The sequence below is a fragment of the Trichomycterus rosablanca genome, chromosome 16, assembly GCF_030014385.1.
Source record: "Trichomycterus rosablanca isolate fTriRos1 chromosome 16, fTriRos1.hap1, whole genome shotgun sequence".
Lineage (NCBI taxonomy): Eukaryota > Metazoa > Chordata > Actinopteri > Siluriformes > Trichomycteridae > Trichomycterus > Trichomycterus rosablanca.
In genome coordinates this window covers 18,802,464-18,936,070 of record NC_086003.1, presented here as the reverse complement: position 1 = coordinate 18,936,070, position 133,607 = coordinate 18,802,464, and the positions used below count along the sequence as shown (strand labels likewise).

The following is a 133,607-nucleotide window of genomic DNA, read 5'->3' as shown; positions in this document are numbered from 1 at the left end:
CTACAAATCACAGTATTTAAGATCAACCCAAAACAAATCAGCCAAACCATTGACACTAACATAACAAACTAACAAAATATAAGTGCTGCTCAGCTCCAGGGATATGGGTCCCATGTTCTACATGCATCTGTATTCTCTGAGTACTGTATTCTCTGATTTTGTTCCACTACTTTCAAACATACAAAAGCTGCTGTAAATTGCTGATAGGTAAGAGTGAGTGAATAGTCTTTGATACCCTGTGATGAACTAACACCATGGCCAAAGTATATTTCTGTTTTAATGAGGATAAGGCTACAGTTTGGTTACAGTAAATGAATAGATAAATATGTGAATAAATGTAAATCAATGTGAATACATGGAAATCAATATATCAATGATGTCACTGTGTCTGTATCATGTATGGGGAGCGCTTAAGCATAAACTAGGAGGTGCATTTTATTTATTAGTAAAAAGACAGATGAATATAGCTAAGTTTTGCTCTGGTTCATACAGACACATTAATGGCATCACTGGTCCAGATTTCTTTCAAGAAATTAATCAAGGAAACATTTGTATTTTGTATTTGTATGTAGCTCTGAAACTGCACAGCACTTTTGCTATTAAATATGGCAAGATGTGGCTGATTTCATCCCAATAAACATGATATGAGCGTAGTGAGAAAAAAGTGAAGACGAATTGAGTTTGTTAAGGCGGGCGCGCTCACGACAGTTATCTCTGGGAGTGCGCGTGCACGGCGTTGGTAGGCGCTGCGGTGCAGAGTTGAGGGAGGAGAAACGACGCTGAGTGAAGCCGAGTGTCGGAAGTGACTTTGCTGTACAGATTTGTGTTATCTAATAGCTGAGACGTTTTACTGAATAAGGTAAGAATTGTAATTCGAATTGTTTATCTGCTTGCCAGACAGAGAAAGGAGAGCGTACAACGCCTATGAGGTTTCAAAAATGTCTCTGGTGTGTATCTCAAAATGGCGGACTGGCCGTTAGAGCAAAATAACAGGGCGTCAGTTTTGCAAAATGCACCGGTTAATTTGGAAAACATGTCGCTGAGACACAAACATTGACGTCTGTGGTGTTTTAATGAAGAACGAAACTAGGTTATCCGGCTTGTTTAACTGACGTTAGCCGGCAGCATTGGTTATGGAGTAACATGTTAGCTTAGCTGTTTGTATAATTAGCTTACATAGCTAGTTATCTGAACTAGTTGAGGTTAATATGAGGACGCGCGGATGCTAATGAATGATTATTTATTCACCTACATTCAATCACAGCGACATTGTAGCGACCTTAGAAGAGCCAATAAATCAATCCGAGCTCATTCCTATGTTTAGCTTTAGCTTGGGTGTGCCTGTGATGTTTTTAAGGTGGAACTGTATTTGGTACCCGGCTCACAGCCTGCTGCTGTAGGCTAGCCAGCATGCTAGTGAGAAGTTCACCCTGCGCTGTAGACTGAACTAGCAAGGGCGTGGAACGCTAGCCTAGATCTAACGGTTAGCCGTTAGCTCAGTTATTTGCTTATGTTAACAGCGTTGTATTTTGACTTCCCCTCTTATTTATGAGGCTTCTTCATCCTTATAACCGACTGTGTAACGATGGATAGACATTTTGAGGCTACACCTCACAAGTCAATGATGCGCCATTTGACAGTGAATACGTTAGAAGTCAATTAGCTTTATTCTATGGTACACGTAAATGAACTTGTATTGGTTAGTACACATGCCAGATATGAGGGGTGCACATTAACCACTAAAACCCACTGATTTATTTCATGACGTTTTCTTTTTTAGCGTTTTAAAAAGATTTAATATGCCTCTTATTTGTATGTGGTGTTACAATATTTGCTTAGGTTTGTTGAAATTTGTAAATATACCTTTCTTTTAACACTTTTATATGCTGTAATTTGTCACTGCTTGAAATAATTTTAATTTCTATTTATAATGATTCATGAAAAGCAAACTATATGTGTATACTTCTTATAAACCCATATATTTGTTTGAAATAACAGGAAAATGAAAGTATTTTTTGTTCCCCTGTCTACCCAGTGTGGTCAAAAATATGTGCACACCCTTCTTAATTAAGTTTAAGCCACACCCATTCCTGACAGGTGTAAGAAATCAATCATATACATTATATAAAATAGTCCAGCTATGTGACAACAGGTTGAGTAAGGCCTCTTTTCTATGACTAAGCAGTGTTACGCATGTGTTCCAATTCGCTGCAAACCTGCTGGATGGTGGATTGGATATATTGCCTGTGTGTGTGTTGCCCAGCAATGTATTTAGCATTTAGTGGAGATCAACACATGTATATAATAGTATAAAGTTGACTACTAGTTAAGATAATTTTCATTGCATGTCATGTCATGACCGTTTTAATTTTTAGTACTTTCCCTATAATTTTTCTATCACATTTTGGCTTTCTCAGTTAATTAACTTGCTGTGCATACCTTTAGTTAGTGTATTGGGCTATGTTTAGTTTGTTGCTTATTAACTATGGTACATAAAATCACATGATCATGGTTTCATCCATGTCGCCCTCGGCTTGCTCAACAGGGGTTTTTGTATCTGTTGGTCCTGGATTTTGTAAAGTTGCTTTGAGACAATGTATATTGTAAAAAGCACTATATAAATAACGTTGACTTAACTTGACTTGACTTTCATCCTGTTTATTTTTATTAATCTAAGGTCTAATTTTAGGTTTAACATTTAAAAGATGCAATCCTAATATGATTATGGCCATTTAGATTTAAATGTAAATAATGCAATACTACACAAGTTTAATAATGTATTTATTTAGTTTGTATTTGACTTGGGTTGTATTTTTAGTGGTGTAGAACTATAGTCTTATTTTTACTACTAGGGATGTTCTGCAATGTTGACTGACAACACAGATCATAGGACACACGTTGTGAAATACACCATGGTAGCAATTTAAAGTTTGATACTCTGACAATGTTGGTATTATTCATAGACAAGCTAAAAAACTATAAAGAATTATGTAAATTCATTTAAGATTGATCCTACAAGTAAAAAGTATGAATAGTTTAATCATTGCAGTGTGTTGTGACGGGGATTGTAGAACACAAATAGTTTTAAAAGACCACAACTACACCTGTGTGGATGTTTTGTCCAACCTGCCTTCAGAAACATTGGTTACTGTAAAGATGTTCAGATTGTTTAAGGATTCTAACCAAATCTTTATGGAAGGGAAAATCGTGGGCTTAATTATTGCTGTGTACTACTTACTGGTTTGTAAGAGTCCATGGGATGTTAAAAGAAATCACTCCTTTGATGTGCGGTTTTTAGTGTGAGTTTTTGATTTTGTTCCAAATTTTGGAAGGACAAAATCAAAGTTGTCTTTACTCATATGTTTATGTTTTGGGAAATTTGATGAACTGAGTTTTCTAGAAAGTAAAGGAAATGTCTGCAGATGGTTATCTGTGTTTATGGATGTGTGTAGCATGGCTGAATTCACAATTACCATCATACGATGACGGAGAACCAGCTGATCTACTTTCACTCCCTCTACTTATCTGTCCAGTTTACATGCCATTTGAGTTTTTGTTTTTTATAAAGTGCCATTTCATATTTTGTTTTAAAGCATATTTTTGTACATACAAGGCATACACAGTGCTGATTTTTACATCTAATTCAGGCATTTTAATAGCTTATTCCTGCATTGTGTGCCATATTAGTACGTCCCCAACAGTCTGGTTAGCTCTTACTGGTTAACACACCAGTAAACTCTTGGGTTTTCTTTGCTTTCTATGTTTTTTGTAATATAATAAATATCAGCTTTAGTTTTTATCCTGATGGTATCATCAATAACCTTATTTGTTTATTTAAGTGTTACTTATAACACTGCACCTTTGTAAATAATCACATTTGCACATCTTAATATTCAATTGCAAATATAAGTGGACTGCTTCTTCTGTATAACCCTGATGAAACAATTATATACAGTACATTTGATATTAGCAGCAATGCTCTGTTAATGATCTAATGATACCTCAGTAAAAAGCCAATCTTTTATAAAATATGGGTAGTTGTTGTTATGCTGAGATTTATTTTTCTGTTTAAAACAGAAGAAAGGACTAGTATGCCAAGCTAAATACACCAAATTACAGTATAAAGTAACTGCTCCATCTGACTAAGAATGAATGGTTCAAAAAATATACAAATGTCATGTTTTAGTGCATGGATTTGCATTTTAGCTGGAAATCCTAGAGCATTGGGGTAGAAATAAGCTCTTTAATCTCCATTCCTGACAGTCCCTAAATGATTTAAAAATATTTTACCTGTTTTAAAATTATTTTTATAACCATGTCAAAATTAGATAATCTTCCTTACCACGGCATTGTTGGTGTATTTATATCTATAATGACATGGTGTTGATGTGGCAAAGATAAAGAAAAGCCTTTCATGATACTTGAAAGAAAGAAGAAAACATTTGCTCGTCTTTATTAGGTTAAGTGTATGACCAAATGTCTGGCATTGAGTGTTTTCTGTTGCCATAAACTATAAAGTTTAACTTCAGTATGCTCAGCAACCTGACAAAGTTTTGTATATAAACAAACTATTTTCAGTGAATTTATTGGCATTAACAAAATTAAAATGCTGTGTATTCAGATTTGCCATTACATTGTACTTATTTTTGTTGCAAATGCTTGTTAGCTGATCTTGATCGGCCAGTTTTTAGTATTGTAAAATTACAATGTCCATGATATTACATGAAAATTATTTTTAAGCAGCACGACTTGGACTGGTTAAAAAGTGATTGAAAGCTTCCACATACAAAAAGGGTGCAGCTATAACAACATAGATTGACCTGTTTACATTTTTATTATCTTTTACTGCAGCATTTTAGTAGTAGTTGTTCTGCTATCATCTTACACTTAGTGTATTAAAATGGCATTTAGTACATCAGTTATTGTACCCAAGACCTATCTTGGCACAGGTAGCAGTGAATAATGTTATTGAAGCTGCTATGTGGTAATGCAAGACAGAGGTTAGCATGTGTATAGTTGATTGGTTTAAAGAATGCAAAAGAATGGCAAAGTTTGCCCCTCTACATATGACCAGCACAACGTGTAAAATAAACAGTATTTGTCTTAACAGACTGCCATAGTGTCTCTCTCACTATGACAGACTAACTACGGAGACATTAAAATTCTCAGCATTCTCAGGCTAGCTTGGTCCCAGCATTCCTGTGGGTTGCAGGGAAACAAGCCCTGCATTTGCCTTCACTGTGGAGCTGCTTAGTAGATAAAGAATAGATAATGTTTACCCAGACAAAGTTCACAGCTATAAAAAGAAATTGCAGATGCTGATGTCATGTATTGTTAAAAATGTTCATGTAAAACTGTATTTACATAAAGAACAAAAACAAAGCTTCTTTAAACAGTAAACAGTAGGTCAAATTGAAACTTGGTTGAAGTGGATGACAGTGTTCTGTTTTTGCAGAATGTATATTTTTTGGCCTTTGGCTTTTTTGGGCAGGGGTTGGTGGTCTGTCTCTACCATACCATGTTATCAAAGTTGGTGCACTATGACAGCAGTTTCACAGCTCAGCTGTTTTGGTGGAGCTGTGAATTACTAGTCAAATTACTGAAGGTAATACTTAAGGTAATTGGGATGCAAATTTTGTCAACTTTATTTAACCTTCTTTTTAATTGTGTGATCACCTGCTCTTCATTTAAACACTTTCTTAATGCACCTGTTCAGCTGAAACGTTTAATCTTCATCTTGCTATTCCTGACACTGCTCTTCAGATTAGTGAGGAAGGCTATATACAGTCTTACTTATATTGATGCGATTGCAAAGCCATGTGTCCTTTGCCCATTTAACCCCAGCACATTTCTTCTCCTGCTTGACCCTATCTAAAAGCGATCAACTGAGCTGCCTGCCTTCTGTATTAACTGTTAGGAATTAAAAGAAAGGTTTGCTCCTTTAGCCGTCAGTTACGTGGTGGTGTCGGAGGAACCTTGGCCTTTTATGTCTGCAGTAGCAGAAAGGTACACAGGTCTCAGTTTGTGATGGGGCCAGGTTGCTTTGACTGTTGTAACAAGATAAACCAGCTTATCACCTTATTAAACTAAGTTTAGAGTTCATATCCCGTTGCTGCGGTATATGAACTTCAGTCAGCTAACTAAGATCTTAAAGGTGTACAGACTGTACATTTATTTTCCTTCTATATTCTGTTTCTCTCTAGATGAAAGGAAAATCACAGTTCTGAAACTGATCAGAACAGCTCTGCTCTGGCTTCTAGCTCAAGAAGACAACATTAACTGAGTTTGAGTGGAGAGCTGTGGGTGTTGGAGTGACGTCAGCTCTGGAGCAACGGTCCCCACTCCTGATTGTTTGTTCTGTTAGGACCTGCTGAGCGTGCTGAGGACCATCCACAGGTTTCCTGCCCGGGGCAGAGACAGCGCCCCTACACACCTTCCAAAATGGTGCTGTCACAAAGGCAGAGAGACGAGCTGTGAGTTCACAACCTTGATCTTACATGAAACATAGAGCAAGTAAATAAATAATGGCTAACACTTCTCAAGGGGTGGGCGAAGCATATTGCCAAACTTAAGCACATTTTTATGATACATAAAAGGTATTACAGTGAGCCTTGTTTGATTATCCTCTTATAATTATTTTAACAGATTTCTTTAATGATGCATCCTTGATGGTTTGGTTGGTTTGGTTGTGGAGTTACCAACAGTTATGTTGGAATGAATGAAATAAGGATGACTTAAGTGAAACCAGAACCACCTGCTCTAGTTTGGTGGTTTATTCGGTTTGGGTAAAAAGTGTACCACATTTTGTGTATGGCCAACTGTTTTTGTACTTCTACACATAAGGGGGGATGTAAAGAATACCATAGACTACCAGGTGACACCAGCACAGGTATTTTTGTACTTTTGTACCTAACTTGCGTGTCTTTGGACTGTGGGAGGGAACTGGAACTCCCGGAGGAAACCCACCCAGACACAGGAAGAACATGCAAACTTCACAAAGAAGGGCCTTCTTGCTGTGAGGCGACAGCACTACTTACTTCTCCACTATGCCGCCCATTAATAATTATATAAAAAGCAAGCTAACAGGATTGTTTGAAGTGACCATTTGCAAAACCTTAGGGCCTTTTTAATCAGAAGGAAGTGAGCTTGTGTACGGTAAAGCAGCACTGATACATTAGTAGGTGGCTGGGGTAGTAAAATAATCCAGTCCTCAGCAATTCTTTTCCAGGGTAATCAGCATTAATTGACCTGATGGCCCACAAACCTTCTTCTGCATGAATTCTTCTGCATGTTTTAAGGTGGCATGCACACAGTCTGAGTAGTCTGAGTAAGATAGCATGCACACAGTCTGAGTAGTAGGAAGCCCCATGAGAGCGCTAGTTATCTTTAATATTTTATCAAGCTTTATATGACTGAGGGGCTTGGTTGTTGATTGCATGACCAGCCTGATCCTTTCTTTATGCTTGACTTGAAAGCAAACAGAAACTGCTCCTGATATAATTTTGTGTTTCTAACAGTGTTTTTCTTTTTTACAGTTAAGGTATTTTAATATTTATGGCTAGGCTTTTCCAGCTTTATAATATTTAATAGAAGACTTTGCATCTATATGTTCTAATTCAGATGTGTCTTTTGATGTCTGTCTATATGTATAGTTGCTATTGTTTCCTAGTCATGCGTTTGCTTTCTCTGGCCCTGCTGCCTGCTACTGTAACTTCTTTCTCTGATGGCTGAGTCATTCACTTACTCTTTCTAACAGTACTGTTAGCAACACCCAGTGAAAGGATCAGACAGTGGTCCTGACATCATTGACTAAATTTAGCCATGTGTGCTGGTCATGAAATATTCAACACCATCTGAAGAAGTGGAAGGCTTATTTACATAATGATGAAGCCTAGGTGGCCATATAGAGAGATGTCTTTAGCAGTTTGTGTCCATACTGTTTCTCTCTCAGTTGCTTGGTTAATCTAGCCTATGTTTTATGTCCGTTTAGAGACACTGTTCATTTTGGTCGCACTTTCATTACGCTGTGATTACCTGACATTGGAATGCAGAAAAAACTCCAGTTTCTACAAACTTTCCCTGAAGGTTTTCCACCCCCATCAGTAGAACAACATGTTGTATCAATAATGACGAAAAGAATTCCCAGTTAAAAGACTTAGTTACTGGCTACAGTGGTTAGCATAAACAATTCCCTTAGTTTTGCTTCTTCTAGTAGTTTATGGTTATGGTTATTGTTATACTTGCATACTGTAATACTAAACCCTTCTACAATAATAGTTTTAAATTATATTCTTTCATATGCCCAAGTAAGATATCCTACTGCTATAGGCTAAGATGCTTATTGCATCAAAGTGGGATAAAACAGGTTGCGTTCCCATTACTGGTACACTTAGACAACATACTGCATAGAATGGTAGTATGCAATTTGAAACACTAACAGTCTCTAAAAACAATAAATGCACAGTGCGAGTTTGGTAGTGTGTCTGTTTAGTTTGCTCAGTTTACTTTTTACAGCGTGTGTGCTGATTAATGATCCAGCAAGTTGTGAAGCAAGCAAACACTTTGTTTATATAGTCATATATGTCAAACAGCTCCCTTCGTTGTCACAAACAACTGTTAGCTAATAGTCTTTGCTGTGGAGGAATGGCAGTTTTATCTATTTTCCATTTTATCTTATTATTATTAGTAACCAAGTAAGCCTTTTAACCTGCAGTCAAACACTTTGCTCATTGCCACCCACTGTGCTTGCTAGCTTTTAGTGACAGCTTTAGTTTACACTTTTATAGTAGCTAATTTTAGAAATAATAAAGAACAAGGTGGGAACATTTTGGATAAGGCACCGCACATGCACATCCAAGTTTATTTGTATTTTGGCGCAGTTTTGAAACTGGACTGACAAAGGAAATTCATGTGAGTGTGCTGAAACTCTATCCTGGCATTGACCAAGGCAGCGATGGAATGCAGGAGTTCTGTGCCACCTACACCACCACTAGTTGTGTGCTAAATGGAACTTTATCTGTCTTTCCAGAAATCGAGCAATAGCAGATTACCTCCGGTCTAATGGCTATGAAGAGGCCTATTCTGTTTTCAAGAAGGAAGCGGAGTTAGATATGGTAAGCCTCTGAATTTAATTTTTTAAACACGCAGATATGCCAAAACTTTAGGACCACCTGCCTAATAGGCTGCCAAAATGATTTACCTGCCAAGACGTGCCTCCACAATACATCTGTAGGAATCCCGTGGTATCCCGTGCCACCAGGACATTACCAGCAGGTGCGTTAACTCCTTTACGTTAGCAGGTGGGTTGTCTTACAGTGCATGCATGATGCATAAGTGCCTGGCCCTTCACACAATCTTGGAGAAAATCTGAGGATTTTCTCAGACCAGTTGACATCCTTCAATTGGTCTATTGTCTGTTTCCAGTGCACATTCACCTCATCACGAAGATTAAAATACGCTAGACCAGACGCTATAGCTTTCGTGTTCTTTTGGCATTGATTACTCTTCGTCGCCATTCACATGTACAGTACAATAAAATGTTTTTTCACATATCCCAGCTTGTTTGGAAGCTGGGGTCAGAGCGCAGGGTCAGCCATTTCACGGCACCCCTGGAGCCAGGAGAGTTGAGGGCCTTGCACAAGGGCCCAACATGGCTGCACGGCTGAGACGGATTGAACCCACAACCTTTTGTTCTATGCCCCAAAGCTTTACCCACTAGGCTACCACTGTCCACTGTTTGTATCACTGTTGGTGAGTATTAACCATGGCTGCCTGAGTGAAACCCTCGCTCTGTTGGATATAATTTAACTTAGTCATCTGCCTAAAACAAATCGGTCTCTATTCAAGTCACTCAGGTCTTTACTTTGCCCATATATGCTGCATTTCAACACGTGTTACCATTTAATATATCTCTGACTGTGGCATGCACAGTTGTTACAAAATAGGCATTTGGTGGTCCTAATATTTTGGCTCATCAGTGTATGTATGACTATTATTTCTGCTTCAACTTATTTTTCTTTGTGGTTTTCAGAATGAAGAATTAGATAAGAAGTATGCAGGCTTGTTGGAAAAGAAATGGACCTCAGTTATCAGATTACAAAAGAAGGTCAGTAGATCAATTAATTCTGGTTTTGTATTCTGTATGTTGTAAGCACTGAAGGTGTTAGATTTAGTTTTAATTGGTGGCTTCACGATTTAGCCACATTGCTACGGGATGTGTAAAATTAAGCATCCTGCCAAACAGACAAATATAAGCAGATGAATTGAAACTATTGTTTACATTTAGTATTGTTATAGCAGCAAATAACAGACCCAAGTACTTGTTAATGGCACTGATTTTAAAATCATGTATTGCTATATGCATTCTTTTGGACTTATTGTGTAGTTGAATACAGTGTTTTATAGGTTTTAAGCATTTTATCTTATAATTAACATTAAATCTAAAATGAAAAACTATATTTTTAGCTGCAGGATATTACTTAAACTGACATCCTAATTATTCCTATTCAAATGTGCCCTGCTCTGTATTACCTATGAAGGTGATGGATCTAGAGTCGAAGCTAAATGAAGCAAAAGAAGAGATTACTTTGGGAGGACCCATGGTCCAGAAGAGGGACCCTAAAGAATGGATCCCGCGCCCCCCAGAGAAGTATGCCCTCAGTGGACACAGAAGCCCTGTCACACGCGTCATTTTTCACCCTGTCTTTAGCGTCATGGTTTCTGCCTCAGAGGATGCCACAATCAAGGTTTGTTTCTGTCTGTACCAGGAGTGTTTGTAAATGTTACATGTACATCGTAAAGGTGTGTTTGCATCATATTAGCCTCGAGGTTTTTATTTAGCAGAAGAACATGCACTCAGGGTTTTATGCTGACTCACTGACTGTCTCCAAGGAGACAGTTGCAGTGCACTGGTTGCCCAGGGCAACAACAGAGCAAGCAGTTCTCTTTGCATAAGATGCTCTGTGGCTCACCTTAGCACCCCTTCACTTTGATTAAAGTGCCAGAAGCTTCTTCACCTTTCTGTTGTCTCCATTGCCACCCGCTGACCTTAAAAAGCAAACGGCTTTCTACTGAATTGAGAAACTGACCTTTATGACCAGATCGACAGCTCACATTAACAATGTGGTGCCCTTCACAACCAAAAAAAGCCCTATAAATAAAGTGGTAACTGTTTATACTTAATCAACACCATATTTGGCAGGGGGTGTTCAAAATTACAAAAGGCTGTATACCATAATACATAAAAATACTAAGGAATTTTATAATTGTGATGTCTAAATACATATACCTTGTCTAAATATGACTTGTCTAGAAAAGTTTGTTTTGTGTTGCACGTGTGTAGGTGTGGGACTATGAGGCTGGAGACTTTGAGCGCACTCTGAAAGGTCATACAGACTCTGTGCAGGACATCTCCTTTGACCAGACTGGAAAGTTGCTGGCATCCTGCTCAGCAGACATGACTCTTAAGCTTTGGGACTTCCAGGGTTTTGAGTGCATCAGGACAATGCATGGTGAGAGGACCACATCCATAAGTGGCTTTTATTAGGAACCCTTGGTGGCTGTCAGTAGTGTGTACTGTTATTGTTTGAACAGCTTTCACTTAGTGTTTACACTCCTCTCTATTATAACGCTCTGGGTTTTATAGATGAACAGGAATTAGAAAAAACAAATGTGTGATGCTCCTGCTGTTAGATAACCTGTATATTCTCCTTAAGTTTGTTACTAATTTAAAAACATGCCACCTAAATAAGGCAAGACTTTTACTTGCTCCACTGATGTGTATCTTTGCATATGTGTGCAATTGCTTGTTGTTTATTTTTAACTTAAAAATTGCTTTTGATTCATTTGTTTTTCCTTTTTTTCCTTTAGGACATGACCACAATGTGTCGTCAGTTGCGATCATGCCCAATGGCGATCATATCGTATCTGCTTCAAGAGATAAGACCATTAAGATGTGGGAGGTAGCCACTGGGTAAGTAAAAGAGGCTTGTGTATGTTCAGGCCAGTGACACTGAGCTAATTGTATAAAAGCATCATTAGTCACCTGAGAGGAAACCTTTTTTTAAAATATTGACTGATAAGCGTGTCTCTTCTGCCACACTTATTAATGACTACCTTATTATTGTGCATTAATGGCCTATTAATGTATAGTACAAGATTATTTTCATTAATGTAAAATAAAGCATCTACAGTGGACCTTTGACTTACAAATTTAATTGCTTCCAAAGGGCTGTTCTTAAGTCAAAATGTTTTTTAGTTAAACCTATTTTTCCCATAAGAAATAATGTGAATAGAATTAATCTGTGCCTCCCAAACCACCCCCTTACCTAACCTTTCTAATGTCTTAAATTGTCTTTTTGGTTATAAATACAAGTATATTTCCCTTAAATCTTAAATTATAGAATAGACATTCCTGTAATAAACAATAATAAACAACAATACACAGTAGTACTATACTGTACATAAAAAACACACATCACATTTCAGTTCAGTACAGTAGTTTCTCTATTATTCCCTTCTTTTTTCAATAGTGTTGTATTTTGTAGGTGTAATTGCACGAAAGAAAGAATACTTTACTCAGCCAACTTCCTTCTTCTCTCTCACTACCTGTCCCCCTTTACTGGCAGGAGTAATTATACAACACAACAAATAGTAATAGATTTTTTCATTGTGTCACCACTATGCTTTCTCTGCACCTTCTTTGGGGCCAATTTGACATTGAATTTTACAAAATATAAAGCAAACACTGAAAAAACCCTGTCCGCTGTTTGAATGTTTGCTCACTGTATGTGTGTATATATATATATATATATATATATATATATATATATATTTATATTTATGTATATATATAGATATTAGGGTTGGGCGGTATGACGATATTACCGTATACCGCGGTATTCAAAAATGGTGACCGTATTCAAAAATGGTGACGGTATTTTTTAAATGTGAAGCGCCAAATTTCTGCTTCAGGTTTACCTTGAAAACTGAGACTTTAGGACATGCGCGCATCCACAGTGAGGGAGGGGTGGGAGGGGTAGGAGGGGTAGGCGGTTGGAGCTCGCTGATTGGCTGTGGGGTGCTTATTGGTGATAACACAGAGAGACGAGTGAAGAGCCACACTGGCTAGCGTTAGCTGTGAGCTAACAAGCACAAACTGAAAAACGGCTCGTCTTTTAATTTTTCAAAATCAACATTTTTTATCAGTTCAAGCGGAGATGAACACGAGCGCGTGCATGCGCGGACATGTACTTATTTACTAAATATATCTTCAGTGTAAATCGAGCACAAGTGTTGAGAAAAAGGAGCAAACAGTAATAATAACGTTACGCCCAATCCGCTGTTCTGACTCTTGTCTGCCATAGATTTTCCTGCCTATGTAAGAACTATTTTTTCCTAAATAAAAGCGCTATTTTAAGAAAAAAGAACGTCTCACCTGTCGTGTAATGTGAATTATAAAATATATTGTCTGGCCCTTTAAGAATGTTATGTGCACTATAGGGTGTAGGGAGCGAGTGTGTAGGGAATAGATCGGATTTGTACCGTTTCTGTGCTCGAGTTTTGCACTGAGCTTGTGTGATATGTAAAGTAGCGTTCTCGTTAACCACTCAAATGTTTGGACTTTGAATTATTTTAACATTATTTTACATCACCGTCATTGCAACATTTACATTCATATTTTTTGTTACGGTATAGAACTTAATTCTGGATTACAGGCATAACTAATCATACACGTTCATACACTTTTAAGAAATATCTGTAACTATAAAGTAAGCAGTTAACTTTTGAAATATATTGAAGTGTGTAACTGCTGTTATTCTGTTTTGTGTGGGCAGAGAGAGATTACAATGCCAAAATGTTATGTGTTAATGTTTGTGTTAAAGTGTAATTGATACACATGCATTTATACTTATGCGTATTTATTATAGATCAGACAAGATAAGCAATGTTTGACGTTCAGATTGTTAAATCTTTTTATAATAAAACATTGAAATATTGTAATTACACTCAAGTGTGTACACTGTAAAGTTTGTCCGCAACACCCCCCCCATCCCCGCGGTAATACCGTATACCGCAGTATTTTCTGATGACTGTATGAAAATCGGCAATATCGCCCAACCATAATAGATATAGATATATATAGATATATATAGAGAGAGAGAGACAGACGATCGAAGACAACTTGTTCGTGATGTCATGTGTTTTGTTCGCGTGTGGATTTCGGTTCCGAAATTTGTTTGTTCGTTAAGTTGAAGAAGAAGAAAAAACACTCGTAACCCAAAATGTTCGTATGGTAAACTGTTTGTAAATTAAGGGTCTACTGTAGTGGATTTCAAGTCTGCCAATGGTAGTTTTCTTTACAGAAAGGAGCATGATATCAGCCCTATTAGCATAATAGTGAGTCAAATAACAAATCTTTTCTGTGTGTAGTTACTGTGTAAAGACCTTCACGGGCCACCGTGAGTGGGTGAGGATGGTGCGTCCCAACCAGGATGGCTCACTGTTGGCCAGCTGCTCCAATGACCAGACAGTGCGCGTGTGGGTGACTGCAACCAAGGAGTGTAAGGCTGAACTAAGGGAACATGAACATGTTGTGGAGTGTATCTCCTGGGCCCCAGAGAGTGCCTACCCCACTATACTTGAGGCCACTGGTTCTGAGGTAAGTATTTGTGTGATCTGTGTGATTTGTGTGATTTTTACAGGTATTATATTTTATTAGTTCTCAGTAATATGTGCGCACATCTCTGCCCCACCACCACCATCACTATGGGCGCTCTACACATGGCATTTAAAAAACACCAAAGGAAATGATTCATTCATTTTTGTGGTTAAGTTCCACAACTTTTAGCTTCAGCAAAAAATTTAAATAACTGACATACTCTTGAAAGTGGTGTCTGTTTTCCTGTGCTTTCTGTAGAACAAGAAGAGTGGAAAGCCTGGACCTTTCCTGCTTTCTGGATCCCGAGACAAAACCATTAAGATGTGGGATGTCAGTATTGGCATGTGCATTATGACACTGGTGAGTTTACACATCATTTCATTTGTTTTAAACATTGATGTTATGATCAACAGAGTGAAAAATTTGAAGCTAGCATATTTACTGATGACTTACTGAAACTAGCATGAGTGTTTCTAGTCATGAAACTAGTCATGTATGTATGCATGAAGATTTGGGTCTTTGCATCACAAAATGAATCTAGTGAATACATGTACTAGTACAAATTACGACCCTTTACTCATCAAAAGTAGAAGTTCTGTGCAGCATTTCTACAAAAAAAAGTGACTCTCCTTGGCAAAGATTTCCAGCCCGAGTGTCAACAGCCTGACAGCCACAAAGTAAAATAGAAATGACACCTTTAAGCAGCAGTAATTACATTAGCAGTAAGGCACAGTATGTGCTTGTTACTTTATAGACATAATCCTGTTGAGTTCTGGTATTCCTGTCTGCATTTGGTTAAGTACTGAAAAACAAACTTGCTACACATTTTTGCCTCTTCGGAAGTTGATTCTGCTTGAATTATATTAATTTTCTGTTCTGTCTCTTAAATGACTTTCTTTTTCCTTTCAGGTGGGCCATGATAACTGGGTGCGTGGTGTGCTTTTCCACCCAGGTGGCAGGTTCATTATGAGCTGTGCAGATGATAAGACCCTGCGCACTTGGGATTATAAAAATAAGCGCTGCATGAAGTCCCTGAGTGCTCATGAACACTTTGTTACCTCTATGGGTAAGGAAACACTTTTTTTGTCTTGCTGTTGTCTGTTTTACAAAGCTTAATTAAGAAATACTGGGCCTGTGGCTCACAAGTAGCACAACTATTGTAGAATTTATCCTGTTTTCCGCAGATTTTTGAACTTAAACAAGAGCAAAAAAATTTACTTTTTATTTACTTACACACATTCTTAAAAACGTTTAGGGGCAAATTTGAGGTACCACAATTTACTAGCTGTTTAGCAAGAAAGCCTGTCATGGCTGGACCAGGCTGGACCTGTAACCTGGGTCTCTGCGGTGATGAGTCAGCTCAGTAGACTGCTGTGCCACCCCAGTGCCTTGTAAATAATAAATGAATGAATGAATAATTGTTCTTCCAATAATTTTATTGGAATAAGTTTACACTTATTCAATAATTGGTGTGCATCTAGGCTAAAATGGCAAAGACTTTTCTTACCCATTTGTATCAAGGGTGAGTAATGCTGGAGCTGTCTGTATGTTTTAATCATAAATGTCTTTTGTTGTTATATTGACAGATTTCCACAAGACTTCCCCATATGTTGTGACGGGAAGCGTAGATCAAACAGTTAAAGTGTGGGAATGTCGCTGATCTTCATTGGCAGGCCCTGCCCCAACCCTCCTTTGTACCATCACTCTTCCCTGCCATGACACTCACTCTTTGGGATGCATTCATGGCTGCCATCCCATCCAGCTCTCTTCTAATAACTATTGTCCTTTTATGTAAATGATTCTGGATGTAGTTTAAGCTTATTAAATGTTACATACGACACCCTCACAAGGAGAGAAAAATGTATGAAAAAAGAAAAACAAGTATTCTTGCATGGTGAATCCTAGAACTTGTATTCTGTAAATTGTTTTTGCTTACCATCATCTAGTTACCTTAATGGTTAAAAGCATCAAGCATTTTGTTACAAAAGCCAGAATGGTCCTGTCAGAGAAATTTCACTACAGGACACTTGAAACCAGGCGGTGTCGTTTCTGCTCGGCTTTTGGGCCCGGTATTGCCTCCACTGTCATCCGCTAATGCTTCAGAGAGAGAAGAGTATAGTTGCTGTCACTTAACCAAATTAAGATCTGACAAGACTGTTGTCTCCTCTAAAAGACGTATATTGATGCATTTAAGGTTCTTAATGCTGTGTATGGGCTTTAAATCAGCAGTGAGATGTCTTAATGGACATAAGAAATCTCACATTTAATGAAATTAGTCTGGCCCTTCTAAGGATCGGTATTTCAGGCACAATCAATTCCTTTTAATTTATCTCTGTATTATAGAAGTCGGAAGGACCTGAACTGTAAAAATGATGACCAATTTGTTCCTAGGTCAGCAGTTAGTCGTAATCTGGTTTGCTGGTTATGTTGATTATAGCTTTGGTTTATATGCACACTTACTCTATTGTTGATTTTGTATATAACGTGAAATGAGCGTGTTGTCCTGCAAGAAAGGGCAAGATTATGAGAATTAATGAAATCGGACAGAAAACTGGCTTATTTAAGTGCACTTCTCAAAGTGTGTCTGTCTGTGTGCAGAGTTTATGCTTTAATGCTTTGCATTTTGTCCTATTCGTAAAAATGCCCTTTTACCATTTCATTGACCATCTTTAATTTGGCATCACATAAGGATTGAAAAACAAAGTATTTCTCTGTGTTCTGAATTGCCTCATAAAAGCAATTGGTGCTGGTAAGGTTTAAAGAAATAAAACTAAGCATTTTCTGACCTGTGACTTAATTCAACACCTTAGTAGCAGCAGTAGTGGCCAAAGCTCACCAAATAGTCTGATATTTGTGCTAGGTTTGGCTTTTACTAAATTTTAACTGCATCAAAATATTCCTGTTTGTGCTATTGTTGCATTCCAGTAATAGCAAAGAAACTCTTCTAACAGCTTTGGTTTCTCTACCAAGCCTGTAAGTGTGAAAACTGGTATAGCCTTTATTATAGCCGTGCATGTATGCTGTATCTGCTATATACTCTTAATCTGTTAAAAGATTGAGTAGTTGTCATTTTTCCTGTTACAGAAAAATGTGATGCGTCTCAGCAAAGACTTATTCTAAAAACGTGATGCTAAATCTTTGAAAAGCTGAATGTGACATAATAGTTGGATCTGGCAGTAGGTTCTCTTTGTAAAGCACGGTGTTGAGTAATTGGGTTGCTGCCTACCTCCCTGAAACCTGTAAATGATGAATTGGCTGCTCTATTTCTGCCTGTTTCAGGAACCTGTCCAAAATAAACCAGCTGGTGAAAATGAATGTATGAATGAATACCTAAAAATTCTCAAATCCTAAAGTCTCCCAGAAGGTACATACTGCAGCGGTAATGTAAACACAGCTGTACTTATGAGACACTACTGTGGTTTGATCATAAAGGTGCTATGTGACATCACGGGTCACGAAATATAAAGTTTAAATTTGTTTGAAAAATGCCATTAAGACAAATACTGATTTGTTATTTAATGATTGGCTGGAAACTTTCCTGTGGTAATCAATATCCCTAACTGAAAAAATAGCTTGTTGGATATGATCTCGTATGATAAGAACAGGGCTTGTTCAGCAGAACAGTATGCATATTGATGCTCTATTGGGTTACATCATAAGTTACCCAAAGTAAGATTTTCACTCAGAGGCTTCTTCCTGCTATAACAGGAGCCATGCTTTTTTGGCCTTTCTAGTCAGAGCACAGGTTGCCTTTATTGATTTACAGATACGCCGCCCTACCTCCCCATCCAAAATGTTAATTCCTGCTATGTACACATAGCTTTGCCATTCCATTTTGCTGCTTGCTGTCTGTGGCTCTGCTGAACGTGCTGCCATTGAAAGCTTCTCACATGTTCTCATTGTACTCTTTTGTCAGTGTGTAAATCAGGGAGCTTGGTAAGATCTCACAGACTAAATCATTATCTTGGCCACTACGTTCACTCTGATGGACCTGCAGTGTTTGGCTGCGTGTGTAACAATCCTAGCTAGATCACCATGTGCAATAACTATAGGCTGTGGAAACTGTAACTAGCAACAGAACGGTAGATAGGCATGTGTTTTATGTGCAAACTGTACTATATTAGTAGGAAGCCAGTTTCCTCTGTGTAATCTTAACTGGCAGAAGTGGGATCAGCCCTGAACCTGAATGTGGCTGAATTATCTCCCCCGTGGTAGTGTTTGATTGAAGAGGCAGCTTTTAAGTACCGTAAGGGATTCATGTTGGAAGTGCACGCGGTTGAAAGCGGTTGTGTAGGCCCAGCCTTTGCTATTCCAAAGCTATATATGTAGTATCAGTGGCCGTGTGAAAGGACGGTACAGCTTTTCTGTATGTGCAGTAGGTTTGTGCATTCGGTCAGCTCCGAAGTCCATTTGTTTGCTCTCTTATGCCTTGTAATATCCTGAAGCCCCCTCGACCTAAAGACCTTCATTCTGTTTTTTGTGATCTCACTGTTCACACATTTACACATACACTGACAAAATATAAATTGTGTACCAATATAATCTGGATGTCATTGTTTGCAACATAATTAAGAATAATAAAACTGTAAATATAAAGCAATTTATTGTGTCTGTGTGTATTCTGAAATGACCACCTACACTCTGTGCTACTCTGTTTAAACAAAGTCAGATAACAGGTACGGCACTACTCGAAAATTCAGGGTACAAGGCAAAATGCATCCTGGGCTGGGAGTAAGTATTGAAACTAGTTCCCCAGGATCTATGTTGTTGTGCTGCACTCTCTCTACTAGCTGTGCCACTGTGCCTTTATTTAAACGTGCCATAGTTTATTTAGATTTATATATATATATATAATGTACTAATATTTACTGCTGATGTTAAAAAAACTTAAGTTGCTTCCTAATAGTAGTGAAGTCCTTTCAGTCAGATCAGTACATTTGGGACATTCTAAAATATAAAACATTGTCTGATATGGTTCCTGGGCCTGTAAATCTGCTTCATATGTTAGCTGTTACAGCATCATGCAAAGCCATAAAAGGGCCTAATGTATTTCAATAAATAGCTGTCCATACTATTAATCTCTTTTTGTACTGGACTGTTGTGTGCAAAGGTGTCCTTAGACTTATTTCATGTGCAAGATCTTAAAATGCAGCTTCTGATTTTCTACATGACTTAAGGGGCCAGGTTTTGTGTTTATTGCAACATGCATTAGTAGTCCTGTCGTGAAATGTAACTTTTTAAAGCTCTAAACATCCAGTTTTAATTAGACTTGGCCATAGATGTGCTAATTTAAAACTTGTTTGTTTTGTGGCTTTACATTACTTCTGTATTAAGTAACGAGCTTGTAACATCTATCCCTGAAGGTGAGCTGCAGCTTGTGACTGCTTCTCTTGCTTCTCTGCTTCTCCCCTGTTCCTCTTTGTTGGTGCTGTTTGTCTGTTGGACACAAGCTGCCATGAGTTTAGAGACAACTTTCAAAATTAACAAAAAGTTGGGTTTGTGGCAGATGACTGAACTGCAGTTTGGCCTCATTGGAACTAGTTCCTCTATTTTGCATTGAAATCACACATTAAAGCGATGATTGTCAGAATGATTTAATACTGATCGGGGTGGCGGGGTGGCGGGGTGGCTCAGTGGGTAGCACTGTCGCCTCACAGCAAGAAGGTCCTGGGTTCGATCCCCAGGTGGGGCAGTCTGGGTCCTTTCTGTGTGGAGTTTGCATGTTCTCCCTGTGTCTGCGTGGGTTTCTTCCCACAGTCCAAAGACATGCAAGTGAGGTCAATTGGAGATACAAAATTGTCCAAGATTAAACTTGTGAACTGAGGAATCTTGTGTAACAAGTAACTACTGTTTCTGTCATGAATGTAACCAAAGTGTAAAACATGACATTAAAATCATAATAAATATTAGTGATGCATTTTGTTAATTGCTGAATGACTGAGTACATTGTGTAGCTGTGTTTGTAATTTAATCATGGCGTATTTGATGTAGTGTTTTGTGGTTTTTCTAATGATTTATCTTTCTCAATCACTGTTTAAGTGCACAGTAAACATAAATAGAACGTGGGATCCTACTGTGACCCCAAGAGGTATATTTATTATTCTAGATGTTCCATGCATAAGGTGAAAGGTAGACTTGGTGGACTGGCAATCATGCTTCCATTTTTACTAATGATAGTATGATCTTTTAACATTTAATTCTGGTTAGAATTTAGCACATAAACCAGCGATGCTTTGAATAAAGATGTGGGAAGCCAGCCTATAATAATACAGTAGTGTTAAAAAAAAATAGCAGTGATTTTAAAAAAGTGAATAAAGCACAAAATCATTCTAATAACTTTTATTTCCATGAATGCAAATGCACTGAAAATACTACACTTTCAATTCTAAATCAAAACATTAACAACATTTAGCCAGTTTGTGTTCATCCTTTACAGAAAATTAAGAAAAATGAATATTAGGCTGTTCAAAAAAATAGCAGTGCCAGCATTTTTCTCAAAAAATGTATCTATAAACTAAAAATGTTTGAGGTTTCACTTTAGTTTAAATTACTGAACGAATATTTAGTGGCATTACAATTGTTTCCGAGATCTGTGTTGCATGGAGTCGACTTCTGGCACCTATTCCAGTCCAGCATGATTAGACTACATTCCACAGTTCTTCTGCAATTTTGGGTTTTGCCTCAAAAGAACGCATTTCAGATATCAGAACACAAGTTCTCTATGGGATTGAGGTCAGGGGATTGGGCTGGTCACTCTATTACCTCAATCTTGTTTGTCTGTAACCAAGATGTTTTGGGTCATTGTCATGTTGAAACACCCATTTTAAGGACATTTCTTCTTCGACATAGGGCAACATGATGATCTCAGGTATTCTGATATATTTAAACTGATCCATGATCCCTCGTATGTGATAACTAGGCGTAACACCATGGTATGAGAAACATCCCATATCATCATTTTGTTCCACCATGCTTTACTGTCTTCACAGTGAACTTTGGCTTGAATTCAGTGCTCAAGGGGCGTCTGACATACTGTCTACGGCCACTAGACCAAAAAAATACAATTTTGCTTTCACCAGTCCACAAAATGTTGAGCCGTTTCTCTTTGGACCAGTTAATGTGTTCCTTGGCAAATTTGAACCCATTCAGGACACGTCTGTTTCTTAACAACGGGACTTTGCAAGGAGTTCTTGCTGGTAAATTGGCTTCACTTAATCATCTTCTGTACTTACTGGTAACTTCAGATGTTCCTTGATCTTTCTGGAGGTGATCATTGGCTGAGTATTTGCCATTTTGGCTATTCTTTGATCCAATCGAACAGTAGTTCCACGCTTTCTTCTGCATCTTTCAGGTTTTGGTTGTCACTTCAAGACATTTGAGATCATTTTAGCTGAGCAGCCAATAATTTGCTGCACTTCTCTGTATGTTTTTTCCCTCTACTATCAACTTTTTAATCAAAGTACTCTGTTCATCAGAACAATGTCTGGAACAACCCATTTTACCCAGTATTTCAAAAGGAAATGTGCTATGACCAACCTGTGCAACATTTGCCACCCTCCTGCATTAAATAAGGGCCAAAATTGACACCCGTTCTTCTGCAGAATGAATGACTTCACCAACTGAACTCCCCACTGCTATTATTTTGAACAAGCCCCTTTCAATCAATCAATGCTTCGATTACTCAGAATGAGCGGCATGCATGTCCTAATTGTTGGGTTTGTTTTGTTTTCATTACTCTACTACACTTTCAAGTAAAATTTTTGCTATGTAGAAATAGCATTTCTACTAAAAACAGTAATTTATCAGGTCAATGGTGTTGGACTGCTATTTTTTTGAACACCACTGTATGTATCTTTACACAGTTAATGAGTCTTTCTTTCAAGGTTGCCCATGAATGGATTGTGACCTCATTTTCTGAATCCTCCAGGCTTGAAGACTATTACTATTGATTTTCATCTCCAAGACAGAAGAAGTGATTTATTGAGGGAGAGACTGAGAGGGATTGGATGAGAGAATACATGTAAGCAGCATTATGCCTCACATGCTGTTGAAAATGAATAAAATAAAAGAGTTTTTCATTGATAAGTACAGGAATAGACTAATACATGATCTGTGCATCCGTGTAAATGTAATTGCCTTCTTCATGATGACCTTTGGTACTGCATATGTTTTCAAATGATTTAAAAGAACTGTGGGAAGTGATTTGAGGGTGCGCCCTCTAGCGGGTGAACTTTTTTCTAGAATTGACGTTACATCATCCACAGCTGCGACCTACAAAGGTTGGCACACTTATCTTGGTGCACCTTAGTTTATGCACCCTATTGTTGGTTGTTGAACTATATGTTCAGTGGTATGAATCTAGTTGTGTTAATTATTACAGGACAAAAATAGAATCCTTGAACAACATTCACTACTCTTAATAATTGAGTTTAGTGTTTTAGCCACACCCAAAGCTAACAGTTGTATAAAATAACATTTTTAGTAAAAAACAAACAAACAAAAAAAACATCCAACTTTGAGGCAATTGTAAAGCTTAAATTTTATGCAGTTTAGCTTTATTTCTTAAAAGTGCCTTGGAATTAACAGTGTTACTCATGTCTGGTTATTTTGTTAACTAGAAGTAAGTCAACTTTCCGTCATAAAAAAGACCAGCACAACTGTAAAAACAAATTTGGAAGGACAGCATTTAGTTACCGTGCACCTTTTGTATGGGATGATTTACAGAACCATTTTAAATTGAAGCAGTTTATTTCTTTGACTGAATTTAAAGTAAAAGTCACACATTTTTATACATATGCTTCTTGTTAAATGTATACATGTGCATATATCCTCCCTATGTTGTTGATTGTGTAATTTTTGTGTCATATGCTGCTGTCTTAGCCAGGGCTCACCTGTGAAGGAGATTGTTAATCTCAATGTGTCTTCCCTGGTTAAATAAAGGTTAATAAATAATAAATAAATAAAATAACTAATGTGGCTTTTTCTGAAGTGAACAGCATGCTTGTGCAATGTATGTGTCATTTCTTAAATGTATGCAATTAGATCACCTATGCTATATATACCTTTGCTACTTCAGCATGTGTGTAGGTGTATGTGAGTGAGGTCAGGTCTTGCACCCCTTGCAGTCGCACTGCTGATTGGTGAACACATTGTGACCGTTTCCATGTCGACCAAGTTTTTCCTAGCTGTCTGACTGTTACCATGCCAGCACTCATTCATACAGATGGTTGATGTAAAAAATTATTACCACTGCCATCAGATCTTAAAGCGGCAGTAATCAAAGATATAGATGTTTTAAAGCATTCATTTATTTTTACTAACCTCTTAGTACTAATCAGTGTTGCAGTGGGTCTGGTGACAGAGATCCCTGCTATTCAGTGATGAGGGCAGTGATAGCTCAGTGGTTAAGGTACTGGACTAGTAAACAGAAGGTTGCCGGTTCAAGCCCCACCAACACCAAGTTGCCACTGTTGGGTCCCTGAGCAAGGCCCTTAACCCTCAATTGCTCATCGTGTTCAGCTCATTGTGTAAGTCGCTTTTGATAAAAGCATCTGCTAAATGCTGAAAATGTAAATGTATTCACTTACTCACACCCAGGTGCAATTTAAAGCAATTCTGCATTTTTGGTAGGTGGGAGTACAGGGCGAACATGGAAAACTACACAGACAGTCACCAATACAAAGGATAGAACCAGGTCACCCTTTCCAAGTCCATGTTTAAAATAATAATGAAAGGTTTGTTCTTTTTGTAAAATACAACAAAAAGAAGAATCTGCAGTCTGTTAATGCTCTTAAATCTTCATTTAAACAACAAAGGTAGAAAGAAAATATTTCCCTGATAAATTACATTTGATGCATGCAACACATTCCAAAATAGTTGGGACAGGGGCATGTTTGGCACTGTGCACCATCACATTTCTTATTAATCAGACTGTTTAATGATTTAGGAACTGAGAACACTAATTGCTGCAGTTTTGCTTGATATGACACTTCTGTAGCCCAACAGTCAGTAAACGAGGCTATATTTTGCACGCTCCTGGTGTTGAGAAAGCAGGAGGTGATCAGGTGACTTGGGGCGTGGCTACTCCAAATGATTGACAGATTCCAAGGCGGCGAGGCGCGGTCACGCTTTCGACATGGAAATGAGGCGCGTTCGAGCCCAGCGGGCGCCCATGTGGACAGACAGCACGCCGTGTTGTTCTGCGCGCTGATTGGTTCTCTCTTGATGACGCACTTAAATGATATGCAAATATACCGCGGTATACAGGCGCGATCCAAACCCCGGAACTGGAATCTTGATCTGTCTTGAGTCCATGTGCGGATCTACCGGGGTGGCATAGGGTGGCAAATGCCACCCTAAAAGAAAGCCTTGCCACCCCTGCTGCCACCCCAGTTGGCAGCAACAAATTAAAAGAAAAGTTATGGCCAATTTGCAACGCTGCCACTCTGACACAGTCAAAAACTGTTTGCTTTCCCTCTCATACATCTGCCACTCATCACCTGTGTCTTACCTTAATGATAATGCCCCATTGCTAATGATAATGCCCCACCTACAGTAGTGTTACCATACTTTTATCTCCTATTAATGAGATTACATTGTATGGTCACTTATTCCTAATATGAACTGTTTCACATGAAACCTTAAATGCAAGACATTGATTGCGTGAGATTAAGTTTGTCTGTATGAGTTTGTAAATGGCAGCCCGTGCCCTTTTGTAGTGTGTACATACTATTTCTCATCAAACTGTTATAACTGTGATTAAATTCAGTATAAATACGTCTGCCATATGTTGCCACCCCTCAAAAATGCCTGCCCCCCTCTCGCCACCCCATAAATATTTTTCTAGATCCGCCCCTGCTTGAGTCACAGGTATAGTAAAAAACTAAAAAACTAATAATTGTGGTGTGTATTACTGCAAAGTTGGGCTTAAATAATGGTTTTGAGCAATAATATTGTTTATTTTTAGTCAAATTAGTTTTCGGCACCTTGACATGTTTGCTCAACTGTTTGATAGCAAGATCAATTCTATCAATTCTATTTCGATTAGCCAGTTTTCAGAAGTATAATTTTAAGTTTCCAGCTATGCCAGCCTCTTCTGGGCTCTATAGTAACTTAAACAGATCTTTCTGGATTTATAATAAGAATAATTATGAAATCTAAACAATTAAACAATAATAATTGTTTCTGTTTCGCATCCCAGTTGTTTTACATAACACAGATAGCAAAACTTCATTGTTGTGTATTAGTTTTCCTTTTTCATGGATACAATAAGGTGGATTTGTCACTCTATGCACCAAGGTGTAAGTGCCTTTTAGATGCCCAGTTAGCAGACTTTTCAAGCTGTATTTTAAGCTTGCACATGGAATACCACAACAACCAGCTAGCAACACCCTAACAATTGCCTGGGATACTACTGCAATCACCTAGCCACCTAACCATAAATACCAAAATCCTTTTTTTCTTTCTTTACTTGCAATAGTTTGAAAGTATAGTGTATTTTCTACAGAGACTTATTCTATTTCAAAATAGTACTTAGTGCAGTAGGGTGCAGTCTGGCTGTTTTGATCTGTAGTAAGAAGTCATTCATCAACTGTTAAGCCAAAATATCTAGCAATTTTCTCCAGGCGTATCTTGAGAGACTTGAGAGAATGGTAGTCTACCCCCAAAGGCTTTGGGCTATCAATTGAAAGGTTGAGAATTCGAATCTTAGCTCTACCACAGTTGCCACTGTTGGGCCCTTGAGCAAAGCCCCAAACCCTCTCTGCTCCAGGGGTGCCGTCCAATGGCTGACCCTGCACTCTGACCCCAGCTTCCAAAGAGTTGGGATATGTGAAAAAAGAATTTTGTTGTACTGTACACCTGTATATGTATAAATGACAAATAAAGCCATTCTATTCTATTAAAACCAGCTAGCAACAACCTAACAATCACCTGGAATACTGTTGCAATCAGAATCAGAATCACTTTATTTCGCCAGGTATGTTACACATATGAGGTATTTGCTTTGGTAAAACACATAATAGTACACATAATAGTCCACATAGTAGTACACACAATACACATAATAGTACAGACAATTACACATGTATGACATGTAACATAGAACATATTTAACAGACCCGACAGCACACGAACTGTTAACCAGTATTTACCAACATTTACCCAAGAGAACAACTGTGGTTAAGAGGTGTTACAGCTCTGGGGAAAAAGCTTTTAGCATGCCACTTAACCATAAATACCAATCTCCCTTTTTATTTTTTTCTTTCTTTGCAATAGTTTGCAAGTATTGCATATTTTCTACAGGGACTCTATCTAGCAGGATGTTCTCTATTTCTCTATTTTCTTCAGGAGTAGCTAAGTGAGCAGCACTGTCGCCTCACAAGTTAGAAGGTCCTGGGTTCGATCCCCAGGTGGGGCGGGCCGGGTCCTTTCTGTGTGGAGTTTGCATGTTCTCCCCGTGTCCGCGTGGGTTTCCTCCGGGTGCTCCGGTTTCCTCCCACAGTCCAAAGACAGGCAAGTGAGGTGAATTGTAGATACAAAGTTGTCCATGACTGTGTTCGATATAATCTTGTGAACTGATAAACCTTGTGTAATGAGTAATTACCGTTCCTGTCATGAATGTAACCAAAGTGTAAAAACATGGCGTTAAAATCCTAATAAACAAACAAACAAACAAACTTCAGGAGTATATTATTAGAAATGAAGTCAGGCTCGCAGTACTAGTTGCTGTGATGAACTCCTGATCCTGATGGTGATCTGTACCATGTTTTGGTGAGCTGTCGGTATCTGGGGGCGGAGCTGAGAGCATGAGGGCGGATCCTGAAAGCTATGCCGACTCTGTGTTATGTTTTTTGGTACTCGCATCGCCATCTTGTTGCAAGTCAAGTAATGCGGGTCTAAGGAATTTGGGAGAAACAGGGAATATTTGAAAATCGCCGGATCTTGTCGGATTAAAGCTCGGTGTGTCTGAACGTCCTCGCTGATCCGCGCAGGGAGCCGCGCTTGTGTTCTTTATACAGAGACTGTATTTGCTTGGTGGACGAGATGAGTATTGATACGCTACTGGAGGCGGCTCGGTACCTGGAATGGCAAGCCCAGCAACAACAGATTACACGTGGTAAGTGCTGAGGCGGGGGTGGGCTGATCGGTGCTCTGTTGCAGTTTTTGAAGAATAAATACTGATAGATGTGCATTGCACGCTGTTGAAATTGGATCTTTTTTTTTGGTTTCGATTTTTGGGCAGTAGTTTAGGCACCTAGAATACACTAGTGCACGTTATAGTTCATCTATATGGCCTGTATTAATAGAATTGTGCAGGTTCTGTGCACGTCTTTCCTGATGCGTGATTTGAATTGTACCGCAAGGCGTGATTACTAAACGGGTGTAAGATAGGAGCACGTTTCGGTTGCTCGGTTTCCGGGTTAAATCGGTACTATATTTAGTGCTACTCCGCGCTCACGATCCTGCCGCGGTGGGTGGGTGCACACACACATACACTCACATTTCTCTTACTATGTGTGCGTGTGCTATTTCTATTGATTTTTTACATTACAGCACTTAAGTAGTATTTTTAATTTGGGGCAGTGGGGTCGTCAGGAGTCATTCTGCTCGATTCATAGCTCTTGTTTTTTAAACGCCTCATTTTAATTTTAAATGAATTAAAAAATATATTTAAACTAGGGAAGAATACAGACTATAGGATTCACTTACTGAAAAAAACAGTAATTTGAATGTGTACACTGAGTCACTACCAGGACTATCAGGACAGACTCATGAAGCATGATCTGTCACTATGTTAATGGAACCTACATTGCACATCTGTACCTTGAGCTGCTGTAATGCTTGACTTTGGGAATCCTTTGGGAATTATCTATCTATCTATCTATCTATCTATCTATCTATCTATCTATCTATCTATCTATCTATCTATCTATCTATCTATCTATCTATTCCATCTATTCCATCTAATCCATCTATTTGCATTCAGAAATGCAACAGATATGTTAATAAAATGTTGATGTGTTTGTTAGAGGCTCAAGGCTTTGTGAAAGAAGTTAAAACAACACTCCTGTAGCTGAGTAAAACCATGCATACACCCAGTCCTATTCTCAATAATCAATTCAAGTAGTTTGGATTGTTACTGATTTATAAAACAGGTCGATTTCAACCGAACTGTGTATTCGTGATTTGAGGGCATTTGATCCTTACAAAGGAGAGTCAATCCTGCACGTACACCTGGAAGTTAGTCACATGCAAAACGTCATGCCAGATCAGCTCAGTGTTCATTCATCAGCGATCGACAAACTATCACAACTTTGATGCCATTTAACGCATTTTAAACGATATACTTCAGTGACCACGATGGGCGGTGGCGAAGGATTTTCTTGTACAGAATGACACTGCTGAGTGGAAACCGCGTGACTTTTCGGCCCACTTCCTCCTCCACGCTAGATCAGTGCAGATCTTTATAGATCACTGCAGATCTGAATAGATCAGTGCAGATGTGACCGATGGCAGCTTTCAGATCACACACACGCGTTTTATTTTCGAGTATGACTTTTTTTTAATCGCTACAATTTGGGAGTAGATTGTTTTTTTGTTTCGTGCTGGAGATGACGTGTCACTAGTGCCACACCCCCGGCAAATAGCGCGTGCTGAGGAGCCACCCCCAGCTACCACGTGCGCACCGCAAAGGCCACGCCCTTTTAGCAGTGCAGGAAGAAAAGTAGGGCACCACCCTCCATCTCCAGCCCGTCTGCCCCAGCGTCTCAGTGCACGCTTTATATAATCCGCTAGGTTTGAACCGTTATGTCCTCTTTTATTTTTAACAGAAGTAGTTCTTTTAAAGCATCATTGACTTATAAAGTTATGACTCATAAGCGTCTTTGAGTATCTTGAAAAGCGCTATATAAATAAAATGTATTATTATTATTAAAGTCCAGTATTACTAATCTGTTTCACTACATATTTCCTAAAAGCACAAATCTGCTGAAACCCAACTTTAGGAAGAATGCCTGTATTTGTTATATATACATATACATGTGTACAGTACGATCAAATTCTTAATTCGCATATCCCAGCTTGTTTGGAAGCTGGGCTCAGAGCGCAGGGTCAGCCATTGTACGGCACCCCTGGAGCAGAGAGGGTTAAGGTCCCAACAGTGGCTGCATGGTGAAGCTGGGACCCAACAGTGGCTGCATGGTGAAGCTGGGACCCAACAGTGGCTGCATGGTGAAGCTGGGACCCAACAGTGGCTGCATGGTGAAGCTGGGACCCAACAGTGGCTGCATGATGAAGCTGGGACCCAACAGTGGCTGCATGATGAAGCTGGGACCCAACAGTGGCTGCATGATGAAGCTGGGACCCATCAGTGGCTGCATGATGAAGCTGGGACCCAACAGTGGCTGCATGATGAAGCTGGGACCCAACAGTGGCTGCATGACAGAGCCGGGATTCGAACTCTTAACCTTTCAGTTGATAGCCCAAAGCCCTACCTACCACTGTCCCCATTTAAGGCAGCATACGAACCCAAATCCAAAAAAATGGGACAGTAAAAAAAGACAGCAGTGTTTGCAATCTTTTTTGACCTGTGGTCAAGTTAAAACACTACAAAGACTAGATATCAACTGTATTGTTTTTGTATATACAGTCATTTTCCAAAAAGTGGAGACAGAAGCATGTTTACTGCTGTGCTGTATTATCTTTGTTTTGACTACGTTCTAAAATCCTTTGGGAACTGAGGACACCAATGGTTGAAGTCGTGAAAATGTATTTTACCTCATTGCTTGATGATAACATTAAATAAAAACCATGCTTCAAAATGTGCAACACATTTATTTTGCCTTTTTCCCAATAATCCTCCCAATCTAGTCGTATCCAATTACTCAATTGCATTACGCTTCCTCTCTACTGATGCCCCCTCTGACACGTGTGCAGTAGCCGACAGCATCTTTTCACCTGCACAAGGCGAGTTCATATGCAAATCAGCTTTGTGTACGGAGAGCCACACCCTGATTAACGCATTACTCCTTGACTCCGTACAGGCGCCGTCAACCAGCCAGCAGAGGTCGTAATTGCATCAGTTATGAGGTCCCTATCCGGCTTCCCACTCTGTATGAACAGCCAATCGTTGTTCATGTAGCCACCCAGCCTCCTGGATTGCAGAGCTGAGTTTCAACCGCTGCGCCACCTGAGCGGCCGTGCAACAGGTCTAGACTGCATGCAGTTGGTCTAGGATTTCACTCACAAAACATTTCTTCATTGTTTTGCTTATAATCTGGGACGTTGCTGGAAAAGATGTCAAGATATAGCATATTTCGCTCCAAGATGTGTATGTTTGTCTCAACGTTAATTAATGTACCAGTGTGCAATTTATCAACAGCATTGGCACTAACACCCCATTACCATGACATACATTGGCTTTTAAACACTGCATTTGTATCAATCAGGATGGAACTTTTCCTATTTGGCCACGAGAATACAATTTTGATCAATTCTATAAAGGTAGACTTGTCAGAACACAGGAGGCATTTCCACTTTGAGTCAATCCATCTTGAGCACAGAGATGTCAGCTGCGGTACTGTGTTTCTTCGCTTAGTGTAGTAGAGTTTTGACTTACATTTGCAAATGCATCCACAAACTGTGTTTACTGACAAGGGTTTTCCAGTGTATTCCCAAGCGCACATAGTTATAGTCGTTCTAGAAACATGGCAGATTTTAATAAAGAGCTGTTGTGGGAGCAAAGGTCACTGGCATTTAGGGCCGTATTACACAAAAATATTTCTCCAGATTCTTTAAATCTTTTAATAATTTAAGGGACTGTAGATAATAATCTCAAAATTTCATGCAGTTGTGTGTTGAGAACCTAATTATTAAACTGGTTTTTCTGTTCACAGCTTTTTGCAAAGTGGACAACCATAATCCATCCGTGCTTGTAAATGACTGAGCTTTTTGTTAATGCTTATTTATGCCCGATCATAGTAGCATTACCCCATACCCAATCAGCTGTTTACCTGCTGCTTCAAAACAGCTTCAAAAAATTTCATTAATTCCACAAACTTTCCAAACATTCAGCTATTCCAACAATGTGTTACAGCATTAAATTAGAAATTAGTATATATTTAAATTAAAATTTTCAGTGTCATCAGCTGCTTTATACTTTATAGGGGTCCAGTTCCACCAGGAAACACTAGGTGCAAGGCACCTGGACAGGGCACCAATCCGTTGCAGGGCTTTGGCCATTTCCCTTCTCAAACGTACCCAGTCACGTCTATGCAGACACCCGGGTGGCCGATAGTGCTGGTGGGCTAGTGTAATAGACTGCTGTGCCATCCGAGCGCTTACAAAAATCAATCAAGTTAAAAAGGTAAAACATTAAATATCTCCCATGGGTCCTGTTTTTAACTAAATACCTGTAAGAGAGAGTTTACAAAAACTGATCTCTGTCTTAACTTTTTTGGAATTGGATTTGTTGATAAAACAAAGTAGTTTTGTTTATACATACAATTGTGCTACCCACAAATAAAGTGTTTAAACAGAAACAAAGGTGATAGCTATTTTTAAAAATAGACTTGTTTGCATTTGAGTGAATTCTCATGCCAACTTATTTAAAACAAGTCAGAGGTAAACAAAATGATTCATGCTTCAAACACAGGGCACTGAAACGGCACCATAACGTCCAGTCTTAAAATCATCATGATCAAACTTTACCTTACCTAATATTTATGACCGGACTTCTCGGCAGTCTAAAGTTAGACCTTGTGCACCATAATTGAATAAAAGTATGTTGCACAGTAATAGTTGTAAAAAAAGCAGGCCTAAGCAAAAATCAGATGACCAGACCTTAAAAAAGGACTTGTTTTAAGTTGCTGTATATTAATAAGCAATTTGCAAAGGTACGTTTGTAAAAAAAATTATTAGGAATAAAATAATAATAATAAATTTTATTCACCTATAATGCTTATATTGTAAAATTTAAAGCAAACACACCCAAACTGTTTTACTTGGCATGGACGTTATTTGGACTTTGCACAAAGAGAAGTGGGTGGATAGTTTGTGTTAATGGATTTACTATTGTTTGTTTAGAAAATCTTTATTAGTCTCTTAAAAAAAGTCATTGGTCGTGTTACAGTGAAAGTAATCAAATATTTAGACATACATACTTCATTCTGGTAGCATGTATGGTTCCACAATTCGCTAATATTTTTGATCTACTTGTGCAATGTTTTCTGTGCCACTGGCTGCCACACCATGATTTATGATTCTAGCTAAAGGGGCTTCTCTAGATGTTGATTGGCATATTGCTTTGGTGATGTGGTTGCAGGTACAATTTTTTGCAAACCATGAAACACTGTTAGACAGATAATAAATACACATATAATATAATATAATATATTACATACAACTTTTGGCAATGTTTGCGGTTAAAACACCTGAATTATTACAAGGGCTGCACGCACACTTGGCGTCTTAAGAGTTTGTGCAACTATCGGGAGCATAACACTTTACTGGCTTGTTCTTTTGAGGCACAGAGATGATCACGTGTGTAGAGAAGCACACTTTTCCATTGACTATGGAATCCCCAAAGGGACAAAATGCACTTAATACATAAACACACATCAAACATTGTTGGAACACTACACAACAGAAAAGTCTGTTACACTAATTTAATTGCCACATGATTGCTAGGCCTCATATTGCACCTTTACAGCAAACTGCATATTTCACAGAAAAAGGCTCACTTCACTGGAAACAGGTCATTTTATGGTCTGTGAAGTGACTTTCACGGCTCTGAATTAGGTAGGGCCTAATTCATAGGCATTTAGTGATTGTATGTGATCTAGTATAGATACATTTTTATTTAAATAATGTTTTAGCATTGTCGTGTTTTTAATGCTACACAGAGGCTGGTAATAGTACACTGTATGAATCAATGCCCGTACAAGCCTGTGTGGGTTCCTTTCTTTGTTTTTGCACTAGACCACATGTGTGAGTAATTGCATGTGCTTCTGAGCTGAAGGGAGGGGCAGAGGGAGGAAGCTTAAATAGCTGGGTCCAGTTGGCACATTTTTCCCTGACTCACAGCAGTCTATGTAATCAATGTCAGGAGACCGGGCAGCGCTGTGCCAGAAACACATGGTCATTGAGAGCTGTGTTTTTGTCCTCTCGATCACGATATCGTCCATCTGTTTTCTCGTTATTTAAGAGCTGTGAGCTTTTCCTTTAGATCAGATTGACATGTGTTGCAGTGGGTGTGCACTGTTTTAGTGATTCGTGCTAAAGGCTCACATGACAAAGTATGTTTGCTCAGTAGTACTTTATTTGCCAGATCAAGTGATTCAGTATTCTGGTTTAGTGCTGGACTTTGCTTTGTGTGTTCAGGAACAACAGATCCGGTTCTTGTGTGAAGTCTGCATTTTCATTTTAATTCGCCCTGTGTGTTGCCAGCGACACAAAAAGTTTGTTATCTAAAACAGCTGATTGCTAGACGGAGAGGAAGGAATGTTTCGGGCTGCCTCTGTGCAGTGGTTCTCATACCAGCCTGGTTTGACGTTTAAGGAATCCCACGTGCCACAGTGTTTGTCTTCGTACAGCCATGGCGACCGTTGCTTTGCAGTGTCGACTGCATTAGCAGCTCCTTTTTCAGCAGAGCGGTGTGGGTGCTGGCTGTACTGCAGCAGTGGATCACAGCTCCTGTGTCATAACGCTAATGACATTAGCTGAAATGTAGAACGGGAAGCTGCAGCCTCCCCTCCCTCTTCCCGTTCAAAAATCAAACCCGCAGAACAAAAGCAGAGACTTGAATAAAGCTCTGTCTGTCAATCGCAGCAAGCCGACCAATCACAGGCTCTGTCCGGACTGCAGACGGTACGTGCTCGCTCAGCCTCAGGTTTCCCTTGCTTCGTCTGCGTGCTCCTGAATGATGTCACGGCATTGAATGACCAGACCGAGACTAGGGCTTCTCTCTTAAACAGACAGAGGTGCATTTTGAGCTACTGCGCCAGGCCAGGAACTTCTTACTACAGCTCACTGATGTAACCTGTTCTACCGGTCTTAAATACGGATGACTGTTACAGTTCTGGTATTTAGAAGAGGTGGAATCATGTTCCTTCTTCTCACGCCTGGTTGATGTCTAAACAGTACATTCGGTACATACACATGCCGTTGCTATGGATAAAATATTTGAAGTCTTTTACATACATAGTCTTGTACCGCCTGCACCACCTTAAAATCAGGGTGTGCATGTAACGATTACGTAAGTGATCATGTAACCTGCATATGCAAGACCTCTATTGTTGGAATGTATTATTTGTGCATGTGAGAAAAGTTCTTAGACACTACGCAGGCCACTAGATAATCTAGTGGCAGAAAGACTGCCTTAATTTGACCTGTACACCGATTAGGCATAACATCATTACCACCTTCTTAATATTGTGTTGGTCCCCCTTTTGCTGCCAAAACAGCCCTGACTCATCGAGGCATGGACTCCACTAGACCCCTGAAGGTGTGCTGTGGTATCTGGCACCAGGATGTTAGCAGCAGATCCTTTAACTCTGTAAGTTGCGAGGTGATGCCTCCACGGATCGGACTTGTTTAGCCAGTACATCCCACAGATGCTCGATTGGATTGAGATCTGGGGAATTTGGAGGCCAAGTCAACACCTCAAACTTGTTGTGCTCCTCAAACCATTCCTGAACCATTTTTGCTTTGTGGCAGGGCGCATTATCCTGCTGAAAGAGGCCACAGCCACCAGGGAATAGCATTACCATGACAGGGTGTACATGGTCTGCAGCAATGCTTAGGTAGGTGGTACGTGTCAAAGTAACATCCACATGGATGGCAGGACCCAAGGTTTCCCAGAAGATCATTGCCCAAAGCATCACACTGCCTCCGCTGGCTTGCCTTCTTCCCATAGTGCATCCTGGTGCCATGTGTTCCCCAGGTAAATGATGCACACACACCCGGCCTTCCACGTGATGTTTACCACTGTTCCTTAATTGGACAACTTTTGATAGATACTGACCACTGCAGACCTGGAACACCCCACAAGAGCTGCAGTTTTGGAGATGCTCTGACCCAGTCGTCTAGCCATCACAAACTGGCCCTTGTCAAACTCGCTCAAATTTTTACGCTTGTCTATTTTTTCTGCTTCAACTTTGAGGATAAAATGTTCACTTGCTGCGTAATATATCTTACCCATTAATAGGTGCCGTGATGAAGAGATAATCAGTGTTATTCACTTCACCTGTCAGTGGTCATAATGTTATGCCTGGTCGTTGTAGACTGCCTTCATTTCATAGCATATGTACAGTACAATGAAATTTTTCACATATCCCAGCTATTGTTTAAAAGCTGGGGTCAGAGCGCATGGTCTGCCATTGTATGGCACTCCTGGAGCTTAGAGGGTTAAGGGCTCTGCTCAAGGGCCCTACAGTGGCTGCATGGCAAAGCTGTGAACCTTTGGATTAGTAGCCCAAAGCTCTACCCACTAGGCTACCGCTGGCCCAAAAATATAGTACATTCTACTTAGTACACTAGTATGTGATTTGAAATGCTGCCTCGGTCAAGCAGCTCAGAGCAGGACATGCTATACACTCTATTGTATTAATAAGATAAAATATACATATTTAAACATGACAGTGACATGAGGGTAAATAGAAAACTTGAGATAATCATGCTTACAACCAAAAAGTAGGAATTTATGTGATATATTGCATAATAAATATTAATATAAAAATAAAATGTTTTACTTTATTAACATGCTTATTGTTGTTAAAATAACCCACTCACTAGCAAAACAAAAGTGATGATTAAGGGTACCCATGCAGATATTACAGTATCTTTTTTTCTCTTTCCAGAAGAGGAGGAGCGGCATAAAAAGGCTGTCCTTTCTCGCGGGGCAGAACCAAAACGTCCCGAAGTCACCGCTTTATCCATCCAGCCGCCACAGCTCAACCATGTGACCTGGGCACCTCCTATCCAGCAGATCTGTCCTCCAGCACCACCCCCTGCCTTGCCTCTTGCCATGCCTATTGCAGTCATCCCCATCTCTGTTGTTCCCGCCAACCCAGCATCAGCACTCCATACCGCCTCACCCATTCCGGTGGTAACTCCATTAGCTACAGCACTCTCGCCTCCAGCTGCCCCTTTACTTGGCCCAGCAGTGAAGGATCCTCACCCGCCCCTGCAACAGCCACAGTTACAACATCGCCCCCTGGTGACACATGTGAAAACAGAAGGCGGTACCCTGCCGCAGTCGGGTACCAGCCCAAAGCAGCAGCCTCAGGCTGTGCTGCAGCCGTACCCTGCGCCTGTCATCAGCCCACATCATGCCCTTCTGCCCCAGCCTACTATCGCACAACACCAAAGCAATGTATCACAACTGGCCCGGCCCAACGGCGCAGCCTTGGAGGACTCACGGAGTTTAGAGGCTAAGAGACGGCCCGGAGGGTGAGTTATTTGCTTATGCTTATGTGTTTTATATATTTATTTCAGTCTGACAAGTTTCTGTATTTAAAACACCTTTTTTTTTAACCAAAATTGGGAAGAGTGACTTGGATTTACAACACATCTCCTTGATTACTTAAGGTCCTAGTCCTGACCCAGATGTATTAATGTTGTGCTTACAGAGCTGGTACCAGGGAGGTTCACAATAAACTAGAAAAGAACAGGTGAGTGCATTTACCTACCTCTGTATTCTACAAGTGGTTTAAGACTGCTACACAAAATTATGTAGGTCATATATTTTTGTTGTCAGCTGTTTTAGCCACTGCAGTTGCTAACAAAAGTATAAACAGACAGACAGACAGACAGACAGACAGATATATACTTTATTTATCCTGAAGGAAATTATTGGCCTCCAGTAGCTAAACAAAAACAAAAAAAGAGCTAATACAACTGTGCATATATACACTGATCAGCCATAACATTAAAACCACCTCCTTGTTTCTACACTCACTGTCCATTTTATCAGCTCCACTTACCACATAGAAGCACTTAGTAGTTCTACAGTTACTGACTGTAGTCCATCTATTTATCTACATACCTTTTTAACCTGCTTTCACCCTGTTCTTCAATGGTCAGGACCCCCACTGAGCAGGTATTATTTTGGTGGTGGATTATGCTCAGCACTGCAGTGACAATGACATGGTGGTGGTGTGTTAGTGTGTGTTGTGCTGGTATGAGTGGATCAGACACAGCAGCGGCTGGAGTTTTTAAATACCATGTCCACTCACTGTCTACTTTATTAGACACTCCTACCTAGTTGGTCCACCTTGTAGATGTAAAGTCAGAGACGGTCACAGGACGCTGCTCATGGGGCGCTGTTGGCTGGATGTTTTTGGTTGGTGGACTATTCTCAGTCCAGCAGTGACAGTGAGGTGTTTAAAAGCTCCAGCAGCGCTGCTGTGTCTGATCCACTCATACCAGCACAACACACACTAACACACCACCACCATGTCAGTGTCACTGCAGTGCTGAGAATGATCCACCACTTAAAAAATACCTGCTTTGTGGTGGTCCTGTGGGGGTCCTGACCATTGAAGAACAGGGTGAAAGCAGGCTTAAAAGGTATGTAGAGAAACAGATGGAATTTTTTTATTATTTTATTATTTATTATTATATAATTATTATTGTTTAATGTTTTTATTATATCAATAAATAAAACAATTAAAACAGTCAGAGTTTGGTGTAGAGGAACTTTAGTGTTTGCACAGAGACGTGACTTCAACACTACTGAACAACTGTGGGATGAATTTAAATGACAATAGGGAGTCAGGCCTTCTCATGCAACATCAGTCACTGACCTTACAAGTGCTCTGTGAGTAAATGGGCACGAATCTCCCCTCTCTTCCCCCCCAACCACACACACAGAAAAGAAGTCTGGAGAAAGCATAGTCACAAATGGAGTGCAACTCATTATTAGCAAGTTATTAGCCCAGTCAGCAAGTTTATAATCAGGTGTCTACATACTTTTGGTCATATAGTGTATTTACACTTTAATAGTTAAATGATCCTGCAGAATAGCTTTAAATAATTTCCAGTAAAACTAAGCTACCAACTTTTCTCATATACTGGGTCTGTTTGAAAACCTACTGAGCTGCCTTGCTGTTTACTGCTTACATAGGCAGCTGCATCAGTAGAGAGGATTCTAATAAGACATCAACTTATAAGTCACGTTATTCGTACGCACCACTTAGACAGCGATTACATCCATTTTCACTTACTAAGCTAACACAGTTAGCCTCATGCCAGTCAAAACACTGGGATGAGGTGGCACAACGTGCTAGCATGGCAACTAACATCTCCCTCCATGTACCAAAAACGGTTAAATTGTCACTGACAAGCCAGAATTTGCAAGAAAATGACAGTTGTACACATTTACACTAATTAAAAGTCAATGAGTATTTATTTACATTTGAAAATAACCCTATTTGTTGCTCCGTATATATCCGCCATATTTGTACCAGTCAAATTTAAGGTACCTTACTAGGCAGCATTTTAAGGTATCTAAGAATTTGGGTGGGCTTCTTCTCAGGACCTCTCGTAGGAAGAAGTAAAATGCTGTCTATGTAGAGCGCTCACTAGGTTTTCGAACAAACCAATTGTTTTTAAAAATCAAGGTTTATGCACATGTTCTTGTATTTTATTTTCCAAGTTTTCCATTAGGGAAAATGATGGCTGCTCAAAAAACAGATTTATCAGTCACAAATTGCAGCAAATGTCAAACCAGAACAAACAGTATAAGCAAGTGAGTAACAAAATGTGCAACTTAAGAAGAAGATATACTTTATTTGTCATTTATACATATACAGGTGTACAGTACAATGAAATTCTTTCTTTGCATATTAATCCCCCTTTCTCAGTGAATAATGGTACCCTGTAAGCTTTACAGTCTTTTGTGTTACAGGTCAATGCACATGAAATGCGTAACTTTGTGTAAGGAGTACAAAGCATGGCCCCCTGAGCAATAAGAAAGTATAATGGTCTGATAAATGATTTATGGTTAATGAAAGCTAACAGATGTTTTTTAAACCTCTATATATGCTGTCAACTGTCAGCAGTGTGGGATCCATAATTATGTGACCAACATCTAAAGGAAATCATTTGGTCCAGTGAATGCTTTGCATGGTTGTGAACTAGCCAACAACTGTGACGCAGCATGTGCAAGCTATGGTGCAAACAACTTTTTCTGATGTTTCTAATTTCAGGAATGATAATGCCCCCATACATACTGCAAAAAATATTTTGTGTCAAGGGTCTTTTATATTTCAGTTGAGCCCTTATTGGAAGTACTGAATTGCAGACATTTAAGTGGATCTCGACCTCCTTTATCCTACAAAGAACTAAAAGATTTTCTTTAAAAAAAGTCAACAAAAGAAGCTGTTTTAGGGGCAAAAGCTAGCTTTCATCCTTCATAGCTCCATGAAGGATTTTAAGTATTTTTTTATTTCGTCCCTTTGTCACAATAATATTTAGTATTTGTGATTAACTTACTTACACACTAACTTACATGTTTTGTCTTTGCCCACTCTTGATATTGTCATAATTTAAATTGTATTTCAGTACATATAAGTAACATGCTACAGTATGTCAGTACTGTAATATTAGTCCTGTAGGGCGGCACGGTGGCTCAGTGGGTAGCACTGTCACCCCACAGCAAGAAGGTCCTGGGTTCGATCCCAAGTTGGGGCGGTCCGGGTCCTTTCTGTGTGGAGTGTGCATGTTCTCCCCATGTCTGCGTGGGTTTCTACTGGGAGCTTCGGTTTCTTCCCACAGTCCAAAGATGCAAGTGAAGTGAATTGGAGATTGTCCATGACTGTGTTTGACATTAAACCTGTGAACTGATGAATCTTGATCTTGTAACAAGTGAACTACCTGTTCTGTCATCAATCCTATAAAATCCTAAATAAATAATATCGGTCCTATAAAAAAGTTGACATTTTTTATGAAGGCAATAAAAAAGTGAATAACTTGTTTTATAACCTGTGTCTCCTATAGACGAGCTCATCTGAAGGAGTGCTTTGAGACCCTTAAAAGAAACGTCCCCAATGTGGATGAAAAGAAGACCTCCAACCTAAGTGTGCTTCGAAGTGCCCTGCGCTACATACAGGTGAGAATTTATTGTACTGATTTTATAATACACTAGGATTTGTCAGACCAGTCGACCTTCCTCTATTGCTCCACTGTCCAGTTCCGAAGCTTGAATGATTATTGTAGGTGCCTTTGATGATGGACAGGAGTTAACATGGGCACTTTGACTGGCCTGCAACTGTGTAGCCACATAAACAAGCACTAAAATGATCTGCAATCTGAGCCACAGCTCTTTTGTTCGTCTGTACTGGATGCTGTAGCCTTCATGTCTTCTGGCATTAGTAAGTCTTGGCCACCCGGTCTGCGGTTTGTGGATTGACCCTACTCAGACCACTGTTGTGTGTACTTACAACATTTACATTTTCAGTATTTAACAGATACTTTTATCCAAAGCGACTTACAGTACTGTGACAGCATACGGTCTAAGCAATTGAGGGTCCAACAATGACAGCCTGGCAGTGGTGGGGCTTGAACCAGCGACCTTTCGATTACTAGTCTAGCACCTTATCCGCTAGGCCCTTAACCTCTGCCTTTGGAGGCCCCTTGCTGTTTCGGAGATACTTCAACTCAGTCATCTGGCCATTGCGATTTGGCCCATATTAAAGTCATTGAGGACTTAATGCTGCCCATATCTGCTGTGTTTAACACATGTACTATGAGGACCCCAGCATTTAATACATGCCTGACCACGACATGCACAATTTAAAAGGGTGGTTCTAATGTTTTTGGCTAATTGGTGTTTGTGTTGGCGTATTATTATATTATTTTATGCTGAGCTTTTTTGTTGTGCCATGTTTATGCCATGTTTGTTAAACTCATGTTGGGAAAAGGACAGGAATAAGGAAGTTGTTGTAAAAGTTAATGTTTAAAACTGTGGGTGTTGCTTGTAGGTAGATGGTTGGTAAAAGGTGTTGTCTGACCTCTGTGGGAAAACGTAATAGGCTGTGGGGATGTTATTGAGTAACAGATAACTAATAAGTAATTATTTGGTAAGTGCTGTAAGGTAAAAAGTTGGGTATAATGCCTTAATAGAATACAGTGGATTCAGACCCCTTGATTTTTCACATTGATTTTTATTTTGATTGGAAAATTGACATTTACTCATCAATGTCCACTTAATACACTTACCTAAGGTTTGTTTCTAAAATCAAAAACCTAGGCAGTGTATCCTAGCGATTAAGGTACTGGACTAGTAATTAGAAGATTGCTGGTTCAAGCCCCACCGCTGCCAGGTTGCTGCTGTTGGACCCCTGAGCAAGGCCCTTAACCCTCCATTGCTTAGACTGTATACTGTCACTGTACCGTAAGTCACTTTGAATAAAAGCGTCTGCTAAATGCTGAAAATGTAAAAACTAAGATCACTTATTCACAAAAGATGGTAGCATCGTGATATGGTGGCATTTCTTAGTAGGAGGGACTGAGGGACTGGACAGATAAATGCAGCCAAATACAGAAACATCCTTGAAGAAAACCTCCAGAGTGCACCAGGCTTAGACTAAGGTGTCAGTTCACCTTTCAACACGACAATGACCCGAAGCATAGAGTCAAAACAACATGGGGGTGGCTTGGAGATTTCTTAAGATGTTAGTTGACAGATGCTTGCCATACAATCTGACCGAGTATTTTAGGCTCTGCCTTGAAAAGTGGGATAAACTGCCCCAATCCAGGTGTGCAAAGCTTGTAGAGGCATGTTTACTGCTAACCTAGGGAAAAGCAGTTTTTCATTTTGAATAATTATTTTAGACCAAACATTTTGTTAACAAGTGTTAAATATAATTTATCAATTGACAATTAGTCTGAATTAGTCTGAATACTTTCTAATTTCACTGTAAATGTGAGAACATCATGCCACACAATGCAACTGGATTGCACAGATTGCATTTAGTGATTATGCATTTGTGCATGCATATGTGTGTAACTGTATTTATCCATTTTTTTTGGATATGTGCCTCATGACCCAATATAAGTGTAGAACACTAATCATGATATATTAACTAAAGTTCTAGGAAACAACAGATTTTGAAGCAATGTTAAATTTCTTATGCAAAAGCATAAAAATACATTGTTCAAATAAAGCGTTGTTCGCAAAATCATGTAAAGTAGTGCATGGGAAGTATATTGATTAAATCTGAGATCGCGATGCAGCATTAGCAGTAATCTTTGTAGAGAAGTGAAAAGAGAGCAGTGCACTGGACCCATGAGAGAGGAGACACAGAACTTCAAGAATACATCAATACACTTTCAAGATAAATAGATTTTCTGGAACATTCACTTTTAAGACTTGGCTTGTTTACTTAATTGTGGATTAAACTCCAACTGTGTCAAGGTGGGATTTTAAAAAGCTGTGGACATGGCAGCGGCCAATTTTAGCTCAGTTTCAGACTAGGTTAAGTTACAGTGCTGTGCCTGTAAAATATTAACACAAGCAGAAATATTGCAGTAAATTCTGATGCACACTACTGTAACGTCATCAGATATGAGAGGGTATTCTGTTTGCTGTTATGATTGTTTGCATGCTCTATGCATTTAAACAAAACAAAGGTTATGAAATTAGATTGGCAACAACTTAATAATGCTAATACTGACAAACTCATAGTTGTTTCATTTAGGATGTGGATTACATGATACAGGGTGGCCTTGTGGCTCGGTGGGTAGCATTCAGCCTCACAGCGAGAATGTCTAGGGTTTGATTCCCAGGTGGAGCAGTCCGGGTACTTTCTGTGTGGGTTTCCTCTAGTTCTCCGGTTTCCTTCCAGTCCAAAAACATGCAGTCAGGTTATCTGTAGTGTTAAAGTGTGTGTGTGGATGTGTGTTTGCCCTGTGATGGACTGGCGACCTGTCCATGGTGTTTCCTGTCTTTCATTCAGTGAATCAGAGCCTCCGCGACCCCAAATAGGATATAGCTGTGGTAAAACAGAGTGACGAAATGAATGAATTACATGGTACACACATAAACGTTCCCCATTAAAATGTGCTGATTGTGTGAGTGCACCCACAAAGCACATATTGTAGAACAGGTATTGAAGGCAGGACATCAAATAATACACCTCATTATGTAAACATGCTATTCTGCTGTAGCTATTTGTCATGCGTGAGCTGATTTTAGGCATAAATGTAATTAAAATAGCTGCACTGTTTTTCACACAACAAATCATTGTCTCCCACAGTAAAAAAAGTAAGAAATCAGTGGCATACAGCAACAGTCATTATTTTGTCCAGTTTAAGGTGAAGTCTGTTTTCGATGGTATTTTTAAACAGGTGTACTTTAATAGTGTATTATAATTCTGAAAGGAGAAAGTAGGCCACCCAGCAACACAGTTCCACACAATCCTGCAGCTTTAACACTGACTGAGCCGGAGATTTCCCCCCCTCCCCCCTCCTTCCCGCGAGGCCATGTGAGTCCTGAGCACATGGTGAGCGCGAGCGCGCTGATGTCAGCTGATATAGACAAGCCCCGCCCCTACATCCCCCGCCCTCTGATTCACGAGCGTAGGAGAATCGCTGCAGTCAGTTCCGCTGAGGCGCGTGCTCTGCTGCATACCTCAGCACGAGGCGAAAGTTTACATACACCCGTATGAGATTTTATCATTTCCTTGACTAAATTATACTTTTGATACATATTTGTGTCAAAAAATAGTTCAATGACACTTACTTCAGTTCTTATAATTTTATTTTAAATTAAAAGCAGCTTTCTGAAATTATACTCCTTTAAAAATACGCTATATGCCCAAAAGTATGTGGACACATGACCAGAAGCTTTCATTCTATTAAAAACCAAGGGCTTTCATGTGGAATTTTAGACATATTTGTGTCTTAAAATATTTTAATGACACTTATTCAGTTCTTATAATTTTATTTTAAATTAAAAGCAGCTTTCTGAAATGATACTATGTTAAAAATACGCTATATACCCAAAAGTTTGTGGACACATGACCATAAGCTTTTACTCTATAAAAAAACCCAAAGGTATTAATATGGAACGTGTGTCAATTTAAATGTTTTGACACTGATGTATGATTAGCAGGTCTGCCTTGCAATTTTGCAATTGACAGTCAATCAATCCATCCAATTAATTAATCCAATTTACTTCCCTAAAGTTGAGGTCCCATGTAAAGGGCCTTTCCCAAACTCTTGCCACAAAGAATATGATGGTGAAACAGAACATAATTCTATAATAGAAGAAGTGGGGTTGGGGTGGCCGGGGTTTTATTAAAGTGAACAGCAAGGACAGAAAGATGTCGTCATAGAACGTGGTAGAGGCCGTCCCATCCAATCACGTCGGCCTGACACATTCGGTTCTGCCTACCTTTCTATCACCACGTTGCTCCTTTTCTCTTCCGTTGCCAGGGAGACTGTGGCGGGTTCCAGCTGTTGCCGTGGTGATATCCCTTGGGACCCAGAGGCACTGTCTGCTTAGTAGCTTGAAGACAAAAGGCTGAGAGGGTTCAAACTGACCCAAGATCAGTCTGCAGTCGCTACTTTACACCATCACCTGATGCGTCCTATCTTACACAATCAAATGCTATTTACAAACTCAGTTCTAAAAGGCTGGGACAGCGGGTAACATTCTAATAAAAACAGAACACGGAGATTTATTAACTTTTTTCATTCATATTTAATTGAAATTGTATTGATCTTTGTAAAATAGATGTTTTTAAATTAACAGTTTTTTAATTTGGGACAAAAATTGTAAATTGGGACACGAGCATTATATGACAGGAAAGTTTGTGTAATGATCAAAAATACCTGTCTTGAAACATTACATAGGTGATGCTGCCATGATATAAAGGGTGTACAAGGTGCAGTAACAAAATGCTCAGTTGTTAATGGGCAACGAAGGCTTGAGGTTTGCCACTTTGCGTAAAATTGCACAATAATTTCCTTCAGGATAAATAAAGTATCCATCCATCCATCCATCCATCCATCCAAGACCAACATTTTAACAGCAGTGTTTTTCAACACATGCAAGGAATTGTGGTGTTTTACCATCTGCAGTCCAGAGTTTATAAAAAAAGAAAAGGAAATTTAGAAATGTCTGTCTTTAAAGGGCAAGGACAAAAACAATTTTAAATGCCTATGATTTTTGATCTCTTAGAAGGCACATTTTTGAATCATTGTATTCCTTCATCAAGAAAAATATGCAAGTGGTTAAATGTAACTCTTTTTGTTGCTTACAGTGATGTGAGTTACTGCCAGGGTTGGGCGATATTGCCGATTTTCATACCGTCATACCGTCTTCAGGAAATACGGTATACGGTATTACCGCGGGGGGGGGTCGCGGACAAACTTTACAGTGTACACACTTGAGTGTAATTACAATATTTCAATGATTTATTATAAAAAGATTTAACAATCTGAACGTCAAACATTGCTTATCTTGTCTGATCTATAATAAATACGCATAAGTATAAATGCCTGTGTATCAATTACACTTTAACACAAACATTAACACATAACATTTTGGCATTGTAATCTCTCTCTGCCCACACAAAACAGAATAACAGCAGCTACACACTTCAATATATTTCAGAAGTTAACTGCTTAGTTTATAGTTACAGATATTTCTTAAAAGTGTATGAACGTGTACGATTAGTTATGCCTGTAATCCAGAATTAAGTTCTATACCGTAACAAAAAATATGAATGTAAATGTTGCAATGACGGTGATGTAAAATAATGTTAAAATAATTCAAAGTCCAAACATTTGAGTGGTTTAACGAGAACGCTACTTTACATGTCACACAAGCTCAGTGCAAAACAACTCGAGCACAGAAACGGTACAAATCTGCTCTCTTCCCTACACACTCGCTCCCTACGCCCTATAGTGCACATAACATTCTTAAAGGGCCAGACGAAATATTTTATAATTCACATTACATGACAGGTGAGACGTTCTTTTTTCTTAATATAGCGCTTTTATTTAGGAAAAAATAGTTCTTACATAGGCAGGAAAATCTATGGCAGACAAGAGTCAGAACAGCGGATTGGGCGTAACGTTATTATTACTGTTTGCTCCTTTTTCTCAACACTTGTGCTCGATTTACACTGAAGATATATTTAGTAAATAAGTACATGTCCGCGCATGCACGCGCTTAAAAGACGAGCCGTTTTTCAGTTTCTGCTTGTTAGCTCACAGCTAACGCTAGCCAGTGTGGCTCTTCACTCGTCTCTCTGTGTTATCACCAGTGAGCACCCCACAGCCAATCAGTGAGCTCCAACCGCCTACCCCTCCCACCCCTCCCTTACTGTGGATGCGCGCATGTCCTAAAGTCTCAGTTTTCAAGGTAAACCTGAAGCAGAAATTTGGCACTTCACATTTAAAGAATACCGTCACCATTTTTGAATACCGCGGTATACGGTAATATCGTCATACCACCCAACCCTAGTTACTGCATTAACAAACGGACATTAACAATGTATAATCTACTTTTACATTTTCGGCATTTAGCAGACGCCTCTATCCAAAGCGACTTACAGTACTGGGACAGTATACAGTCCGAGCAATTGAGGGTTAAGGGTTTTGCTCAAGGGCCCAACAGCAGTAACCTGGCAGTGTGGGGCACACACACATGTAATCGATTTACATATTTTACTAAATGGTCTTATACCAAGTTTATATCAAGTTTTTGTTGTTGAATTGCCTTCGCGTCCAACAGTGACTGACCCCAAATACGGTCTTATGAGTAAATGGGCACAAAGGTCCACAGAAAACCTTTAAAATCTTGTACAAGCCTTTCGTTATAGCTGTTTGTGGGGAGGCAAGTGTTACACCATGTACGTTCATGGTTTTGGAATGAGACGTCTTAACACGCTCATGGCCAAAGCTTTTTTATATGTGTTAAATGTGTACGTGTGTGTGTGTGAGAGAGAGAGAGAAAGAGAGGACATTAAATTAGTACCTGAATATGCTTAGGGCAGACACAATAACCCTACAGTCCAATCACACTAATCTTGGATTAGTCTGCATCCAGCCTCCTGCTTCCTGTTTCCTCACACTGCTGCACTTACTCATATTATCTTTACGTCAGTGGAATGACGTTACATGTTATCATCGCAGGGTTGGGCAATCTAGTTCTTGTTTTAATTGTTTTAAGCAATAATCCTTTACAATGTTTTTTCTTTGTTTGCTCAAGTTTTTTCTGAATACCCAGTTGGTGAAAGGACAAATTCATTTGATTTCTCTGTTAGTTAAGGAAGCTCTGCGATGGATTTGGCGCCCTCTTCAGGGGTATTCTTGCCTTGCATCGAAACGTGTGAAGATAAAACATTTTTTGAAATACTTTTTTAACCAGTATTTTGGTTTAGTTTTCTGTTTTGTCATGTCTTGTTGAAGAACGTGTGCTAGGGATCCCTATGATAATACTGTACAGTACAGTAGATAAATGGCATGTACAGTAATGCTCCCCTGACCTGTTTTTCTGTCCTCATTGGTCAGCTGACTGGTTATAACTGGATCAGCAGAGCATTGGAACAGGCCTCTTCCTTTGTCATGTTTTTACCAGTAAAAATCCAGGTTTGCTTGTTTTTTTAAGTGCTTCTCATTATGACTGAGAGGGACATGCAGAGAAGTTACTGGTGTCATGCTGAGCTGATGTCACGTAAGGTTTGCTGGAGCTCAGCTGAAAGAGTAATATGGAAGGAACTCACTTACTAAAGTTGTCAGGCAGGTTTTTGTTTGGGAAAGCCAATTGGCTGAAATAGGAGGTTGTTTTGATCCCTGTAGGCATGCCTGTGCTGCTGATGTAGAAAGAAGGAGGAGTTTTTTGGGGCAGGAAAGAGGGAAACGGGTGAAAACACTGAGGTACATCACAAACAATCCAAATGTCTTTTGAAAAACTTTTACGCTCAGCCTTGTTTTCAGAACAGCCTCAATTTTACATCATGAATTTCACAACTTGTTGGAATTCTGTTGTTTTGAGATTTTGGTCCATGTGTGCATGTATTGATAAATTGATACAGGCAGTGTATCTGCACATGCATGCTGGGAGTCTCCTAATCCACCACAGACGTGTTTTTTGTTTAAAAATCTGATAACCAATTTGAGATCTTATGATTTGTCTTTTCTCTAATTATTACGCTCAAAGTAGCTCTTTTAAAATGGCAAGTAGTGGATGTACATTGATGCACATAGTCTGCAGCTGTCATTCAAATAATGCTTAATTGGTATTATAGGAAATTTTTTGTGCCGAAAACATTTATCACACCATTATATCAGTCTGAACTGTCCACACAAAAAAGGTGATTCATGAATTCATGCTCATTTTATTACTATAAGCTACATTTCACAGCAGGAATCAAAATCCACTGTCCAGTTTTGTTAAACCTATGCACAATTTAGACACAGGTGGTGCTAGTCAGGTTACTGAGATGTTTTTTAGGAGAGGTTATTGCTGTTTGGTCAGGACTGGTGTGAAAATAATGAAACAGTTTATGCTAAAAAGAGATCTTGGATAAAAATATTTGTCAGAGTGCTTAAACTGTAAAGGATAATGATATATAATACACACTAGATAAACTTTCAAATGGTTTTAATAATAAAAAAAAACTGTAACTATGTTGCACATTTTTGAAAGAATAAGAAGACACATTTTTTTAACTTTAGTAGTTTTTATTTAAAATCATTTCAGCTGTGAGAATCATCAGTGTTAAAAGTGTGGATCTTTCTTGTGTGCAGACACTGAAGCGTAAAGAGAAGGAGTACGAGCATGAGATGGAGCGGCTGGCGAGAGAAAAGATCGCTGTACAGCAGAGACTGGCCGAGCTGAAGAACGATCTGAGCCAGCGCATGGACGTTATCGAGATCGACCGCATTCTCCGACAGACCGTCCAACCCGAAGATGACCAGGCCTCCACATCAACAGCATCAGGTACGGATGAGATACACACGGATGGGAATAATAATAATACAATAGCACATCATTTCCTTTCATTGATTAGTTGGAAATATACAAAACACAAAGCCGTATTTTATTTTTTTTAAAAGTGACTTGCTTCGAGTCGTTGAGTTTGATTTTGATAACAAGAAGCCAAAAACTTCAAAACCTAAGAAATTTTTGTTATATCATTAAACGGTTTTCAGTGGCATATAATAATATTAGAAAATCAAAAAATTCAGAAACAAAACACAGCAAAGGAAATTTTTTAATCTTATTTAGTTACATGATATACTTACATAATACTGTAATATACTTGCACATTATAAATTTACATCCATAATGTCATATTACTTTATAAATTATAAATTTGAACAAAAAAAATTATTATATAGTAATTATTTTAAAATGATGTGAACACCCCTCCTAATTAATGAGTTAATATATTTAGCCACACCCATTGCTAACAGGTGTATAAAAAGGAATGCTCTTTTAAATAAAATTTCCCAATACACTCTTTGTCTAGAAGCTGGTAAAGCTGATAAAGCCACAAAGAGGGGTAGAAAAACAGTACTGTAAATGAGATATGTCATTTAAATTGATGTGTCCACATACTTATCGTCTTACCTTTGGGAGTGTTTTTAATAAATACTGTGGGATTGTGTGATCTTTTTTATATACATATTCATAATTCTGAGTAAATGGATGAGTAGGTATTGTTATATTGTTGCTGATATTATCGAAATTCATGCTATATAAAACTAAAAAAGCACTGCACAAATGTGCATAGATGCTCTATTGCACTAGTTGAGACTAAATAGATGTTACAAATTACAGTATTTTACTTTTTGATTTAAATTTTTGATATTTAATTTAAATGTTAACACATAATTTACAGTTAATTAATCAGTTGTTTATTACAAATTTATTACCAAATTGTTCCTAATACCACAAACATGTTACATGACAAACGTCTTTTTTCCTTTCAACAGAAGGTGAGGACAACTTTGAGGAGGACCTGGAGGACAGTCCCTCGTTCCGCTCCTCGGCCCCGAGACCTCAACCACCGTTATCTGAGCCATGCACCCCTATTCTTCCTGCTCCTCCTTCCATCCTCCCATCCCATATCACCATTCAGCACAAACCCTCTACCCCTCCACTGCAGCCCCAGAGTGCGGCCATCTCCCCTCAGCCCAGCGTCATCGCACACGCCTCCGTCTCTCACGCTTCCGTCATCCAGGCAGTCAATCACGTGCTGCCAACTGTCTCCAAGCCCATAGGCCACATCACTGTTCATCCGGTGGCCCTTTATCAACAGCCGGTGGCCATCTCGCAGCCTCCCATGCTGGGTCACATCACACAGAAGCTTGCCCAGCAGCCCCAGAGCCATGGCCATGTAAACGGTGCAGTGGCAATAGGCCAACAAGCAGTGGTGGGGAAGCCCACAGCTGTGGTGGCCCACCATCATGCAGGTCTGGTGGGCCAGACTGTTCTTAACCCTGTGACTATGGTGACCGTACCTCAGTTTCCAGTCAGCACACTGAAGCTAGCGTGAAGGACAGAGGTTTGACATTAAGGTGGTCTGTGCAGCTGGAGGACCCTCCTGGCTGAACTAAGGACCTGTCTGTGAAGCACAGGACTTTATTTTGTGTGTGACTACAAAATCTAAGAGCTATTGCTTTATCAGAGAGCGAGTGCCTCTCGGCTTGGGTAATCATGGGTAATCAAGTCGTAAGCCTTATTCGGACGGGATTTGTTTCTCAGGTTAACGTCGTATAAAATCTCATCTGTGGAAGAATCATTCCATCCAGACGGCAATCAAATGAATGTAAGATGCACAACTTTCTAACAGGTCGTTTGTTTCCATGAGTCAGGGTGTTAGAGTCATGTGTGGTCATGTGATTCATGACAAAGCGTTCAAAAGGCCAGATGTGTGAGAGAACACACTGTCCCACATTTCAGTGTGAGAGGGAGTTAATAACAAACAATATTATTTTAGTTTGGTGTTAAAGGAACTGAGAGCAATACAGGTGCTTATGAATTTAGTGAGTAAACTAAAAGTCGCATAATATTTCACCACATGTAAACCATTGTTGTTATTGTTAAGTTTATAAAGAACAAAAATAAACGACTAAATATATTTTAATTAACCAAATGGTTGGCACGTTGGCTTGGTGGGTAGCACGGTCACCTCACAGCGAGCGGTCCAGGTCCTTTCTTTGTGAAGTGTGCATGTTCTTCCCATGTCTGCTGTGTTTGCGTCTTCAGTCCAAAAACTTGTAAGTTAGGTGAATTGGAGAGGCAAATAAATAGTTAACCAAACATTACAACTTAAAGACAACATTATCTTTAAAACTACCTCAAATAAAATAGTTCTTTTGTAATTAAATGTGTCCATTTAAATATTAATCTCATATTCTGCCAGATTCAATGTTCAATAAATCATAATTAGTTATTTCTCTATTAAGACTGTGCACATACATAGCTCCACAATTCCCAATAAATAAAGACTAAAATTACTAAAATTGAAGCGTCTAATAAAATAATGTAATTAAAATATTCAGCTAAAGCTAAACCTGGTTTATTACAAAATTAAATGGGCCAATTAAATAGTTGAGCAGTTTCAGACAGCAGTAGTTAATATATCATTATGAACGAATATAGAGTTTTGTCTCTGTATATGAAAATAAGCAAACATTCATTCATTTATTGTCTATTTTACCACCACTTTGTATTATTCAGGGTTGCTTTGGGTACAATTCACAGGTCGCCTGTCCATCACAGGGCAAACACACATACCTTTAGTATCTTAATTATATTTACATTTTCAGCATTTAGCAGATGCTTTTATCCAAAGCGACTTAAGCGGGTTAAGGGCCTTGCTCAAGGGCCCAACAGTCACAACCAGGCAGTGGTGGGGCTTGAACCAGCAAACTTTTGATTACTAGGCCAGTACCTTAACCACTAGGCTACCCTACACAAGCACCAATTTACACCAGGACTGTATGTCTTTGTGCTGTGGGAGGAAACCGGAGCCCCTGGAAAAAACCCACACAGACACGTGGAGAACATGCAAACTCCACACAGAAAGGACCCAGACCGCTCCACCTGGGAATCAAACCCAGGACCTTCTTGCTGTGAGGTGACAGAGCTGTTCCAGGACCCACTGTTCCACCATGCTGCCCATGAGCAGAACATCCAGACAATTTTGTTGCCATGTGATTATAAAATCCACGTTTGCTCACACTTCTCCAAGTGGGCCTGAGAGATCAAATGCCAAGGCTTCATTAGTCTATTAATAATTGTAAAAACACACACATGGCTGATCAGTAAGATGAAAGAAATGGCTTCAGAAATCAGAACAGGTCACAATGCAAAACGAATCCCGTCTGAATAGGGCTTGTGGTTTATTGACTGAGTGAGACTTGTCACAGACTGAACGAGTGATGCTTGATGCACTTGCAATCCTATGAAACTATGACTGTCTTTTATTCGCAAGTGATAGAAGTGCCACGTACGAAGCATTTCACTCACTGGTTTTTCGTCCTTTCCTCCTGCTTCTTTGATTTACTAATGTACTTAAACCTCTCAGGCATCACTTCATCACCCAGAAACCAATAGAAACGTCAAACTCAGAGACCAGATTCACGGTAAAACAGAACACCTGGTTTTAGTTGTAATGACCAGACGCCTAAGAGGGCATAACAGATAAATGGAAAGTGCCTAACCTCTGGTCTGATGTCCAGTGGCTCCCTCTGCTGCATAATCATGGTCTGGCTGAATAATCAGGACTGCATGATGTCCTTCTAGCAATGTCATCTGCAGCTGGTGATAACTGGCAATTATTATCAGTGCTGTTTTCAAATTTAGACCGTGGTGTAAAAAAAGAACAGACCTCTCAACATCTGGAAAACATTAGACACACATTGAAGGAAAAATAAACATTTAGGCACGTGAAGGCCAGATTTCTTCCACTGTCGTCTCTTAAAATCAAAGATCACGGTTGCAATTTACCACCGAAATAAACGTCTATTTTCAAAACAAGTCTTCTTTCTACTGGATGTGATTCACGTCCACAGAGAAGCAATCTCTAGCTCTGCTGGTTTCACTGTATGGCCAACAGTATGTCAACTCCTGACCATGAGCTTGTCAGACTCCTATTTCTAAATCATGGGCATTAATATAGAGTTATGTCTGGTTTTATTATTCCCTTTGTGATATTACAGCCTCCACTGTTTTGGAAATACTTGTGAGTGAGTGAGTGGGAATTTGTGTCTATATAGTCAAAAGAGCATTTGTGATAATGGATGAGAAGGTCTGGCTAACAATTTGTTTAAATTCATTCCAAATCTGTTCAGTGGGGTTGATGTCAGAGATTTATTTTTAATTTGGACCTCATTTTGTGCAGGAAAGAGCCTTGACCAAACTGTTGCCACCAACTCGGAAGACTATAATTTATTTTTTTAATTGATTTTATACACCTGTTAGCAATAGATGTGGATAATTACGATGGGTGTTCACTTACTTTTGGCCGTATAGTGTGTATCAGTTGTATGAATTTCAGTACATGTGTAGTGTGTATGTAATCTTCAGTGTGCGTGAACAATTTTGATTATTATTATAATTTTTTAGAACCCCACCCTACCCCCTCTTTTTTTCTCTGTCCTCTGTGCTGATGGGCTAGTGGATTAGACTGCTGTGACATTGTAGCACCTCTGCTTTAGGTACAGATGCAAGATGTTTGTCTTGGAATATCAGTGTTTTCTGTGACTCATTGATTAACACTTAGTTGTGATGATAAAAAAAAACCTAACCCTATTTATATAGGCACAGAGAAGTCACTGGCTGTAGTCAGTTATAATCACTACCAAGATATTAAGAGGTTATGTATTGAAAATTCCATAATGTCATTTAATTTTTGGCATTCTAATTATAAATGTTTAGTGTTATGCTTGACTATTGCTGGTTATTTCTCTGTGCCTACATGGAACAGTGGTCATTTGCCAAGGTGGAATAGAATGGTGCTAATGGCTGTCGTGCAAGAAAGAAGCCCCTGTTCTAAAATCTGCACCTTGCATCATGTCTGAAGTTTATTGCTGAACATACAGACAGTAAAAAACAGACTCAGTGGTTTCTTCCTTCCACAAGAGCCTCTAAGCCCATGGTTTCCTCATTTTATTAAATGCATTAATTATTAACCATTTAGCTTGGAACAAGCTGAACTCCTGCCACAAGTCAGACATTTCAGTGAAAAATCATAAAGAAATATTAGGGTAGTGGTTTATCACCTAAAGTCTAATAGAAGGTGAATGATACACAAGTAAATCAACAACAGATTGGCTTAAACACATTATTTAATATGTAATAAATGCAGAAATCCAGATGTTTCAAGATGGTTCATGTTTTCTTTTGCAGCTGAATAAGTATTATTACATTCATTGACCATTTCAGGTTAATAAACATCCATGTCATTTATTTATTTTTTAAATTCTATTTATGTATTTTTATCCTTTCCCCCCAAATCTAATCAGATCCAATTACCCTAATACATGCCCCCTCCGACCTGTGTGTAGTAGCCAAATGTTTCTTTTCACCTGTCTAGCTGGGTTCACACAGAGATCAGTGTCGCATACATAGTCACGCTCTGACCGCCATCGTTCATCATTCAGCCAGAAGAGGTCACAATTGCAGCAGAAATTAGAAATTCCTTCAGCCCGCCCTCCTTTAGACATAGCCAATCATGTTTGTCTAGGCATGTGTACAACCAATAGCCGAGCAGAGATTCAAATAAGCCTCCGTTTATCCCTACATCAATGTTTTAGTTAACACTCGCTGCTTTTGTTTTGTTTTCCTTGGTTCTATTGCATTTATTCCAGTTTTTAGTGAGACTTTCACCTTCAAACTCCAACTTTATTTTACTTAATATTGTAACTACAAGTGAGAAATGCTTCTCTGTAAATGGCGATTCAATGCTGTGTCTCATTGCTACGTACTATCAATTTTAACCAGAACACTGTGATACCCTGCTCTTAATTTACAACCCCCTACTACACACACAAGCAAATCCAAGATTTTGGTTTACATGCCTGTGCGAGAGAGTTGTGTGCTGATGTGTAAAGGTTCAGAAATTAGAAGTCCTCATTAGTAGCTCGTACTAATTACTTGTCTTTGCTGATTAGCCTAAGCCTGTAGGTAGAATTGATTAATGGAATCATCTGGGTGGTAAACATTTTGGTAGGACTTTTAACTTTCTGATCCTTGAATTTGACGCCTCTATTTACGTCCACTTCAGATGTGAAAACGTTTTTCTAGATTTGGTGTCAGAAGTGTGAATGCTACATGCCGTGTTTAAATTAGCCTCTCCTTTTGTAAGATTTAATAGTTTTTTTTTTTCCTTTTGAATGTGTCTGTATGTATGTGTGTGTATATAAATATATATATATAAATGTGATGGTTATGCACGCATTCACTTATACGTGTATGTAACTGAGGATTTTGCTGTTGTCTGGTTTTGCATGTAGATTGCAATAATTTTTTTTTGTTGTTGTTGTTCTTGAATCTTGATCCCGTCTTTAATTTTTGGGGACCATGTCTAATACTGTACGATGTGGTGGGGACCATTAGACCTCATTCTACATTGATATTATATATAAATATATACAAATCTGCATTTTCCCTATGGAGAAAGTTTAAGTTATATATCGCCTGTACATTTTGGGCTGCAATAAAATCTAATTGTCCACCATGTTTAAATAAAGTAACAGTAATAATGTTGAGATATGCTAGAGTAAATAAAACATGACGACTATTCATAATAAATCTTATGACTTTACAAAACTAGTTGTCTTTTTGTCAATTTATTTCAACTTTAAAAATGAAAAATACAACAAAAACACCTTTTTAAACATAATTCTTTGTATTCACTTGAACAGAAATCATATAAAGAATACAATATCTGTATTACTGCTAAACTGCACATTACAAAGATTTACAAATCTTATAGAGCAAAGTACTGCAGAGCAATACAGTATATGCAAATGTTCTGTCTTCACACAAATCAGCTGTTTGATTGTTCTTTCATCATCTGCTCTTGGATTCTTTGCAGCATCTCTTGCATTTTTTGCAGCTGCAAAGCAACAACATGCAGTTCAGGAAATGAAATGGTCTTTAACATAGGTATGTATGAACACAACTGCTTTATCCTGTTCAGGGTCACAGCATGGTAGGAAACTTTGTATTATGCCCATTGTTTTGGATTGCGATGTTCAACAAGCTCATGGACAGATGTCCATATACATTTGGATATATATAACTATTTCGCATGTCTAAAAAATACATTTGGATGTATTTGGATTTGAATACATTTGGATTTGTACATATACATTTGGATATATACAACCCCTGGCAAAAATTATGGAATCACCACTCTTGGAAGATGTTCTTTCAAATGTTTAATTTTGTAGAAAAAAAATAAATCACAGACATGCCACAAAACTATCATTTCTCAAACTGTCAACCCTCTGGCATTAAGAAACAATAAAAAAAGAAAGAAATATAATAGTTGTGGTCAGTCACAATTGCTTTTTTTTAGATCAAGTAGAGGAAAAAAATATGGAATCACTCAAATCTGAGGAAAAAATTATGGAATCATTAGAAAACACTGCACCATTATTACTTTGTTGCACCACCTCTGGCTTTTATAATGGTTTAAACTCTCTGAGGCATGGAGTTAACTAGTGACAAACAGTATTCTTCATCAATCTGCCTTCAACTGTCTCTTGCTGTTGCCAGATCAGCTTTGCAGGTTGGAACCTTGTCATTGACCATTTTCTTAAATTTCCACCAGAGATTTTCAAATGGATTGAGATCCGGACTATTTGCAGGCCATGCCATTGACATTATATGTTTTCTTGAAGGAAAGTTTTCACGTCCTTTGCCTTATGGCAAGATGCATTATCATCTTGAAAAATGAAGTCATCATCACCAAACATCCTTTCAACTGATGGAATAAGAAAAGCGTCCAAAATTTCAATGTGGACTTTGGCATTTATTGAAGACCATCTCCCCTGTGCCTTTACCCGACATGCAGGCCCATATCATCAACAACTGTGGAAATTAACATGTTTTCTTTAGGCAGTTATCTTCATAAATTTCATTGGACAGACACCAAACAAAAGTTCCAGCATCATCACCTTGCCCAATGCAGATTCGCGATTCATCACTGAAGATCACTTTTATCCAGTCACCCACAGTCCACGATTGCTTTTCTTTAGCCTACTTTAACCTTGTTCTTTTCTTTTTAGGTGTTAATGATGGCTTTTGTTTGGCTTTTCTGTATGTAAATCCCATTTCTTTTAGGTGATTTCTTACAGTTCAGTCACAGACATTGACTCCACTTTCCGGCCACTTGTTTCTCATTTGTTTTGTTGTGCATTTTCTGTTTTCAAGACATATTGCTTTAAGTTTTGTATCTTGATGCTTTGATGTCTTACTACCAGTGCTTCCCTTTTACAACCTTCCCATTTTGTTTGTACTTGGTCCAGATTTTAAACACAGCTTACTGGGAACAACCAACATCTTTTGCGACATTCCACAATGATTTATCTTCTTGAAGGAGTTTTATAATCCTCTCATTTGTTTCAACTGACATATCTTGTGTTGGAACCATGATTCATGACAATCTGCTTTGTGCAACAGCTCTCCGAGGTGTAAGCACTCTTTTTAAACTGAAGAATAATTAGCAAATCTAATCTGCTGCAGATGTTTTGTTTTTAAACTGCAAATTACAGAGTGATTCCATAATTTTTTCCTCAGATTTGAGTGATTCCATATTTTTTTCCTCTACTTGATCTAAAAAAAGCAATTGTGACTGACCACAACTATTATATTTGTTTCTTTTTGTTATTGTTTCTTAATGCCAGAAGGTTGACATTTTGAAAAATGATAGTTTTGTGGCATGTCTGTGATTTATTTTTTTTCTACAAAATTAAACAATTGACAGAACATCTTCCAAGAGTGGTGATTCCATAATTTTTGCCAGGGGTTGTATAACTATTTCGCATGTCTAAAAAATACATTTGGATGTATTTGGATTTGGATTTGTCCATATACATTTGGATATATATAACTATTTTGCATGTCTAAAAAATTTATTTCTACATTGACACTGGGCTCACTGGCCTTATTGCAGCTATATGGGTTAAGGTAAACATATGCTACCCAGAGGTAGCCACCTTTTCTGGAAGAACTGCAGTGATCAGTTCTAAGTCGAAATATAAGCAAATAAATCATTTATACCTGCCTTTTCAATTTGGGCTGTACATCTTTACTAAACCAAAATGAAGTAAACAAGCTTATTTACCTCTTCATCTTTCTCCCAAAGAAGGCGTTCAGTTTCATCGTCCACAGGCACCAGCGGTAAGTCTGAGGTGTTCTCACTTAGATACTTACACAGACTGAATTAAAAATAGACACACATCAGTAAATATATACTGTACATCCACAACCTAATGTCATATATTTTACCTTTACGACAACAAGTTACAGCTAGACCTAGACTGCTATCAATATGTATTCATTCATTTGTTCTGAATTTTTTTTTGAAATTTTGGTGGGACCATGAGACGACATGGAAACATGGACAGGAGCACAAGCCAAGAATACACCCTGAAAAATCCATCACAGGGCATTATATAGTCACCTTCTATTCAGGTAATTAAATTTAGAGCATACAATTCACCTGTGTGCAAAGCCAAAGTAAGCCAGTTCTATGTGGTACTTATTCTACTGGCTGCACTGCTATACTACATCACCAGTGGCTGTTAAAAAGAAAAGTGGGTGCGCGGTAGTATGCATATCTCGTAGGCCAGTTAGGACGTCATGCAGGAGGCAGAGATGAAAAAAAAGCAATGTGTGTTCATTAATGTTAGAGTGTAATGACAAACTACAGGGGTGAGATTTACAGGAAGAGCATATGGGCATATTTTGCAGTTACTTTTAATGCAAGTCACTACCATATATTAAAAGAAATGTCCTACAGATGTGTGCTCTAATCCTGTCTGACTCTGCAAGACAACAAACAAGTAGATAGATCTCTAGCCTGATGGTTGGTGACCTCATGTGTCTAGGTTGCAGACCTGCGTTTTCTCTCTCTGACCACCAAGCGGGTCATGTTTTGGATACTCTCAGCACGGAAGTTCTCATAGTGTGTTTCCTGCGTCACGTCTTTCAGGTCCTGCATGTGGGTACAAACCAGCATGTTCCTCAGCATCAGGAAGTCAGAGTGGGTGGGGTTTTCCACTGAAACAGCAACACATTTCGATCAGTATAATGTAGTGATGTCAAGAGTGGCAAATATTCTCTAAATTGAGTGTACAATTAAATCTTGCATAAGTTAGTAGGCTTAAAAAATAAAGGTCATTCTATACTGTTCCCCTGTGCTATCCATTATGGGAATGGTTCTACTCTTGTTAGAAAAGTGTTGGTCAGATGTTCTGCTAAATGTCTGATGCAGGCAGTAGAGCACACAGCTGGCCACATATTATGTACACTGTGAAGTGAATTAAAAGTATCTAAAAAAAATGCTAAAGCAGACAATACCTTCTACTACACCCCATGGATACACGCGGCCTCGGACTCTCCTGCCGTTGCTTTCAACTAAGATATTACTGCCAACAACAGCAAAGGGAATACTGTCCTTCAGAGGAGAGAACAACACACAGGATTTAAGTCAGACCTCAGATAAAAGAAAGCTGCAAAATTCTTCCTGATTATGTAGGATGGTAAAATGAACCTAAATTTAGACTTTTATAATGGTGCCCTTGAGTTGATCGTAGAAAAAAATCATCTGATGGCACTGGAACGCTATATACTGTATATATACTGTATATAGTTAAGTAATTAACACTTTACTTTGGTTTGTGGCATGTATACAGTCCCTGCATAACTGGTGGAAGAATACTTCAGTCTAGTGTGTGTATTATAGCTCTATATAGAAATGTCCCACTACCTGGTGAAGAACTTCACAATTTCAAACATCCTATTTTTTAAAGTTATAATATTTTCATAGTCTTGTTTTGAAGTAGATCATCTAGAAAAAGTTGCATTTAATATATTTCTTTATGAAATATTTTGAAGGAGACATGTGCTAGTCTGTGTTTATGGCATGTGGGACATACACTAGCAAGAGCACAGGACTGAATGCTTGACCCCTATAATAATGGAGAGCTGCATTTGTGAGCTGTTACAACAGTGGGCGGAGTTGAGAAACATTAGGGGTGTAATTTTACTGTGGCTGGTAAAATGTAAACTCATATTAAACTTTCTATCCATTGTTATAAACAAGTGCTTATTTATGTTCTCCAGACATTTACACTTTATTTGTATGGTTAAATGAAATATTAAGCAGTGCACCAAAGCATTTTAAATCATGTTTAAGATTTAAAGCTTAAACTGTTGTTTTTTACTCATGCTTATTTAAGCTCTTGATGTTGGAGTGTAAATTCTTCATCCTCATCTGAGTCAGAATCAGGAAACTGGTAGATGTTGATCCCAAATCTTTCAATCTCCTCTCGAATCTGGAGGGCAGATTAATAAATCATCTTGTAGTCAAAGTTGTAAAAAACGTGTACTGTCATAATATACACATCACCTAATATGTCACAACACCTTTATTTTCTTCTTTGCCACTTCTTTTGGTATGAGACAGTCTGCTTTCGCCAGCACAGGAACAATGTTTACCTTCTCATGCAATGCCTTCATAAACTCCACATCAATTGGCCTAAGACTAATGACACAGTTCAACCAAATATGTTATATCATTTATTAATTATACACCATAGCTTTATGCAAAGATTTGGGCACACTTGGCCAAAATACATATTTTGTTAAAAATAAAATACAAAAATAACACAACTTCATTACTTGTGGCATGTACAACCGTTTAAACATTTGCACACCCTATTTAGTTCCAATAATTTCAGTGTAACAAATTCTCTAACCCATTAAATGTTTTATTAACCTTCAACAAGCATATGTTTGACTAAGCAGTTCACCAGGGATCTGGACATAACTAAATGATGCCTAAAATGCAAAAGAAGGCTATAAAAAGATATCAGTGTTTTCAGATAATTTCCACTGTCTGAAACGGATGCAAAACAACATCTAGATAAGCCCACGGCATTCTGGAAACAAGTGCTCTGGACTGATAAAGTAAAAATGAAACTCTGGGGAAAAAGGAACAGCTTTTTAGGATGAGGGGTTGTTTGGCAGCTAGAGGAATATGAAAACATTGTATGGCTAGATGGAAACATGGAAATTTTAAAAGCAAATGTATTAGTCAGTCCAAATTTAACTCAAAATCCATCATGTATTACTTAAAAAATGGAACATGAAATGGAATAGGTTACCTGGCTACAAAAGCATTTACCATCACCTGCAATCTGCATTTACAAAAATCAACAAAATTTGCTATTTGGTCGGGGGTTCCAATTCTTTGTATACAACAGTAAATGTAATTTTAATATCTTAAATGCTAGGTTTCGGCTATTTTTTCCTTTGTTGTTTTACCCATGTCCGTAAGGTGAGATGAAGTACAGGCAGCAGTGCACTCGGTTGTCCTGAATGTTCTTGCGATTTAAGCCACTTTCATCTCTGAAGTACTGCTCAAACTGCTGGTCTATATAATCCACTACAGGCTTCCAGCTGTGAGGAATATACATTATAATCATTAGGAATTATTTTAATAGCTTCTTTACACACTAGGCATGCACTGAACATGCACTATATGGCCAAAAGTGTGGACAACCATATATTCTTTAGTTACTTGAAAGTGGTAGTTTATGTAAAGTTGTGAAATCACAATGTTATCTTCTTATACATGTTTTTTCTTTATGTACAGTCATGTTGTTTTTGGAATGTTGTACTTTGTAATATTTCTTATTTTGTTTTCTTGTTTTTAAAGGTTTATTAAGGAACATTCACATAATGTATCTGAATTTTGTATGATTTGGTATTTTTTTGTTTCCTGGCTCTCACCCAATGAATCGGACCCACCACGACCCTGACTAGGATAACGCGGTGGTTAAACAGACATTAAATGAATTAATAATTTTTAGTAAAATCAAATACTGTATTTTTTATCAAACAGAACTTTATTGACAGCTCTTGTTGCCTAGGAAATAGTTGCTACACATATTTTCTGTAAACTGGATTATACCAACTGTGGGTTTCCTTCTGATACAGCGATGCACACCATGATTTTGCTACACTAAATTGCCCCTGTCATTCTGCTTGATTCTGGTCAGGGCTAAAGTGGGTCCAGTACCATCCTATAGACAGCAATTCACCCTGACATTAACGCCAATCCATGACAGAGAAACATATATCTTGTAGAGTGCAGCTTTGTTTTTAAAAGGAAAATCTGTGTTAATAATCCTCTAGCAATTAATCATTGGTCAGTTTCGGACTATAGAACAGCTAAAAGCTGGGTATCATTAGCTGGTCTATTTTTATCCTGGATAAAACAGATATTTTAAGAATACATGTTTTATGATTGTATAGTAACTGGCTTTACTTTATGTACCTGAAATATCATAACCCACTAATTAAAAGGTGTCCTCATACTTTTTATGTAACGTATACTTAAAAGAAAAAGGAATACAACAGAAAAAGGAACTACAGCAGCCACTAGAAATGTGCATACCTCTCTGTGTTGTTAACAGCATCTCCAAAGCCTGGTGTGTCCACAATGGTGAGATTGAGTTTGACTCCTTTCTCCTCGATGGCAACGGTATGTTTGGTGATTTCCACTGTCTGAGTAATCCTCTCTAGATGCAACAGAACAAATAGAGCTGATATTGTTGTTACATAAAGTGCTTTAAAATGTAATTGCAATTACCTTCTATTTAATTGCCTTTATTATTGCTCTGTTGACACATGTGATTGAGGCATACAGTTATACAGAAACATGTTTAGGTTAATTTATTTAATAAACAGTTATTTTACCAAATTGGTAAACCAAATCAGCTAATTAAAAAACATCCATGCTTGATTTATTTCAGTCCTAAAGTATAAATCCAGCTGATCTTCAACCACAATCAAGCAGTTACACTAAAGCTTTTTCTTCCAGGAACACTGTGTCACAACCCAAGTAAATTCTATTAGAGCTACGAAAAATATATATATATATATATATTGGTTAGGTACGGTACCGATAGTCATGCTATAGGATTGTTTCTTCTATAGGGACAGCATAACTAGTAAGAACTTTAATAATGCCAATTATATCAATTAAAAATCAAATCTTGCAAAAAGGCAAGGATTACAGTGGACAGTGGATTTAGAAAGTGAATACTTTGTAAATCCACTGTAAATCAATCCCAAATGCTTTTGACTACCTGAAACATGTAAACTGCTGTCAAACCTGGTGAGCATATGTATATTGACTTACCTTCAGCCTTTAGCATTTTTCTGTCCTTGTAGATGTCTGTCAGGAAAAGACTGTTTACCAGTGTCGACTTTCCTAAACCAGACTCCCCTTTAAAAAAGAACATATGTAAAATTACAATAAAAAATGAATTATTATAATTATATTGAATTATATATATATTTAATTATATATTAAAGGTATAGTTAGCTATTTCTGTATCAGTTAGCTTAAGTCTGAACACTTGAGTGTTGCTGGTTTACAGAGATGTCATTTAGATGCTAGTAAACTTATTTATGACACATTTTCAGCAACACACTTAAAACACTGCAAAATGCCTATATGTAAACAAATAAGTTGCTTTCTTTCATTTTAGTTAGAAATGAAGTGAACTCACCAGCAACCATAAGTGTAAAGGTAAAGCCCTTTTTTACAGATTTCCTGTGTACTTGGTTGGGAAGTGTTGCAAAGCCCACATATTCCTTATCATGGTCCTGAAAATCATTACAGCAAATAATTATAGATTAGCAGACTGTATGAGAGTGACCTCTGTCATTTTAGACACATTGCATGCATCATATATCTGGATCAACAACAATGCTTATACATTACATTATAAGAACTTTACCTCACATGAGTCAAAATATTCAAATCGACTCCAGGGTCTCCTGGGTTGTGAAGGACTGAGAGGAGCCTCGAGAGAGCTGGTGGAACTGAAGTGGTGGTGGTGCACTAGCTCAGGCTCCGACCCCTGAAGGTTCCTTCTGATTTGCCATGTAAAAGATGTTGTGCCATGGGTGTAAGCATGGGCACTGTCATCCGGCTCCCTATCCATCATGGTCTTCTCCCGGCCAGGAAAAGTGTGGCCTGCCCTTGAAGGTAGATCTCTTCTGGTATAGGGCAGCTTGGCATCAATGGAATCTTCAAGAGATAAACTGGACAACTGATAAATTAAGCATGTAATGTTAGCATGAATTTTAGCAGACACTTTTATCCAAAGCAACTTACAGTACTGTGAAAGTATACAGCCTAAACAATTGAGCATTAAGGGTCAAACAGTGGCCACCTGGCCATGATGGGGCTTGAACCAGTGACCTTTTGGTTACTAGCCCAGTACCTTAACCACTAGGCTACATCTGCCCTATATAAATGGCCCTTTACAAAGAGAGTACAATAAATGTAAGTGGATCCACATAAAGCCGTACATGGAAATAGTTTTGCTTTCAACAAAGTGTGTTAACTGAAACACCTGACCTCAATAATTAGGAGGGGTGTCCACATAATATGGTGAACATAACAAAATGCAAACAACCCCAAAATGAGTAAATCCTTTCATGTGGTTTCTACTGGTATCTCACGTGATGCTGTGTTTACCCTGTCACTTCTTATTAGTGAAAATCCTTTACAACCTGATTAAATCCTCACACTAATTCCCTAATCTGCACTAAGACTGGATATACTAGAGCTGGGAGTTGTATGTTAGTGCAAGCATTGCTAATGCAAAAAAGAAAACACAATTCTAAATTTTATAAACCTCATGTACTGTTTACTGTATCCATACCTCAGGATCTGGTGCATGCATAAACATAAAAAAAGATATTACCATTTAGCATGTACCATCTCAGCATTAGAATTTAAAGGTTACACCACATTGTTTGTTTTGTCATAGCTTGTAGTCTTATTACTTAATAAATACAGAGAAAATATCAGCATCATTCTAGCAGCTGTAATAAACATAATAGAACTGATTAATTAATTTCTCACCGAGTTGTTTAAACATGGCTCTGACAAAGCGGTCTGTGCTGGGTGTAGTATGATCCATTTGTTCTGTAGTCCAGGACAGAATGTGGACTCTTCGACTTTGTGTGTGTCCCTGCAGTGTGTTAATACCATGTGCTGACCAGCCTAAGGATTAAAAGACCTTCCCTGACTGCATTCATGCACACTTTTCATTTTACATTTACATTTTACATTTTCAGCATTTAGCAGACGCTTTTATCCAAAGCGACTTACACAATGAGCGATTGAGGGTTAAGGGCCTTGCTCAGGGACCCAACAGTGGCAACTTGGTGGTGGCGGGGCTTGAACCGGCAACCTTCTGTTTACTAGTCCAGTACCTTAACCACTGAGCTATCACTGGCCATATGTTTATGGCACTGAGCTTATCACTTTTCATATGTTTTTTAATAATTGTGAGAATTCTGACAATTGGACTACCGTGTTAAGGGTCCAATCTTTCTAACTTTTACTAATGCTTGTGAAAAAGTCATGTTACCGATTTTCGGACTGATTTTTACAAACATTTCTGGATAAGTTGGGACATTTTGTAAAATGCAATAAAAACAACAATCAGTGGGTGCCCAGCTGGATATTTCGCTAGCACACCAGCGCCGAGATTCTGAACTCCTCGGTTAAAATCTCGGCGCGTCTAGTATGCTGGCCAGATTCCACAGTGCTATAGACCAGCCAGGCATCCACACAGATGTGTCTGAGAAAGGGAGGATGGCTGAAGCCCTGTGATGGATTGCCGCTCTAGATTCGCTGCAACCCTGACTGAACAAATAATTAATTATAAAAATTTATTCTTTACACTCAAGCTTGAATTAACTATTAAAAAGGTTTAGACTAAAGTATCATCCATTCTCTCATTTTTTAAAAGGTGCCAAGGTTAGCAATAGAAGAGTGAAGAAAAGCAGCATAATAGCCTTAAATGGTCTGTAAAATTGCATTTTTAATGACTTTAGTTCTTAATGCAGTATTCCCCACAAGTCCAGTGTCAGCATCCAAACCGACAATTATCACAGTTCTAAGAGTAAAAAGACAAAAAAGGCAGTGTAACTCTTTCACTGTTTAAAAGTAATCAGCAATCTGTATACAGCCTGAGAAAGCATTGTTTCCTACCATGTTGATGCTTTGGCCTGGCATAAGATGCGAGTGCGGTATCTCTCGTACAGTGTGTCCTCAGTCATGTCCTTCAGGTCTTGCATGTGTGTACAAATCAGCATGTTCCTCAGATGCACAAAGTCACAATGAGCAAGGTTTTCCACTGTAAGTGTAATAAAGAGGAATGAGGTTTTAAACAAATATTTAAATGTTGTGTTACACTGATTATTCATGTAATAATAGAAGTCATCCATGTAGTTCTACATACCTTCTACAAAACCCCATGGATAAAGACGACCTCGCAATTTCCGACCGTCTCTCTCCACTATAGTGTTGCTCCCAATTACTGCATAGGGGATGCTTCTCTAAAACAGAGACGTAGTTAAACTATACATTGACTTTGAAATTCACAAGTGAGGAGAGATGGGGTAGTATTACAAGATACACAATGTAATAGTACGAATGGATGTACATTAACAGATACAATGAAGTTGACCAGACAAAACATTAAATATATTGGGTTCATACTACCTGCAATTAAATAAAAGTCAAAGTACATTTAAGAAACACTGCATTTTTATTTGCAATTTCCATACTGTCCCAACTCTTACTGATTAATCATACTGATTTTTATGACTATTACACCTACAGTTCAGCCATCCACTAACTGGACAGATTTAAATAAACGGAGTTGCCAAATTGCATTAAAAATGACTCAAATTTAACGTTACCATTCAGTAAACTGTTCAATTAACATTCAAAACCATTCCTGAATGCCTTACCTTCAGCTCAAGGTCCTGCTTTTTAAAGACCTCATCATCGTCTATATCACATTCTGGAAACTGGTAGATTTTGATCCTGTGTTTGTCAATTTCATGCAAAATCTAAGAAGAAGGCAAAACATGCTTATACTCTAATCTATTACCTGTAGGCTTGTAACCAGTAGGTATTACTAGCTTCATATTATCGGTTATATTCTTTACTTTAGCCTAATCAGTCTAAATTGTTTAAAATTGTTTATTAGTTCCATGACATTTTCTATTTTACCTTGGTTTTCATAGTATGAATCTCTGAGCGGGTAAAGCAGTCTGCTTTCGCCAGCACAGGCACAATGTTAACTTTCTCATGGAGGGCTTTCATAAACTCCACATCAATCGGTTTGAGGCTGTAACAACATGAATTCATATTTTTATGGGTATTGTAAATGAAACAAGGCTGTCCACAATTTTTACTCTGCCCTAAAAATCATCCCATCATCATATGTTGGGTTTCATATGTTGGTTGACAATAATAGAACCTGAGGACATCCCACTGCAGGCAACACACACTCACTCACTCACTTAAATTCATAAAGACAATTTAGAGTAGTCAGTTTACTTACCAGAAGTTTTTAAAAGATGGGTGAAAAGCAGGGTATAAAGAGAAAGCCATGTAGACACAAATCAAAGGGCATTTGAACCAAGCAGCACTAAAATAGTCTACTATACCACTGGGCCAACTAAATACTCCATAATCCTCCTTGTTCTTGTCCTCATCATTCATTCTGACTGTGTGATGCCCTGCAATACACTGGCTTGGGTTTTATTCACTAATTTACTCACTCACACCTTTTGAGAGTCAAAAGGAACCTTGAGTAAATCCATGCTGACATGGAGCTTGGTGGAAAAGTGCAAATGCTGGTGCTGTATATTATACAGTTTAATAAATCACAGATATAGCTTAAACCACAAAAAATGAAATACCAAAACCAATATAAATGAAATACTGGTTTATTAACATAAACTAGAGAATCAGAAAGGCTTACCCATGACCATAAGGTGAGATGAAGTACAAGCAGCAGTGCACCCGATTGTCTTGAATGTTCTTACGATTCAGACTGATCTCTGCACTTCGGTACTGCTCAAACTGTTGGTCAATGTAATCAACCATGGCTTTCCAGCTTAGGGCACCAAAAGCAAGTCAGTTATTTCACACATTTAGCACATGTAACATCAATTTAACAATAAATCTCATCAATACATAAGTCAGTCATATTAAACACCTTGTCAACTTTTGACTAATTAAGATTATGGTGTTTGAAATAAAAAGTGCTGGGGTGATGGTAAAATTAAAAGAACTATGGTTTTACTCAGTACTGCCGTGTGTAACTATGATTTACATTGCTAAGTTTTTTTAAATGTGTAATGTAGATTTCTAGGTTAAACTTAATGTATCTATGTAAATCTATGTTCCTTTCTAGCTACCTGTTGCTGTTGTCAAGTGCATCTCCGAAACCCGGAGTATCCACAATGTTGAGCCGTAGCTTAACTCCCTTTTCAACAGTATTCACAGTCTTTTTCTTAATTGCTACAGTCTTATGTATCCTTTCTGTGCAGAGACAGAGCAAACACTTGTTTTAATTAAATAATTAAACATCATACTGGTGGATCAGAATAAATGTCTTAACCAGCTCAAATTACCTTGAGCATTAAAAAAAGTCATGTCAGTGTATACATCTGTAAGGAAGAGACTGCTGATAAGAGTGGACTTGCCCAAACCAGATTCACCTGAAAACATCAGAAATAGAATGATGAACAACAAGTTTCTAGGATTTCTAGATTTATATTTCTACTTTATTTGTGAAAACAAAAATGCATTAAAATGATTTTGCATGTATGTATGTATGTCCCTAATATTTTTAAGTTATACTTGCCAACAACCATCAAGGTGAACTCAAATCCCTTTTTTACTGATTTCCGTTGGATTTGGCATGGCAATGTTGCAAAGCCAACATATTCCTTTTCTTGGTCCTTGAGGCAGGATAGAAAGAAAAACAAACTAACACATATCTGAATGTTTGGCTTAAACAATATTAGTTATCTTTAAAAAAGTATTCATCTCAGCTGTCTTATCAACCGGCCAGGCACATACACAGACTTGAAAGTTTTTTTTTTAAATATCGAAAGCCCTTTTGATAATGTTAATCTTTTTGGAGTTGCTACCTGTGATGACACTTCAAGTGAGTTGAATGGGTTGTGGGTTCCCCAGGGAATACATGGAAGATAGGAGGATGACAGTGGGTTGATGCTGCAATCAGCTGGATCCACAAGCCGGACCCACCTGTGCATAGGCAATGGGGATGTGTAGCAAAGGGTGCTGGTAGAGCAGGCATCAACCTCACTCTCAATTTCTTCTGTGGCATCCTGACTGGTCATCTCAGTTTCTGCAGTGGTACTCTCTGCCCCCTGACTGATCATTCATCTATCTGACAATTGCTCTTAATTTTTTTAACTGGTACTAGAATGAGAATATGTAGACAGATATTACAAGGACAAAAAACAACACATCTTAAACCAATTATAACAGTCATTATATCTATATATCTATATATCTATTTATACAACAGGTAGTTCTGACCTTACAATCTGATTGGTTGAGAAGCGTTCTAAACGTGCTGATATTCGTGATAACAGCACCGTCTTTTCACACCACAATGGTATTACTCCGCTGACGCGTTGCCATTAACGACAAGCTTCATGCACATAAACGCGCATGCAGGCAACACAGACTTTTTTTCCGGTCGCGTTTTAAATCCGTTATCTGATATACAATCTAGCGCACTGTGTAGGGAACATAACCAATTGTCTAATTCACTATCTAGTGCACTATGTAGGGAACATATATCCATGATCTGACACACTATCTAGTGCACTATGTAGGGAACATTAATGTGTTTGTAACGCGAACAGTTAGTTAAGCCCTAGTAGTTCTGTTTTCATCCATAGCCTTTGGTGTGTGCGAGAGGTTTTTTTATTTCTTTTTTTCCCTTCGGAGGTTCTTGCTTTCTTCTTGTTGTTCTTACCTCCCTGAAATGAGTTTTTGCAACTTGGGATGTCTGCTTTGTAGTGTTAAACTTTATATTCGTTGTGGAACTGCTTTTTGGCGGAAGGTATTGTCAATATTAAAGCATATTTAATATGAAATTCAGGGCTTCTTTGATTTATTTTCTTTCTTTACTCACCTTCGGTTCGTGCCCACGACCAAATCACAGCCGTGATGTTATTCGCGATAACACACTCCCTCTCGTGTTCTATTGCTTAAATATATATATATATATATATATATATATATATATATATATATATATATATATATCTATATCTATATCTATATCTATATATATATATACAGTGCCTTGCAAAAGTATTCAGCCCCCTTGAACTTTTCAACCTTTTGCCACATTTCAGGCTTCAAACATAACGATATGAAATTGTAATTTTTTGTGAAGAATCAACAACAAGTGGGACACAATCGTGAAGTAGAACGAAATTTATTGGATATTTTAAACTTTTTTTAGAAATAAAAAACTAAAAAGTGGGGCGTGCAATATTATTCAGCCCCTTTACTTTCAGTGCAGCAAACTCACTCCAGAAGTTCAGTGAGGATCTCTGAATGATCCAAAGTTGACCTAAATGACTGATGGTGATAAATAGAATCCACCTGTGTGTAATCAAGTCAACGTATAAATGCACCTGCTCTGTGACAGTCTCAGAGTTCTGTTTAAAGCGCAGAGAGCATCATGAAGACCAAGGAACACACCAGGCAGGTCCGAGATACTGTTGTGGAGAAGTTTAAAGCCGGATTTGGATACAAAAAGATTTCCCAAGCTTTAAACATCTCAAGGAGCACTGTGCAAGCGATCATATTGAAATGGAAGGAGTATCAGACCACTGTAAATCTACCAAGACCCGGCCGTCCCTCTAAACTTTCAGCTCAAACAAGGAGAAGACTGATCAGGGATGCAGCCAAGAGGCCCATGATCACTCTGAATGAACTGCAGAGATCTACAGCTGAGGTGGGAGAATCTGTCCATAGGACACAATCAGTCGTACACTGCACAAATCTGGCCTTTATGGAAGAGTGGCAAGAAGAAAGCCATTTCTCAAAGATATCTATAAAAAGTCACCTGGGAGACACACCAAACATGTGGAAGAAGGTGCTCTGGTCAGATGAAACCAAAATCGAACTTTTTGGCCACAATGCAAAACGTTATGTTTGGCGTAAAAGCAACACAGCTCATCACCCTGAACACACCATCCCCACTGTCAAACATGGTGGTGGCAGCATCATGGTTTGGGCCTGCTTTTCTTCAGCAGGGACAGGGAAGATGGTTAAAATTGATGGGAAGATGGATGGAGCCAAATACAGGACCATTCTGGAAGAAAACCTGTTGCAGTCTGCAAAAGACCTGAGACTGGAACGGAGATTTATCTTCCAACAAGACAATGATCCAAAACATAAAGCAAAATCTACAATGGAATGGTTCACAAATAAACGTATCCAGGTGTTAGAATGGCCAAGTCAAAGTCCAGACCTGAATCCCATCGAGAATCTGTGGAAAGAGCTGAAAACTGCTGTTCACAAACGCTCTCCATCCAACCTCACTGAGCTCGAGCTGTTTTGCAAGGAAGAATGGGCAAAAATTTCTGTCTCTCGATGTGCAAAACTGATAGAGACATACCCCAAGCGACTTGCAGCTGTAATCGCAGCAAAAGGTGGCGCTACAAAGTATTAACGCAAGGGGGCTGAATAATATTGCACGCCCCACTTTTCAGTTTTTTATTTCTAAAAAAAGTTTAAAATATCCAATAAATTTCGTTCCACTTCACGATTGTGTCCCACTTGTTGTTGATTCTTCACAAAAAATTAAAATTTCATATCGTTATGTTTGAAGCCTAAATTGTGGCAAAAGGTTGAAAAGTTCAAGGGGGCTGAATACTTTTGCAAGGCACTGTATATACACTACCGCTCAAAAGTTTGGGATCATTTGCAAATTTCTCTCTTTTCCAAAGAAAAACACATTTTCATGCAATTCACAAACAATTGTGTCCATTACACAATTAATTTAAATGTATCAGATGATTTTTAAAGAATGAAAATGTTTGCATTAAAGCCTATTTTTGTATAGAGGCCTATTTTGCATATAGTCCTATTATCAGCAATTCTCAGTCCTCTGCCTCAATCTCCTGGTATGGCTGCCAATCCAAGTTAAGAATGTTATTAGGCTAATTGATTGTTAGGAAACCCTTTTTCAATTTTGTTGCACAGCTAATAAAACATTATACTAATAAAGGAGCATAAAAGGGGGCACGACATTCTAGGTTAGTTTAGTATCTGAAGCATCAGCAGTTGTTGGCTTGCTTACAGGCTCAAAATGGCCAGAAAGAAACAACTTTCTTTAGAGACTCGTCAGTCTATTGTTGTGTTAAGAAAGGAAGGCTACTCAATGCAAGATATTGCAAAGAAACTGAAAATATCTTACCATGCTGTTAACTACTCCCTTCAGAGAGTAGCACAAACTGGCTCTAACAAGGACAGAAAAAGGAATGGGAGGCCCCAATGCACAACTGTGCAAGAAAATAAATATCTTAGACTGTGCAGTTTGAGACAAAGACGCCTCACAGGTTGTCAACTGACAGCTGCACTAAATGGAACCCGTCAAACACCAGTGTCAGCATCAACGGTGAAGAGGCAATCTCAGGATGCTGGACTTCATGGCAGAATTGCCAAGAAAAATCCATACCTCACACAGGCCAATAAAAAGAAAAGACTGTGATTGGCGAAAGAGAAAAGACATTGGACATTGGAAGATTGGAAGAAGGTGTTGTGGACAGATGAGTCCAAGTTTGAGGTCTTTGGATCAAACAGAAGAACATTTGTGAGGCGCAGGAACAATGAAAACATACAAAACCAATGATTAATGCCATCTGTCAAGCATGGTGGAGGCAGCGTGATGGTCTGGGGATGCTTTGGAGGTGGTAAAATAGGAGATTTATATAGAGTGGAAGGGACCTTGAAGAAGGAAGGCTACCACAAGATTTTGCAATGCCATGCCCTACCCTGTGGACAGCGCTTGATTGGGGCCAATTTCATCCTACAACAGGATAATGACCCCAAACACACCTCCAAAATGTGTCAGCAAGATTTAAGAAATAAGGAGTCAGCCAGAATCCTGACTGTAATGGAGTGGCCAGCAAAGTCTCCGAATCTGAACTCTTTTGAGCTGTTGTGGGAGCAGCTGGACCGTATGGTACGGAGGAAGACTTCATCAAGCCAATCCATGTTGTGGGAGATGCTCCAGGAAGCATGGGGTGAAAACTACCTCGAAATATTGACAGCTAGAATGCCTAGGGTCTGCCAGGCTGTAATTGCTGCAAAAGGTGGCTTTTTTGATGAAGACAAACCTGAAGTACACAGTCATCATTTCCATTAAAATCAAAATTTCTTACTCTGACAATGTCTGCATTTCCTGTTTATTTGCTATATTTCCTAATCTCATGTGTGTTTCCATTGAAAACAAGAACATTTCACAGTGATCCCAAACTTTTGAGCGGTAGTGTATATATACTGTATATATAGCTTGTATTAGGGTTGGGCGATATTGCCGGTTTTCATACCGTCATACCGTCTTCAGGAAATACCGCGGTATATATCTCTGTGTTATCACCAGTGAGCACCCCACAGCCAATCAGCGAGCTCCAACCGCCTACCCCTCCCACCCCTCCCACACTGTGGATGCGCGCATGTCCTAAAGTCTCAGTTCTCAAGGTAAACCTGAAGCAGAAATTTGGCACTTCACATTTAAAAAATACCGTCACCATTTTTGAATACCGCGGTATACGGTAATATCGTCATACCGCCCAACCCTAGCTTGTATGTGCTTTTTTTTACTGTAGTAGAGTTGAAAAAGGCCACAAATAGCCAAGATCGACTGTAAAACAGGAACAAGTCCAAGTACAGTTCATGTTAAGACCAAGGCTTGTGTTTGAAATGTGTTTGAAATTATATATACAGTGTATCACAAAAGTGAGTACACCCCTCACATTTCTGCAAATATTTCATTATATCTTTTCATGGGACAACACTATAGACATGAAACTTGGATAGAACTTAGAGTAGTCAGTGTACAGCTTGTATAGCAGTGTAGATTTACTGTCTTCTGAAAATAACTCAACACACAGCCATTAATGTCTAAATAGCTGGCAACATAAGTGAGTACACCCCACAGTGAACATGTCCCAATTGTGCCCAAATGTGTCGTTGTCCCTCCCTGGTGTCATCTGTCAAGGTCCCAGGTGTAAATGGGGAGCAGGGCTGTTAAATTTGGTGTTTTGGGTACAATTCTCTCATACTGGCCACTGGAAATTCAACATGGCACCTCATGGCAAAGAACTCTCTGAGGATGTGAGAAATAGAATTGTTGCTCTCCACAAAGATGGCCTGGGCTATAAGAAGATTGCTAACACCCTGAAACTGAGCTACAGCATGGTGGCCAAGGTCATACAGAGGTTTTCCAGGACAGGTTCCACTCGGAACAGGCTTCGCCAGGGTCGACCAAAGAAGTTGAGTCCACGTGTTCGGCGTCATATCCAGAGGTTGGCTTGAAAAAATAGACACGAGTGCTGCCAGCATTGCTGCAGAGGTTGAAGACGTGGGAGGTCAGCCTGTCAGTGCTCAGACCATACGCCGCACACTGCATCAACTCGGTCTGCATGGTCGTCATCCCAGAAGGAAGCTGACGCACAAGAAAGCCAGCAAACAGTTTGCTGAAAACAAGCAGTCCAAGAACATGGATTACTGGAATGCCCTGTGGTCTGACGAGACCAAGATAAACTTGTTTGGCTCAGATGGTGTCCAGCATGTGTGGCGGCACCCTGGTGAGAAGTACCAAGACAACTGTATCTTGCCTACAGTCAAGCATGGTGGTGGTAGCATCATGGTCTTGGGCTGCATGAGTGTTGCTGGCACTGGGGAGCTGCAGTTCATTGAGGGAAACATGAATTCCAACATGTACTGTGACATTCTGAAACAGAGCATGATCCCCTCCCTTCGAAAACTGCACCTGTGGCGCATGGTTCCAGTAGCAACCTGTGCAGCTCTGGTGAATTCCATGCCCAGGAGGGTTAAGGCAGTGCTGGATAATAATGGTGGTCACACAAAATATTGACACTTTGGGCACAATTTGGACATGTTCACTGTGGGGTGTACTCACTTATGTTGCCAGCTATTTAGACATTAATGGCTGTGTTGAGTTATTTTCAGAAGACAGTAAATCTACACTGCTATACAAGTTGTACACTGACTACTCTAAGTTATATCCAAGTTTCATGTCTATAGTGTTGTCCCATGAAAAGATATAATAAAATATTTGCAGAAATGTGAGGGGTGTACTCACTTTTGTGATACACTGTATATATTTGCACTATGCAGACCCAGACATCAGTCTATGAAATCTTCATGATCAGATTAAACAAATTTGTTAGCTGCACATCCCAAAGGCACTCTATTAGATACAAAAAATTAACACAAATTAACAAATTAACTGGGATTTTAGAATTTGGCTACTACATGGTACAAACAAGCCAAGGTCATGAGATTCATTTAGCCACAAGCCACTGTGAGTCAGGAACGGATTAGCCCTGCTCTCTGGGTGGGAGGAATAGTATTCCTCATCCCCTAATTAGTCATTCTGCACCAACAAATCAGTGCCAACAAATCACAGAGATATGTGATCTGATGTATATGGACGAGGACAGTAATTGTTGGTCTGCGTAATGACACTGAATGAGCAGTGTGAAACAGAAATGGCATCAAACGCTGTAGAGGAAGTACGTGCTGACTCTCTTCATCCTTGTGGTCTGGTGGCTATTGTGTGATGGGGAGATTGTTATCTAAAACATCTGTCTTTACTTAACATATTTGTTGGCAAATGTGATCTTTTTTTTCTCCATTATCAATTGCTTTGCTGTATGATTGCAGTAACTGTATACATATACAAGTTCATTTAACTGAAAAAAATACACTTACGAGAAAATATCCGGTCACAGTGCAGAACAAAGAAACGTTTGGACTTCTTGAAAAATAAAATGGTCTAAACATTGAGCTTTATTTATATAAATAAATATAATAAATGAATTCAGATTTTTCTAGTCATTTATAGACTGCCTACCTGTTTTAGAGATGTACAGTCCCCTCTGCTCTGATGAGTCAACCTCCTCTTCAAGGTCACAGTTTCATTACAAGCGAGCAAATTAACTAAAAATAATTGAATGCACTGGTTGCTATGATGTGGGTTGGGATTCTGTGTACTCGAATACCCTGTTTAGCCTTGTTCACCTAATCCTTCTCAAATCAGTTCTGGTATCACACTCAGTTTATAAATTCAAACCAAAACAACACAAGATTTGAATAAAAACCACTGAAGATTTTGCAAGATTCTATTTTTTGTTTTGTTCAGGTAATTTTATACCACTGTATTTATTCAGCAATCATAGAACACTGAATTTATTCAGCATTTTACACTAATATATTACTTAAAGACTAAAAGATTGTATGTTTCTTAATTTATTGTTCTACTGGTTTGAAAGTGTCTATGAGCAGTGTGTTGTTATCCATCAAAAGAGTCCTTAATCTAAGACATTCATTTCTATGTACAAATGTAACTGTCAGAAGATATATTCAAATAAAGTAAAATAAAATAAAAAAACGGCAATGTAATTTCATAAGATGAAACAGTTTATGATTGTATGACACATTTTAAATATGCTTTAAACCAGGGCTGGCAAAACTACGGCCTGCGGGCCATATTTTCCTGTTAACATTTTTGAAACGGCTCACAAGATACTTAAAATTAAATAAAATTTAAGTTTGCCCGTTGTTAAGGTTTATCTTGAACTGTTTGAACTCGGTGTCGCTATCGCATAAAACAAAATCTGAAACTTTCCCGATATTCTTTCCCCCAACTCAAAACATTAACATTACACTTACATTAATGTTCCCATATTTTTGGATAAACAAGGCGGCTCCAAAGAAACAAAAACTGGACAGTGAATGCAGGAGATTGAAAATAATTTTTTTTTTTACTGAGTTCAGAAAGAAGTGAGTACGTTTAATTTAAATGAGTATAAGAATCTTCAAATTAGGATTATAAACTGGTGAGTGAAATTGGCAGAAAAAGTTTACACAACACTGACAAAGAGAGAATTAGTTACTTAAATAAAAAGGAAGTGTAATTGTTAGTAATAAAGTAGGTCTATTATATTGTTTCTATTTGTTTGTTTTATTGTAAAAGAGTCTACGGCGGCCGCTCAGGTGGCTCAGCGGTAAAACACACTAGCACACTAGAGCTGGGATTTCGACTACATCGTATCGAATCTCAGCTCTGCCATCCGGCTGGGCGGCTAAATGAACAACGATTGGCTGTTGTTCAGGGTGGGATGAGCCGGACCAGGGTTCTTCATGACCGGGGCATTTATGACCTCTGCTGGCTGATCTATGGTGCCTGCGCAGAGTTGGGGAATAATTATCAGGGTGTGGCTCTCTGTGCACAGGGCTGATCCGCATATGAACTTGCCTCGTGCAGGTGAAAAGATGCAGTCGGTACTGCACACGTGTCAGTTGCAAAGCTCCTCAGTCAGCAGTGGAGGGTTGTATCGGTAGAGGTGAAGCGTAACGCAATCGGGGTAATTGAATATGACTAGATTAGGGGAGAAAATTGGGGGAAGAAATGCGGAGAAAAAGAGAGAAAAAAGTGTTTGCATATTTTTTATCCAATCTGGCCCCCAATAGGACAAAGCTGGACACCCCTGCTTCAAAATATTACATGTTCAGATTATGGAAATTATCTGTCCAGATCAATTATATAATAAAGTCCAAGTCCAAGATAATAGGTACATTTTAAAAACAGATTTTATTCTGTATTCATACAATGAACACTGAATAATTTATGCATGAAAAAGGTTTATAGACAATTCAATAGTTTACTTTTTAAACACTGTGTAAAAACAGCCAAATGTATTTTCATATAAATACATACATGTTCATTTGCTACATTTTAGCCTAAATCTGCATCGGACCAATGCTTTTATAAGAATTCACATTTTCATTTAAGTTTATAGCTACAATTACTAAACAAAGACTACAGAAACAAACAAATTAAGGTTTTTCCATTGCTGGTGGCACTTTGGTGGCTTAGTGGCAAAAGTACTCAGAACGTAAATTACTGATCAGAACGTTAAGAATGGAAACCCCACTAAGGCCAATCAGACATTGTTTGGCGACTAAACAAGGTCTGTAACCACCAGTTTTTGTCTTGATTGGAAGTCACCTTGCTAAATGCTTTATTGTGAATGTACATTAAGTAATAATGAACCATGGGTAGAAATATGAGGATCTAACATTCTATTAGTCTTTTTATCTATCAGTATAAGTAGCTCTTCCAAGGTAGCTGTATTTTTGTCGTCAATTCTATTATTTAAATGCCTATCATGAAAGGCCCATATTTTTCAAAAATGCCAAGTTTAGTTGGGGCCTATCTACATTCAAGTTCCTTACAAAAAGACTACCTGTACAGTTTGACCATTCACAGTGTGTTTCACTTGTTTGTATGCATTTACCTGCATTTTGCATATCTCCAATTTCCCTACTCTGCCAATTGATATTTGCAAGACACCCTCAAGCAACAGATTTCTACAAAGCTGTAAAACATATTAAAAAATTGTTATCTCTTCACTTCTCATCCCAACACCTCAGCCACACAGTAGAAATCGCTATTGTAGTGGAAAGTGCATGACTCCCCATCCATCCCCCCCTTCGTTGGTCACAGCCAATTGTGGCTGTAGAGTGCCCAACCAGAACGGTGGTACCACCAAAACTTGAACTCAGGTCTTCACAGTAAAGGGCTATTGTTTAAGTCTGCTGTGCCTCCCACCCCAGCTGCCGAAAGTTCACTTCACTTCTAACTTGGCACTTTTGTTTCTTTTTGTTCAGATGTTAAACGGTTAGCTTGTTGGGGATGGCAGTGGTTTTCCCAAAATGCTTGCCGCACCTTATCCAGTTCTGAGATTAGAGGTAGTCTGATGTCCAAATGCATCAGCAAACTTCCCAGCCATTCCTCTAACTTGGCAAATGATGGTCTAAAAGAGCAGAAAAAACAATCGATTGTTGTAGTTTTATTTTTTGCACATTTTGCAGAGAAGAAAAATAATTAGCCCAACACCTACCGTTTTCCAGCTTCTGTGTCACAGCAAAGAGCAGCAAGAGGAAACAAAGCAGGTGGACATTCTGGAGGATGGTAGCTCTTTAGAAATTCGTTCACGCCAAGTCCAAATTCCATAGTACGGGGCAGATAGTCTGGATCAGCGTACACTCTGCCAATAATCTAATAAAAGAAAAGTATATTAACTATATGAAGATATGATTTACTAACCACTAAAATAAAAAGCACTAAAGCAACCTTACAGATTCTGTGCAATTAGTGGCTGATTTATCAAACATAATAGCATAAATGATAACAAAAGGTACAGGAGATATAATTAAATCTTAAAGTAGCAAGCTGCCTGGCAACCAAAAATGAAGAATCAAAGCAAATAAAAAAAAAACTTTTCATAAAATGTGTAAAAAATAACAAAAAAACTACAACTAAATACCCAGTTAAATTACTTTAATTTTTAATTAAATTAAATTTTTATGTTTTGCCACCTTTTCATCCTGGTCAGGTTTGAGGTGAGTGCAATGCAGTACCACACCCTGAACAGGCTAACAATCCATTACAGGGCCTTGCCCATCTTCCTCTCTCAGACACAGCCAATCAAGTTGGTATATAAATTCCGACCAGCCGATAGCACAACAGGGGATTTGAAGCCTGGATCCCAGTTGTAGTGGGCTGACGTAAATTACCGCTGTGCCCTCAAAGTGCCGACTTTTATTTTAAACCATGTAGTCAAGGAATTGAACAGAGTGTAGCCTAGTGGTTTAGGTTAGGGCTGGGCGATATATCGATATTTTAAAAATATCGATATATTTTCATACGCGATATAAGATAAGACAATATCGCATATATCGATATAAATGTTGCGTTCCAGTTAGATCCGACAGTTCGTCTTTCTCTTCTCCCAGTTTGTCTCTGCACATGTTCACCTGCCCCGCCTCTCTCCCTCACTGCCCCGCCCCTCTCCCTCACTGAACACAACTCGCCCCTCCCCACCGCTTCACCAGTAAGTCCTGCAGGCAGCGATAGCATGGAGACGGATAAAGACATGACAGAAGCTATCGAAGAGGAGCTGTTTACTAAAAATAAAAATAATGACTCTTTTTGGAATTATTTGGAGATGGTTCGAATTCAAAGTGTCAGATGAGCAGCAGTATTCTGTAGAGAATGCCGAAAACAAGTCCAGACAAAAGGTTCCAGCTCCGTGTACCTTCATTCGTTTTTCACTTCAAATCCCAAAGTTAAAAAACAAGAAAACGAGTCGTTATTCGTTTCAAAAACCAATACAAGCGCATGCACGCGCTGACATGCACGTATTTACTTCATATATAAACAGTATAAATCATGCAAGTGTTGAGAAAGTAATAATAACGTAGCGGTGCGTCTCCTGTTGTTCTAACTTGTGTTTGTATATGTGATGTGCATATATTTGCTCTATCTGTAAAAATCAAACATTATGGGAGTGATTTCTGTACTGGATGTTGTACGTGGTTGTGTTAGTTTATACTGGACGATCGCCCGACGTCCGACACGTCATTTATTTATTTATCTTCTATTTCTTGTTGTCGGCCAATAAACAACCAAACATTATTAAATTGCATGAACTAACTCTGCAGTAAACAAGGAGCAAACAGCAATTAAACAACAAATAAAGCTGTTAAATAATAATAAAGTGCATGAAGCATAACGCTGATTAAAATGCATTAAATGTTGTAATAGTTACACAGTAACATGAACGATTAGTTCTGCCTGTATTACAGAACTGAGTTCTATACAGTAAAAGAAAATATTAATGTAAATGTTAATGTTGTGGCGACATATACATAAAATAATGTATAAAGTCCAAACATGTGGGGGTGGGGGGTTAAAGAGGGGTTTACTTTAACGGGGTTTTACTTTTAATGTCGCACAAGCTCAGCCGGAAACCGTCATTCCAACATCTTCCCTACACACTTGCTCCCTGCGCCCTATAGTGCACTTAACATTCTTAAAGGACCAGACAATATATTTGTGATTCACGTTACACAACAGGAGATGCCTTAGAAAACTACTTTTTTTTTTTCTTAGAATAGCTCTTTTTTTTTTTTTTTTTTTTTTTTTTTTTTTTTTTTTTTTTTTAAGGAAAAATAATTCTTGTGTGAAGCTTCCCCAGCATAAATATTAATAAAAGTACCTGTAAAAAAATTGGAAAATGTAGCTTTGTCTCAGAAGTGTCTTTTTGTTATTACCTTATGGGATAAAAAAAATATCGAGATATACAGTGTATCACAAAAGTGAGTACACCCCTCACATTTCTGCAGATATTTAAGTATATCTTTTCATGGGACAACATTGAAAAAATGACACTTTGACACAATGAAAAGTAGTCTGTGTGCAGCTTATATAACAGTGTAAATTTATTCTTTCCTCAAAATAACTCAATATACAGCCATTAATGTCTAAACCACCGGCAACAAAAGTGAGTACACCCCTAAGAGACTACACCCCTAAATGTCCAAATTGAGCACTGCTTGTCATTTTCCCTCCAAAATGTCATGTGATTTGTTAGTGTTACTAGGTCTCAGGTGTGCATAGGGAGCAGGTGTGTTCAATTTAGTAGTACAGCTCTCACACTCTCTCATACTGGTCACTGAAAGTTCCAACATGGCACCTCATGGCAAAGAACTCTCTGAGGATCTTAAAAGACGAATTGTTGCGCTACATGAAGATGGCCAAGGCTACAAGAAGATTGCCAACACCCTGAAACTGAGCTGCAGCACAGTGGCCAAGATCATCCAGCGTTTTAAAAGAGCAGGGTCCACTCAGAACAGACCTCGCGTTGGTCGTCCAAAGAAGCTGAGTGCACGTGCTCAGCGTCACATCCAACTGCTGTCTTTGAAAGATAGGCGCAGGAGTGCTGTCAGCATTGCTGCAGAGATTGAAAAGGTGGGGGGTCAGCCTGTCAGTGCTCAGACCATACGCCGCACACTACATCAAATTGGTCTGCATGGCTGTCACCCCAGAAGGAAGCCTCTTTTGAAGTCTCTACACAAGAAAGCCCGCAAACAGTTTGCTGAAGACATGTCAACAAAGGACATGGATTACTGGAACCATGTCCTATGGTCTGATGAGACCAAGATTAATTTGTTTGGTTCAGATGGTCTCAAGCATGTGTGGCGGCAATCAGGTGAGGAGTACAAAGATAAGTGTGTCATGCCTACAGTCAAGCATGGTGGTGGGAATGCCATGGTCTGGGGCTGCATGAGTGCAGCAGGTGTTGGGGAGTTACATTTCATTGAGGGACACATGAACTCCAATATGTACTGTGAAATACTGAGCAGAGCATGATCCCCTCCCTCCGGAAACTGGGTCGCAGGGCAGTGTTCCAGCATGATAATGACCCCAAACACACCTCTAAGACGACCACTGCTTTATTAAAGAGGCTGAGGGTAAAGGTGATGGACTGGCCAAGCATGTCTCCAGACCTAAACCCAATCGAACATCTTTGGGGCATCCTCAAGCGGAAGGTGGAGGAGTGCAAAGTCTCGAATATCCGCCAGCTCCGTGATGTCGTCATGGAGGAGTGGAAAAGCATTCCAGTGGCAACCTGTGAAGCTCTGGTAAACTCCATGCCCAGGAGAGTTAAGGCAGTTCTGGGAAATAATGGTGGCCACACAAAATATTGACACTTCAGGAACTTTCACTAAGGGGTGTACTCACTTTTGTTGCCGGTGGTTTAGACATTAATGGCTGTATATTGAGTTATTTTGAGGGAAGAATAAATTTACACTGTTATATAAGCTGCACACAGACTACTTTTCATTGTGTCAAAGTGTCATTTTGTCAGTGTTGTCCCATGAAAAGATATACTTAAATATCTGCAGAAATGTGAGGGGTGTACTCACTTTTGTGATACACTGTATATCGTATATCGCCATTCAGAAAAAAATATCGAGATATAATTTTTGATCCATATCGCCCAGCCCTAGTTTAGGTACTGGACTACATTTACATTTACATTTTCGGCATTTAGCAGACGCTTTTATCCAAAGCGACTTACACAATGAGCGGAACACGATGAGCAATTGAGGGTTAAGGGCCTTGCTTAGGGACCCAACAGTGGCAACTTGGTGGTGGCGGGGCTTGAACCGGCAACCTTCTACTTACTAGTCCAGTACCTTAACCACCAAGCTATCACTGGTCCTAGTAGTAGACTAGTAATCAAAAGGTCACCGGTTCAAGCCCCACCACTGCCAGGTTGTCACTGTTGGGCCCTCGAGCAAGGCCCTTAACCCTCAATTGCTTAGACAGTATACTGATACAGTATTGTAAGTCGCTTTGGATAAAAAGTGTCTGCTAAATGCTGAAAATGTAAATGTAAGTTACTAAAAACACTAGCAAGTAATGTAATGTGATCTGGTTCGTCTGTTCACCAACCACCAGCAGAGACCTACACAGAGTCCAGCCACTGACAAACATGCTATACTCAAGTATTGCTCCTCCACTCATGCTGCCACCTTGATCAGACAGTAGAAGTCACTAATGCAATGGCAACAATGTGATTGCCCTTATGGCCTTGCATCCTTCAAACACAACCAGTGCTACAGCTAAGACTAGAACCAGTTGCGTTGGTGGTGAGTTTGTGTCACCCAAGCAGAAAAACTTGCTATCTTTTGAATCTATTGACAAGGAAAGTTGTCAGTGTTAGTGTTTAGGGACAGTACCTCACAGACAATTATTCCAAAGGAGAAGACATCCACACGTTCGTCATAGCTAATTCCTATGATACAAAAAAATCATAGGAAAAAAAATCAGAAATCATGACCATGAAGAACCTGTGTAAGTGTGGATGTTTGGGTCGCTTTTGTTCTGTATAGTAGCTTACCTCGGATCATTTCAGGTGCCATCCAATACGGGTTTCCCACCACTGTATACCTTTTCTTTCGCTGTGGCTTACTCAGCTTTGACACAGGATCAGAAGAGGAATTACTTCTTTGAGCTTTATCCTCCATCACGAGCCGGGCCAGCCCAAAGTCAGCCACCACTACAGACTGGTTCTGTGACATTACACCAAGACTAAAATTCAGTTTTATTTTAGAAAAAGTTATTGGTAATCAAATTCGTTGTTATGTGTCCTCACCTTTCTGACAAAGCAGTTATGTGAATTTAGATCTCGATGGATAATGTTCATGGAATGCAGGTAGGCCTTTATAAAGTAAACAAAAAAGAAAAAAACAACACTGATTATTGGAACCATCCAAGCTTCTTTAATGCTAGATTGTGTTTATGTTTAAAATGTACTATAGTGGATTCAGCTATTTCAACAATACCAATATCTAACAGGTGCTTAAATCAAACAAACAGCTAGTACTAAGGAATTAAGTGAATTATTTGTTATTGTAAAATGTGAATCAGTCATCTACAGTCTACAGACAATAGATAGCTAAAGGGTGAATACTAAACAAAAATATGTAAGGAATTAAGTGAATTTGTATATCTTTTTAGTCAGTTTGGTTTTTTTCATTTCTGCCCTGCTAGACTTGGCACTTGATCTGGACTTGGCACCTTGGTTCCAGTTAGGGAAATCTTACAGAATACAATGAAATTTTGATGTGTAACTTACTGCAGACTGGGATTTGCTGTTTTTAGCATGGCAATGCCCAAAATAATAGCCATGAAGGAATATTTTGCTTAATTTGATCTTGAAGAACTTGACAGGCCAGCACAGAGCCCTGACATAAATCTCATCCGAAACCTTTAGTAATGATTTAAAACACCAGCTACAAAAAGTCTTGGCATCTAACATCAGTTCAAAACCTCACTAATTCTGGACTCATTCATTGAAAAGTAAAGGCTGTTACAGCAAAGAAGGACTGACCCATTTCACATTAGTGCCAAGAGGTGGGATGTTTGGGTTTAGTGTAAGGACACACAAAACACACTTGTCAATGTAAATTGTGATATATGGGTAGCTTAATACTTACCATTCCTGCAGCAATGTCCTTTGCATAGCTTACTCTACGGCTCCAGGGGTAATCACTGTCCTATTAGATAAATCATAAAATCATTTTATTCACTTATATCAACACACTTAATATGAGTAAACCTGTGTGTAAATGTAAATATTTAAATTACTGCACTATATCACACAAAAGTGCATAATGTTGGCTACTGTTAGCTTTTAGCAATATCCTATCTTATTCAGTTTTGCATTTTGCCCCTGATGCATTGTCCCAATTTGGATATGTCCAATTAGTACTATTCACTATAGAGACCCCTGCTGTTTGCACTACACCATCACTGGCTAAGACTTAAACTCTGACTTTACTGTGGTGGTCTAGCATGTTAGACTGCTGCACCACCCAAGTGCCTTTATGTGTGTATTTAAATAATTGCTGTATAATGATTAAGTCTGGATTGGGCAGGACTGTTGTGAAGATGCACTGTATTAAAATTCAAATGTCTGGATCTGCCATGGTTAAAATAATTCACCCACTTTAGCTAGGCTGTCAGAGAGATGTGCTTGTGTGCAGGGTTTTTAGAAAAAACAGTACATAATCCCAATTAAGTTCCTTTTTACTACCTATGCTTTTCACATAAATGTAAAGAAAAACGTCATTATAGATTCTACATCATGCTCTAGACGCCCAGTATATGGCCACATAAAAAGTAACAGAATAACAGCGCAAAAGTACATCAATGTTATGATATATTCACTACAGTAACAGCAAAAAATAACCTAATTTAAATTGACTCATGTATTTTTTCCAAAAAGTTATTTAGGTTGATGTAAAGAGGTAAATGTTGCATAATACTACCTAACACTGACAAATCACGTTAATACAAAGCAGAAATACAAACCATTTTCTCAATCGTTTCCCTCAGAGTTCCTCCTGGGACATACTCAGAGATGAAGTTTACTCTCTTGTCTTTGTAGAGGACGCCGATAAATTTTAGCACATTTGGGTGATCCAGACAGCGCATCACTTTTACCTAAAATGAAAGTAGCTTTATGTAGCTGCACCTTTTTTAGAAACATTTCAGTTTAAAAAAAATACTAATTAATAAAAGGGTAAAATGGTTACACACCTCCTTAAGAAAGGTTTTCTGTGTGTCTTCATCATAACGAAGTAGTTCCTTCATCACCATGACCTCTCCTGTCTGCTGATGTGTGACCTGATATAAAAAATAATACATTAACATAACATTTTACTTTGCTGTATGTTGGAAAACAATGTTACCAGTTTATTTTACCTTAATGGCTTGTCCAAAGAAGCCTCGTCCTAGAACCTCCCCATATATAAGGTCAGAGGGACGGAAGATGCGCTGTGTCTTGTCGAATGAATCGACGCGCAAAGACTCGGAGCGATTAATGTTTCTTCTGTGGGAGAGCAGTGCCAAATGGTTTTGGGAACCTGGGCATTTTTCAATACTGCAACTGCGTCTACAGCAACAAACAGATGTTAGAGAAAACTTGAGAAAGTAAATTTAGATTATGATAAGCATACAATGGTTACAAGGGGGTTTGAACACAACAAACACCTAAATGTTTTCATGTTAAGTGTGGTTTATGTTTCCAACCAAACAGGGTCTCAAAGCTTTTGGCGATCAGATGGCACAGTCTAATGACCTAAACCAGCACTTTTCAAACTTTTTCGCAAGCAACCCACATTTTGTCCATGATATTTTATCTGATATTTTTATACAAGATGTAACATAAAGCCTCCACAAGGGGGCGTTTTATATTTAATTATTATTATTTTTCTCCGCAACCCATTTTTCCGGATTGTGACCCACCTAAGGGTCACAACCCAGGGTTTGAAAAACCCTGAGCTAAACCACCACTAAGTTTAAGTTTTAGCTGTCTGGGTGCCCACGATTGGCTATGTCTGTTGGGAGGGATGGTCAAAGGAATTCCTAATTACTGCAGCAACTGTGCTCTCTTATGGCTGGTCAAAGCAGCCTGCACAGAGATGGTGAATAATGGAGAGCAGTGCGCGGCTACATTTGCAATACTGCTCTATGTGTAAATCGTTTAATTTTACCTTGCCAGAGACAGATTAAGAACAACACATTGCTAAGAGGCAATGCATGTACTTAATGAATTCCTTGTTATTAACCAACATGTACAGTATTTCAGAGGCACTTTAGTGTGGAGTTATTGTTTAGGTACTGTTTTTTGTAGAGTAACTGTAGTCAACTATTTTTGGAAGTTTGTTTAAGGTGGCTCTCCAAAGTACTTTTGATGAACCATGACCTATACTTTACAATGAGTTTTATGTATTACTTCCTACAGAATGTTTTTGGAGCGATGGCGGACAGCATGGGTCTCAGGGGTAAAGTCTAATTTTCCTGGTCGTTCAGCCTCTTCCGGCAGCAGGCCAAGTGGATCTTCTTGAGTAGAAAGGTCATTCGGGTTGTGTTCAACAGTGAGTTTCAGGCAGCGCTCAATGTCATGGACCACCAAGTCGATCTGTTCAAGTAAAAAAAGAGCTTTAATGTTTGATCATTTTACTGACTTTTACTGCATTTAATAATATAAAAATCACACCTCATCGAGGGGAATGCTCTGAACTGATACTCCATTTATTTCAAGGACAGAGTCTCCAACATGAATAATTCCTTTAATCTCAGGACTGCTTGTTTGTGAATCGAATCTAGAAAGTGCAAATAGGTGAACAATAAAAAGATGATGCAGGATTTGTGGTTAAATTATAAAAGATAATGGTATGTATTTAATCAGAAGACTTACTGAGATACTCTGATTACGGGGCTGTTTCCATTGACAGGACAGTCTTCCACGCTGAGGGAAAGACCCGTCCTGCTCTTGCCTGAAGGAGGGAACGATACCAATGCCACTGTATGAGGAAGCCCGGAACATTCTGCGCCTGGATGTCTTGCTGATACATTCTGACTGTAACAGTACCCACTAAAGAAAAGATCATTTACAAGAAGAACATTTACAGGATGTTGGATTTGTAGTATTTATACAGACCAAGCTAACCTGTACATTTAATTGTAATATTTACAGTAGTCATATTATTCAAACACTAAGAGCTGCATTCAGAGTTAAGATACTTATAGCTGAAGACTGGCTGTGTTTCATTAGCTAAATTGGCTTACCAATTAAAAACAAATGAGAATGTTTTATACAACGTGATATGGGTGTTGAATAACTATGCTCATACTCATGTTCCAACAATTTACACCATTACACTTAATGGCCAAAAGTATGTGGACAGCAATCTAATTATTAACCTTAGATGTTTGACCCACATTAACTACAAAAAGGTGTATAAATTAATTATAAATTATTTGCATTCAACTTTGTGGCAACAATTTTAGAGGGGTTATTTATTGTTCCAGTAAAATTAGATCAATAAGGAAATGGTTTAATAAGCACTAGAAAACCTAGTGACCTGTACAGAGCCCTGACCTCAACCCAACTGAACACCTTGGGGATGAATTGGAACACTACAGCCTTCTGAGCAAAGTAGAGGCTGTTGTAGCTGGTATCCAATATACAAAAAGCTCATGGTCAGGTATTTACATGGTTTTAGATTTAATAAATATGTAGAGACCTATTACCTTTAGCATTGTCATTAACATAATAGTAACCAACTCCATACTTTCAACAAATCCAGAATATTAAATCAGTTTTATTTATTCATATTTGTATTTTTTTCAGTGCTACAAAATCTCATGGCCCAAGATCACACTGGAATAACCTGTCTTCAAAGCTGCATGCAGGTCATTTTTATAGTCTGAATAAGCCACCCAGACAATGGATTTAGGTAAATGTGTATTGTACTATACACTAAATAACTCTGGATATTCAATGACATTTCTTCATTTAAGTTGCAACCTTAACCCTGAATGCAGCCTTTAATAAATGTACCCTCGGTACACTGGGTTTTAATAACTGTGCCGGCCAAACGAACCAGAATAATTTGGAATGCTCCACCAGGATGTATGAATCTCCATCACCGATGAACATGCTGCAGTTTTCACAGATGAAACATTCCGAATGATACTTGTGCTCTCCTGCCACCTAAAGAAAACGTAACAGAACAGAAGGTTTACTATGTATTGACGTAACATGGTAGGTGCAGTGCAGTTAAAGAGAGGATATGGAGGTCAAGTAGGGTGGAAGGGGTGGTGGACGGTGATGACATAAGCACTTTAGATATTAGCTAGAACAATGAGTGGAAGGAAGTTAAAATGAGAATAGGAAGGATTGTGTGTGATTATGTAAAATGCACAATAATTCTGATAAATAACATCATAGTACATGGCAGCATAGAGAGGATCTTTCACTTCACATATTACAGGAATTTTTAGGGGTCTGTTTTAGCCCCCCTTTCTTGTTTGTACATTAACTTTTTAGGCTCAATGATAAGGGGCAATTAAGTCCACCGGTTTACCTTCTTATACAATTTAAACGCTGGGAAAACAGACAAGCACAAACAGGGAGATCTCAGGTATCAAACCCAGATCCTTGGGACCCATGTTTTCATGTTGCACATTCCATATTTGCACATAATGGAGGTTTCAATTCCACTTACACTATTTGGTTTCAATTTCACTTACACTATATGGCTAAAAATATGTGAACATAAAACCATGAGCTAGTTGGACATCCCATTCCCAAATAAGCATAAGTATAGTGTTGGCCCAACTTTGTGGATGTCATAGCTGACTCTGTTCTGCAAAGCCTTTTCACAACATTTAAATTGTGTCTGTAGGAATTTGTGTCCATGAGATAAGTGCATTTGTGGATCAGGAATTGATGCTGGACAAAAAGGTTTGGCTCGCAATATTTCTTTCTAGGGTGTCCAGTAGCAATGAAGGCTCAAGCATGAGACAAGCTCAAGCCACCAAAGCTCCTTTAAACCAAACTCATTAAACTATGGCTTTATTAATAACCTTGCTTAGTCAAACTAAAGCAGGAAAAGACCTTCTTCAAACTGTTGCCACAAAGTTGAAAGCATATAATATATACACCAGTAACAAGGAATGTAACTAAAACAACTTAAGTCAATAATAAGGAGAGGTCCACATACTTTTGGCCATATATTGTACTTTTGATACGACACCAATATGAAAGTTTAAATTCTGGTGATTCTGGAGCTTCAGGCTAATATCAGCTCCGATACTGATTCCAAGTTTAGTTTTCTAAATTATAAAATAACCCAAAATAAATACGATTGTGTGTGTATGTATATATGTCAGCATGGTTCTTACCATAATAACACCAGTGGTGATTATTTCCGAGCACCCATGGCACTGCTCTCCAAATCTTGCCCAGTAATCTTTTTTACAGAAAAACTGTCCATCCCTCTCATAGTAGTGGTGAGAGAGTGCTGAATTGCACTCGCAGCACCTTCGGGTGGAAAAACAAAGTATTTAGAGAGTCATTTCAGGTTCTGGCTAAATATAGGAGATTTTCCTTGTACATTTATTATCTGTTTTACCACTGCGTTATTCTATTCAGGGTCGCAGTGGTTCCATTTCACTGGGCAAAAGGTAGGAAACAGCTCGGACAGGTTGCCAGTCCATCACAGGGCAAACACACACATACGTTTATACCTGGGGGACTGTAGTATTTCCAATTAACCTGACTTAATGTCTTTGGATTGTGGGAATAAACTGGAGCACTGAGAGAACATGCAAACTTCACAGAATGGACCCAGAGCACTCGACCTGGCAATCAAACCCAGAACCTTCTTGCTGTGAGGCGACAGCGCTACCCACCAAGCCACCTTATACTCATCCATTTATTGATTATTTTAGAAACTACACCTACAATATAGATGAACTTCGTCTGTATAAAATTACTGACTGTAGCCCAATTGTTGCTCTGTACAGTTTGTCACCCTACATGTACCCCATTTATCAATATGAGAACATGAATGCACCCTGACATCTTCACCTCAGAATCAAACCCATGAGTTTCTTGCTGTGAAGCAACAGTGCTACCCACCAAGCCACCGTGCCACCCTAGCACAATACAGAGATGGTAGTTTATGGTTCAGTAGTGCTGATAGGATTTTTAAACACCTTAATATCAATGCTGGGAGGAGAATAGTGAAATGAAACAACAAAAATTATGAAATGAAACAACGTCCTGTGATTAGAAAGTGCTTACTAATACATAAAAGCAGAAGACTTGTGCACAAAAAAGGAAACAGATATGCTACTGAAAAAGAAAGTGAATTTCCCCAAACAGGTACCACAATATTAAAAGCATATCATTTACCTTATATCATCTTCTATACTTCTGTTAGCAACGGATGTGCCAAAACAACTAAATTCAATTATTAAGAGGCGTGACCACATATTTTTTGCTTACATTGTGCTTTCGAAGCCTAGCCAATCCCCTAACTTGAACTAGAACTAGTTCTTTGAACTACATTGAATATTTCTGTATAGTTTTGAAATTCACTTCATTATTAAAATCTATTAGAGGTAACCAGACCACAACCACAGTCTTTATTCTCATTGTTACCTCAAGATCACGTCTCCTCCCACATGTGCTAGCCCTACATAAACATTACTCAGGATTTCCTTTGGAAAGAAAAGTGATAACAAACCAAAATCACCCCACTGCAGGACAAATTTAAGTTATATGCACTTTAGTGCAAAAGTGTGCATTTATCTTTAGAAACACGTTTAATAGGTCAAGATTAAACAAGGACCTTGGTGTGTTGAGTTGCACTGATGTATTGTCATGATTACAAGCAACAAAAATGTTTTAATCTTGTAAGACATTACCGGTGAAAACAGGTACTGAGAAAACATTCGAACAGAGAGTGACTGCTAGCAAGGCTCAACCCAGGTCCCAATGCCAAAAAATATAATCCTTACAAGAATATTGGCAGCTTAGTGAGCAGGTCCCTCGACCAGCCATCAGAGGCCACAACTCCAGCAGCAATGAGGAAGCCTTTCGACCCCTCTCCCTCAGACACAGCCATTTGTGCCTGTTGGATGCCTGGCTGCTTGAGATCTCAGCGGAGGTGGGTTAGGGCATTGGAAGCATGACAATAAATGCACTCTTACTCCATTTAAACATGTTACTACGCACCTTTAATCTTCATTAGACTTATTCGTAACTTAAATTAAGCATTGCAGAGAGATTGGATATGCCATTCCTTATTACTAAGGCCCTACCTAATTTTCCATGTAATATGCAATTTGCTGTGAAACTCAAACTTTAGGTTTAAGCGATTTAACGTTTTTCATTTGCATAGCACACTTACTGGTTAATTTGCAATATGAGGTGGTCCTAGCAATCCTACGGCCATCATTTAGTCAAAATATCGAATGTCGAAGTGTAAATAGGCTTAAAACACTACTCGGGTAACTGAGTTTAGAAAACTTTTAACCAATTCTGTGGACACAAACAGGGGTGTTTGAAAACACAGACGAGAATTTTCACTAACATGAAGCTTTGCACCGTTGCTGGATGTTTTAGGTTTACATTCAACTATTAAGATAGGCTTCACTGGGTATTGTGGCTTCTTCTATTTATTCTTTAACTTAATTTATGAGTGTCATTTAATGACTGCCATGAAATGTGGAACTTTTCTTCAAAAATCTGTGAAATCTGTGATTTTTGAAAAACAGGGTCAGTGAAATTAAGCACATTTTCCCGTGAATTTAGGAGAGTCCTGCTCATTACAAGCATCAGCAACAAAGCAAAACTAATGGCTGCACTTTTGTTAGGTTAGTGTGTGTGTTGAATTGTTCTGTTATTACCATTAGTCACAACTAATATGTCATAAACATCAAGGAAAAGATTGTGTGGCTCTGAGTCAATCATAACTCCATATAGTTGACAACCTCCACCCCCCACAGACACACACACGCACACTCAAAACATCATTATACTGTATACTCCTGTCATACAGTATTTTTGAGACCCAGAAGATGATTCAGAAACTCAAAAACCCTCAAAAAGATGGAATCCTTGATGCTCAAAGCATTTACATTTAGTATTTTAGTCACTGGAATGTATTTTCTATCTACTTGTACATCATGTTACTTCATAGCACTAGTGCTAAAGAAAAAAATAGGTGGGGGTTAAATATTAAAGATGCATCTGATTATCTTGTAAGCAGATCAAATGACACAAACATTAGACAACTGTACATTCTTTAAGCCACATTAAAAACAGATGTTTAGAGATAACAAAGAGGAAGTCTCCAGGTTCTAGATTTCACTTTGTATTTGAACGAATTGAAAGCAAACTGTTTCTCTTTTAGAGTGTGTGTAGTTGTAAGAATTACAATTATTTTTAAAATAAAAAAAAACAAAACAATATTAGACATGTTTACCTTGCTTTGATTTTTCTCCGGTATCGCTCGTCCTGTTGAGACATTGGAATGCTTTAGTAGTTTGGAGCTTTAGTAAATTGGAACGGTCTCTTCTTCTCCAACATGGGAGTGGAAATGGGGTAAGAGGGAGGAGAACAACGCCCAAATGTGCGGAAATCAGTCCATTACGCTTCCAAATTCTACTCGATATCTGTTGTTTTGTGTCGCACACACACCACTGTGCAAGTTTGTGTAAGAAATGTCCTTGAGCTCGTCTGAGAAAACAACCTGCACCCTGTGACCGGGTCCTCAGTGTGTTCCTAACTTTAGCCGAGCCTCGTTCTCTGGCTGCTCCGGTCAGCAGTTTAGTAGTGCCAGAGGGGATACAGTTACACTCCCACCTGATAAAGGTTCAGCTTTAGAGAGCAGACACATGCCGAAACTTGCACATAAATCACCTCCTTTTAAGATGCTAGAGCAGTCATTGCGGAAGAACAGGAATTCCACTCCAGCTGGAACGTGTTTACCCCCCCCCCCCAGTTCTTTAACTCAGCCACATGCAAACAACATGAGCCCATTTGACGATAGGAGGGGTTGGGATGTTTCCAATTTGCATATCAATAGATTCTGTGTTGCTTGAATGGGTGAAAGTGCAGACACATTTTTGTGCTTTGTTTATGCTCTCATTATGGGTTTTTGGGTTCTTTTTTGTGGAAGCCTCATATATACAAGTGGACAAATTGTAGTGAATTCATTTCCTTGTCCAATGGGATTAATTTAATATACATTGTTTAGGATGTTATATTAGTATAGTGAGTGCCACACAAAGTCCTAAGTATCAGGGTCTGTTCCTAAGCTGTGGTCACTGTCTTTCAGGAGTTTCCATGTTCTTCTGCGTATTCTGGTTTTTTCTCACCTTCCCACACCATACAAAAGGTAGGATTGGCTACTCTAAATTGCCCTTAGGCCCTCTGGTTAAATAAGTGTGTGTGTGTGTGTGTGTGTGTGTGTGTGTGTGTGTGTTTTATTTATTTATTAGGATTTTACAGTCATATTTTACTCACTGTGGATACATCCATGACAGGACAGGTAATTACTGGTTACACTGGTTAAGATTCATCAGTTCAAGTTTGTAATGCAAACACAGTCATGGACAATTTTGTATCTCCAATTCACCTCACTTTCATGTCGTTGGACTGTGGGAGGAAACCGGAGCACCCGGAGGAAACCCACACAGACATGAAGAGAACATGCAAACTCCACACAGAAAGGACCCAGACCACCCAACCTGAAAATGAATCCAGGACCTTCTTGCTATGAGGCGATAATGCTACTTACTGTCACCCTGTGTGTGTGTGTGTGTGTGTGTGTGTGTGTGTGTGTGTTGTGTTATGAGCGGTTGATACATATGTATCATTTTTTTAACAATCATACAATTAACCGGTAACCTGAGATATTAAAAAAAGTATAAAAAAGTCCCAAAGTTCTTCTTTGAGAAGAAAAAAGACACAATATTTGTTAAATGTATTTATTTAATGAACATTCTAATTACAGTTTAAAATTGTGACTTAAAAGCTAAACATTACAAATCTTCATGTGGTAAACAATATTCTATGGCTGCTTTTTCATCTCCGTAATCACAGGTCACATTTGTTTTGCAATTTTCATTTTATGCAAATAACATTACATTTAACAATGGACAATAGTAAAAAACATGTAATAAAAAGCACTCAACATACATACATAATACTTAGGTTAAATATGTAAAAAAAAAAAAAAAAGCAACAAGAAGATTAGGTCTTACTAAATTTTTTAAACTCCCATCTGTCATGAACTTGTAATTGTATGTATTTTAAAAATGCAGTCTCTTCAGCAAAAATATTATCTTTCAAAAATATTATCAAACACCTGACTAAAATTCTTCTCAACAACAGTACAAATGAAAACAAAAAAAAACACAGACACTCATAGGGAGGCCGTTCATCACTCCCCCTCAGTAAAATTACACTGTCAGATGAGAGTCCAGTTGAAAAGAATTACAAATTATGAATGTTGGAATTACCTGGATTTTTGAATGTATTACTTTGACCAACATTCAGTAACATACAAATTTTACCTAAACTAGTTTCTTATTAAATACAAGTTATTAAATACAAGGATTTATAATTTATGTAAACCAATTCATTTGTGTATTAATCATCACTAACTGCTTGATGGGGTGCAGGCAGGAATACATCATGCACAGGATGCTAACCAATCAAAGAGCAGCACATTTATTTACTTTCATATTTCTATTTCCTAAAAGATAAGTGTAATTTTGAGTTTGGCTCATTTATTGCCCAGGATTGTAGTGTACACTTAAATGAGGATCAGAGCATATTTAATAAGTAATTAATTTTTTTTTTAAACTGTACGTAAAAAGGTGGCCCTGAAACCTTTAGCTTAATGAGAACTATAACAGTATGTAGCACCAATATGTTCCTAGACATCATGTCTGAATTTGCAGCTACTAGAATGAAAGTGAACGATTACATAATTAGCTAGATTAGAGAGATAATAAGGTAGCAACATTGTGTAACTGGTGAGAACACATTGCACACCTCTTTAAATCAAACCTAATGAAATAGCTGAAAGTAGCACTGAATAGAGATGTACATTCTAGATTAGGCAGTAGCACCACTTCTTTATGAGCACATTGCTCTTTAGAGGACTCTTATTTTCTTCTCCTTCCACAGTATTTGCTTTGGCAGCCGTGCGCCCCTGTAGTAAGCAACATAAACAGTGTTCAAAAATGTACTGGACAAGGTTTCCATAGTAATAGTGATGCGACGATACAATTGCAATAGAATTGTAAAAAATTGATTGTGCCTCCTAAGCTGAAATAATGTTTTATTAACTTGTTTCAAATGTGGCATAGTTCCAACTTCCCATTTAAAAAAGGGTTGCTTGTGTGGCACAGCGGTCTATTAGGCTGTACCACCAATGCTGGGATCATTGTTTGAATCTTACTGGTGCTAGAAAACTATCTGTGTATCTGAGAACAATTAACACACAGTCAACAGACTCCCCATTAAATAATTTCATCTTCATTTCAGGAATGAATTAGAAACTAAATAACGACCAAAGTTCTACAGTCAAATCTGCAAAGTGCCCAGAAATCCCCAGTGGTGCTATCAGCAGGCCAGGCATCTAAATGTAGACATGCTTGGCTATAGCTGGGGGGTGGGGGCGAAGTAGCTGAGGCCTCGCAATGGATCAACATCCTTTCTGATGTGTGTTACGACATTGCGTCCAGTGGATCTGGGAAAACCTAAACCCCTTGCGACCCCAACCAAGATAATACAAAATGGGGAAAAACCCATTTAAAATGAGTGTTAGTTTACCATGTTACAGTGTATCACAAAAGTGAGTACACCTCTCACATTTCTGCAAATATTTCATTATATCTTTTCATGGGACAACACTATAGACATGAAACTTGGATAGAACTTAGAGTAGTCAGTGTACAGCTTGTATAGCAGTGTAGATTTACTGTCTTCTGAAAATAACTCAACACACAGCCATTAATGTCTAAATAGCTGGCAACATAAGTGAGTACACCCCACAGTGAACATGTCCCAATTGTGCCCAAATGTGTCGTTGTCCCTCCCTGGTGTCATGTGTCAAGGTCCCAGGTGTAAATGGGGAGCAGGGCTGTTAAATTTGGTGTTTTGGGTACAATTCTCTCATACTGGCCACTGGATATTCAACATGGCACCTCATGGCAAAGAACTCTCTGAGGATGTGAGAAATAGAATTGTTGCTCTCCACAAAGATGGCCTGGGCTATAAGAAGATTGCTAACACCCTGAAACTGAGCTACAGCATGGTGGCCAAGGTCATACAGCGGTTTTCCAGGACAGGTTCCACTCAGAACAGGCTTCACCAGGGTCGACCAAAGAAGTTGAGTCCACGTGTTCGGCGTCATATCCAGAGGTTGGCTTTAAAAAATAGACACATGAGTGCTGCCAGCATTGCTGCAGAGGTTGAAGACGTGGGAGGTCAGCCTGTCAGTGCTCAGACCATACGCCGCACACTGCATCAACTCGGTCTGCATGGTCGTCATCCCAGAAGGAAGCTGACGCACAAGAAAGCCCGCAAACAGTTTGCTGAAGACAAGCAGTCCAAGAACATGGATTACTGGAATGCCCTGTGGTCTGACGAGACCAAGATAAACTTGTTTGGCTCAGATGGTGTCCAGCATGTGTGGCGGCGCCCTGGTGAGAAGTACCAAGACAACTGTATCTTGCCTACAGTCAAGCATGGTGGTGGTAGCATCATGGTCTTGGGCTGCATGAGTGTTGCTGGCACTGGGGAGCTGCAGTTCATTGAGGGAAACATGAATTTCAACATGTACTGTGACATTCTGAAACAGAGCATGATCCCCTCCCTTCGAAAACTGGGCCTCATAGCAGTTTTCCAACAGGATAACGACCCCAAACACAACCTCCAAGATGACAACTGCCTTGCTGAGGAAGCTGAAGGTAAAGGTGATGGACTAAACCCAATTGAGCACCTGTGGCACATCCTCAAGTGGAAGGTGGAGGAGTTCAAGGTGTCTAACATCCACCAGCTCCGTGATGTCATCATGGAGGAGTGGAAGAGGATTCCAGTAGCAACCTGTGCAGCTCTGGTGAATTCCATGCCCAGGAGGGTTAAGGCAGTGCTGGATAATAATGGTGGTCACACAAAATATTGACACTTTGGGCACAATTTAGACATGTTCACTGTGGGGATGTTGCCAGCCATTTAGACATTAATGGCTGTGTGTTGAGTTATTTTCAGAAGACAATAAATCTACACTGCTATACAAGTTGTACACTGACTACTCTAAGTTATATCCAAGTTTTATTTCTATAGTGTTGTCCCATGAAAAGATATAATAAAATATCTGCAGAAATGTGAGGGGTGTACTCACTTTTGTGATACACTGTATATAGATACATTTAATTTTTCATGAATTTATCTTTGCATATAAGAAGTCTGCAGTGGCAACAGTGACAAGTAATTGTTACAAAAGCCTCAGGAGTGGATTATTAAGGTTGCTGCTAATTTATTTAACAACAATTTGTTGTAATGACTATTAAAATGAATTTATGTTTGAACTTTTTTTGCCCAGGAGTGTATACCGTATAAATGTGCACTATTCCATACCTCTGTAGTTTCCACCACCTAGAGCCTGAAGGGCTGCATATTTGACTGCTTTGGCTAGAAAGAAAATAGAAACAAGAACAAAATTAGTACTCAGATATTTGTATATTTTGTATATTTGTATATTTATCAGCAGGTAAAAATAAGAGCAACATTGGCAAGATGATTTCTCATGTCTGTCTTATAATGTTCTTTACTTTAACTTTTATGATAGATTGGAATGTAATGTAGTCTCTCATTTTAGAATAACCAGGATTTTTGTATAAATTGCTCATAAACATTGGTTTGATCTTTAATCTTATCATCATATGTATTAATAATTCACAGTCCAGGCTGCAAAAGATATGTGAACTTTACGAATTGTAAAAAAATTGCATGAACAATCATCTTCATCAGGTTATTCCACTGCATCTCGTTTGGGTTAAGGTTTAGACTATGACTTGATCATTTAAAAACACACAATTTATTTTTAAGACAACACATGTTTTAATCATTCTGTTGGTAACTTAATTGCATGTTGTGTTGCTGTCTTAATTTTTAGCTGATGGATTACTATTCTGACTTTCTTTAAGATGTCATATAATACTTGTTCCTTTAATGATTTCAAGCTGTCCAGGCCCTGAGGAAGCCCTAAATGATATCCTCACTCAACCATGCTTAACAGCTGGGATAAGGTTTACATACAGCTGTGTAGTAACTGTTTTTCCAAATACAACATTGTATATATTGTCTTACTGTCCCAGCTGTGGTGTACAATATTAAAGCTGTCTAAGCTGTCCAGCACTGACTTTTATTAAACCAGCTTGTATTGATTGTTTTTCTAAGACTACACACAAAGACAGATATTTTAGCATTTCGTCCTAATGTTTACAGAAAGTACAGCAACAGTAATGTAATTCCCTCATTTGTAGGTAATGTGTCGTGTGATAAACACCCAGGTCTTTTTTCAGCATTATGAACCTCTATAACTCTTCCAGAATCCCCTAAATTCTGTTTTGCTTAGAAAATACAGTTTCTTCAGTCTTTTTTTGCCTGGACCCTAAATCATATAGTAATACATAGAAAGTACAGATGTTTAAGCAGATTATATATACAACCAATAATTTAGAAATTCAAATAATTACAATAATTTGTTTACAAGCTATTTTCTGTATGGCACAAGATAAAGAGAAGAGGTTGAAAATTAAGAAAAAGTCCTACCTTGCGGAGATTTAAGTGCAGTTCCAGCTCCTCCTGGTCCGACTCCACCATAGACTAATAAGAGAGAAAATCCATATCAACAAAGCTTACGGTTGACAGGGTTGGTCAAAAAAAAATTCTAAAAGCGCTGGTGAATGAATACACAATAATTTGTTTTTGATATTGTATTATCTTACATAACAGAATAAATTAAGAATGAATTTGTTGTACATTATTATTATTATTATTATTGTAATTATACTAAATTATTACTGTGTGGGACACTTGTACTGTATGTCATGGCAGTCAAGACAATTTAATGACTTCAGCAACTGTTTTTTGTTATGACTTAATGACTGGAACACATCTCTTGTCAAATTTTATATAAATTGTAGGCCCATGATTTGGAGGCAAGGTTTAAAAGGTCTGTGATGAAAAAGCATCATTAAGTGATCACTTAAGCCCAGTCTAAAGATCAATTTAACAACCTAATTGCACAACAGCAATTTCACAACATCAGCTTACTTGTTGTGCATATGTATAAAGGAAATAAAAAGAGCTGTTCTGAGAAGGATGGCATGTATGAGTGTGTGTGCATTACCTGGGTATGGCTGCTGAAAGCCACCGGTAGCACCGGCACCACCACCATACCCTGGCACTCTACTACCTGTAGGACGATAGCCATGATCATTACTTTAAAACTGCAATCTCAGCACTTTATACATGCAAATGAAATAATAAAAACAGTACCATAATTAAGACAGAGGGGTTTGGTCCTACCTGGCTGGAAACCTTGACCTCCCAAAGCCCCCGTGCTAAACTCTGTAACATTAAAGAAACGAAACAAGAAATTTGAGGAATGAAAATACTGTAGTATGTTTTTGGTTTTAGAACCATGCTATTCAGTTTATTAGGTTCACCTACTAATAAAGTAAGTTTTAAAAAATCTATTTGCTGTAACGAATCACCCTGCGAGACCCTCTTCCACCAGCAGAGGGGTGCGCAGGATAACTAGTAGTAGTAGTCCTAGACCTAGAAGAACTACATGTTCCAGGGACGCTTTAGGGCCAATGCACTGCCACTGAACTCAGCGCTATTCAAACCAGCTCTCGGTTTTTACTGCTTGCCGCTGCACTTTAAATTTAATTGAAAATTGAAATCTGAGCCAGTTTGCCACTAACTTTCTTAAAGCTTATCTGACTTGGTCAGAAGTGAAGCACAGACATGACGAAGAGAAACTGATTCTCACTGTTCCACAAACCCCTGAACTGTTTAAATCAACCTCAAATTTGGCATGACATTGTGAGAAATAATAAGGCATGGCGACTAGTCAGCTGTGAAATTGGGTGATTGGGTTTGCATTCAAAACAGTGGGTGTGTTCGAAAACCTAGGGAGCTGCCTTGCTGTCTTACTGTCTACATAGGCAGCTGACTTAGTAGAGAGGATTCTAATAAGTCAGTGACTTAAAAGGCAGGTTATTCGAACGCACTACTTAGATAGCGATTCCATCGGGTTTAGCATTTCGCGTTTAGCATTTAGCATCTCGCCATTAAAACCAATAAACTGAGGTAGCACAGTACGCTAACGTCAATAACATCTCCCTTCATGTACCGATAACGGTTACATTTCCTGACAAGCCCGAACTTGCAAATAAAAACACTCGGTACAAGTTTATACAAGTTAAAAATCAGTAATATTTTATTTACGTTTGAAAATAACTCCATTCGTTTCTCCGCCCCGTCAGCCATGAATGCTGGGATTGTCTTGATCACTAAGGCAGCGTCCGATGCTCACTCGTTCTTGAGCCAAAATAACATTGAAATAATAAGATGCCTCAGAAGTGTGGATTTTAAGGCATCTAGAATTTCGAACAGCCTCCTTCTCTGGAGCGCGCACAGGATGACGTAAAATGCTGCCTATGTAGACAGCTCCCTAGCTTTTCGAACACACCCAGTATGTTTCCAAATCGCTTATTGGGTCTTCATAGTTTTTCAACATTACTTAATTTGCCCTTGGATTAAAGAAGTTTCATGAACCCACTTTTTGGCTTTTTATTCACTTGTCTACAAATGCATCTCAATAAACTTTCATTACTGTCAGTCAATAGCAAGTGGCAATTAGCAAGGAGGGGTTTTGTAGCAAATATAATAGTCTTAAACACTGCGGTAAGGGGCAGTATGCTTCCCAGCCTTGCAGTGAATAAATGTCTACAGAATCAAGTTTTTGTCATAACCATTCCAATCCACTGGGATTTTAACCACTGATGCCTATAAATATGAGGCTGACTGTACCAATGGTGTGTATGTGATGCTATTTTAGGGTTTTGTGATATGTATGTAGTAATTTAAGTTCTAAGCAGTTCTTAAAGCTAGTGTGCATATAATATACCTCTACCAGCTCCACCAGGGCCTCCAAGTCCCCCTCCTATGCCACCTAGTCCGCCACCTACACCTCCAGGACCTCCTGCTACAGTCCCACCTGCTCCACCAAATCCTGGGCCATATCCTAGAAGGATGGTAACAAGTAAGTAAAAGCCAACAACCGAAACTTTAAATTACTTTATTACTTTTTAAGAGTTGTAGTTCTATGTTTCATATTTGTTAGTAGGTAGAAATGGCAAACACATTAATATGGTGATGTTAATGGAATTATGTTCAAACTGAAAAACAGGTAAATTGCATAAATTACACATATGGATTAAATGTTACACAAAACTCCTGATAAATTATTCATTATAATTCTAGCTAAATCTTGGAAACAAACTATACTATAGTGAACTGAATGTTAATGTTATTTCTTTACATCTATGTTACTAATTTCCGAGAGTAAATTAAATAATTATAATAAGGTCTTGAGGTTAGTTATGTGAGGCTTACTATAAAATGTCATTCTAATTCATGTTTCATGTATGTACAGTGTCACACACATCAAGCATAAGGGACACCAAAGTGGCTTTAGTTGTAAAATCTTACTTTAATGTTTCCATAATCACATTCATACAACACACAGTTTCAAAGTAAATATATCTTTGACAAAAGAAACAGTAGATTCACCACCACGATTTTGTAGCTAATCAAACAAATAGCACCTGATTTTGGAGGTTTTCCAGCGCCTACTCTGAGTCCTGTACCACCAGGGTAGCCCAAACCTAAAAACAACACAAACTGTTTTAATCCAGATGTTTCTTTCCACATCCTAGTGAGTATGTAGACTAAATTACACAAGCTCAAACATATTTTTTGGATCCATGACTAAAGGCATTACTATGGCATCCACACCTCTGCAGCAGCTATAACAGCTATAACACTCTTTGTAGTTCATTGAATTTTTTTATTTCATCTTCATGTTTTTACCACAGCCCTATCCTGGTCATGGTTAGGGTGGGTCCTGCTTTCACAGACTCACTAGATGCCATGCAGTAAGTAACACATCCCCAACAGGACACCAATTTATTACAGGGTCTCGGCCATTCCCCCAGACAAAGCCAATCATGTCTGTATGTAGATAACGACCAGCCAATAGCACTGCTGGCAATTCAAACCCTGGATACCAGTGTTAGTATGCTAGCTTAATTTCCAGCTGTGCTACCCAAGCATTTAGTTAAAACATACACCTGTGATGGACGAGATTGCATGGCTTGATTGCAGGACATTCCAATTGCAGGACAATACTGCAATACTCTTGATAGTGTGCCAATCCATCGCAGAACTTCAGCCAATAGCCACCAATTTTAATTCATTTGAACCCTGAGTTCAAATCTTAGAGATGGTTGGCTAGCATAATAGACAACTGTATTTAATTTCAATTCAATCAAAATTGGTGACTTATATTAGGAAGAATATAAAATAAGACTGGGCTTCACAGGCCTGGGATTGTGAACCAGTGAGCTAATGGTTCACATATATCAGAGATATTATATAATTAAGATTAAATAAAGATTATATAATATACCTCCGCCTAGACCACCCAGACCACCGCCAACTGGACCAGGTCCTCCACCAAGGCCTCCTTGACCTCCACCAAATCCTCCTAGGCCAGTGCCAACACCACCAGGAACTCCTCCTACTCCACCTGCGCCTCCTGCTCCACCGAGGGCTCCAGCTCCTAAGTAGCCTGGTGTTACAGGGATAAGCATTTGTATTCGTATTATTTTAGACTTTACATTATGTATTTTAATGTGCTCAACTGAAATACTCCTCATGGTTTGCAAATCCCTATTTTTTTTAAAAACACAAGTAAAAATTAATGTAGCCAGAGTTTTTAGAACATGAAAAGCTTATTTCTGTTTTTATATGAATGACCAATGTTTTTTTGTCATGAAATAAATATTAAATAAACATCAATTTAAAGACTGAATTGAACTGAAGTCCCATCAATTAGCTCATGGTCAAGAAAATCATTGTGTGTACATTTATTGTAATAGAGATAATTAAGAATTAAGTTAAGAATACCTTTGCTTAGTTTAAGGGCTAATACAGCTCCACCTGGGCCACCTCCAACTCCGAGCTGACTGGCACCAATTCCACCGGGCACTCCACTAACATTAACAGGCCCAACTCCAGCACCGCTTGGACCGCCACTAAGTCCACCTGGGCCTTCACTTCTGCCATCTGGTCCTCCACTAACTGAACCTGGAGTATCTCCACGTCCAGGTATGACACCACCTCCGACAGGAACATACACACATTACGTTGCAAGCTCTCTTATCACTAGAATAAGCATGTTAAAGCTCATGTGTACAAAATCAATTTGGTCAACCACGGATGGTTGAAATGACCTGACATGTGAAGCACAAGAGCATTAAGAAAGCTTAGGAATACCTGGAGGTTTTAGAGGATCAGCTCCTGGTGGATCACCAGCTCCATCTGCACAAGACAATATTAGTTTTTAACTACACTACACCTTGTAGGATAATCCACTCATAGATACAGAGAACCAGATGGTTGCTTTAAATAAATGTCAGACATGAACATACAGCAACATACAGCAAACCATTGGCATTACATAATTTTTGCATTAGTTACACAAAACCAATAATAAATCACACAAAGTCTAACCTTATAATAACCTAATAAAATATCAGAACATTTGACAAAAAAATCTAAATAGAATGGAAGTCTTAGGAAGCACTTATTCTCCCAAAAATCAACAAAATATGATATGTAATCTGACCAGTAGTGCTCCAACCTTTCTGTACAACTTTATGTTTAATGCTCTTATGTGAAAAGAGGGTATTGTTTTCAAGTTATTTTTACTTGTTTATTTGTGTATGTTAAATGCATTATATGGCTAAATGTGTATGGACACTTCTTATTACTAAGTTCGCATGTTTCAGCCACTCCCATTCCTAACAGGTGCATAAAATGTCCCAGCATGATTGTGTCCCGGTGAACAAAGCAAAGCCCAAAAAGCCATTGTTTGACCAGATTAGTATAGAACTCAAGTGGTCTGCACGAAGCCCTGGCCATAACCAAAATGAACACCTTAATTGATGGTAATTGAAACATCGAGTCTAATTAAATTCCTGTCCTGAAGAGTGGAGGCTGACACAGCCTCAAAGATAAGGGTGGGTGGCATCTTAATATTAATGGCCATTGTTTTGGAATGGCCAGGTGTTTAATGTTTACAGGTCATGCATTCTATTTTAAGGATATTGTTTTGTCTAGCCCTATGACCCAAATAAGAATAAGCAGTGAGTGTTTTGTCTAGATAGTTTTATTATTAAACAAATGTTGGACACGGGTTTAAAGGAGTGTAGTGAGGGCCTTAAATACTGTTGACCAACAGACCATTTGGTTGTAAATTAAAAACTGACTGTTTAAATAGCGCTTAGGCCAGAACTGATAAACAATAATAATAGTGCATTTGTACTTTGTAATATATAATAATGTGTTATTTATTGAGCCTACAATCAGGTTTTATTTTCATTACCACACAACAATACCTGGTTTGGCCAAGATTGGTATTCCTGTTGCATTTCCTCTGTCAGGTCCATCCCCTTCAGTCTGTCCACCGGTAACTGCTGTTTCAAAACAAAACAAACTGAGCTAAAAGACACACTACATAATTTGACTTAAAAAAAATAATTTTTCATACATGTGGGTTAATACCTTTTTAAGAACCATGAGAATAATATAGAGTCGATGCCCCTTTTCATAATAGCTTTCACTCTTCTAGGAAGGCTACCTTCTAGTTGTTGTAACATTACTGCAAGGATTTACTTCCATTTAGCCACAAGAGCAATATTGCTGCAAGGCACTGTTTTCATTTTGAGCGATAAGACAGATATGCTTTTCACTTTTCCATTTCATCCGAAATGTTTTGGATAGCCCCCTAAGAAACAATACCTTTTTATGACGGTGCCATGTTCAATCTTTCTGAGCTTCTATTTAGATAAGTATATGCCTAATTTTTTCTGTTACCACTATTTTATCTCATATAGCCACTAAATAGGAGTGTCTATGTAGTGTACAGCAGCTTCCTGAAGTTATATTTTTTACTTTACATCATGGTTTGATTCTACCTTCACCTGGGCCGCCGCCAATCGAACTGCCAGATCCCTCAGATGCTCCACCTGCTTCTCCTGTATAATTAAGACAAATTATTTCAAGTCAAATGTAAAATATATGGCCAAACGTATGTGGACACCTCATTATTATTGCATTTTGGTGTTTCAGCTAATAAATAAAATACGTTATATTCGTCAAGGTTTGTGGCAACAGTTTGAGGATTCCAGCATGACTGTGTCCCTGTGCACAAAGCCAGGTTAATATAGACACGGTTTGTGAAGTTTTTTTTTTGGAAAACTCTTGTGGCTGGCACACAGTCATGACCTAACACACAGCCCTACCAAGCACCTTTGGAATGAATTGGACAACTATTTTCAAGCCAGAACAGTCTAACATCAATATTTTAGCCTTACCTCAAAATGCTCTTTTTACTAAATTGGCACAAATTTCCCCAACACAGTTAAAAGTATAGTTGAAAGACTTGTTGAAAGTGGAGGCTGTCATAGCTTCAAATAAGTGGGTCAAATCCATATTATTCATGGTCATGGTGTCCACCAGCTTTTAGCCAAATAGTGATATATAATATTTTGGGTATAAGAGAAAATAGATGATTTTTAAAAAATCTTACCCAGCTTGGGGGCTTTAGTTCCACCTGGTTTTAAAAAATAACAAATAAAACAGCAAGTTAGTAAAGCTGAAAAAGGCCAATAAGGCAATTTAACACAACATTTCATGGTGTTGGTTTACAAGAGTTCTTTTATAAATCCAAACTGTATCCTGCACATCATTAGTCTACTAACCTGGACCATCTGCAGTGGTGTTACCAGTCTCAGCCGCTGGTCGATGAGAAACATAAATATGAAGAGAATTAAAGCAATATTGCATAAAGTGTATAATAATTACAACCAGTCTTTGCCTAAAACAAATTAAATCCCTAATGCAATGCATTTACACAAATCCTCAATGGTGTATGGTGGATTGTTTTAAATAAAGAATATCTTTACAGTTAATGTTTAAGAAATTCTTATAAAGTTTCAGTGATTTTAAATTTTGGTGACCTGTGAAGCCATAAAAAAGTTTGATATACTGTTGTTCTTTAACCACTTTCTATTTATTTCGGAAGTATGTATGCATGGGTGCCACATCCACAGAAAAAATTCTTTATAATAACAGTTTCGGAACATTTTGAATATAAAACATCTAAGTGCTGGCTGTCAGAGCTCTTGTATGATGACAGCTGAACCTTCAGCCAAAGCCAATCTTTAGTGATTGGTGTTTGGGTCTACCACCCATACTTTTTTAAATGAAGATTCAGATATCCCATATTAAATATTTTACCTTTATCAGCCTCTGATTTGGTAATGTTATCTCCTGGTGTGCTTCCTGGAACAGCTGTTCCTCCTACTGCTCCTGAGACGACACCTGGAACTCCTAGAAACAAATTTGAAGTGTACAAAATTGATTTTTTGGCAGCTATCTGGCTGATACAGGCAAAGTCTATTAAAGAGCACCAAAACACACCATATTTAGCTGCCTTGCTGCCTGTGACTGGAACTCCTCCTGGCTGAATAGCAGTTGCTGAAAACAAACAGATTAGCTCAAATATATGCATCAGTAGTTTTTTTAATGTTAAGATTGTCTGCACCAAAGATTATTTCTTACCTGTACCAGTTGCAACTCCAGGCCCTGTTCCTGTGGTTCCAGTTCCAACAACACCTGGCACTAACCCTGCTCCTAACGCAGTCCCAAAACCACCAACTGGTTGACCTGATAACAGGTAAGTGATCATTATGTCACATATGTGTATAATTTCTTGTATGTCTAATCTTTATTCAAGGCATGACAACAGACAAGCACATCCTGCATGAACTAATAGATCCTAAACAACATTTACAGCCCAGGCTGAAAAAAGATATGTTAATCTCTTAGTCAGGTTTTACAGTTAATGAGATAAGCTGTGGGGGAGTGGGATGTAGACGTGTCCTGTTTCAAGCCCCACAACTGCCAGGTTGCCACTGTTGGGTCTTTGAGCCCAATTAAGGCCCTTAACTCGTAATTGCATGGATTGTATAAGGTCAAAACTGTAAGTGGCTTTGAATAAGTGTTTGCTGAATGCCATTAACGTAAATGCAAAAAACTAATAAACCTGCTAAAATGTCTATTTTTACATTTTCATTAAAAGAAACATAAACAGACAAGAGCCTCATTTTCTAGAAATAGGTGATGATCATGGCACTTGAGAGGCACAGTGGTCTGTTACGTTATCCCACCACCACTGAGATTTTAGCTGTGTTATCGGCTGGCCTGACATCTCCACAGACATGATTGTCTCTGTCTCTGTGGGGAAGTAGCTGAAGCTTTACAATGGATTAGTGCACAGTCTAGAGTGCGTTCATGCCTTGCACCCAGTGATTCTGGATGAAGATGGACCTGCCACATCATTGACAAGGATGGAATAGTTAATGAAAATGATGGAGACAAGTGTGACACATGTTCTCTGGTTTATTTGTAAAAAAAAAATGTCAGGTGGGGAAATTTCATGAGAGACAAATGTTTAAACAATACTTTAAAGAAAATAGCCATAACAAGATATAACGGACTTACCATATTTTGGTGGTTTTGCCCCTGCTCCGTATCCTGCAGATTGAGATAAACCAGAATATTTAGATCTTGATCCAATTAATCAACTATGTAATATCAATTTGTTACACATAATTTTATTAACACAATCCTACCGCCATAACCCCCCAATCCTGGTACTCCACCGCCTGTAGATACAGACCCTAAGCCAGGTCCAAAGCCCCCAGGCACTGTTGAATGGACCAACAGGAAGACAGCTCTTAATAACGTGATTAACATATTTTACAGCATAACCATGTTTTAAATGAAACAAAATAAGCACCTGATCATGTCTTTTAAGCAGTTAAGACATTTTCCTTACCAGCAAGTCCAGTGCCTGCTACTCCTGTTCCAGTGCCAAGTACCCCTCCTGCTCCTAATAGCCTGGCTGTAATAAATTGCAAACAACTCATGTAAAGCAGAGTGTACTGTAAAGTATGACAATAAAGAGCCTAGAGAACATCCACTAAACTTAATTGGTCCCGTTTTGAATATAGTATAATTGTAAAGTCGTAGCTTATGTGAATGTAAATGTACATCAAGTTCTATAAGTTCCAAACATATTGTCTTAATCAATTTTATCATCTGTTTGTTATGGGAATATCCTATAAAACAAGAGCCATACCATATTTAGCAGCTTTTGCACCAGGTCCATATCCTAAGAGAAACAAAATGTGTTCCAGTTACAAAAATACAAATCTTATACACTAAGTATATCATTTCTATTGACGCCTTACCTCCTGAGCCAGGGCCATAGGCACCAGGTACCACTCCAGACCCAACTCCACCACCTGGAAGTCCTCCGGGTCCAACTCCACCACCAGATACTCCTCCAGGTCCAAAGCCACCAGCTGGTACACCTCCAGGACCAACTCCTCCAGGTGGTACCCCTGGTCCTAAACCACCACCAGTTGCCCCTCCTAATCCTCCGGCTGGCAGTCCTGTTCCAGTAGCCCCACCTGCTCCACCTGGGTATCCTATGTGAAGAAAAATATTAACAGTAGATGACATTGTTGTCAAAAGGAGTAGACAACACTTTATCTGGCTACTAATTCTAAAATAATTGAATGTCTCTTACCATATTTACGAGCTTTGGCTGCGGCATACCCTGCAAAAAAAGGACATCAGTGCAACAATATTAAATTTTTTGGAGTATATCTCTGTGAAGATTTATCAGGACATGAGAAGCTCAGAATTATCATTTCCCATTGTCATTTTATTAATAAATAAAGGGCCCAGCCCAAGTCCCCAGAAACTGAGACCCCCAGACCCTTTTTCTTTCTGGGGTTGAAACAACTGTATTTTTAAACTAGTGATTTCTCATCAATCAAAATGTATTTATCAATTACCTCCAGGTCCAACTCCACCACCAGGCACTGCTCCAGGTCCAAAGCCACCAGCTGGTACACCTCCAGGTCCAATTCCACCACCAGGAACCACTCCAGGTCCATAGCCACCAGCTAATCCTCCTCCTGTTCCAACTCCACCTGCTGGTGTTAGTCCGACTCCAGCACCACCAGCTGGTACTCCTGGTCGTACCCCACCACCAGCTACCCCTCCTAGTCCTCCTGGCAGTCCTGTTCCTGCAGCCCCACCTGCTCCACTTGGGTATCCTGTGCAAAACAAATATTAACTGTACAGAATACTGTCAACAAGGCAGATAGCACTGACTTAATCTGAATGTGATAAACTTTAATCTGCAATTTTATGCTTCTTACCATATTTGCGAGCTTTGGCTGCAGCATACCCTGAAATATAAAAAACACATAACTGTAATATTTAAACTTATTACATTTGATGATTAAGATTTTGTAGTTGAACCCCTGTGCAATTTTCTTTCTCTTTGATTTAGTGGATGAGTTATAACAGAGTACATACATAGATGCAAGAACAGCTGTAATATTTTGTAATGAACTATTGAATATTTCCTGTGTTTGTACAATTACTCATCAATCAGAACCTATTAAACACATATCCAATTACCTTCAGGTCCAACTCCACCACCAGGTACTCCTCCAGGTCCATAGCCACCAACTGGTACTCCTCCAGGTCCATAGCCACCAACTGGTACTCCTCCAGGTCCATAGCCACCAGCTGGTACTCCTCCAGGTCTAATCCCACCAGTAGTCACTCCTCCAGGTCCAACTCCAACTCCTGGTACACCTCCAGTTCCAACTCCACCAGCAGGTACTCCTGGTCCTACTCCACCACCTACTACCCCTCCTAATCCACCAGGCAGTCCTGTTCCTGCAGTCCCACCTGCTCCACACATAACATTAACTGTACATAACACTGTTGACATGACAAGTAAACTTTATTGCAATCATTATTAAAAATTCTGATTTTTTTTTTTTTTTACCATATTTGCGAGCTTTGGCTGCAGCGTACCCTGCAATATAAAAAATATAATGTAACTGTAACTACATATATTTATTACCTTTGAGTCATCACATTTTAGTTGAATATCTATAGGTTTCTTTACCTTCAGGTCCAACTCCACCAGCTGCAACTCCTCCAGGTCCATAGCCACCAGGTGCTACTCCTCCAGGTCCATAGCCTCCAACTGGTACTCCTCCAGGTCCATAGCCACCAGGTGCTACTCCTCCAGGTCCATAGCCTCCAACTGGTACTCCTCCAGGTCCATAGCCACCAGGTGCTACTCCTCCAGGTCCATAGCCTCCAACTGGTACTCCTCCAGGTCCATAGCCACCAGGTGCTACTCCTCCAGGTCCATAGCCTCCAACTGGTACTCCTCCAGGTCCATAGCCACCAGGTGCTACTCCTCCAGGTCCATAGCCACCAACTGGTACTCCTCCAGGTCCAACTCCACCAGCTGCTACTCCTCCTGGTCCAACTCCACCACCAGGCACCACTCCTAATCCACCAGGCAGTCCTGTTCCTGCAGTTCCAGCTGCTCCACAAAAAACATTAACTGTACATAACTCTGTTGACATGACAAGTAAACTTTATTGCAATCATTATTGAAATTCTGATTTTTGTTACCATATTTGCGAGCTTTGGCTGCAGTGTACCCTGCAATATAAAAAAATCATGTTACTGTATTTATAAAGATTTATTACCCATGAACGTCAACATGTTTTAGTTGAATACCTGTGAATTTGTAATGTTTTGTATGCCCTGGAAACAAAGATAAACATATATTTATTTACCTTCAGGCCAAACTCCACCACCAGGTACTGCTCCAGGTCCATAGCCACCAACTGGTACTCCTCCAGGTCCATAGCCACCAGGTGCTACTCCTCCAGGTCCATAGCCACCAGGTGCTACTCCTCCAGGTCCATAGCCACCAACTGGTACTCCTCCAGGTCCATAGCCACCAACTGGTACTCCTCCAGGTCCATAGCCACCAGGTGCTACTCCTCCAGGTCCATAGCCACCAGGTGCTACTCCTCCAGGTCCATAGCCACCAGGTGCTACTCCTCCAGGTCCATAGCCACCAACTGGTACTCCTCCAGGTCCAACTCCACCAGTTGCTACTCCTCCTGGTCCAACTCCACCACCAGTCACCCCTCCTAATCCACCAGGCAGTCCTGTTCCTGCAGTTCCAGCTGCTCCACACAAAACATTAACTGTACATAACTCTGTTGACATGACAAGTAAACTTCATTGCAATCATTATTGAAATTCTGATTTTTGTTACCATATTTGCGAGCTTTGGCTGCAGCGTACCCTGCAATATAAAAAAATCATGTTACTGTATTTATAAAGATTTATTACCCTTGAACGTCAACATGTTTAAGTTGAATACCTGTGAATTTGTAATGTTTTGTATGCCCTGGAAACAAAGATAAACATAGATTTATTTACCTTCAGGCCCAACTCCACCACCAGGTACTGCTCCAGGTCCATAGCCACCAACTGGTACTCCTCCAGGTCCATAGCCACCAGGTGCTACTCCTCCAGGTCCATAGCCACCAGGTGCTACTCCTCCAGGTCCATAGCCACCAGGTGCTACTCCTCCAGGTCCATAGCCACCAACTGGTACTCCTCCAGGTCCATAGCCACCAGGTGCTACTCCTCCAGGTCCATAGCCACCAACTGGTACTCCTCCAGGTCCAACTCCACCAGCTGCTACTCCTCCTAATCCAACTCCACCACCAGGCACCCCTCCTAATCCACCAGGCAGTCCTGTTCCTGCAGTTCCAGCTGCTTCACACAAAACATTAACTGTACATAACACTGTTGACATGACAAGTAAACTTTATTTCAATCATTATTGAAATTCAGATTTGTTACCATATTTGCGAGCTTTGGCTGCAGCGTACCCTGCAATATAAAAATATCATGTAACTGAAATTATAAAGATTTTTTACCCTTGAGTCATCATGTTTTAGTTGAATATCTGTGAAATGTGCTTACATTTATTTATTATTACATTTATTTGTAATGTTTTGTATGCCCTGGAAACAAAGATAAACATAAGTTTCTTTACCTTCAGGTCCAACTCCACCAGCTGCTACTCCTCCAGGTCCATAGCCACCAGGTGCTACTCCTCCAGGTCCATAGCCACCAGGTGCTACTCCTCCAGGTCCATAGCCACCAGGTGCTACTCCTCCAGGTCCATAGCCACCAACTGGTACTCCTCCAGGTCCAACTCCACCACCAGGCACCACTCCTAATCCACCAGGCAGTCCTGTTCCTGCAGTTCCAGCTGCTCCAAACAAAATATTAATTGTACATAACACTGTTGACATGACAAGTAAACTTTATTTCAATCATTACTGAAATTCAGATTTACCATATTTGCGAGCTTTAGCTGCAGCGTACCCTGCAATATAAAAATATCATGTAACTGTAACTTTATAGATTTATTACCTTTGAGTCATCATGTTTTAGTTGAATATATGTGAAATGTTCTTACATTTATTTATTATTACATTTATTTGTAATGTTTTGTATGCACTGGGAACAAAGATACACATAAGTTTCTTTACCTTCAGGTCCAACTCCACCACCAGGTGCTACTCCTCCAGGTCCATAGCCACCAACTGGTACTCCTCCAGGTCCATAGCCTCCAACTAGTACTCCTCCAGGTCCAACTCCACCAGCTGCTACTCCTCCAGGTCCATAGCCACCAGCTGCTACTCCTCCAGGTCCAACTCCACCACCAGGCACCCCTCCTAAACCACCAGGCAGTCCTGTTCCTGCAGTTCCAGCTGCTCCACACAAAACATTAACTGTACATAACTCTGTTGACATGACAAGTAAACTTTATTTTAATCATTACTGAAATTCAGATTTACCATATTTGCGAGCTTTGGCTGCAGCGTACCCTGCAATATAAAAATATCATGTTACTGTATTTATAAAGATTTATTACCCTTGAGTCATCATGTTTTAGTTGAATACCTGTGAAATGTACTTACATTTATTTATTATCACATTTATTTGTAATGTTTTGCATGCACGAAGCAAAAATAAACATTTTTAAACAAGTTTTTTTTACCTTCTGACCATGGTTATACAGATTTGTAGTTATCACCTATTTTCACCTATCAGAAATTATTTAACATAGACCCATTTACCCTTAGGTCCAACTCCACCTCCTAGTACACCTCCAGGTCCAACTCTGCCAAGAGGTACACCTCCAGGTCCAAAACCACCAGGTACACCACCAGTTGCTCCTCCAGCAACAAGACCTGGGGCCACACCAGGACCATTTACGGGGAAATTATAAAATTATAAAAAATATAGAATTTTTGCTTTGTTTTAACTTAAAGGAACTTTTAACAAACTTTTGCCCTACCATATTTACGAGCTTTTGCCTCAGATACATATCCTGTGAAACCACAAAAACATAATAATTACCATTCTAGTAATATTTCTCATGAACAACTTCCACAGCCTGCTTCATCTACTTTTACTGAACACATAAGTATTCTAAAATACGATATACATTTTTATACCTCCAATTCCAGTACCAGTTGGCCCTCCAGGCCCAAGGCCTCCACCAGGTAGCAGTCCAACACCTCCACCAGGTTGGCCAACTGTTCCTCCAACTCCAACACCAGGCAGGACACCAGCACCAAGACCGCTGCCAGGAAAACTGCCAGTCCCAATTCCTCCTGGCAATCCTCCAGCACCTAACGCTCCACCAGGACCTCCAAGCTGAGCTGCACAAGAGAATGACAGTGTAATCCATACATAAATTTTGTATTGCACCATTTTGTAACAGTGTTTCTTATTAAAATGTCTGGAACAATTGAATACGCCTAAAACAAGACCACATATCAACATCTTCTATGAATGAAAAACACAAAAAAGTGACTTTTACCATATTTCCGAGCTTTGGCTTCAGCATATCCTGTAATTTGGAAAGAAAATTATTCACAATAAAAAACAACCCATTTTAGTGTACAAGGTAAGAAAATTAACATGGACCAAAAATCTACCCCCAGGAACAGCTCCAAGTCCAGCACCAGGAAGTCCACCTGCTCCAAATCCAGCACCAGGAAGTCCACCAGCTCCAAGTCCAGCACCAGGAAGTCCACCAGCTCCGAATCCAGCACCAGGAAGTCCACCAGCTCCGAATCCAGCGCCAGGAAGTCCACCAGCTCCGAATCCAGCGCCAGGAAGTCCACCAGCTCCGAATCCAGAGCCAGGAAGTCCACCTGCTCCAAGTCCAGCACCAGGAAGTCCACCAGCTCCAAGTCCAGAGCCAGGAAGTCCACCAGCTCCAAGTCCACCCATTCCAATTCCGGAGGCTGAACAAACAGAAAAGAAAATCATGTTTTAGAAAGTATTAAATAGAGGTAGCAATTTGGCCTAGATTTTTTATGATATATTCTGTGATATTTATAACTAAGTATATTATATTTTTCTTACCATACTTCCTTGCTTTGGCTGCTGCTCCTGATAGAGTAAGAACAAGACATTACAAGTTACTGCTATTAATACTTAAAAAGATGTCAATTCTCATTGAATTGTGTTTGAAATAGCCTGTAATAACATATAACAGACCTGCTCCAGGTACTACACCAATACCAGGAATGCCACCTGCTCCAGGCACTACACCAACACCAGGTATGCCACCTGCTCCGGGCACTATACCAGCACCAGGTATGCCACCTGCTCCAGGCACTACACCAGCACCAGGAATGCCACCTGCTCCAGGTACAGCACCAGCACCACCAAGTCCACCAGCCGCTGTTTAAGACAGTAAATAAAATGCAAATATACATTGTATAAACATTTATATATGTAAAATTTACAGACTTTAAGCATACACAACTTAGCATACCATATTTAGCAGCTTTAGCTTGAGATTTAGCTGAGCCTGGATGTGAAAAAGAATTGAGACACAGTAATAATAAGAATATTAGTCCATTATGGATACAAGTTAAAATATGTTTACCTATAATTAAGCAGATAGGTAATGTAACATATAAATCATTAAAACAGCTATACATCAAACACATGAACAATTAATATAATGTTTAAAGAGACAAATGGACCAAAATGGACCTATAAATGGACTATTGGAGTTACACTTTAAGGACAAAAGTAGTGGGACACTACTATGTGTTTCAGCCATAACAATTGTTAAAAGGTGTAAGGTCTATGAAGACATGATGAAAAGCTTGCTTTAAAGAAACTCCAATGGCCTGCACAGAGCCCTGACCTCAGCCCAACTGAACAGCTTTGGAATGAACTGGAACATTAATTGAGGCTTTTCTTGTCCAACATCAGTGTCCAGCCATACAAATGCTCTTTTGAATACAAATTCAAATAGACATTTACATTTGCAGCATTTAGCAGACGCTTTTTATCCAAAGCGACTTACAATTCTCACTGAATACATTGCAAGCAATTGAGGGTTAAGGGCCTTGTTTAGGGGCCCAACAGTGGCAACTTGTTGATAATGGGACTTGAACCAGCAACCTCATGATTACTTTACATACTTTAAAGTGAGAGCTTACATTTACATTTACATTTTCAGCATTTAGCAGACGCTTTTATCCAAAGCGACTTACACAATGAGCAATTGAGGATTAAGGGCCTTGCTTAGGGACCCAACAGTGGCAACTTGGTGGTGGCGGGGCTTGAACCAGGAACCTTCTGCTTACTAGTCCAGTACCTTAACCACCGAGGCTATCACTGGCCCAGATGAATAGAGGTCAAATTGTATTTTAACACTATTTAATTTTGACATTGGATGTCCAACAAGCTCATGGTCAAGCACAGTTGTCCAAATACTTCTGGCCATATAATGTATGTGGAATATGTATATAAAGAAGTAGATATTTTCAGTGGGTAAGCTGCACACAAGTTATTTGATGTTGTAAACACAAAGTTTACCACCCATAGAAATTAGAAAGTGGGATTGGCTATACTACCTTGACATTGTTAATGATAATAATAATGTACAGCATATGGAATGCCATTATTTGTAATTTGTAAAAGGAATAAGATCAGGGTTTAGTCTGACTTTCTGGTTACAACCTGAGCTGCACTGTTCTGAACTTGCTAAAGTGAAGCAGTCAGGTAGCAACAGTCCAATATAGAGGCTATTAACAATGTACCAGTTTCTCATACAGATGACTCATAGGCCCATCTAAAACAATGCAGGGTTTCCATCTGTTTTAGTTTTGCTGTGTTTTCCCAAATAAAACATTCCATTTTATAAGTGATAAACTATTATCAAAAGTTTAACGCTTTTGGTTTTAAATAACAAATATTGAGTTCTAGAATGAAATTAGCTACCCTTCTTAGGCTGTCTATCCTGACAACAGAAAGTTCCCATTCATCAAGGGTTTTATGTCTTGTTCCCATTCATCAAGGATTCTATGTCTATTAAGATCGTTTTCCACTTTGTGTTGGTGTGTTGCTAAATCTTGCTTTAAATATTACAAATTCATCTGAATAAAAGTGAATGCGAACACTATGAATGCAAATCACAAATCGCATTGACTAAATACCCTAAAGCCTAGAACAAAGCTTTCTGGGAGAGCATATAACAAAATCTACAACTACATTCAAAATGTCAAAATGATCTAAAACAGGCAAGAATGTGTCATGCTTGTTATTTTTACTTGAGTGCTTAAGCAATTTTTTAGATGTATTCAGAAGCTCAGTGCTGTGGTATTTTGAAAGTTGTGTAATGGCACAAAAAAATCATTGCAGCATCTTTTTTAGTGATGAGGCAATCTGTAATTAAGAGTAAAACGTCTTTGTTTGTTTATTTTGGTGGGACCATATTAAAAAAAAAAGATTCCAAAATGCTTAGAAATTCTTTTGTTGGAAAATTCATCTGCACATCTGTTACTTGTTACGTTTAGCAATGTTCTCAAGTGATAGTAATAGCTGCCTTTTAACTCTAACTTGGTAATTTCTGCCTTGTGGTGTTATCTAATACCTCCAGATTTTGGTGAAAGCAGAGGATATCCACGAAACACCCCTGGTAGTTGTTGTCCAACAAAGGTCCCACGACCACCTGTTAAACAAAAAAAATTGCAATGACATGTCAAGGTCCTACATGTTTTCTTGTTACCTTTGTGATCATTGCACTTACCATTGGCTCCAAGTCCACCTTGACCAAGCTGAGCTACAAAGTAAAATAGAAAAACATGATTAGACCAAAGAAAATTAATGATTTACTACAGTGTTTAAAGTGTTTAAAGCTTACCAGTTTGAGATCCAGTGACTACACCTGGCAGAACTCCTTGGCCACCAAAACCTATAAGTGTATGTTGTTATTAAGAGCACTCCTATGAAAAAAATCTCTGATGGAATGAAACACCTACTCACCTTGTCCAGGAACAATACCACCTTGATACAATCCAGGAACACTGACACCTATTAAGATAATACATTTGTAACAAAGTGCGTTTTATATTTATAAACTTTACAATGGTAAATGAAAGGTATACAAATACATTACCTGGTACTGGTGCCTTCCCTGGCTTGCCAATTTTCTGACCAAAACCTGTTCCAGTACCAGGTGTTCCAGTTTGTGGCAAAATTGGCGCTAAGAAAAATAAAGGGGATAGAGTGCATTAAACACATATTTATATGTTTAATTAATGATATAAGTTGTTTTGTCATAGCTACCTCCAGCTGGACCGACTCCAGCTCCTCCCGGACCAACTCCAGCTCCACCAGGACCAACTCCAGTGCCACCGGGACCAAATCCAGTGCCACCCGGACCAAATCCAGCTCCACCTGGACCAAATCCAGTGCCACCTGGACCAAATCCAGCTCCACCCGGACCAAATCCAGCTCCACCCGGACCAAATCCAGCTCCACCTGGTCCAAATCCAGTGCCACCTGGACCAAATCCAGCTCCACCTGGACGAAATCCAGCTCCACCCGGACCAAATCCAGCTCCACCTGGACCAACTCCAGCTCCACCCGGACCAAATCCAGCTCCACCTGGACCAAATCCAGCTCCACCTGGTCCAAATCCAGTGCCACCTGGACCAAATCCAGCTCCACCAGGGCCAGTACCAGCACCTCCAGGACCAAGTCCAACACCTGAAACATGGGATTATTCATTATTTCTAATTACAGTATGTTTAAACTTCTCTAAATGTAATGATCATTGAATGTTATTACTCAGCAAAGTGTAAATATGAATATAGAGCATTAAATGGACAAAAGTCTGACAAAAAATTTGACTATTCTTAGATGTATTTTGTCTATAGCAAAAAAACTTAATTAATGAATTCTTTTTTGTGATCGTAATTAAGTAGCTTGTTGTAAGAAAAAAATCATGTAAATACTGACCTGTTTTTGGTGGTTTTCCCCTAATACCTGTGTAAAGAAAGAGAAGATATTGCAGGTGGCAGGAACTTACCAACACCCATTGTTGGTATGTAATAAAACTTTTACTCACTTTATTACAAGCTAATTGAGTTCTGTTATGTGGGTAAAAAATCATGAGACATTGTCTAACCTATTCCAAGTCCACCAGGACCAACCCCACCAACTCCAAGACCTCCTGGACCCACTCCGCCTGCTCCAAGACCTCCTGGACCAACTCCTCCTGCTCCAAAACCTCCAGGACCTACTCCTCCTGGTCCTCTACCACCAAGTCCCAATCCAGCTCCTAAAGCACCAGTTCCAAGACCACCAGTGCCATATCCTAAACCTTTGAGTAAATAATTTACAGAATCAACTATAATCAATGTGTAGTTCTTGGATTCTTTACCTACACAACATAAATAAGATTAATTTGTACAGATATTTTAGAATTTTTGGTTGAGTATATCTTACCTGTTTTGGGTGGTTTGCCACCAGCTCCTGAAAAAAAGAGTATAAAGAATAAAGGGTCTTTTTTCAAAAGACAATACAAGCATTACATTTAAAACTCAACTGCAATAGATTTTATTTAATTGACCAATACAACAGAGCTACACTTTATGGACAGAAGTATTGGGACACCCATTCTAATTATGTTAGAAGGGGTATATTATTTATGCGGTTTAGTTACAATTGTATAAAATAAATTATATGCTTCCAAGTTTGCAGGAACAGTTTTGGGGAAGGCCCTGGAAAAGTACCGCTGGGGATTCAAACACTGGACCCCAGTGGTTTTAGACAAGCAGAATTTACCATTGCACCAAGTTCCTGGCTGCATATTCTCAAGCAATTGCTTTTGTCTTGGCAAGTAACAAATATCTTGTAGGAACATAAAACATATAATAATTGATCTCTCTAAAACTGCATTCAACCAAAAATAGGATCAAGGATAGAGGTTCTATCATGAATAGCAAATCAGTAACACATAGAAAGTTGGGGCCCAGTAATAGATTCTAACCATTTTATTGTTATGAGCTTTGTATTGTCGTGAGCTTTTTTAAGTAATAATACAATTATAAAATAATTTTATACCCAAAACTAAACTGGTTGCTGATATACAGTACATCAGCAATTGATCTACTTTCCACTGTAAATGAGGGTAGAGTATATAGATAATCTTACCTGCTCCAAGTCCTCCAACACCAGTGCCAATTGCAGTGCCTCCAGGTCCAATTCCTGCAGGAAAAAAACCTCCAGGACCAACACCTCCAAAACCAGTACCCCCAGGACCAACACCTCCAATACCAGTGCCCCCAGGACCAAATCCACCAGGACCAGGTCGAGTACCAATACCACCAGTTCCAAAAGGTCCACCCAATCCTGTATTATAGTACATTACCATTCATCAGGTATATTATGAGAATGCATTTTAATTTTAATTCGTGTATATTAGTCATGAATCTATTAATAACCACAATTAATAAAAGAAGGTATAACAAATATACAACAATATACCTGATTTCTGGGGCTTTACAGCAGAACCTATGAAAACAGATAGGAAAGGATGGGAAATTCAACTAGACTTTACTAAAATAGTAATATTAGGCTAATAAGAATTCTTGCTAACCTGCTCCAAGCCCTCCAGCACCTAAGCCACCAGCACCTATGCCAGTGCCAGGACCAAATCCTCCAGTTCCAAGACCTGCTCCACCAGTACCAAATCTAGTTCCAGCAGTGCCGGGACCTGTTCCAGAACAGACATAAATGTATCTTATTTAGTTATCTTTGGTGTATTGCCTTTAAATATTGTGAGATTCTGTCAGTTAAATACAATTATGTACTGCCTCAAGTGTGTCACATTTTAAAAATGCTTTTTTTCCCATCACACTATATGTGAGGGGAAGGAATTTGTAAGTCTATTTTTGTCTTTAACTTGCATTCATAGAAAAGATAAGAATCAATGCAATGACATAAAATGAATACATTATTAGTAAAAAGGTAGTCTTGGGACCATAGATATTATTTTACCTTATAAAAACAGTGATATCTTTAGTCCAGTTTTCTTTAAGTTTTAATTTTATTAATGATTGTGGTGATTTATTTTTAAAAACCTCTGATCTAAGCATTTTAATAAAATGTGTGGTGGTACTCACCTACTGTCTTTCCTGGCTTGTAACCAAAACCTCTGCCAGGTTGAACTAATTGAAATAAAGACAATTTGTTCTTCTAGTATTACCAACTTCCTTGGTAATACTACAAAATATCATTTTAACCTTTTTTCTTTAGCACCTAAGACTGTTTACATACCAAACGATACATCATATTTGTCTTTTTGAGTAACAATAATGCTGCATTGTCATAGTGGAAACTTTAGTCATTTGTGTTAATTTATTTGGAAAAGAAAAGAAATCACCTCCTGCTCCAGTTCCTATTCCACCTCCTGGAAAGACTCCGGTCCCTATTCCTCCCGGACCAAATCCTGTTCCTACCCCTCCTACAGAACCTATTCCAGTACCAGGTCCAGCTCCAATACCGCCTGTTGTACCACCAACACCTGGTACAAGTCCATTTCCAGGACCTCCTCCTGCACCTGGTATGTAGACTCCTGCAGTAAAAGAGTGATAAATAATTGAAATAGCAGTAAAGTTTTACTTTGTCCTTACGGTAGATTCAACATAATGTTTAAATGTCATTTTCTAACAGAAGATGACAGTTTGTTATATTGAATTATTTAATAATTCATTAGTCTTAAGTAAATGTAGGCTTGTACTTTAAAACATTGACCGCAATACACCCTGGAGACCTATTCATAACATGACATCACAAACTCATGCATACATCCATTCATTAACTCATTTACACACAGGGACACAGTAAAGTAAGCTGTAGCAAGCTGTAGCCTAGTGGTTAAGATACTAGACTAGTAATCAGAAGATTACTGGTTCAAGCCCCACCACTGCCAGGTTGCTGCTGTTGGGCCCTTGAGCAAGGCCCTTAACCCTCAATTGCTCAAACTGTATACTGTAAGTCGCTTTGGATAAAGGCGTCTGCTAAATGCCGAAAATGTAAAGTCAAACCACCCTCTCGATGTTCGAGTACACAGAGGAAACCAAAAATAAATGACCGAAGGCAAGATTTGAACCCAGGAACAGATCATGCAACACTCAGTAGTAACTAAAAATGCTGTTGGAAAAGTTCTTTGTTCTAGTGTCAGTGTGGATTTTCATCCATGTTTGGATAAGTTAGTGAGTAAGTCAGTTTAGCTAATTGTTGACAACCAGAAATTATATTCAACCCTATACAATATAAATGTGTTGTCTTAAACCTTACAGTAAAATTCATGAAGGTATCTTTTCTGTAGTCTCTACAGAATCATCATTCTGACATTTCATTAGGAAGTCACAAAAGCTCTAAAAACATTGATGTAACTGTAGATGACTAGTCTTGGCTAAGCTTACTGTTCAGTTATTTATATTTCCAAGACTGACCTTTCACTGATAAATCATGTCCCTCCTCATTTATCCTATGACCCTGATTCTTAAGATGTAAATTTTTTTTTTGCCAGACTGAACTGTTTATGCACTACTAGTTGAGCAGAGTGTTTGTCTATTAAAATAACTTAGATGAAGATCAGACCACGTTTTATGAGTAATTAATAAAGAAATTCAGGTTATGCCAAGGTGTTCAGGCCTGTATTTTTATTTTATTTGTTTATACTAGTTCTAAAACCATGTTCCTTGTAATTAATTGCTTTGTGTTAATCACCATTTAAAAGCAGGAGAAATGTAGAGATGATAGTCTGCTTACAAGCCATTTTTTGTAAGGTGGAAGGAATCAAAGTACCCAGAGTATATTCAGGCATAGAGAGAACATGTCAATCTTTAGACATTAATCGCGGCTAAGGATTAAACCCTGGAGCTTTAAAGCACCAACACTGGCCCATCACTTACTTACTTACTTATGTAGTCCCACCAGGGAGCAATTTAGATCAGGCAATTCACCTTAATGTTAAATTGGATAAATCTTGTAAAGGTGCAGGGCAAAAAACAATATGTTATGAGGGTGTGTTAATGCCATTGACATGGGTATTTCTGTGAAAGCACCATTACTGCTGAGGAGTGTTGCAGGCAGGTGCTAAAATGGCCTGCCTGCAGTCCAGACCTGTCTCCTGTGGAAACTGTGTGACACATAAAGATGTGCAATGTATGACAATGGAGACCCCAGACTATTAAGCTGCTGAAGTGATATATCAAGCAATAATGGGTAAAAATCACTTTTACAGCTACAACAATAGGTGTCATCAGTTACCAGACAATAACAGAGTGTTGTTCTAAATAAAGGTGATGTAATGTAGAGGTAAACATGTCCATAAACACAATTTGGACAATGCAATTTTCACATGACACATAACAGGTTAATACATTAAATAGGCAGGGGCAAATCACAAGGAATGATCAGAAGTGATCAATACTCCTGTAGGCAGAAGCATTGATCACAAGGGACAAAATAGAAGTGGGGAAAGAGGAATATGTTTATTGCAAAAGTAAGCAAATTCCTACATACAGTATATTGTTTTAAGACTCTCTTTTGCACCCTGCTGTCATTGTGTCACAACGTGGAAAAGCACAAATTAACTTTGTAGTTTTGGCTGTGATGGACAGTCCATCACACAGTATATCTGATTACATTAAAATTACAGTCAAACCATTAAACATCTGTTTCTAGACTGTAAATTAATTGTACAAATTTATACACTTACCAGTTCAGTACAGAGAAAGCAACTGCCTTGCTGCTACAACATTAATTAAATGCTGACCCAATTATTAAAGAATTCTGTGTTTTGGAGCATCTGGCATGTGTCAGACAAATAAATATTCTTACCTCCCTGGAGTGAGGGTCTACACAGAGCCAGCAGGACAAATCCATTAACAAGCTGAAGAACCTTTCTCCCCAGCATCTTGCTCTGTAATACCCCTCTCCTTTCGCAATGTGGGGGTTTTTATTCCCCCTAAAACCCAGCTGATGTACACCCATGTCTTGAAAAAAAGAGGGAACAGGGTGTGTGTGTGTGTGTGTTTGTGTGTGTGTGTGTGTGTGTGTGTGTGTGTGTGTGTGTGTGTGTGTGTGTGTGTGTGTGTGTGTGTGTGTGTGTGTGTGAATGTGGTAATAGTATGAATCACAAAAATACTAAACCCAGTTTGTTGTTTACATACATTTACTTTTTCCTGACCAACCACCAAGGCCCCCAACCAATTTGTATAGAACTAAATGTGCCAAAAATGAGAAACAGAGAAACCCCATCCACATCACAAAGCAAATATCTACAGAATGCCAGAAAAAAAATCACTGAGCAATTACTTTAGTTGCCACAAAACAATCCAGACAAACAGCATTACTTGAGTTTGTGCTTTTTATTCATTGCTTTTATTCTACCTGGATTAGAGGTACGTTCAACCTTGTATGGAATATAGAAAGTGTTGGCCTTCAAACAATTTGAGTTTTAGTGCTGTAAACACCAGAAAAGTACTATAACACAGTACATTTATTCTTTTTATTTTTGGTTTACAGGAACTGATATCAGGATTGACAGAACCCTTGTGTACTGTTGACACTGATGTTACTGCCTTTTTTTAGCGTTTTTAGCAACCATTAGTGTGGCTCACCTAAACACCTGAACTCGATAATTAGAAGGGATGTCCACATTCATTTGGCTAGAAGGTGTACTAAACTGCATGCTAACAGTAACCTGGAGTGGAGGAGTCATTCATTATTCATTGAATTAAGAAACTACTTTCTACTAAATGCTCTATTAAGTGTAACCAATTGCCACATTTTTGGGAGGTGTGCAGAATAACATACAAATCTACTTCCAAATATTAATCAGTTTGGAATTAACCCTTGATAACTGTTGAAACTGATGTTACTGCCTTGTTTTTGGGGTCCCAGAGACCACAGTGTTGTGTGGGTAAAATTACACCTAGTTCACAATTAACCAAATCAATTAATTTTGATAGAGAGAGAGATGGAGATTTTGTAAAGAGTTGTGTGTGTGTGTGTGTGTGTGTGTGTGTGTGTGTGTGTGTGTGTGTGTGTGTGTGTGTGTACCCTCAACACTAGGTGGAAACTAAAAACATATGAAAATGTATAGCCTTGAACCATGTATTATAGCTGGGGTCCCTCAAACCCTAAGCAGAATTGTATAAATTAGGGGACGTTTGGAACACAATATCACTATAAAAATATTGCAAAAACATTTGCAGTTTTCTTAAAATTAGAAAAGGTCATGAGGGATCATGCTGAATAAAATGCTGATGATATTTTGTGAGCCGTTAAAGAGACTCGGTGGTCTCAGGGGCCTTAAACAGAACATGAAGGTTAAAGATTGAGTGATTAAAGATGGTCGGGAGAGATATTTGAGCAGGCCATGTGTTTCCAATAAACAAGTTGGGATGACGAGAAATTAAATTAAATGTATGTGCAGTGTATAAGGCATTAGTCAATAAAGATTAAATGAGAGTAAGGATAATTGTCAAGTTTAAATTGATTTTGTCATTTGTGATGAGTGTGCAAGCAAAAAAGGGCTGTTCTTATTATATGTTCAAAACAAATGCATCAGTATTATTTAGGATATATTTAAATTGGGTTTTCTCTTCACTGGTATCATTTTACATTTACGGCATTTAGCAGAAGCTTTTTTATCCAAAGCGACCTACAGAATAAGAGCCCAACAACCTGGCAGTGGTGCGGTTTTAACCCAGCAGCCTTGTGCTTACTAGTCTAGTACCTTAACCGATAGGCTTCAACTGCCCCAGCTGCTAAGTTCAGCGCCTTTGCAAAGAGTCTAAGGTGGTTTCCTGGAAAGGTACCACATTTTTCACTTATTTGGCAAGTTTTAGCTTTTGATCGTCTAGCTCTCCTTGTTTGGTCTAGGAACCTCCTGCCAAAACACCAGTGTTCAGACTGTTGGCAAGAACAAAGATTAGGTCATAGTTGCACTAATATGTATGTATGTATGAATATATACTGTATATATATACAGTGTATCACAAAAGTGAGTACACCCCTCACATTTCTGCAGATATTTAAGTATATCTTTTCATGGGACAACACTGACAAAATGACACTTTGACACAATGAAAAGTAGTCTGTGTGCAGCTTATATAACAGTGTAAATTTATTCTTCCCTCAAAATAACTCAATATACAGCCATTAATGTCTAAACCACTGGCAACAAAAGTGAGTACACCCCTTAGTGAAAGTTCCTGAAGTGTCAATATTTTGTGTGGCCACCATTATTTCCCAGAACTGCCTTAACTCTCCTGGGCATGGAGTTTACCAGAGCTTCACAGGTTGCCACTGGAATGCTTTTCCACTCCTCCATGATGACATCACGGAGCTGGCGGATATTCGAGACTTTGCGCTCCTCCACCGCTTGAGGATGCCCCAAAGATGTTCTATTGGGTTTAGGTCTGGAGACATGCTTGGCCAGTCCATCACCTTTACCCTCAGCCTCTTCAATAAAGCAGTGGTCGTCTTAGAGGTGTGTTTGGGGTCATTATCATGCTGGAACACTGCCCTGCGACCCAGTTTCCGGAGGGAGGGGATCATGCTCTGCTTCAGTATTTCACAGTACATATTGGAGTTCATGTGTCCCTCAATGAAATGTAACTCCCCAACACCTGCTGCACTCATGCAGCCCCAGACCATGGCATTCCCACCACCATGCTTGACTGGAGGCATGACACACTTATCTTTGTACTCCTCACCTGATTGCCGCCACACATGCTTGAGACCATCTGAACCAAACAAATTAATCTTGGTCTCATCAGACCATAGGACATGGTTCCAGTAATCCATGTCCTTTGTTGACATGTCTTCAGCAAACTGTTTGCGGGCTTTCTTGTGTAGAGACTTCAGAAGAGGCTTCCTTCTGGGGTGACAGCCATGCAGACCAATTTGATGTAGTGTGCGGCGTATGGTCTGAGCACTGACAGGCTGACCCCCCACCTTTTTAATCTTTGCAGCAATGCTGACAGCACTCCTGCGCCTATCTTTCAAAGACAGCAGTTGGATGTGACGCTGAGCACGTGCACTCAGCTTCTTTGGACGACCAACGCGAGGTCTGTTCTGAGTGGACCCTGCTCTTTTAAAACGCTGGATGATCTTGGCCACTGTGCTGCAGCTCAGTTTCAGGGTGTTGACAATCTTCTTGTAGCCTTGGCCATCTTCATGTAGCGCAACAATTCGTCTTTTAAGATCCTCAGAGAGTTCTTTGCCATGAGGTGCCATGTTGGAACTTTCAGTGACCAGTATGAGAGAGTGTGAGAGCTGTACTACTAAATTGAACACACCTGCTCCCTATGCACACCTGAGACCTAGTAACACTAACGAGTCACATGACATTTTGGAGGGAAAATGACAAGCAGTGCTCAATTTGGACATTTAGGGGTGTAGTCTCTTAGGGGTGCACTCACTTTTGTTGCCAGTGGTTTAGACATTAATGGCTGTATATTGAGTTATTTTGAGGGAAGAATAAATTTACACTGTTATATAAGCTGCACACAGATTACTTTTCATTGTGTCAAAGTGTCATTTTGTCAGTGTTGTCCCATGAAAAGATATACTTAAATATCTGCAGAAATGTGAGGGGTGTACTCACTTTTGTGATACACTGTATATATATATAGAGAGAGAGCGAGAGAGAGAGAGAGAGAGAGAGAGAGAGAGAGAGAGAGAGTTTGGTTGTCTCACTTGTATATTTAAGACTCCCCACATAGCTTAAAAAATATAAACTTCTTTTTATTTATTCATTCATATTTTGGTCAAGATTGTGGTAAATCCTGAAGTCATCCACAAGGTGAAAATACACCTTGAACAGGACACCAATAAATCACAGTGCACTACACACCCATTTACACTGTTTAGCTGTTGGCTTGTTTTTTTACGAGGTTGAAGGAAAACTAGGTGAACATGAGGAGAACATGCTAATCTTATAGTAATAGAAATAAGATTGGAGGATTAATTATTAAATTAATTCATAGCTGCTTTTTGTCTGTATTCAAAGAATACAGGGAATACTGACAAAACACCAGGATATTACAAAGCACTTACCCATTTACACTCTCACTACTGGGCAATTCTATTGTAGCTACTTACTGGCACACAGGAACACAAGTAAAACATAACAAATTGTGCACACCATAAGTGGAGCAAAGGATAGAACTTGCACCTTGGAACGGTGCAACATCAACACTACCAGTAACACTGTGCCCATGTTTACTAGTTAACATTATTAAAGCATTAACATGAATAGCAGCATTAGAGGGATATAACACAGAGAACTACTACCTAGATCCCAAATATGGCGTAACCATTCATTGATTCAAATGTCACCATGGTGCATCTGCTAGAGTGTGCTGTACAGCAATATTTGGGACCTGGGTTCAAACCAGTCACTCTGTTTAAGGAGTTTGTAAGGTGCTTGTTTTCCTCTGCAGGTTTTCCACAGGTACTCCTACAACATCTACAACATCCAGTCTATTTTTTGGAAAGTAAACAGAAACCGACCTGAAGGAAATCATAATAAACTCTGCACTGAGAGTAATTAAAGTTTTTTTTATTCATTAATAAGTGCATTAATTCATCTGTAACTGTAATTTATTTCTTCAGTTATGAACATTGCTTTGTGCATAGGGACACAGTTTGGAAAAGACCTTTCCTGTTACCATCAGAAAGAAGATAAATTACTTAATATGCTTACTTTCATACACCATTAGTAATGTTGTAGTATAAACACCTAAACTTAATGATTAGAAGAATTGTCCACATTCTTTTGGCTAGAAGGTGTAATAAACTCCACATTAACAGTAACCAGACCGGAAGAGTCATTCATTTATTCATTGAATTAAGAAACTTTTTACTTTCAACACTAATCAGAGTAACCAATTCACCTGCCATGTTTTAAGAGGTATGAGGAATGACATATAAATCTACTTCCAATTATTAAAAATATTTGTTTGGAATTAACCCTTAGTTACTGGAGCTGTGCGACACCAATACAAGCTGCCACACCAATGTCCCACCCCTTCTATAAAAATGACATATCAACACATACGGTCTGCATATAATCTTTGCACAAACACTGATATATGAAACCAGACGGTTTAAAAACAGGCTGTGAAATGTCTGGCCTGTGTGAAAACTGATAAGTTAAGCCTGGTAGATATTAACCATCGAGTGAACTGGCTCAGCCAATACGTGAGGTGCATGTAATAAAACACTGGAACGGAACAGGACTAGGTTTTGCAAAACACTGCAATTCTATATTTCAGAACAACAGAATACCTTAATTGGACCCAAACGCTGGTTTATTGCTTGAAACTTGACTGAAAACATTTTATATACAGTTTGATGGAGCAGCATAGTTATGTGATGAAATAATCAGGAATAGGAATAACAGGAAAAAACCTCTGCTCAGGGAAGATATACATCTCTCCCAAAAGGCTGATAAGCTCAGTATATTGTTTAAAACATCAAGCAAAGAGGTTAAAGAAATGCAGTCAAAGTCATGTACTGATCATATATTATTATGACTTTAAATAACAGTGAAATTGCTTTCAATTTTTCCATTCTAATGTCTTGAGTTTAACTGATATAGTCTAGCACTATAAGCATGCACTCAAACACACACACACACACATACACAGAGCTACATGATTTGATGTTGCATGCCGAGCGCCTTGCTTTCTTTGCCAGCCCACCAAGGCATATCACAGTTATGAATAAAACTGTGGATTGAAAAGTGCACATTTTTAGTTTACCTAATGTCTACCTTAGGTTTACCTAATGTCTGCAGCCTATATAAGGATCTGTACGCTGCCTGGCTAGACTCACGCTGGCACACTCTCCATTCAACAGAGCTAAGCAAAAATGGTTTGTTTTTCATCATATCGCAACTCAGTTATAGCGGCCGTTGATAAGTTGGCAGACTTACTTTCTCAACTCACATTCCTATTTTCTTTTCAATTGTTTTATGAACTATCTGGGGGGCACACATTTTTTTCTGGCCAACCAGGGGGCTGTTATCAATGTACGGGCTGCAGCCCAGGCTAGTCTGTACATTAATGCACCCCTGAGAGTCTGAAATCTCAAATGTATCACCCTGTTTCTCTCTATCTTGATGGTCATGGTGTAAGACCCAATTTTCTTTTTGAACTGACTGACTAACATAGTTTGGCACAAAGTGGTGAGCACTGATGGTCTGTAACGCGTTACTTAGTAACACGTTACTCTAATCTGACCACATTTTTCAGTAACGAGTAATCTAACGCGTTACTATTTCCAATCCAGTAATCAGATTAAAGTTACTTATCCAAGTTACTGTGCGTTACTATTTCTGTCATTTTCCTTAGTGAAAAGATATTGTGGCGTCACCGTACCACCCCAGCCCCAACACTGGGTTACACGGCCACGGTAAGTACGGACAGCATGGCCGCAAGGGCTTCTGGGTAAAGCCCGTGGCGGCCCCCTAGCGGTGACGCTACATTGCCCCCTCCCTAATGGTCAACCGACCCGGTGACCAACTCACCAGCGTCCACTGGGTGGCTCCTCGGCCAGACCGCACCCCATTACACTGCCGAGCCGCTCTTCCACCCACTGCTGGACCGGGCACCCTGCCCCTACAGCCACCTGGGCTAGCACACTCAAACAGACCGGACATATTGGCCCACTGTACCAGCAGAGCCACCCAAATGCCACAATCCCACTTCTGACACCAATGTGGCGCCGGCGAGCGTGGGGCTGAGAGGGAGCTGCCCTTGGCAGTTCACTCAGTGGATTAGGACAGACACTCATTCATACACACAGACATTCATACAACAGACAAACATAAAGGCTACCTATCCAGCCCTCACCGTAGCCACCCCAGCCCCAACACTGGGTTACACGGCCACGGTAAGTACGGACAGCATGGCCGCAAGGGCTTCTGGGTAAAGCCCGTGGCGGCCCCCTAGCGGTGACGCTACATTATTTTTGCTTTCTTCTTGGCAGGGGCGGAGCCAGGGGGTGGCCAGTGGTTTCCATGGCCACCATAAAGTAATCTCCGGCCACCCCTCTGGCCCCCCCACCACCGCTTTGCCGGCAATTTTTTTTGCGGAAGCATTTCTGCAGGCAGGAGCAGCGCACCTCAGATGAGTAGTTCTTCACCAAAACAGTGCAGTAATACACTCAACATAAATGTCAACCACCAACACCATTACAGAAGTACAGTAGTACTATTTAGTAGTATTCGTGGCGCGCTACGAGTAAAAGCGCCAGCTGGCTCTGCGCATTCCAGTGTTGCCAGATTGGGCGATTATCTGCCAAATTGGGCGGATTTTGTTGGAAAACAATTTAATAGCAGGTAAATAACACTTCTATTTAAAAGAAAATCTTCCGTTTTAAGAAGCTCCAGCATTGTAGAAGGCTATTAAAAGTAAAGTCAATTTTCAATGCTGATTTAGCGTAATAGTGTTGGTCAGTCTGTATCATATTCTTGAAAGAAAATTAAAATTAGTTTTCCATGCATTCACACTAGCATGTTCTGGGATTCAATTGAGTCTCATCAGTACACACAAGTTGGCAGCCAAATGATAAAGTATTGCAAAGGAATATCTTTGAAATATTCCGCATTATATAACTAATAAAGTAACTTGTAATCTAACATAGTTACTTTTAAAATCAAGTAATCCATAAAGTAACTAAGTTACTTTTTAAAGGAGTAATCAGTAATCAGTAATCAGATTACTTTTTCCAGGTAACTATGCCATCACTGGTGGTGAGTCACTACCCATCTTTGTTTGGAAAGACTGAGCCATTGGTAGGTCCTTCTTTTATACCCAAATCATAATAGCCCTACTCGTTACCAATTCAACTGTGTATTGTGAAATGTTTCAAAATTGTGTTATTTGTGTTATATTGTGTGTTTTTTGCATTAAATTAAAAATCTGTTTACATTTACAAAACACAATCACATTAGTCAGCCAAAACATTAAAAGTCATTTATTTGTCCTCATGTTAAACAAAGGTTCAAAAGAATGGACCTTGTTTTTGTTTGCATTT

At 38.9% G+C, this 133,607-nt stretch overlaps 6 protein-coding genes across 6 annotated transcripts; 2 read left to right on the top strand and 4 right to left on the bottom strand.

Moving 5' to 3' along the window:
* Positions 1-750: 750 nt before the first annotated feature.
* pafah1b1b (platelet-activating factor acetylhydrolase 1b, regulatory subunit 1b) lies at positions 751-19,259 on the top strand. Its single transcript, XM_063011270.1, has 11 exons — positions 751-859; positions 6,204-6,473; positions 9,029-9,113; positions 10,031-10,105; positions 10,539-10,745; positions 11,342-11,510; positions 11,869-11,971; positions 14,431-14,659; positions 14,918-15,019; positions 15,569-15,725; positions 16,246-19,259. Exons 2-11 carry the CDS (start codon positions 6,442-6,444, stop codon positions 16,317-16,319), a joined length of 1,233 nt encoding a protein of 410 aa, XP_062867340.1. The 5' UTR covers positions 751-859; positions 6,204-6,441; the 3' UTR covers positions 16,320-19,259.
* An 8,444-nt stretch (positions 19,260-27,703) lies between these two features.
* On the top strand, positions 27,704-51,804 carry mntb (MAX network transcriptional repressor b). Its single transcript, XM_063011747.1, has 6 exons — positions 27,704-27,776; positions 36,517-37,108; positions 37,288-37,329; positions 40,658-40,769; positions 49,424-49,616; positions 50,615-51,804. Exons 1-6 carry the CDS (start codon positions 27,704-27,706, stop codon positions 51,175-51,177), a joined length of 1,575 nt encoding a protein of 524 aa, XP_062867817.1. The 3' UTR covers positions 51,178-51,804.
* A 4,788-nt stretch (positions 51,805-56,592) lies between these two features.
* Positions 56,593-65,869, bottom strand: LOC134330304 (septin-5-like). The gene is given in 13 exon segments (XM_063011368.1): positions 56,593-56,748; positions 58,984-59,077; positions 59,759-59,921; positions 60,222-60,318; positions 61,088-61,198; positions 61,290-61,407; positions 62,190-62,324; positions 63,325-63,448; positions 64,072-64,158; positions 64,445-64,541; positions 64,676-64,990; positions 65,609-65,616; positions 65,812-65,869. Coding segments are annotated over 13 exon segments (1,476 nt in total). The 3' UTR covers positions 56,593-56,679.
* Positions 65,870-66,758: 889 nt separating this feature from the next.
* LOC134330305 (septin-5-like) lies at positions 66,759-77,095 on the bottom strand. The gene is made up of 11 exons (XM_063011369.1): positions 76,919-77,095; positions 69,912-70,206; positions 69,623-69,719; positions 69,390-69,476; positions 69,174-69,297; positions 68,735-68,869; positions 67,978-68,095; positions 67,713-67,814; positions 67,199-67,295; positions 66,949-67,093; positions 66,759-66,853 (listed from the first exon to the last, which is right to left on the bottom strand). Coding segments are annotated over exons 2-11 (1,161 nt in total). The 5' UTR covers positions 70,167-70,206; positions 76,919-77,095; the 3' UTR covers positions 66,759-66,852.
* A 1,608-nt stretch (positions 77,096-78,703) lies between these two features.
* On the bottom strand, positions 78,704-94,643 carry limk1b (LIM domain kinase 1b). Its single transcript, XM_063011367.1, has 15 exons — positions 94,273-94,643; positions 91,181-91,319; positions 89,878-89,987; positions 88,689-88,865; positions 88,488-88,593; positions 88,231-88,409; positions 87,191-87,380; positions 87,026-87,112; positions 86,798-86,929; positions 85,921-85,980; positions 85,077-85,142; positions 84,822-84,993; positions 84,661-84,716; positions 79,971-80,128; positions 78,704-79,883 (listed from the first exon to the last, which is right to left on the bottom strand). Exons 1-15 carry the CDS (start codon positions 94,314-94,316, stop codon positions 79,706-79,708), a joined length of 1,854 nt encoding a protein of 617 aa, XP_062867437.1. The 5' UTR covers positions 94,317-94,643; the 3' UTR covers positions 78,704-79,705.
* A 1,163-nt stretch (positions 94,644-95,806) lies between these two features.
* On the bottom strand, positions 95,807-125,466 carry elnb (elastin b). The gene is made up of 60 exons (XM_063012131.1): positions 125,391-125,466; positions 122,923-123,114; positions 122,663-122,707; positions 122,137-122,253; positions 122,025-122,051; positions 121,692-121,889; positions 120,984-121,010; positions 120,664-120,858; positions 120,495-120,521; positions 119,820-120,242; positions 119,650-119,736; positions 119,517-119,564; positions 119,395-119,445; positions 119,281-119,313; positions 119,125-119,202; positions 117,010-117,045; positions 116,730-116,915; positions 116,595-116,621; positions 116,162-116,473; positions 116,044-116,073; positions 115,676-115,882; positions 115,516-115,548; positions 115,295-115,408; positions 115,013-115,042; positions 114,704-114,925; positions 114,508-114,537; positions 114,202-114,420; positions 114,006-114,035; positions 113,577-113,915; positions 113,410-113,439; positions 112,919-113,317; positions 112,752-112,781; positions 112,231-112,659; positions 112,108-112,137; positions 111,732-112,007; positions 111,467-111,496; positions 111,098-111,361; positions 110,827-110,856; positions 110,486-110,725; positions 110,374-110,406; positions 110,071-110,136; positions 109,865-109,939; positions 109,734-109,766; positions 108,792-108,896; positions 108,651-108,707; positions 108,468-108,560; positions 107,930-107,965; positions 107,758-107,781; positions 107,144-107,203; positions 106,565-106,642; positions 105,441-105,485; positions 105,072-105,284; positions 104,572-104,733; positions 103,709-103,768; positions 103,009-103,125; positions 101,400-101,441; positions 101,221-101,286; positions 100,641-100,694; positions 99,444-99,497; positions 95,807-97,011 (listed from the first exon to the last, which is right to left on the bottom strand). Exons 1-60 carry the CDS (start codon positions 125,464-125,466, stop codon positions 96,965-96,967), a joined length of 6,717 nt encoding a protein of 2,238 aa, XP_062868201.1. The 3' UTR covers positions 95,807-96,964.
* Between the last annotated feature and the right edge of the window lie 8,141 nt (positions 125,467-133,607).

Bases quoted from the DNA above. Each gene is read 5' to 3' on its own strand.
- pafah1b1b (XM_063011270.1), top strand. From the start codon at position 6,442: ATGGTGCTGTCACAAAGGCAGAGAGACGAGCT. The intron at 10,106-10,538 runs GTCAGTAGATCA...TTACCTATGAAG, and splicing joins TTATCAGATTACAAAAGAAG to GTGATGGATCTAGAGTCGAA. The intron at 15,020-15,568 runs GTGAGTTTACAC...TTTTCCTTTCAG, and splicing joins GCATGTGCATTATGACACTG to GTGGGCCATGATAACTGGGT.
- mntb (XM_063011747.1), top strand. From the start codon at position 27,704: ATGAGTATTGATACGCTACTGGAGGCGGCTCGGTACCTGGAATGGCAA. The intron at 27,777-36,516 runs GTAAGTGCTGAG...TTCTCTTTCCAG, and splicing joins GCAACAACAGATTACACGTG to AAGAGGAGGAGCGGCATAAA. The intron at 37,330-40,657 runs GTGAGTGCATTT...TGTCTCCTATAG, and splicing joins AATAAACTAGAAAAGAACAG to ACGAGCTCATCTGAAGGAGT.
- LOC134330305 (XM_063011369.1), bottom strand. From the start codon at position 70,166: ATGATCAGTCAGGGGGCAGAGAGTACCACTGCAGAAACTGAGATGACC. The intron at 69,298-69,389 runs GTAATTTGAGCT...GTCTCTGCACAG, and splicing joins GACTTTTTTTAATGCTCAAG to AAAGGATACATAAGACTGTA. The intron at 68,096-68,734 runs GTAAGCCTTTCT...ATGTTGTTACAG, and splicing joins ATCTCACCTTATGGTCATGG to CCTCAAACCGATTGATGTGG.
- limk1b (XM_063011367.1), bottom strand. From the start codon at position 94,316: ATGTCTCAACAGGACGAGCGATACCGGAGAAAAATCAAAGCAAG. The intron at 88,866-89,877 runs GTTCGTTTGGCC...TCTTTTCTTTAG, and splicing joins GAGCATTCCAAATTATTCTG to TGGGTACTGTTACAGTCAGA. The intron at 85,981-86,797 runs GTTTGTATTTCT...TTTATCTAATAG, and splicing joins GGGAAACGATTGAGAAAATG to GACAGTGATTACCCCTGGAG.
- elnb (XM_063012131.1), bottom strand. From the start codon at position 125,466: ATGCTGGGGAGAAAGGTTCTTCAGCTTGTTAATGGATTTGTCCTGCTG. The intron at 107,966-108,467 runs GTAAAATATTTA...CTCATCGACCAG, and splicing joins CAAATCAGAGGCTGATAAAG to CGGCTGAGACTGGTAACACC. The intron at 101,442-103,008 runs GTATATTATATG...TTAATGTTACAG, and splicing joins CCCTGGTGGAGCTGGTAGAG to AGTTTAGCACGGGGGCTTTG.